This window comes from Dama dama, chromosome 31 (assembly GCF_033118175.1).
Source record: "Dama dama isolate Ldn47 chromosome 31, ASM3311817v1, whole genome shotgun sequence".
NCBI lineage: Eukaryota > Metazoa > Chordata > Mammalia > Artiodactyla > Cervidae > Dama > Dama dama.
The window spans coordinates 11,717,651-11,861,829 of NC_083711.1; the positions used below are offsets into that span (position 1 = coordinate 11,717,651).

The window sequence follows — 144,179 nt, forward strand, 5'->3', positions numbered from 1 at the left end:
GGTATCTCTTCACGGCTGCTCCAGCTAAGCGCAGCCGCTGCTTCTTACCTTGGACGAGGTCGCCCCTCCAGACCTTGAATGTTGAGTAGCTCCTCTCAGCCCTTCTGCACCTGCGCAGCCGCCGCTCCTTGGACGTGGGGTTGCTTCTCTCTGTCGCAGCCCCTGACCTCGGGCGTGGGGTAGCTCCTCTCGGCCTAAAATTAGAGATACCAAGGGAAGATTTCTTGCAAAGATGGGCTCGATAAAGGACAGAAATGGTAGGGACCTAACAGAAGCAGAAGATATTAAAAAGAGGGGGAAAGAATAGACAGAAGAACTGTACAAAAAAGATCTTCACGACCCAGAAAATCATGATGGTGTGATCACTCACCTAGAGCCAGACATCCTGGAATGTGAAGTCGAGTGGGCCTTAGAAAGCATCACTACAAACAAAGCTAGTGGAGGTGATGGAATTCCAGTTGAGCTATTTCAAATCCTGAGAGATGATGCTGTGAAAGTGCTGTACTCAATATGCCAGCAAATTTGGAAAACTCAGCAGTGGACACAGGACTGGAAAAGGTCAGTTTTCATTCCAATCCCAAAGAAAGGCAATGCCAAAGAATGTGCAAACTACGGCACAATTGTACTCATCTCACACGCTAGTAAAGTAATGCTCAAAATTCTCCAAGCCAGGCTTTAGCAATATGTGAACCGTGAACTTCCAGATGTTCAAGCTGGTTTTAGAAAAAGCAGAGGAACCAGAGATCAAATTGCCAACATCCGCTGGATCATCAAAAAAGCAAGAGAGTTCCAGTAAACATCTATTTCTGCTTTATTGACTATGCCAAAGCCTTTGACTGTGTGGATTACAATAAACTGTGGAAAATTCTGAAAGAGATGGGCATACCAGACCACCTGACCTGCCTCTTGAGAAACCAATATGCAGATCAGGAAGCAACAGTCAGAACTGGACATGGAACAACAGGCTGGTTCCAAATAGGAAAAGGAGTACATCAAGGCTGTATATTGTCACCCTGCTTATTTAACTTGTATGCAGAGCCCATCATGAGAAATGCTGGGCTGGAAGAAGCACAAGCTGGAATCAAGATTGCTGGGAGAAATATCAACAACCACAGATATGCAGATGACATTACCCTTCTGGCAGAAAGTGAAGAGGAACTAAAAAGCCCCTTGATGAAATTGAAAGAGGAGAGTGAAAAAGTTGTCTTAAAACTCAACATTGAGAAAACTAACATCATGGCATCTGGTCCCATCACTTCATGGCAAATAGATGGGAAAACAGTAGAAACAGTGTCAGACTTTATTTTTCTGGGCTCCAAAATCACTGCAGATGGTGATTGCAGCCATGAAATTAAAAGATGCTTACTCCTTGGAAGGAAAGTTACAACCAACCTAGATAGCATATTAAAAAGGAGAGATACTACTTTGCCAACAAAGGTCCGTCTGGTAAAGGCTATGGTTTTTCCAGTGGTCATGTATGGATGTGAGAGTTCGACTCTGGAGAAAGCCGAGCCCGAAGAATTGATGCTTTTGAACTGTGGTGTTGGAGAAGACTCTTGAGGGTCCCTTGGACTTCAAGGAGATCCAACCAGTCCATCCTAAAGGAGATCAGTCCTGGGTGTTCATTGGAAGGACTGATGCTGAGGCTGAAACTTCAATACTTTGGCCACCTCATGAGAAGAGTTGACTCATTGGAAAAGACCCCGATGCTGGGAGGGATTGTGGGCAGGAGGAGAAGGGGACGACAGAGGATGAGATGGTTGGATGGCATCACCGACTCGATGGGCATGAGTTTGAGTAAACTCTGGGAGTTGGTGATGGACAGGGAGGCCTGGCGTGCTGCGATTTATGGGGTCGCAAAAAGTTGGACACAACTGAGCAACTGAACTGAACTGAAGGTTATCAATTTGCAATGTGTACAAATATTGAATCATTACACTGTATACCTGAAACCAATACAATACTTGTCAATTATATCTCAATGAAAATGTCATTTATAAACCTCAAGACAAATCAAAACAAAGCTCCAGTAACAAAACAAAACAAAATACTCTGTAACATGATTAAGTAATGGAAAGTGACATGTTGTTAGAGACTCAAGTCCAAGATACTTTCACATTCAGAGGAACTTGAACATAGGTTGGATTTACCATCTTCACGGAGTGAACCAAGAAAAAGCAGAAGACTGGCCAACTGCATCAAATACCTGTTCCTGTCTTAGTCATTTCATCACTACATTCATTTTTGGCAATATTCAAGGCATCAGGATTTTAAGAAGCTCCGTTAGAAATGTTGTATAATTTTTAAAAGCATATAAATCTTTTTTATTATATCTAAAGCCTTAATAAGTAAGCAGTTTATTATTAAAAAATGCTGATTGCCTGAGAGAAAATAAAGGGCTCAGACAGTCAGAAATGTTAGAGAAATTTTAAAGGCAAAAATAATATGATCAAGCTAGAGACATGAATAGAGGGATAAAATAGTGATTGGGAAAGAAGATAAAAGCAAAAATCTAGGTGGTGCAAGCATGTATTGGGAATGACTGTGGAATGAGATTTAAAGAAAGGCTGAATAAGAGAGTAACATATGGATAATGAAGAAGTTCACATAAGAGAAGAAAAACGATAACTGTAAAGCATGCAGACAAAATCACCTGCATTTTAAGCTATCTGGGTATTGTCCAATTTGGAAACATGGACAGCAACATAAAGAGAATATTTTTTCATGGTTTTCAAACATATTATGAAAGTGAATTTGTTCCTTTTCATAGTCTGTCATTTCCTGAAATAAGTTTTATTATGTTGATGAACCAAAAAAAAAAATGTTTTTTAAGTTGTTACATAAAATCAAGTAGTATTATTTTGTGTGTCTATATGTCATATATATGCATATTATATAATTTCTCTATGTACATAATGTATAAATGGAAATAAATTTGAGATTTCTTTAAAGAATTTTATAGATTTAAAAAATTTAATCTTGATCAATGTATCTAAATCTAGGTGGAATTAATACACAACAATCCAAAGAATGCTATGAAAATGAGAAATGAGATAATATTCAATAGGAAAATACTGCCCAATATGAATGATGCAACATGCTTAGTAACGAGTTCTACTCAGGGAATTTTTATTTTGTGACTTTGAAGATATTTTCTTCTCTCATTAAAAAAGAATGTAATGAGTTCAAGAACATTTTGACCAGGCAGTTATGCAATCTCAAACAATTTAATGAGTGTGTGTCTCTCCTTGTGTCAGCAAACAGATTAGCAATTGGCCTGAAGTTAATGCATAATTTGGAATGATGCAAAGAAATGGCCTCATGTATCACCACGTGTTGTGTCCACGGTATATAAGCGTCCCTCCGCACGAGCTGACATCCACTCTCAGGACCTGGTCTTGAACAGCAAACCGGACTCCCCCCTGACACCATGTGCCATTGCAGCAGCTACTACGGAGGCCTGGGCTACGGCTGCGGAGGCTTCGGCGGCCTCGGCTTCGGCCGTGGCTGTGGATGCGGCGGCTTCCGCAGGCTGCGCTTCGGCTCTGGCTTCGGAGGCTACGGATGCGGCTCTGGTTTCGGAAGCTTTGGCTGTGGCTGCTGTCACCGCCCACTGTTCTTTAGAAGATGTGGTTTCTCCAGCTTCTACTAAACTCTGACTACAGTAACCCAACATCTGCTACCGTCAGTGGATTAGACATAACGTTATTCAGTCCATGAATCAAGATAACCTTAGCCCTATATAGCATGATAAACTCAAGAATTTCAGAGAATTTAATATTTATAAGCTTTTCTGTCACATGTCTCCTGGCATTTGTTTGCTTGGACACTATCAGATGATTTATGTTGGTGACCAATAAATGTTCTAATTGGAAATAAAAAATATGGCTCTTTGCAGTTCATTTAACTCAGTTATATGTACATACCTATATGTTATTTTGCTCTTTGACAGTTATAAACACAAGGATTAAATCTTTTAATTTTTTTGCAAAAACAAATCATGTTAGATGTACCCATTTATAGTTGCTAGTCATCCATACTTAATTAAAACTGTAGCCAGAGCAAACTTGCATTTCACAAATCTTAAAATCCATATTTCTAAATTTTCAGGGAAAGTAAGTTCTATTTCTCTGTGAATCTTTTAATTATATTTTATAATTCTTCTTTTGTTCATAATCTTCTGCTTTCATCTACTTCGTTATACGTGTAAAATAACACTGACTTAAATGACCTAAAAGTCTTTAACAATCTGTATAATAAAAATGTGAAATTTGATCATTCAGCTCACTCATCTCACTTACCTTCCTATGGGAACACAGTCTTTCATTTGCATAGTCATTGCTACACTGAAATATTACAATTCATTAAGAATAATAAATGCACAGAAATATTACCAAGGAGCAAAACATTGTTTATCTTCTACTGAACAAGATCATCACTGAATGATTTTTTTAAGAATGATTTTTTAAAAAATTATATAAAGATGAATTTCAGTAAAACATTCTCCCTTCAAAAATAATCATTTTATTTAAATAAAAGAATTGAGGAACAGAAGTAGAATACTAGAGTTTCTAAGCTGTTTTCATAAAACTGCATGAAATCTTCAGAAAATGATATAAACCAAATAATATTTAGCATAAATTGGGCAAATATAATTTTAAAAAGAGCTTCCTTCATAGTTCAGTGGTAAAGAAACCATCTGCCAATGCAGGAGACCCGGGTTCAATCCCTGGGACAGGAAGATCCCCTGAAGAAGGAAATGGCAACCCACTCCAGTATTCTTACCTGGGAAATCCCATGGATAGAGGAGTTAGCTGATTACAGTCCATGAGGTCACAAGAGTCAGACAGAACTTAGTGATTAAACAACAGTAATTTTATAAAACAACAAAAAGTGAAATCATAGAGACCTGAATACAAAGTTAAAACTCCACAATGCTGCCCCATAATCCTGTAGGCAAGGTTGTCATGCTTGTTCAGCTGGCAAGTCTTGCCCGACTCTGGGACACCATGGACTGCAGCACACCAGGCTTCCCTGTCCTTCACCCTTTCCCGGGGCTTGCTCAAAGTCATGTCCATTGAGTCAGTGATGCCATTCAACCCTCTTGTCCTTTGTTGAACAGTTCTCCTCCTGCCTTCAATCTTTCCCACTATCAGGATCTTTTCCAGTGCGTCAGCTCTTCACTTCAGATGGCCAAAGTACTGGAGCTTCAGCTTCAGCATCAGTCCTTCCAATGAATATCCAGGGTTGATTTCCTTCAGGATTAATGGTTTGATCCCCTTGAAGTCCAAGGGACTCTTAAGAGTCTTCTCCAACACCACAGTTCAAAAACATCAATTCCTCTGTGCTCAGCCTTTCCTTATAGTCCAATTTCCACATCTGTACATGACTACTGGAAAAACCATGGGTTTTATTATACAGACCTTTGTTGGCAAAGTGATATCTTTGTTTTTTTAATATGCTGTTTTTCATAGTTAGGTTTGTCATAGCTTTTCTTCCAAGGAGCAAGCGCCTTTTTATTTCATGGTTGCAGTCACCATCACAGTGATTTTAGAGATCAAGAAAATACAATCTGTCATTGTTTCCACTTTTTCCCCATTTGTTTCCTGTGAAGTGATGGGACTAGATGCCATGACCTTAGTGTTTTGAACATAAAGTTTTAAGTCAGCTTTTTCACTCTCTTCTTGTACCCTCATCAAGAGGCTCTTTAGTTCCTCTTCACTTGCCATTTGTGTGCTATTATCTGCATATTTTTGGTTATTGACATTTCTCTAGGCAATCTTGATTCCAGCTTGTGAGTCATCCAGTCTGGCATTTATACTCTGCATGTAAGTTAAATAAGCAGGGTGACAATATACAGCTTGATGTACTCCGTTTCCAGTTTTTAACCAGTCCATTTTTCCAGGTCCAGTTCTAACTATTGTTTCTTGACCTGCATACAAGTTTCTCAGGAGGCAGGTAAGGTGGTCTGGTATTCCCATCTCCTTTAAAATTTTCCACAGGTTGTTGTGATCCACACAGTCAAAGGCTTTAGCATAGTCAATCAGGCAGATGTTTTTCAGGGATTCCTTGCTTTTTCTATGATCCAGAGGATGTTGGCAATTTGATCTCTGGTTCCTCTGCCTTTCCTAAATCCAGCTTGTATATCCAGAAATTTTTGGTTCATATACTGTTGAAGCCTATGTTTAAGGGTTTACAGCATGATTTTGCAGACAAGGTATCTTGGAACAAATGATTTTCCCTTCAAAATCAGTGACAAAATTAGGGACAGAATTCTGCTGCCCTGATTTCCATGATGACTATACAATGTTTACTTTCCAAATATTTTCTCCCTGAAAGTTCTAAGATAGAGCATTTAAAAAGTTTTGGTGATAGTTATTAGAGCTGAATTATGACAACTCATTTTATGGATTGGTCTCATAAATCAATATCTGTGTTTCTTTAACATTTGCACTGTTCTCAAACAGAGAATTGCACTTAGCAATTTTTAGTTTATCTGCTTTTGAATGTAACTAAACAATAAGCAATGTTAAAATTCAAGTCTAAATAAAAACAAACCAAAACACAGCAAATCTAAAATTTACCATCTTTTCTTTCAGTCAGCATTATCTAGGGGTTGTATGTAGTACCATAGTGGGCTCAGCAGGAGAAATAAAGGCAAGTTACTCTGTTGAAGAATAAGACTATGTATTAATAATTTGATGCAGAAGAGAAGAATTTCTATTCCCTTTTCATTTGGATAATATCTCTGGGGACAGTATACATGAGGATGACAAGCAGTAATCAATACAATTATTATTATTGCTGACATTCTTAGTGTAATCAATATTATCATAATTCTGGGCTAAGATTTCATTGATCTATCTCTGAGATGAAAGTAAACATTTTGAATTTATAACAAAAGACTTCTTCTAGGAAAAATGTGAGAACGTTTTTCACTCTTTCACCCATAAACATGAATAGAAACTTAGGTCATGATTTAAAAATTAAAACAAATATAATCTGAATCTGCTTTTGATCTACTGATTAGACAGGAAAATAATAACTCACCAGAGAAATTTCCAACATGACTTTTTTTCTTGTGCTTGTGGGGGAAAAAATATTGTTCCATAATTTTCTAACTATTTTTGCTTTCTTTTTTTCTTTTAAACAGCTAATGAGCATTTATAAAATATGCATACCATTGTTATTTGTTTTCTTTTTTGAAAACACAATTAGCATTTATTGTTATTGAAAAATTTTAGTTATATCCCATATTTTTTCCATGTATAAAGTAGAGACAGCCTAACACTTAAAAAAACAAGAACTCTTAATCCTGGTCATATGCTCTGACTAAATCACAAAAGAAGAGTGTGAAATCTTTAATGTTATGTAATTTATTCATATTTCTAAATGATTCATTAAAAATAAAAATTTAATATTTTTCAATCAATTAATAATTCAATCAATTTTCAATCTGATTATCTGAATACAGAATAAAAATGGGATAAAGTTAGGTTAGAGTAGCAGACTAAATATTAAGTAAAGATTAAGTAAGAGATTAAAGTCTGACATTGGAGTAATACCATTTTGTAGCCAGAAAGCCTGTTGGAACTCACATCAACCTTCAAATATTTCCTAAGATAGCCAAGAAATTATTCAGGCTATGATATACATGTTCCTCAATTTAACATTACAGTCATATAAATTCTTTAGACAATACCATTGCTATGTTTTATTTAGATAGTAGGATAATGTCAGAGAACAAACCTGACAAAAATACATTATCCAAATGTTGCTTATAAATCTCAGCAAAAGCTTAGCAATACGGTTATAGTCCCGTAAAACATGTTTCTTGAGCTTCAAGAAACTTTCTCAAGTTTCAAGGTATGGGAACATTTACTTAGGGCTTTTTCAGGTATGGGACCAGCTTTGGGTATTAGTAACAACCTCACTGGGCTAACCTGAGGAACTCTGTGAATACCTGGTAAAAAGTTTCCAAGAAGTATATCCTTATTCTTTGTCCATTTTTCCAACTGTGCCATGTATTTAGATAATTTAAGTATTCCCGGGTTGTACAAGTCCTTATAAAATTTCAGAGTATTTTGCAAGTTGAAAAATATTTTGAACAAGCAACATTATCAACATCTTTGAAAGGCCTTAGGAAAGTCTAGTTAGAAATTTCCTGAAAACAAAAAGTTGGCATGTATGTGTGTTTGCTCAGTCATGGCCGACTCTTTGTGACCCCATGGATTGTAGTCTGCCAGAATCCTCTGTCCATAGAACTTTCCAGAATGTAAGTAGAGAAGAAATCTCTTGATTAAATATAAGGTCTTAATTTTGAAGAAAGTATGATACTGTTAGTTTTATCCCTAGTATGCTAGTAAATAAATATTGAATAATTTAGGATCCAGGATAATTGTTAAGGAGAATAATTTCTTGAAACATGGTTACCAAAGTGTAAAATTTCTTATCTCCACTGAAAAGGGTTTTAGAAACATAAAATCATAATCACATCTCTTAACAACTCAATTTGGTCACAGGGAATCTATTGATTAAAGTCAATACAAAAACTCTTTAATCAATTAAAAAGTCTCCATTAATATGAAAGGGCTTTCTAGTAAATATTTTATCTTTTGTGTGTATAGAATAAAAATTCATTATACCTGGTCAATTTTCCAAGTCTGAATAATTTTTTAAATATATTTAACAAATATAATTGCTGGTCTCCAACTGAGAGGAACCAGACCCTTTGTTCTGGTATTTCCATCTACGTAACATTCCAAGACTGAGCCAGTCATGAAAACAATTTTCAGTTTGTCTCCTTTCCTCATCCATTGATTTATCTTTAATTCTGTCATCTAAATCTTCCTAAGAGAGATTTCATCTTCTTCATCACTAATTTCTTCTTTATTTGGCATGTTTTCATCAATTCATCACAATATTCTCTATTAAGAGTCTTCTCAAATCAACTTTTACTCCATTCCCATCTTAAGATGCCATTCTCCTACATTCCTCTTATTGGTTAGAAACCCAAAGTTTGACATCACTGCTTGGGTTATAATGTCAATGTTGATTAACTCTATGACCTTGAGAATATATTTTACTTTGAGTCTCATTTTTGTTATCTGAAAATTGAAGATTATTTCATTCTTTTCTTTGTAATATTGTGAGTATTAAATGAGCTAATGTTTATAAAGTACAAAGAATGGCCAGACAGAGTAAACAATATTTGTTAACTGTAACTATTACTTTAATAATTTTATTAGTGCATATCTTTTTCCTCTATTTAGTTCAATAAAGTACCCTCACCCTCTAATGCCTAGCATATAAAAACTAAAATCTGTGCTCAACTATATTCTTTACACATGCTTTATTTTTCTCATAATAGCCATTATTTTATAAGGTGATGTTTGCTTATCTTTTTCTGCTGCTCCTTCATTGAACTTCTTCATTGAAGTCTGTATTTACTCACCTTCAATACAGCTACATTGAAATTCATTACAGACTCATTAGAGAAATATTTTACTTTCTTTTTCATTCGTTGCTATACTACTAGATGCTTATTAATGCAGTCATACGAGATGATTCTTAAACTTGATATGGTCTTATTATAAGTTGAGTTTCCTTTACGCTATATTTTTATGCTAAAATGATAACTGAAATAATTTGCTAAAAAGGTTTAAACAGCCCTTTTAAACAATGCATTGCTTCCTAGGTAGACAGTGCATGCACAATGTGAGTACAATAATTTATTAGAACTTCCATTCCAGCAGTCATTTGTACTATGAAGAGGCACAAACTCATTTTCTCGCCACCAGTTACTCCTTCTGTCCACCAGACTACTCTAAGGATCTGTTCAGAGATCTTAGGACAGCATTGTTTACTAGGCAAGGAAGAGGTTCAAAGAAAGATTGTCAAGTCTTCACATAACTTCAAGTTGTCACTGTCTTCAACATGTACTTTTCTTTCAGAAGTAAAGATGTAAGAAGAAATAGGATATATCTGACATAGTTCTTGATCAAAAGAGATGGAAATCATTTGAAAACAAATGCATTTACTGAGAATATGGGTTACTCAAAGAAAAAGTTTGTAAGCTGGGAGATTAGTTTAACAACTTGTCCAGGATCCAGGGATGTAGACATGGTTGGAATAACAACCATGTCAATGCTGCAGCAATGGAGAAGGCAATGGCAGCCCACTCCGTTACTCTTGTCTAGAAAATCCCATGGACGGAGGAGCCTGGTAGGCTGCAGTCCATGGGGTCGCTGGGAGTTGGACACGACTGAGTGACTTCACTTTCACTTTTCACTTTCATGAATTGAAGAAGGAAATGGCAACCCACTCCAGTGTTCTTGCCTGGAGAATCCCAGGGACGGGGGAGCCTGGTTGGCTGCCGTCTAAGGGTCGCACAGAGTCGGACACGACTGGAGTGACTTAGCAGCAGCAGCAGCAATGCTGAAGCAATAGTATTACAATACCGCCTTATCCATTACTGTTGGGCTGACATGGTAGGGCCAACCCTGCGGTGCTTATAATTGTGAGACACTGTCAGCAAGAACTGCCAGGAAATTTAGGGGAAAAACAAAACAAAAGCTTTATTACTTACAGGACCTGGAAATTATACAACATATCTGGGGTCATAAAGCAAGGTCAAGGGAAAGGGAATGCATATATCTGGGGTTCTGCTTTTAGTGGGACTGAGGCTAAGAGTTACTTGGTTTTAGCCTTTTTTGGAGAAGTTAGTATGTAAGAGTGTAGATTCAAGTGCAAGAAGAGAAAAAACAAGTGGCTCCAATGGCCAGTCACTGAAATCAACCAAGAGCACCAAAACAAAATTGCCTTGACTCTTTATCTAATCATGTGGCTGGCACTGTGTTTGTTCCAGATAGCCTCTTTGAAGTGGATGTCTCTTTGAAGTGGCTGCCTGGGTGATCAAAGCTTAAGTCAGGCCATTGGTTTACAAAGAGAAAAAAGCAAAACAAAACAACTGTCAAGGGTTTACACTATGCTGTGAGAGTATTTTGAAGACATAGTTAACATTCACAATTAGTCCACTTTAAATAAAAGAGATTACCTGCATAATATGGGTGGAATTAAGCCAATCAATTGGAAGCCTTAAATGCAAAATTTAAGATTTCCCAAAGAAAGAATCCATTAAGACTGTAGCACCAAACCTTGCCTGAATTTACAGCCTGACAACCTTTACTTCCATTTTGGATTTATCAGCCCCCATAGTCATGTGAATCAATTCCTTAAAATAAACACATGTAAACATACACATATACACACTGTATTTATATCATCCATGTCTATATATACTATTGCTTCTCTTAATAATTCTTCCAGTTTTCTATGAGGGTTTCCCAGGTGGCGCTAGTGGTAAAGAACCTGCCTGCCAATGCAGGGGACATAAGAGATGCGGGTTCAAACCCTGGGCGGAGGGCATGGCAACTTGTTATGGAGTCCAAGCTTGGTCTGCTCACTGCAAGAAAAGCCAGTGAACCTGAGGTGAAGTGTTGGGACTAGGAAGGGACTTTATCCAGGAGCTGGCTGACTGAGAAGATGGCAGGCTAGCACCTCAAAATAATCATCTTTTAGGGACCTGGATGTTAGATCTTTTATGGATCAGAGATGGGGGGAGGTGAGGAAACAAAGAAAAAAGACTATTTAATTCCTGCAAATATCTCCTAGAATGGCAAGCCTCAGATAGGGGATGTGTTAGTCTCACTTCTTACAGTCATTTCATGGGTGGTGTTAAATGCAACATCTCCTGTTATATCAACAAACAAAGGTGTCACATTTATCTTTGATTCCGGCCTCCCCAAATGAGGAGGCCCCAGGTGCCGAGCCATTTGCCATACAAAGAATTCAAGAATGTCACAGTCCTTCACAGAGGCAAGGTCAGGTTAACTCCCCGAGGCAGGCCATTATGTATGCCTACAAACCGGCAAGGTAAGGGTTAAAGTCACTGAAGCAGATCCAAAATAAATTCAAAATTAACCCTTCCTGGTTACAACCCTACTCCAGTATTCTTGCCCGGAGAATCTCACGGACAGAAGAGCTTGGCAGGTTGCAGTCCATAGGGTCGCAAAGAGTTGGTATATACTATTGCTTTTCTTAACAATTCTTCCAGTTTTCTATAGGTGATAAAAATTTCCCTAAACCAAGTTAAATCACCACTTAGCCCTTGGGGTTAGAACTGTTCATTTACTTCCCAGGGCTTGAGAGGAGGGCAGACTGTACTTTATTCCCCACCTGTCCCTGAAGCACTAGACACAAAAATGTTGGGAGAATAAAGAAGAGAAGAAGAAAACAAATCTGGAACAAGAGATAAGGTGACAAGAGAGCAGACTTCTGGAGTGATGCAGCTAAAACCATGGAACCTAAGAATGAAAACATTCCCTGCCATGTCAGTAAACAAAGGATGTTGCAGCTGCCAAGAGGGAGCTCAGGATGGAGACAGTGGGCTGCCCATTGCCAAGCCCTCGGGTGCTGTAGCCATTCTCAATGGTGCAGCCCGATGGGACTCGGGCTGGGAAGGAATAGGAAACTGGCCCTGGATAACTAAGGAGCAGATGCACTCTTCCCCTACATAGAGAAGTGCTCAATTTATTAACTTGAGATGTCTAGATTTTCTTTAACTAGCAGTAATCTTTTGATGTTCTGACTGCCTGGTCTTTGTTGCAAAACCTCATGTATATCCTCACTCCCTTACTGCTTTGGAGCAATCCCTCAGGGCCATCTGAGAGGTTGCCTCACTGGATTGAAACCTTCAGAATGTCCTCCAAATAAAACATAGTTCTCAACTTTTAGTTTGTGCATTTTTTTTTTTTCAGTTTGCAAACCCAGGAGACAGCACATAGTGAGAGGGATTCTAAGAACAGATGTGGCAGGGATGAGAGACAGTGACCAAAAGGAAATGGAAGAGAAGTCACCAAGATCAATCACCTCTACAAAAATTATGCCCTAAGCTCTCCCTTGTTCTAAGTGTGTTGGAGAAACACCATCCCGGGAGTGTCTATCTTCTGCCCTTTCTGGACGGTTCTCTTAATCAGCAGTTCGGGCAAGTGAAAAACAAATAGGCTCTTGAGTTTCTTACCTAAGTTCAAATCCAGCCTGTGCAGTTGGTAGTTATGGAGCCTTTGGGCATGTTACCGCTTAAGTGCTCTCAGCCCTCAGTGCAATGGGAGTAAAAGCAGTATCCACCTCACAGGGTGATTTTATGAAATGAATGGATACATGTAAAGTTTATGGACATGTTAATATGAAAAGACACTGTTTTTACTCTTATTATTACCAAACTGTGAGATATGTCTGTTCCAGGGACTCAGTTGAAGTGGTTTTAACACTTTAATAGAGCCTGGTTTTGAATCATGGTGGACCTGACATTTACATAAAATACCTTCTTACAGAGGATGTCAGAAGCAGTCATATCTAATTAGTGAACCAAAACAATCTTTCGAAATACAGTTGGGGTATTACCTCATGTCATAGAGTCAGTTTATGGGAATCTAACCAGGGTCACATAAAAGCCAAAGCTTTGAGAATGGAAAAATTACCTCTAATGGGCCCAACGTTGATTAAAGGGATACTAACTTAAAGCATGTTAACATGTAGTGATCTCGGAGAGGCAGCAGTGAGCCGGGCCTTGAAGTGAGATCTTAGTTCCCTGCAAAGGAACTGGACCTGGGTAGCCTGGATAAAAACTAGGACTCCTAGCCATCAGGGGCTAGGGGCTAGAAACAAAATTCCCCTGGCCTTTGCCACTATTGACCAATGCATTTCTCAAGGAGGCAAAACTGTCAAATCAGGTACAAAGTTTATTATTAGAGACACAGCACAAATGGGAGATCACACAGAGAAGCAATTTGCTTATTTAAAACAGAGGCAAGGCAGAGACACCCACGTGGAGAGAAAGGGTGTGGGCGTTCCCCTTAAGGAGGAGGGGCTCAGTAAAGAAGCAGTTAAATCATTTATATAGGACGGTTCTTCTGGGCGTTTATTTGCTTTTGGCCAAATATATGTTTTCTTTCCCATGCCTGACCTGCCCTAGGATACTCACCAACATGCAGGTGCAGTTTTTTCCCAAACTGGATTCCAGCCCAGAGGCCCATGGGAGGGCCTTGTCATCATCAAATACGGAGTGGCGCCCCTCCTTTCTGCCTCCCGAGGAGCCTTCCTGCACTTGGAGGAAGTGTCTCCCTTGCCCCAAGGAGGGGAAATATGTGACCGCTTGATCTTCTGCTCAAACAGGGTTCAGTCCTCTTTGTCTCTGCCTTGCGCCATGTGTGTGTGTGTGTGTGTGTGTGTGTGTGTGTGTGTGTGTATGTGTGTGTGTGTGTGTGTGTGTGTGTGTTAGTTGCTCAGTCAGGTGCAATTCTTTGCAACCTCACAAACTGTAGCTCAGGCTCCTCTGTCCATGGGATTCTCCAGGCAAGAATATTGGAGTGAGTTACCATTCTTTTCTCCAGGGGATCCTCCCATCTCAGGGGTTAAATCTGGGTCTCCTGCACTGCAGGCAGATTCTTTACCATCCCAGCCACTAGGGAAGCATCTCAAAGTGTCCATAGGAAACCAAGAAACAGGAAAAGCCTGGCTGTTTATCTGGTTAATTTACCCTGATTCTGTTACCATTTCTAAGTGTAAACAGGAGGCTGATTGCAAATGCCTCACTTGCAGCCCACCTATCTCCTGTCTCAGAAAATGCAAACAGGAGGACAGTAAGTGTGGGACTGAAGCCCATCCATCTCCTGCCTCAGGGGAAGTCCCTCCCTAGCAGGAATCCAGGGAATATTAAAGGGACTGGGAGGCTCAGATGCCATTTGAGATGTAAAGACTGCAGGCTTTACCAGTCCCACTTCTGAGGATTTGCAGTCCCTGTGCTGAGAGGAAAATTGAAGCTCAAGTAATTGGGCTTTTACTCCTCATCTGGATTCATCCCTGTTATAGAGTGAGCTGTAGTGATTGGCAAAATCCAGGCCTCCCCAGAAGCTTTGCAATGGGTATTGTGACCTTGGTGGTTTCAGTCTCCACTCTCATTTTGACTGTGGAGATGAGAACTTTGGAAGACAAATTATTCTGGCCTCTGTCAGGTCATGGAAAGTTCAGGTTCCCAGTAATCAATTCAACACACATTAACAAGATGCTAACATTTTGGATTTATTGATGTAAGATTATCTTTGGGCTATCACATTTGTAGATCAGAATTTTTAAAGTATAACTTTTTCCCTCAAACAATTTCAGCAAGTAATGAGTATTTAACTGCTGTAGACTAAACTTCAACTTTAATACCTTGCAAATCACATTGCAATCTTTCGAGCTGCTTAATTTCTACCTCAGATATATCAAGTGTCTATAGGATTAAGGAAATTAACTCATAAGGTACTCACTATTAAGAAGAAGTGTGGTGATGGTATGCAAAGGACATTATTCTGGTAAATTATGTCTTGAGAGGGTTATTTTCAGTTATGTTCCTTCTAATGAGGGCTTTTTGTTGCTATGAGCAGTCTTTTATTTATTCATTTTTTATTCTGAGTTGTAGGAAGCATAGAAGCACATAACATTCAAAACCAAAAAAAAAAAAAAATAGCAAATGTATAGTTAGTATCAGGAGCAGCGTGGGATGCTGGTGAAAAACGAAATCAATAGCAATTAAAACCAGTCAAATCAAGCAAACCATCACAAGTCAATTTCACAACATGTAGAGTAATATTCAGTCACTTATTTTTCCTTTTCTTTTCAAAGATTTTTTTTCAAAGATTTTCAAAGATGGAGTGACAGATATTAAAGCCCTCAGCATGTCATAGCTCTTGGGTCTTGGACAGACTGTGTTATAGCTCTCAGATCTCGAATGGACCATGTTATAGCTCTTAGACAAATCAGTATTACAACTCCGTGTTACAGCTCTATTTGATTTAGATAATAGCAGGAAAATCCATCTTTGAGGCATGAGGGCATGTTGACCCAAAGACGCGAAGAGAAGAGCTCCCCAGTGCGCTGGAGAGAGAGGAAAAGAAGACAGCGAGAGGGCCAGAGCCCTTTGACTCCTCTTTTTATGTGTTTTTCCCTCCCCCTGGGCCTGCCCTATGCACACTGGGCTCGGCCAGGAGTGCGAAGTCCTTACTCCGGTCCTCAGACCTTCCTTTGACCTTCCTCTGTTCTATTTTTGTGGGCTTTTCCCTTCCTAGTCTTTTAGCCACCGCCATTTCGGACTCCTTTTCCCTATTCTAACTACCTAACATTTTGATGCATTAAATATTCAGGCTCTGCTGTTGTTGTTGTTCAGTTACCCAGTCGTGTCTGACTCTGCAATTCAGGCTCTGAGTAAAAATGAAATCTATATACATAACAGAAGACATAAGAATAAAGGGCCACCTAATCACAATAAAGATTTGATAGCAAAGAACATCAGGATTATGGCATCCTATACAGTCTATTTCACCCACTGATCGCATCAGTCCTTCAGCTGAGAAACTCAGTTTTACCGACAGCTCATTTAACCTCAGGGCTGTGTTTGTGCAGTAACCTTTTAACATTTGCTTGACATTGATCCCAATTTTCAATTTATATCTTTCACAGTGACTCTGTCAGTCATACTTTATCTGTTTGTATTTTCAGTTTGTATAGAGTTGTTATTACCTTAAAAAAAAGTAATGATTCCTGAATATCCTTCTTCTTTGGTGTTGACTGGGCCTTCTAAATGAGCGGTGATATCTTATTTTTAGTAATAATCTACGTTGTTCTTATAGACACCTTATTATGATGACTGGGTAGACACAAGGGTTTTTCAAAATCAGTTTAAATGATGTAGCTGGTTTTTTTTTGTTTGTTTGGTTGGTTGTTTCGTTTTGTTTAACTCTTAACAGAATTATATATTTTATTTACTTTTAGAGACACCAATAAATAGTCTATAGTGACTTTGCGTATGTTAGTCACTCAGTTGTGTCTAACTCATTGCAACCCCATAGACGGTAGCCCGCTAGGTTCCTCTGTCCATGGAATTCTCCAGGCAAGAATACTTAGTGAGAAGTCGTTCTCTTCTGCAGGGGATCTTCCCCATGCAGGGATTGAATCTGGGTTCCTGCATTGCAGGCAGATTCTTTACCATCTGTGCCACCAGGGAAACCATTGTGATTATATCTGCAGAGTTCATATTTTTCACCTTTAATCCAGAATAGCATAGTTTAAGCCTCATATGTCATGCTCACATGTTTTATATTCCTTTTGTAATTCACTGACCCCACTTTCAACATATGTAAAATAAGAATGTTGTACTCATCGTATAAGCAAGATATTTTTTAATGTTCTATGATCCTGTTTTCACCATTACTAGTTACTAACTGTTCTTTTTGCATGCTAAATTTTTATTTTGAAAATAAAACCAAATACCCTTAATATATATGTATATCTATATACTGTCTTTTGATTGAAGACAGATGGCTAAGAATTCTTATCACAACTAAAAATTATTACAGATATATGTGCTTTTATATGTTTTTTATTTTATCTTAACAGAATTTCATGGAATGTCGATTCATTGTCTCTGTTAGTTGCCTGATTATCTAATAAGTAGCCTATAAAATCTGTGAGGAAAGTGCTACAACTTTCAAGCCAAATATATGTTTTCAGCTTTACCTAAAGTAAAAGTCATAAAAGGTAATTGCTCTTTAATGTTTACTGAAGAATCTAATGAATATTTAAATTTATGACTTGAAATAACTTGGGTTAACTGATTTTTATTTTCAAGACATTTCCTTACTCTTTATGAATTGATTTTTATTGCTAAAAATAAAACAAGTGAACATGTGCTTTTTGATGAGTTTGAGTTATAGTGCATGGCAATTAGTCACTCTAGCTGGCCTCAGATTTAATCACCTGGGATCAATTCATTTGAATTTAATAAAAAAATCCACCATTTAAAGATTAATAACTTACAGCAACATGGATGAACCTGGAGAACATTTGGCTAAGTGAAATAAGCCAGACACAGAAAGACAAATACTGTGTGATAGCACTTATATGTGGAATCTAAAAAAAGTCAGATTCTTAGTAACAGAGACTAGAATGGTGGTTCCAGGGGCTGTGGGCTGGAGGAAATGGGCAGACTGTGGGCTGGGGGCTGGAGAAACTGTTCAGTTATAATTTTATAACATTTATAAATGTTCAGTTATAAAATGTGTAAGTTCTAAAGACCTAATATATAGCATGAAGACTATGGTTGATAATAATGTATTGTAAACCTGAAAACTGCCAAGAGAGTAAATTTCAAGTGTTCTCACTGAAATCAACAACAACAACAACAAAAAAAAACCCCACAAAACTGTGAGATGATGCTGTTATTTTGTCTCTAAGTTATGTTCGGCTCTTTGCCACCCCATGGACTGTAGACTACCAGGCTCCTGTGTTCATTGGATTTTCCAGGCAAGAATTCTGGAGTGGGTTGCCATTTCCTTCTCCAGGGGATCTTCCCAACCCAGGGATCAAATCACATCTCCTGCATTGGCAGGTGGATTCTTTACCACCGTGTCACCTGTTGTCCAATACCAAACATCTAGTAGGTGGTAAAGTCAAGATTCGAATCTGGATTCAAAATCCATGTTTCAACACCTTGCTGTTCCCAGAGTTCAGTTCTGATATTTAGGATAAATTGTGAATTGCAAGAGATGGTAGATTGACTTCTTTGTCTTTGCTGGCTAACGCAGATTGAGCATTAATTGGTAAGACTCAACAGAAATCTAGAAACAAGGAAAAAAAAATAGAAAAAATGAGTTTTGTTTAGATCATGAGTTTTTCATTGGTACACATCCAGGAAAAATTAAGGAAATGCTAGTATAAACCAACTGCGAATAGTTTTCTATAACATTTTGTTTTAGTATATCAAATTTTATACCAGTTGAAATAAATATTAATGATACTTTGTGTATAACTGTCAAACAGGACCTATAATTTTTTTTTTCATTTATTTTTATTAGTTGGAGGCTAATTACTTTACTATATTGTAGTGGGTTTTGTCATACATTGACATGAATCAGCCATGGAGTTACATGTATTCCCCATCCCGATCCCCCCTCCCAAGGACCTATAATTTTAAGTTGAGGATGGACCGAAAATTTACTTTATTAGAGGAAACTTCATAAGGCTCAGAATTGCAATAGTGGGCCTAGGTCTACCAGAAAATGAGCTAAGGAAGAACTGTCGTATAAGCAACATGCTAATCTTACCTCATCTCCTCTAATAATTTCTCTTTTCACCATGGGATATATAATGCCTCAAGTCCTATCAGATAACTTTTAAGGAAGGTAAATTTTGCCAAAATTCTCCCAAGGAGAACAAGAAATTTCATGAGAGATAGCCTAGGTATTTTGAAGAAGAAAAATTCAAAGGATAATCTAAAAGGAACGTCCCCCATCTCCCAAAAAAAAAAGGAAGAAGAAATCTTCGCTTTATAGAACATTTCTCTAAGGTGCAATGTTGCCTTATGGGCTTCCCAGGTGGCCACTGCTGCTGCTGCTAAATCACATTAGTCGTGTCCGACTCTGTGCGACCCTATAGACGCAGACCCTATAGACCCTATAGACCCTATAGAGCAGCCTACTAGGCTCCTCTGTCCCTGGGATTCTCCAAGCAAGAACACTGGAGTGGGTTGCCATTACCTTCTCCAATGCATGAAAGTGAATAATTGGTAAAGAATTCACCTGTTAATGCAGGAGTCTCAAGAGATACGAGTTTAATCCCAGGGTCAGGAAGATTCCTTTGGAGAAGGAAATGGCAACCTACTCCAGTACTAATGCCTGGAAAATCCCATGGACAGAAGAGTTACCTGGAGAATTCCATGGACAGGTTACAGTCCATGAGGTCACAAAGAGTCAGACATTACTGAGTGAGTGAGCATGTGAATACATTGGTGCCTAATGTAAAGTCTAGATTCTCTGTGCTGAGAGTGGTTGGATTATTACTAGAGGGAAGATGGTGTGAACAGCAGAAGTCACATAAATGAAGTTAAATAAATGGAGCTAATAATAAGATAATATTTGAAAAGAAAGTTGTGAGTGTGGTTCAGTTCAGTTGTGTCCAATTACTTGCAACCCCATGGACTGCAGCACGACAGGCTTCCCTGTCCTTCACCAAATCCCAGAGCTTGCTCAAACTCATAGTTGGTGATGCCATCCAACCATCATATCCTCTGTCGTCCCCTTCTGCTCCTGCCCTCACTCTTTCCCAGCATCAGGCTCTTTTCTAGTGAGTCAGCTTTTCTCATCAGGTGGCCAAAGTATTGGAGTTTCAGCTTCAACATCAGTGCTTCCGATGAATATTCAGGGCTGGTTTCCTTTAGGATGGACTGGTTGGATCTCCTTGTTATCCAAGGGACTCTCGAGAGTCTTTTCCAACACCACAGTTCAAAAGCATCAGTTCTTTTGCCCTCAACTTTCTTTATAGTCCAACTCTCACATCCATACGTGATGACTGGGAAAGCCATAGTTTTCACTAGATGGACTTTTGTTGGGAAAGTAATGTCCCTGCTTTTTAATATGCAGTCTAGGTTGGTCATAGCTTCTCTTTCAAGGGAAAGTGTCTTTTAATTTCATGGCTGCAATCACCATCTGCAGTGACTTTGGAGCCCCCCAAAATAAAATCTGTCACTGTCTCCACTGTTTCCCCATCTATTTGCCATGAAGTGATGGGACCGGATGCCATGATCTTAGTTTTCTGAATGTTGAGTTTTAAGACAACTTTTTCATTCTCCTCTTCCACTTTCATTAAGAGGTTCTTTAGTTCTTCACTTTCTGTCATAAGGGTGGTGTCATCTGCATATCTGAGGTTATTGATATTTCTCCCAGCAATCTTGATCCCAGCTTGTGCTTCATCCAGCCTGACATTCTGCATCATGTACTAAGCAGGGTGACAATATACAGCATTGATATACTCCTTTTCCTATTTGGAACCAGTCTGTTGTCCATGTCCAGTTATGGCTGTTGCTTCCTGACCTGCATACAGATTTCTTAGGATGCAGGTCTGGTGGTCTGGTATTCCCATCTATTTAAGAATTTTCCACAGTTTGTTGTGATACACACAGTCAAAGGGATTGAGTAGTCAATAAAACAGAAGTAGATGTTTTCCTGGCACTCTCTTGCTTTTTTGGTGATCCAACTGATGTTGGTAATTTGATCTCTGGTTCCTCTGCCTTTTCTGCATCCAACTTGAACATCTGAAAGTTCATCGTTCACATACTGTTGAAGCCTGGCTGGGGAATTTTGAGCATTACTTTGCTAGCGTGTGAGATGAGTGCAACTGTGTGGTGGTTTGAACATTCTTTGGCCTTTCTTTAGGATATGAATGAAAACTGACCTTTCCCTGTCCTGTGGCCACTGCTGAGTTTTCCAAATTTGCTGGCATATTGAGTACAGCACTTTCACAGCATCATCTTTGAGAATTTGAAATAGCTCAACTGGAATTCCATCACCTCCACTAGCTTTGTTTGTAGTGATGCTTCCTAAGGCCCACTTGACTTCACATTCCAGGATGTCTGGCTCTAGGTGAGTTATCACACCATCATGATTATCTTGGTCATGAAGTTCTTCCTCTTCTTTTTTTTTTTTTTTTTGTATAGTTCTTCTGTGTATTCTTGCCACCTCTTCTTAATATCTTCTGCTTCTGTGAGTGTGGAGAGAATCTATTTGATATTGTTAAGATTCAAGAGCCTAAAGTAATCCATGATACACATGCACACCTTTGTGACAAAACAGCTGCAGGGCAATATCTGTCCACCAGGGGGCGAGTCACCATTGTTTACCATTTAGGAAATTTCTAAAGTAATTTTGAGAACTCTCTCATTCACCCTGTCTTCCCTGTTGTCTCACGATCATTTGGTTATCTTTCAAGACTACTTTTTGTCTCTTCTAATTTTATCTTGGAGCTCTAAGAGCTGAAATTGGCTGGGAGTTAATATTGTGTCATTTAAAAGCCAACAGGAACCATTTTAAGATTGGAATAAAACTCAAGCTTTCCTTATTTGAAAGCCTAAATTCTTTTTTCTGTGCAGCTTGATGTTTCTATTGAGGTAGAAACTTCTGCAAATAGGATGAGCATGATCTAGTTTTCCATGATTTACATGCTTTGGATGGTTGCAGTCCATTGCTAATTTGCTGAGGATCTTTTAGACCTTACTGAGAACAATTCTCATTAAAATCAATGCCAAAGCAGTAATACTTAAGGACACTTAGAAAGAATCCTTTAATACTGTCTAATGTTTCTCAAAGAAAAAAAAACTCATCACCCAAAATCCTTTATTTTCAGTTAGTAAAGAGTATAGATTTTTGAAACTATATAACATAATCCTTGGTGTACAGAAGGTACTACTGGAGACATTTTGCCTTTGTCAACATAAAAAAGGAGATTTCTCTCTCTCTCTCTCTCCACACACACACACACACACACACACACACTCACACTCACACTCATGTACATCCTTATTATAATTTCAGGACATGTGGCAAATGTAAAACTGAATGTAAAAACTGAGCTTTCTCAGCCAGTTGATTTTTAATACTTGAACCTGAAGAAAACAGAGGCTGTGTATCAATAATAGAAAACATGATTTTCTACGTGCCTTGGAAGGCACAGCCTTTGTAAGACAAATGCCTTATAAGGATCAGAGTTAAGCAACATAATGGAGAACAGCAGTTGATGTGGTTTCTGAGGCGTGTCATAAATCATGTTCTATTTCACCCTGAAAATGTCTCTGCTGGCAATCACCTCTGCATTTAGGGGTCAAGTGGAATACTCATCTCCTATTAAATCCAATGCAAACTACAAAGCAAAGCTTAGTGGCTGTGCTGTGGTTTATTTCTCAAGGGACTCTGGTAATTACAAGTGAAAAAGCCCTGGACGTCTCTCATGATAGACGGTTTTGTAAAGAAATATACCAATGCACATGTGTTGCTTAGCAACATGGCTTTCATAAGGAAAAGCCAATGGTTGAGTCTTTCAGAAAGTCATCACTGTGAGTATACCATATCCCAATGCCTTCAGTGAGAAGTTGAGAAAATTGAAAAAAAAAAAAAAGTACAAACACTTTTGACCCCCCACCCACATTGATGGTAAACTAGTAATGCTTATGTGTAATTTGCAATATTTATTTACTCATGCAAGAAATCACATTTTTTTTGAACATCTGCTACAAGCTAAGCATGCACTCCAAGCATGAGGTCAATATTTACCCCGTCATAACAGCATCCACTATCTCTTGAAGAAGTAGCCGATTACAAGTAAAATGATTACCTTATCATAGTGTTCCCATATTTGTTAATGGCCATAAAGTTAGAAAGAAGAGCAATATTGTAGGGATTATTATTTAAAACATGTTTTGTCTAGGCAGCCTTCTCTAATTACATTAAGTTCAAAGCAGTAAATAAAAATGGAAGTTCTAGTATATAATAAAAAAACCTGAGTTGGATGATGTATTAGATTTTTAACAAAGTATGTACTCAAATAGTAGGAAACAGACATACAAGAACACCCCTTGTTCTTGAATACAAGAAAAGTGATTGTTATAAGTAGCAATCTCATAGAGCAGAGGAACACTTCTGAACACTCCTTACATATGTTTCTATGTGTAAGAATACCCAGAGAAGCAGTCGAGCATCCCAAAATGTGAAAACAATAGAGCAATGTCTCAAACAAAAGCAAATCTGTATAAAAGTATTGGATGAGAGGAAATTGATAAATAATTTGGAGTGTGGAAAAAACAAATTAGAATAAGAAGGTTGGAACCAAATCATAGATTATTATGTGAAAGAATTGTACTGAAAAGATGAGTTTGGATTCACACTGAGCTAAGGTTCCCAGCTTCAGAAATTATTAGCTGGGTGTTGTTTGGCATGCTATTTGTTTTCCCTGATTTCTAGTGCCAACCATACAGAGTTGTGAGAATTAAGTAAGTTATCTTGTGCAAAGGCGAGACCTCATATTTAAATAGCAACAAGACACAGGCAGTTTATATAAATGAGCACAAGAGAGTCTCACATAAGGATTCAGTACATCATATTTCAAATAGTATCTTAGGTTCTATTTTTATTTTTTCATGAACACAGTTGGCCAGTATGGTTAGCGTATTCAGTATGTAGAAGTAATCTTTCACAAAGAAACATGTTCTTTCTTTCATATTTTTAAAAACATAGAGACCTCAATAATTTTTTCACTTTTGCTAGAGACTAGAGTTCAAGAAAGATTTCACCACTTTTTAAATTTTACCTTATGACAAAAAACAGTGCAAATACATTAACAACTTCTAATCACATTAACTCTCAGTTTAAAAGAAAGTGGTGAACTGCAGGACCATATCCCAGGATAAAAGGAAATATTTTAACAGTTTTAGTAGATTGCCCTTTAGGAGTCAGGCTAAGACTTACAAGATTTAAAAAATAATCAGAGTACCAATATATCTTTCGATCTCTTCCTTTTAAAATGTTGAAAACCTGTTCAATTAAAAAAAAAAAAAGAACACTGGGGCAATTAGCATATGTCATTTGAATAAAACTTGAAAAAATCCTTGGCCTTCAGAGATTCTCTATAACTACCTATTGAACAAATAAATGATAACTGAATGATTCATTGATTGAATAGATGAATGCAGGGCCAATTTGACCCATTATTTTTGAATTCTGAAATGAAGTATGTATCATAAACACCAGCAAATAGTTCTCAGTAAATCTTTATTCTTGTTGTTGGCCAACCACTGAACAGCTTTAAGGAGAGGAGTGATGCTATCTGAACTGATTTAAGAAGGAAATTCTGTTTTATCAATTAAATTTAATTGTATCCAACACAGAGACTAGATTTATGCAGGAAGCAATCGGGGAGAGGAAATTCCTTGCAATATTGTCCTGACGAGAGCTTGCAAAAGTCTACATAAGAGAGAAGCAAAGAAATAGGAACAAATGGTAGCTACTGAGAACATTTTAAAACAACAGGCTAATCTAATTTGTTGTAAATGAAGATTAAGAGAAGGATAAAAACCAAACCAATATGAAGATTTTGAGTCTTGATTACAGAAGTAAAGGGCTTATCTTAGTAGAAATAAGGAGATATAACAAAGAGTCCAAATTTGACAAGCTGCCTTTGAGATATTGATGGTTAACAAACACGGCAAGGGATACATAGGAATTAGTTGACATGCAAGACTTTTCTTTGAAAACTAGTTAAGATTTTGAATGCAAATTTTTAAATTACCTGTAAAATTGATAGTGAAAAACATGAAAGAAGATGCAGCTATCCTGGGAGGAGTCATAGAGTATTAAAAAAACAAACGATCATGGTACTCCATTTTGCAAAATGCATACATTTTTGAGGACTGAAAAGAAGGATATGACAATGGAGAATTTATGGTGAGGTGGATACTGCGAGATCCAAGTGATGCAGAATCAAATAAATGATTCAAAGAAGAGAGTTTCAAGAAATGTAGAAAAGTGGTCCCATGAGATAGTTTAGAAATGTCAAGTAAGTATAAGAATGAGAAGAGACCACTGAATTTGATCACTAGCTGGGCATTGATGACCAGTAACCTAGCATTTCAGCAGAGAAACACCAGTGGTGGCCAATAAAGAGTGAGCAGGCAAAGAAAAAAAAAGAAGAAGAAGAGACATCAAATATAAAGTTTATTTGTAGATATAAGAGTCATGAAGTTGAAAAGTAGGGATGGGGTTGTGGCAATCAGATTTCACCAGCTCTTGTCCACTTATTCTCTGTTCTCTTGATATGTCTTTATATGTTTCATTTGTTATAGGTTGATGGGTTAGAGTGTAATGGTGTTGGGTCAGTCTAGATGTTAAAATAACCATTGGCATGAACACCTTGGATTATTATTAATCTATTGACTACACCTGAAAGATGACAATGTGAAAGTGCTGCACTCAATATGCCAGCAAATCTGGAAAACTCAGCAGTGGCCACAGGACTGGAAAAGGTCAGTTTTCATTCCAATCCAAAAGAAAGGGAATCCCAAAGAATGCTCAAACCACCACACAACTGCACTCATCTCAAATGCTAGTAAAGTAATGCTTAAAATTCTGCAAGCCAGGCTTCAGCAGTATGTGAACCGTGAACTTCCAGATGTTCAAGCTGGTTTTAGAAAAGACATAGGAACCAGAGATCAAATTGCCAACATCCGCTGGATCATCGAAAAAGCAAGAGAGTTCCAGAAAAACATCTATTTCTGCTTTATTGACTATGCCAAAGCCTTTGACTGTGTGGATCACAATAAACTGTGGAAAATTCTGAAAGAGATGGGAATACCAGACCACCTGACCTGCCTCTTGAGAAACCTGTATGCAGGTCAGGAAGCAACAGTCAGAACTGGACATGGAACAACAGACTGATTCCAAATAGGAAAAGGAGTACATCAAGGCTGTATGTTGTCACCCTGCTTATTTAACTTATATGCAGAGTACATCATGAGAAACACTGGGCTAGAGGAAGCACAAGCTGAAATCAAGATTGCTGGGAGAAATATCGATAACCTCAGATATGCAGATGACACCACCCATATGGCAGAAAGTGAAGAAGAACTAAAGAGCCTCTTGATGAAAGTGAAAGAGGAGAGTGAAAAAGTTGGCTTAAAGCTCAACATTCAGAAAACTAAGATCATGGCATCCAGTCCCATCACTTCATGGGAAATAGATGGGGAAACAGTGGAAACAGTGTCAGACTTTGTTTTTCTGGGCTCCAAAATCACTGCAGATGGTGATTGCAGCCATGAAATTAAAAGACGCTTACTCCTTGGAAGGAAAATTGTTGACCAACCTAGACAGCATATTAAAAAGCAGAGACATTACTTTGCCAATAAAGGTCCATCTAGTCAAGGCTATGGTTTCTCCAGTGGTCATGTATGGATGTGAGAGTTAGACTATAAAGAAAGCTGAGCACTGAAGAACTGAGCTCTTGAACTCTGGTGTTGAAAAAGACTCTTGAGAGTCCCTTGGACTGCAAGGAGATCCAATCAGTCTATCCTAAAGGAGATCAGTCCTGGGTGTTCATTGGAAGGACTGATGTTGAACCTGAAACTCCAATCCTTTGGCCACCTGATGTGAAGAGCTGACTCATCTGAAAAGATCCTGCTGCTGGGAAAGATTGAGGGCAGGAGGAGAAGGGGACAACAGAAGATGAGATGGTTGGATGGCATCACTGACTCGATGGACATGGGTTTGGGCGGACTCCAGGAGTTGGTGATGGACAGGGATGCCTGGTGTGCTGTGGTTCAATGGGGTCACAAAGAGTCAGATATGACTGAGCGACTGAACTGAACTGAAGACCTGGTAATGTCAGTGGAATGTAAGCTCTCTGAGATAAGGAATCATTCCAGTCTTGTTCAACACTCTACACACAGCAGGTATCAAAAGATGCTGTTTAGCTGATTGATAAGAAATCCTCTCTGACTCACTTGTTCCAGGGTTTTGGTTGCATATATGTCTCCTTGATTGAATTCTCATTATCTTAATGTCTAGAGGTGTCAGTTTTTAAATCTTCTGGTTTCCCACATTTCCTTTGTAGATATGTGATATTTTTGAAAGGTTTCCAATAAAGTGGTGGCAATTAGATTAAATTATAATTTTTCATCTGATAAAACTGTATCATTAGACTATTTTTAAAGGACTGTGTTTTAGTTGTCCCAGCTCAGGTTTCCTGAGATGCTTGGTCTTGGCAAACACTCTAATTCAGTGTTTTAAGAATTAATGCCTAAAATTATGTGAAATGATTACTTTAAAAAGAGAAAACGTTTTTGAAAATGAAGTATTTTACAAGATTTATTACATGTAAGTAAGTCTCCCTCACCACTAACTCCCAGGAATTTTAACTAAATATTAACGCATGTGACATAGTTCTACCTGCAGTTTCAGTAAGGTGATGGATTCATTTGAAATCATGTGTAGATATTATGTCCATTACTAAGGCACAAAGGTTAGAATCCTGGGTGAAACACTTTCTCAGACCACTCCCTAAAATCGAGCGCATCAGAACTGCTGCCATCTGTCATTCTGGAAACTTCGGTTAGGTCCTTGCGGCTCCCTGTAGCTTCTTTCTTTCAGTGTTCCTGTCCAAGCCGCTTAGTCCATTTCTTCCTTGTGCCTTTCAAGACAATACCCAAATCCATGACAGTTGCTAAGATTCTTCCTACAATGCCACTGGCTCAGCTCCTGTATATCCTGCCAAAGCTTTCTCTCTGTCTCATTCTGGATAAAGAATTTAATACTAGATAGTGGGCTTATAGAAGTGGGTTCTACTGTCTGAGCAGATTGTAGGGTTTAATCCCTAGGTGGGGAAGATCCCCTGGAGTAGGAAATGGCAATCTGATCCAGTATTCTTGCCTTGAACATTCCCGTGGACAGGGAAGTCTGATGGGCTCAGACCATGGCGTCAAAAAGAGTCAGACACGGCTGAGAGACTGCGCACACACATGCACATACATAATTCTCCATCAGGAGCACAGTGTAATGCAATATTTTTGTAAAAGAAGCAAGTACCTAAATCTTTTGTAATACATTGTGCAGTGTTCATAATGTAATGTATGGGTATTAAAGTGCCATATAAACTGTAAAACATGATATGAACATTAAAGAACATTAAACTTCATTAAGAGTTTAACTTGAAAGAATTCAAACTCGAACACGGACTTGTTAGTATTCTTTTTGATTATGATATAAGCAAAGACATATGTGAGATATTTTTAATTGATTTAAATTTGCCTCAACATGCTTTCCTAATTATTATTTATCCCTTTTAGAATAACAACTCTGATTTTATCCTAAATTATCTTTCCATCTAAAGTTTGTAATTTTATCTGATAAAAAGTATCTAGAAATCTAAGATTTCTTTTGTGAACATCTAGTGACCCAGGTAGAACAGTCATCTAATAGGAATTTTGTTTCACTTACTGGGAGAGAGATAGTGTGCTGGTACATAAAATAGAAGAAAATGTTTGCGATAAGGTCAAGTAGGAAGACACGGAATTAGCTGCTTCAATAAATCCCATGTGGAAAATCTCCTTAGCAAAAGTTTTCAGTATGTGAGTTCTGTAGCATTAGTGGGCCACACAATCTATTTATTGATGGTGATCAGTACTTCTTCTAGTGAGAAATAATAGAATAGAATGAGATGGGATGGGATGGGATGGGATGGAATGGGTTGGGATGGGACGGGATGAGATGGGAAAGAGACGTTCAGAGTTATCTCACACATCTTTTTTCTGAAATTTTGGTTTTTGAGAGAAATACATACACACACACACACACACACACACACACACACACATAAAAAAAGAAAGAAAGAGAAATAGATTCTGTAGTAAAATGTATTTCTCAGTCCAGATCAAGCTTACACAGATTTGAAAACCGCTGATCTACAAAAACCTTCCCTGGCTCCTATTGCCCTGACTGCATGGTGTTGTCCACTGCATTGGGAACAGGGTGGACAGTCTCCTAGTAGAACTATTTAGGATACCTTTTCTTTATTTTTAAAAGTAGATGGATGAAACTGGAGCCCATTATACAGAGTGAAGTAAGCCAGAAAGATAAAGAACATTACAGTATACTAACACATATATATGGAATTTAGAAAGATGGTAATGATAACCCTATATGCAAAACAGAAAAAGAGACACAGATGTACAGAACAGACTTTTGAACTCTGTGGGAGAAGGTGAGGGTGGGAAGTTTCGAAAGAACAGCATGTATATTATCTATGGTGAAATAGATCACCAGCCCAGGTGGGATGCATGAGACAAGTGCTCGGGCCTGGTGCACTGGGAAGACCCAGAGGAATCGGGTGGAGAGGGAGGTGGGAGGGGGTATCGGGATGGGGAATACGTGTAACTCCTTGGCTGATTCATGTCAATGTATGACGAAACCCACTGAAATGTTGTGAAGTAATTAGCCTCCAACTAAAAAAAAAAAATAATAATAATAATAAAATAAATTAAAAAAGAAAAAAAAAAGTAACTGGAAAAAAAAAAGTAGAACGCAGTGCATTATTTTTATTGGAGTATAATTGCTTTACAGTGTTGTGTTCGTTTCTTCTGCACAATGAAGTGAATAAGCTCTATGCATGCATACTATATATATGCCTTCCCTCTTGGACCTCCCGCCCCCCCAAACCCCCGTTCCACCCATGTAGGTCATCACAAAGCACTGAGATGAACTTCTTGTGCTCAGACATGAAATTAGTTGCTTCAGTAAATCTAATGTGGAAAATCTTAGCAAAATTTTTCAGTTTGTGAGTTCTATATTATTGGTGGGTCACAAAATACAGCAGCTCCCCACCAGCTACCTGTGTTACAGATGGTAGCATGTATGTTGCCAATCCCAATCCCCCAATTCATCCCACTCTTCCTTCCTCCCCACCCCCATAGAAAGAGAACAGTACAATGTCTATTCCTGTCCATTTTTCTCTCGCAGAACAACAATCTTCTTCTGCTAGACGGAGTCATTTATTTTTAATGGGGATTTTTTTTTCTTTCTGCTAATATTTAAGAGTGCTATATAAATTGTTTGAGGATAAGAAATGCCATTCAGTGTTAAGTATCAGCTGAAGAAATCTCCCTGTTTTAGGATTCGTAAATTAAAACTAATAAAAATAGCAAGAAAGACCTAATGTTGACACCACCTTCCATTAGGTAATAAGTGTTTTTAATGTCTCCATTAGGCCCTAGACTAATCTTGCCATATATGCAATTTTAATCCAAGAGTAAAAACGATGAAATTGAGGCTAGAAGGTAAGTCACCAAGGTTCACCAGCTTGTATCTCAGGAATAAAAAAAAAAAAGTCATCCCTGATAACTAAGTTTAAAAGGAAAAAAAATTAGGAAGATTTCTCAAGAAGATGTGGAAACTAAGAGATGTGTCATCCTGCCATAACAGCTCAGAGGATATTAAAGATCTCAATTTCTCAGTAAAATCAGTCTCTCTTTCTCTCCCTAACTTAGTGTTATCACTTTCAGGAAACACTTTAAAAATGAGAGCATTTTATTCTTAATAGAGCTCATTTTATATGTAAATAGAAAATGCTTTCATATACTCAATGGTTGAATATGCAATAGAATGAAAAATAGAGACAAATAATGAATAGTTATGTGTAGTCACTGCAATATAAGCCATCTTTGGGGGTTGAGGTGAACAATGGACAAACTAAATAAATCTTAATTCCTCATAATATAATTTGTTCAAAACTGGTCTATTTCGTGATTTAAGTGGCTAGAATGAATTTGATCGCTGCTTCAAAGAAGCCTGGTACTATGAGTCTAAGCAATTTAGAATTTATCATTACATACTTGCATTTCTCTGTTTCAACAGGTAGCAAAAATATTTTGTGCATGATATGTAAAAGAGAAAAACATTTTCATGTTTCCTAATTTTAATTTTCTTGTTGGTAATTTTTGTATTCCTTCTATATTATGTGAAATCCAATTCCCTAAGTCAATTTCATAATAGCTGGGAATCTCTAGTTTGGTTGTTATGAGAATATGGCAGCCAAATGTATTTAATGAGAATGCATTATATACCATGCAAGAAAGCCTGCTCCTTGCTTGGGTCTTCTGCATGAACATTCTTGTCTTTGTGTAGAAGGGTCACAATTTAAGTAGAACTTCTCTTTGCAAGCAATACCATCCAATTCTCCACACTATTTCTTTCATATCATCATTTCTCAATTTGTACTCCACTTGCTCAAAAAATATTCTTTGATATTCATCATAAGTATGGCTATAATTATTCAGAGCATTATTCAGCATTCATTTTAACTTTTTCTGGGCTTTGTAAAATAAATATGAAGACACAATTTGTTAAGAGCAAGATCCTCAATAACAAAATGTGACATTTTCCCCAGGCCTTTGAAAACTTAATGCTCAATATTTCCTTGATGTCAAATGCTTAGAAGATACTAATAAGGAAAATGGATACTTTAGTACCCAGAGGATGAGATGGTTGGATGGCATCATCAACTCAATGCCATGATTTTGAATAAATTCAGGGAGATGGTGAAAGTCAGGGAAACCTAGAGTGCTGCAGTCCACGGGGTCACAAACAGTTGGACACACCTGAGCGACTGATCCATAGCAAATTACCCAGAAGATTTTAATGGTTCACCATCATCAGGATGTGTTCTTTTCCAATTAATCCATTTTTACTTCTTGCATAGGGTGATGTGTTAAAAAGAGTTTTAAAAGTAAAACTGAGTTTACACTATACTGCTAACCAGCTGTATGATCTTGGACAAATAAACTTCTCTGTATGCTATTTTAAAACAAGACAAAGCAAACAAACAGAAAACTGAACTAACACCCAACCCAGCTTTGTGTTTTTTATGGATTATAAGAGTATATGGTTGTACCATGTATTATTAAAAAGAAAAGTCCAAGGAATTCCCTGGTGGTCCACTGGTTGAGAGTCAGCCTGTCAATCCAGGGGACATGGGCTCGATCCCTGATCCAGGAAGATTCTACACGCCACGGAGCAACAAAGCCCGTGCGCCCCAACTACCGAAGTCCTTGTGCCCTAGAGCCCATGATTTGCAACACTGCCTGGAGAAGCCCTTGCACCACAAGTAGAGAGCAACTCCCACTCACTGCAACTAGAGAAACCCTGTGCATAGCAAAGACCCAGCACAGCCAAAAATAGATAAATACTAAGTGATGAAATAAAAGAGGAAAACCTGCAAAACTGAGCCTACTGAGCTTTTAAAAATAACACAAAAGTGAATAGATTAATGATTATAATTGCAACCACTAGCTTTTATTTTTGTCTATGATGATTTTTTTTTTAATGTTGTGATCTTTTTTTTCAGCCAACAATAAAAACCTGACAAGATAATTTGGTATTAATGGAGGGACATTGTTCAAAACATCTTTCATCCCTTTACACAGAAGCGTGCTTAAAGTTGTCACTAATAAGAAATATGCACTGCTTCTGAGATGGAACGTTCAGCCCCTTTGAGAGGATTGCTCTGTCTCCAACATTTTCCTATGTCCATCAGGAAGCACACCTGTGTGCAACATAATGCAATATGTGTCAGAAACACCAAAAAATAATAGACGTTTTCAATCAAGACAACTTCTGAGTAACAAAAGATATCAAGATAGTTTTCCACATATAATAAACAATTTATATCTAAAGTGCTGTGCTCCCTTGAAAGAAGAGTGAACCAACTGTTCAACATTTGATATTCTGAAAGCAACAAATTACATAGAAGGTACAAGTCTTGTCTTGGGGCTTCCTTTCCAAAAAGTTGGCAAGAGTTGAAAAAAAGGAGATAGCCCACAAACTACAAAATATTTCTAATCTTTTTCTGGCCAGAATGATAAAATACGAGAAAAAAAAGTGAACTGCAAATGTATCACAAAACAAGTATTGACTAAAACAATAAAATGAAAGTTCTCATTTAAAAATCTGCCCCTCAAAATGACATTAAATTTAGGTGACAGGATGAAATTCTAAAATGATTACTCAGAAATTTCTATTGAGCTCCAGTTTCCTATATAATATAATCTAAATTTGTGACCATAATATCCATGGCCAATAACCTTTCTAGTTCAAGCTCAAGATTTTTCCCACACACAAAGGGTAAGGGGGTATCTCCCTACAAACTGTGCATATTTCACATGTCCCATTTCCTTTCTTGTGACCTTCCTCTGCCCATTCAAATGTACTGTCTTCTAGGTTCTAACTTGATGTTTACTTTTTCTGGGAAAGGTCTTCTGATCTTCATGTCTTGTCTTGTGAGATCATATCAGTCTCATTAAAATTATAGTTAGTTTATAATATTGTTTATAACTGTGTATCAGTTCCATTACACAATTACTTAAACTTGCATTCTCCAGGACCTAGCTTAAACTCTGGTATATAGCAGGAACAAATAAATATTTGTTTAAATGAACTTGTTTTCTTGGGTTTGAAATATGAATCTCTTTGTGTATATGCTTGTAGCATGAAATATTTGGTAGATACAGCTGAAGAAGTTCATAGTAAAGTACCCATATGATGAATTGAGTTGACATTTTGAGATACTTTTGAAACTGTGATGTCACCTTCATACACTCAAAATGAATAAATGTAATTTGAGATCCACTTCATCACTGCTGGCACATACAGAAAGAGTTGAAGTCTTTTTTGTGGAGTGTACTGAATGTGTCAGACAAATCAAAGAAAACTCTCAGAATGTCCAGAGATATTGCAGAAGTCTATAAACCAGCAATTGGTCTCAACTGGTCTTGACTATTTGAAATAGAGTGAGAAGATAACCTACATCTTACTGTTACTTCTTGGTCTAGGATGATCAGAATAGGCGTGATCCTAACAGACAACTTAGCCATTCTAGAGCTGAGGAGCTTGTCACAAAAATACCATTTTCTTTCTCTAATTGCAACTGAACAGGTTATTACACTGGTGATAGTTCTAAACATAATTACAACTACTATATTTATATGCAATTGTGGAATAATATTTGCTAAGTAAGTATTCAACATTATTTATGAACTATAAATATATTTACTGGATAATCATCATTCCTCATTAAAGCATGAAATGATATACTATTGCATTTTTACTGTCCAAGCCCTATCTGAAATGTGGGTAGGTTTAGTGTTCACTGTCAAGAACTATCCAAAACAACTCACTCTCAGGACACCATCTAAATCCATGGTTCTAAACACAGAATAAGCTCACTTCCACAGGACATTTGGTAATATCTGAAGACATACTTGATTGTCACAATGGGGGTGGAGAGGGATGGCACTGACATTTAGTGGGAAGAGACCAGGGATGCTGTTAAACATCATACAGTGGACAAGACAGCCCTATCCTAACAAAACCATATCCATCCTAGATGTTACTACTGCCAAAATTTTGGAAACTGAGGAGGGTGAATACTTTTGTCAAGTGCGAGAAACAAAGCAGAAAAGTAGAAAATAATCAATGAAGGACATGACAAAAATGGGGGCACAAAAATGGCAAATGGATTAAGAAAATGTGACAAATATGATGACAGATGTAGGTTGGGCAAATAGATTAAAAATGATCTGGGAAATAAATTCTTTGAATATTGCCGTTTGTCTGAGCAAGTCTCTTGTGCACAGCTGAGTCAGAGCTGTGTTCTTAGCAGAAATACACTGAAGAGGCTAAAGAGCTCATAAGCAGAGAAAAATTATTTTTGTGAATACATATAGACATTTTATTAAGAGGTTTAGTTCTTCTATTGAATGATCATGAAATTGTGCTAGTAATCTCTCTTAAAAAATGGACATAAGAATCTGAGAAAATGATCATTTAAAAATATGAGAATAATTTTATAAACTGAGAGGAAGATTACTTATAAGCAAAATTCTAATTCACTATTGCCTTAAGTCTTGTGCAGTAATTTCAACTATATTTTTATGAAATAGAAACTGTCAGCCCAGCTTTTCTAGAAAATGGAGACTTTGATGGTTCTAAGTTATGTGTCAGCATGGCTAGGCTATGGAGCCCACTTGTTTGGTCAAAGACTATAGTCTAGCTGTTCTTGTAAAGGCATTCTGTAGATGATTTGTTGTTTATCATCAGTTGACTTTGAGTAAAGGAGTTTGCTCTCAATAATGTGAGCAGAGCTCATTAACTCAATCAAGACCTTTAGAGGAAAATATTTTCTGCCCATCTGAAGCATTCTGCCCGGCTCCGTTTCCATGAATAGTGTGGTAAATGTGTGTGTGTTCACTCCAAGCTAAAAGCATCGTCTGCAGAGCAAATGGAGGCTAGCAGAGGGAAGCTGGGTGGGGTGCAGAGCTGGTGGAATTGAGGGGGATGAGCTAAGGAGAAGTTATGGAAGTGTGTGCTATCGGGGGAATGGATTAGTGCAGAGGGTCCCATGGAGGCCAGCAGAGAGGTAAGAAAGGGATTTCTGGAAAACATACCATTGTCTCCTCCAGAAAAGAGCTAGTATTCAGACATGGGTGATAAGTGAGGATCCTTAACAGCAAAAGCAAACCACAGGTAGCACTTAGTGCTAGCTGAGTGAAAAGACTTCTTACATCCCTCTTGGTCATCTCAGAATATTACCGGACAATTTTTTAACTAAGCAAAGTGAAGTGTCAGAACTTACTGCAGCAAAGGGGAACACCATTGCATCGAGACATTCAGCTGTGTATGTCTCCAAGTTCAGTTCAGTTCAGTTGCTCAGTCGTGTCCAACTCTTTGCAACCCCATGAACCACAGCACACCAGGCCTTCCTGTCCATCACCGTCTCCCGGAGTCTACCCAAACTCATGTCCATTGAGTCAGTGATGCCATCCAGCCATCTCATCCTCTGTCGTCCCCTTCTCCTCCTGCCCTCAATCTTTCCCAGCAGCAGGGTCTTTTCCAATGAGTCAGCTCTTTGCATCAAGTGGCCAAAGGATTGGAGTTTCAGGTTCAACATCAGTCCTTCCAGTAAAAACCCAGGCCTGATCTCCTTTAGGATGGACTGGTTGGATCTCCTTGCAGTCCAAGGGACTCTCAAGAGTCTTCTCCAACACCACAGTTAAAAAGCATCAATTCTTCTGCACTCAGCTTTCTTTGTAGTCCAACTCTCACAACTCGTACAAGACTCCAAAGACAGGTGTTAGAAGTGAGATCGTGGGCTCAGCATGTTTCAAGGTACAGAATTGATTGGGACTGGGCAAGTTTATTAGTAGATAACATAGAACTGATGGGTATGGCAAAGAGAAGCTATTGACACCAGTCTCTTGATAAAAGTTGACTGTTGCATAATTTGCAAACTCATGGACTCTAGCCCACCAGGCTCCTCTGTCCATGGAATTCTCCAGGCAAGAATACTGGGCTGGCTTGCCATTCCCTTCTGCAGGAGATATTCCTAACCCAGGGATCAAACCAGAGTCTCCTGTATTGCAGGCAGATTCTTTATGGTCTGAGCCACTGGAGAAGCCTCTTGCTCAATTAGGGGGCTGTTTTTCAGGTCTGCAGACTACTGTATCCAGTACTACAGTAGTTTCCTGAAACATACAGTGAAATGATTTGTTGGTTTAATCTAACATTTTCCCAGGAAAATTTTTCTGAATCAACTGGGTCATGTTGACCCAAGTGGTCTAAAGCAGATTAAGACGGATCACTTCAGCTGTCATTTCCTTTCCACCTAACCTTTCCCTTTGGCTTAGACAGAAGCCAAGAGCAGCACAGTGATGGAAGACAAGGAAGACCAAAGAGGTAAATAAAGTGGTCAGGCCATTTCAAGTCATTGGTGACCCATGGAATCACAAGAGAGGCTTGAATAGAGAGGAAAAAGAGGAGCTGACTTTTAAAAGTAGGACTGACTTTTAATTTATAGATTAAATCTAACTACTTGTATGAAATCAAAATATTTTTTAATGTGATCATAGATCTGTCCATGATATTGTTCAGAAATTCAGAGAAGTTATGGCCCTTGGGTCAAGTGTAAAGTTTTATAACAGGAGAAAAATGAGGGAATGTCCTAATTATGCCCTGATAGATCCTGTTTAGTACATTTAGTTGAATTTCAAATCAAACATTTGTTGTTCAGTCGCTCAGTCATCTCTGATTCTGTGACCCCATGGAATGCAGCACTCCAGGCTTCCCTGTCCTTCCCAATCTCCCAGAGTTTGCTCAGACTTATGTCCATTGTGTCAGTGATGCCATCCAACCATCTTGTCCCCTTCCTCTCCTGCCTTCAATCTTTCCCAGCATTTTTTCTGAGTCAGCTCTTCTTATCGGGGTTGCGGGTAGGGCAAAGTCTTGGAGCTTCACCCTCAGCATCAGTCCTTCCAATGAATAGTCATGACTGATTTCCTTAAGGATTGACTGGTTTGATCTCCTTGCAATCCAAGGGACTCTTAAGAGTCCTCTCCAACACCACAGTTCAAAAGCATCAATTCTTCAGTGCTCAGCCTCCTTTATGGTCCAACTCTCACATCCATATATGACTACTGGAAAAACCCATATAGCTTTGACTATATGAATCTTTGTCAGGAAAGGAATGTCTCTGTTTTTTAATATGCTGCCTAGGTTTGGCATAGCTTTTCTTCCAAGGAGCAAGCATCTTTTAATTTCATGGCTGCAGTCACCATCTGCAATGATTTTGGAGACCAAGAAAATAAAGTCTGTCACTGTTTCCATAGTTTCCCCATCTATTTGCCATGAAGGGATGGGACCAGATGCTATGATCTTAGTTTTCTGAATGTTGAGTTTTAAGCCAGTTTTTTCACTCTCCTCTTATCAAAAGGCTCTTTAGTTCCTCTTCACTTTCTGCCATTAGGGTGGTGTCATCTGCTTATCTGAGATTATTGATGTTTCTCCCAGCAATGTATATTCCATCTTGTACTTCATTCAGCCCAGTATTTCACATGATGTACTCTTCATAGAATTTAAATAACCAGGGTGACAGTATACACACTTGACATATTCCTTTCCCAATTTGGAACCAGTCTGTTGCTCCAGGTCTGGTTCTATCTGTTGTTCCTTTGCCTGCATACAGGTTTCTATGGAGGCAGGTCAGGTGGTCTGGTATTCCCATCTCTTTAAGAATTTTCCAAAGTTTGTTGTGATCCACACAGTCAAAGGCTTTCAGTTCAGCTGCTCAGTCGTGTCTGTCTCTTTGCAACCCCATGGACTCAGGCGTGTCGGTCTTCCCCGTCCATCTCCAACCCCCGGAGCTTGCTCAAACTCATGTCCACTGAGTCGGTGATGAAGCAGAAGTAGATGTTTTTCTGGAATTCTCTTGCTTTTTCTATGATCCAATGGATGTTAGCAATTTGATCCCTGGTTCCTCTGCTTTTTCTAAATCAAGCATGCTGCTAAGTCACTTCAGTCATGTCCAACTCTGTGCAACCCCATAGACGTCAGCCCACCAGGCTCCACCGTCCCTGGGATTCTCCAGGCAAGAATACTGGAGTGGGTTGCCATTTCCTTTTCCAATGCATGAAAGCGAAAAGTGAAAGTGAAGTCACTCACTCGTGTCTGACTCTTAGTGACCCCATGGACAGCAGCCTTACCAGACTCCTCCATCTATGGGATTTTCCAGGCAAGAGTACTGGAGTGGGGTGCCATTGCCTTCTCTGGAAATCAAGCATAGCCCTCCAATAATTATCAATTCTTTCCTCACACTCCATTGCAGGGTTTGACTTTCACTTAATGCATCCTATACAGGATCTAATACAGTAATTACTCCTTCTTTTTTTTTGGATCAATGGAAATGAAACAAAGTATATTGAATGCAATTCATGGAAAAGTTTGTTTTCATTTATTATTTTGCTATTGGTCGTTACTTTGGCTTACTTGAAATCAGGATGCATTTCTGAACATGGAAGCTATGGAAATGTAGCTCTCATATGTCCCACTGCAGGGAGCATAACTGACTTACAGCCCCAGCTGTTAGTCTCTGAGTGTGCCCCCACATTTATGCCAAGGTCATGCTGTGACCTGTTCTTGGCCAGTGACTGAACTTGGCAAGGATATGCAGGCAGGGCTGTCTCTGTGACTTGCAAGTGACTCATCAAAACTTAGAACCGGCCTGAAGAAAGTTATTCTAACCCAAGCTTCCTTCCTTCCATCTTCCCTTCACTGAGTTCAGACCGGCATTGCTGTCTGACAGCTCTCCCAGAATCCTCCAGCTATCTCCCCATTTTCACTGGCAGGTATTTTCCTAAACAAATATCTGTCATGTCAAATCCTAGACCATAGCTATCTCTCAAAGGACTGCAACTAACACATTACATGAGCATGGTTTATTTTTTGCATGAACTAGTAACATTATTGTCACTGATCAGTTTTGCGTGATATTCTCACCCTTTTCTGAACTTCCTGTTCTTTGTGTTCCCATTGAAACATGCTTTTATAGACATTATTGCACTTGCTAAATGACAGTAAGTTAAACTTGTGTGTGTGTGTGAACTCTGTGAAGGGAGGGAATTTAAGTCTTCACTCAGCATGAATGCCTGGACTATAACCAGAACTCAATAAGTATTTTTCAACAAATGTCTACCTAAAAACAAAATTTTCTAAAGTAATTAGATGAAAAAAAATGCACCTAGGAGAGGATATAAATCTCTTAAGACATAAAATGTGCCATATATTTAGATTCTCTAAACTTCCTTTTTCTACACCGTAAAATATTAATGAAACAAAGAAAACAGGAACAAAATGTTTAGCTAGTGAACACAGTTGAAGGTACTGGATGCATTCACTAAATGTACCATATGAATTAAAAAATGGAATGCTGTAATTCATTCTAAAGAAATAAGTTTATTTTAAATGTCATATCTATTTGAAATGCACAAGTGAAAGAGTCTTAGGAGTAAAGTAGTAAAAGAGGATTCTGAGTAAGACAGCAACAGGAATGATTCTGAGCATTGGCTCAGGAATGAAAATTCAAGACATATCTCATACGTCTGATTAGAAGGTCAAGATTGCTTTATCCACAGTGAATTGTATGCTTCCAGAAGGACTGTGATAGCAAGTCCTGATGATGAAGATGGTCATTTATCAAAGATGTTGGAAATGCCGAGGGTTAAAACTTCATAAAGCGTAGATATAACCATGAGGTGACTGGAGTCATTCAGAAAGTTGATTCACAAAAGCATGAGCTAAAGGCTGGTTAGTAACAAGATGACCGGCAACTCCTGGAGGAAATGTAAGTTGGGGCGCAGAAGTTGGATCCACAGCCCAGAGACTGGAAGCCAGTATTTCCACAACCAAAAGACCCAATGCCAATATTTCCAAACCCTAGAGATCCAGTGTAAGTTGTCTGGCAGGGACGGCGGAAGATGAAATTCTGTGGACGGGAGCAGGATGTCTGGAAAGATCTGGTCACAGCACAGGGTGTCTGGAAGCTGATGGGCCTAAAGAAGTTCTCCTGACAGCCACCGTAGAGAGTGGAGCCCAGCTGGAAAGTGCTGGGGGAGTAGATAACACTGCTGGGGTAGAAGGACTCACAGGTGGAAACTGGGACCCCCAAGTAACCTCCAAGGGAACGGGAGGAGAAGTTTCCTGTGCTGCAGTTGAAAGACATGTTGTCTGTCGGGAGTTCCGAATTCAGCTGAGTTGCACAGGGAAGTTTGTGACTGTGAATGTTACCTTCTACACCAGATACTTAAATACTCTAGCAATGGGTCTAATAACATGTGTTCATTTTAATAAGAACGCTTAATTAGGCTCCAGTCAAAATGAAATGCATTAACCTTCAAAGACCTTTTTCATGATTACAGACTTTTAAATGAAAGAATTTCATTAGATTTTCAAAGCAGTTGTTCATGAAGCAAAAATGTTATTTCTCATTCATCTAGCTTGGGTAGGTGACTCTGATTGCACCATAATTGTACCTGTAAGATTGGGGTTTTATTCATCCTATCCTTCAAGATAGTGTATTGAGTGGGTAACACAGTGAGAACTTCGTTGTGTTTAAAGCTCTAAAAAGTACTTCGTAATAAGGAGGGAACGTTCATTTTGTTCCAAGTTTAGGAATAGAGGGGGGGGGGGAAATCAATATCTGTTTTACATCCCAAATCTTGTTTACTTTATAGAAAAAATAACCCACTTATGATTCTTAATTGGTAAAAATGTTAAATGAGCATCTAACACATTTATATTCTAGTCTGCTTATAGCATAGGTACCTAAGCTGCTCTTATATGTGTGAATTTTTGATTTAAGAATAAGGGCTCCATATTTTCAGCAGCACTTTGAAGTTTCCATTGTAAAAATGCTTAAGAAATCCTTATTCTGAAGTTGATTTGCTTCTTGAGAGATCACATCAATAAATTTAATTTTCAAAAAAATCTCCACATAAAGTTAAAGTCATTTTTAGTGGTGTTGACATCATTCAGAACAAAATAATAAGCTCTATACATTAAAAAAATGAACCTTTAGTCCCGTAGTTTTCTCTCATATGGTGGGATTTTTACCAAAGAAGGTAAGTAAAATCAAGAAATAAGAAAAATGCCTACTACCTGTAAACTTCATAGAAAGATCAAATTAAAAAAATTCATAAATACAAATGACCTTTGTAGATTGAAATGAGGGTAGAGAGTACTAAAATGAATGCTAACATAAAAAAGAGAATGAATCCTTTTGAATTTACCTCTGATGTGGTAAATATATTCAATTTATGGATATATATAATTATAAATCATATATATTTTTATTTATATATTTTTCATAGAGAACTAATACAAGTATTTTTTCTAGACTCTCCCATAAAGTTCATCACTGCTAACTGTAAATAGAGCAGCACATGTGTACAGAGAACAGATTAAAATAAACTGTGGTGATGGGCAAATCTCTTAAGATATCCGTCTTCAAAAACTGATATATTATCCAGTGGAAATGAGCTGAGACTCATTCTATGAAGATTTGAGATTACCAAATGGAAGTTTTTAGGAAAGATTCAACTGAGAATCTAAAACAAGTTACTTTCGTGGGTAATTGAGATGTCCATCTTGGGGGCACTTATTAGATATCCATCTGATAAGATATTGTAAATGGGATTCCAATGTGGCAGAGTACTGGAGGTAACTGCTAAACTCCCTTCTAAATTATAGACTTTATGACTTTGAATGTTTCAGTACACAAATTGGTCTTCAGTCATATTCCATATATTTGGTAGGTAACATAGCTTGTGCTCTGTTTCTAAAATAAACAGTTCTTATTCATCAGGCTTCTTAATTATGAATAGAAAATTGCTTTCTAGTAGATTCCAAACCTTCCTGTTTTGTTCATAATGTCAAAACATCCATATAAATATTTCACTCAGCTAGATTGAATTTGCTTGCTTCAATATCAGCCACTCATATAGGCTATTTCTGTAGAAGAATATTCTATAAGATATTAAATAATACTGAACATTCTTTGCTCAACAAAATGGAATATTTTGCCACAAGTACTTTGTTCAAAGGTAGAAGGGAAATTTTTTTTTTTCTATGATATGAACAAATCAGATAGCACAGAAGCCACAGGAAGATAAAGCTTCTCAATCTCTCTTCTTCAAGGTGTCAATCTTCATTACCCTACTATACAGAGAAGGAATACAAGTCATAGAATAACAACAGAAAATGACCACTACTTTAGAAATTGTGTAAGACTTGTCAGAAACACCTAAGAACAGTTTAAGTCAAAGTCATGTATGTTGCTTTCAGAGGCAGAGGAAGAATCTCCTTAAGATGGCTACATTGGTCAAATACTTCAAGGCAAATACTTTATAAAATTTCTTTAAAACAAAGGCATTTTCCAGATTTTAGGGAGTCTTTTGGTGGAAAACATTGCTCCTGAGTAGAGAGAGAAATACATTGGGCATTCTTGTCACATATTTTGTTCTTATTTTTTGATGTCTCTAAAAGTATCTTTGCCAACAAAGGTCTGTCTGGTCAAGGCTATGGTTTTTCCAGTGGTCATGTATGGATGTAAGAGTTGGACTGTGAAGAAAGCTGAGCGCTGAAAAATTGATGCTTTTGAACTGTGGTGTTGGAGAAGACTCTTGAGAGTCCCTTGGACTGCAAGGAGATCCAACCAGTCCATCCTAAAGGAGATCAGTCCTGAGTGTTCATTGGAAGGACTGATGCTGAAACTCCAGTACTTTGGCCACCTCATGTGAAGAGCTGACTCATTGGAAAAGACCCCGATGCTGGGAGGGATTGGGGGCAGGAGGAGAAGGGGACGACAGAGGATGAGATGGCTGGATGGCATCACCAACTCGATGGGCATGAGTTTGAGTAAACTCGGGGAGTTGGTGATGGACAGGGAGGCCTGGCGTGCTGTGATTCATGGGGTCGCAAAGAGTCGGACGCGACTGAGTGACTGAACTGAACTGAACTGAAAAGTATCTTAGATAAATAACCTCTAACTTTCCAAAACAATAGAAAGAAATTTATATTATTTAACTCATTCCACAGTAAATGCACAGGCTTCCCAGGCAGTGCTAGTGGAAAAGAACCTGCCTGCCAGAATATGAGGTGCCTGACCCAGGGTTTGATCCCTGTTTCAGGAAGATCCCCTGGAGGAGGGCATGACAATCCAATCCAATATTTTTGCCTGGAGAATCCCATGGACAGAGGAGCCTGGTGGATTACAGTCACAGAGTTGCAAAGATTCAGACATGACTGAAGCGTCTTAGCACACACACACGCACACATAAAAGAGTGAATAGCTAAGATGACTCTTGCTAGTTTGCATACAGTTTTAAGCAGAAGCATCAGAAATAAGGGGATCTCTCATTTAATATTACATGAAAGCCATTAACATTGAGGTTCAATTAAAAAAATAATCGTCCTACATCTTGAGTGTTACCATTGCCACTTCTTTATGGCATCACCCATTAGGTAAACCTGCCACTTCCTGGTAACCATCAGTGTATGCTCATGTTTAAAAAACGACTTTGAGTAGATCAGTTAGCAATTTTGCTCTCCAGATGGCAACAATTTCGAGACAGATTGTGAAAGGGGATTCAATTATTTTTAATTAAGCCAGCTTCCCTCAGCCCCGTCACTGCCCCTAAAGTTTTCTGAGTGATCTGCTTGGCGACTTTGGTAGAAAAGGATGACTAAGAGCTTTGAAGATTTCATACTATTACCTGAATTTCAAGGCACAAACATGATTATACTCTTCAGCTGTGAAACCACAAACACTCCATGTGTATAACTACGCTGATCTTTTGGATTCAATTAAAAAGATGATGGTAACTTGTTTTTATGAGCCACGTGGATGACACAGCCAAGGATAAAGATATATAAACGCCCCTGTCCAAGAAGTGACATTCAGACTCAGACCTTCCCATCGTAACTCACATAACCTGCGAAGATGTCCTACAACTGCTGCTCTGGAAACTTCTCCTCCCGCTCCCTCCGGAACCACCTGCGCTACTCAGGCGCCTCCTGCGGCTCCTCCTTCCCCAGCAACCTGGTCTACAGCGCTGACGTCTACTCTCCCAGCTCCTGCCAGCTGGGCTCCTCTCTCTACAGCCAGGAGACCTGCTGTGAGCCCATCAGGACCCAGACGGTGGTGTCCAGTCCCTGCCAGACGTCCTGCTCCCGCCCGAGGACCTCCACGTTCTTCAGTCCCTGCCAGACGACTCTCCCTGGCTCTCTGGGCTTCGGTTCCAGTAACTTTCAATCTGTTGGTCATGTCTTCCCATCTCTGGGGTTTGGAACCGGTGGTTTCCAATCAGTTAGCCCCAACATTTTCTCATCCCTAAGTTGTAGATCCAGCTTTTACCGTCCGACCTTCTCTTCTAGGAGTGGCCGGTGTCTTTCTTTCCAACCGACCTGTGGATCTGGCTTCTACTAGTATCATACTTGAATACAATACCTACTACATCTAGAATTGTAATGCGATGCTTACAATATTGAGATCTACACTATCTGTTGACCTCTTGTTTTACCTTTAGCTTATAAATTTGACTTCTACTGTTACCTATTATGGATTAGGACTAATTTCAATACCAGTAACTGAAAATGTATTCATTGAAGAAAGGTGCCATAACTACTACCTTGTAGCTATATAGACATGTGATACTGAAAAACATTTATTTCCTGTTTATTTCTCCTGTTATTTCCCCAAATGCATCTATTTCAAATTTTACTAGTAGGGAAAACGTTTAAGTTTAAATAAAGTATTGTATATGACATCCATATATTGGTTTTATCATTTTGCTTGCTTCGTTTCATCAATGGGGGAGGGCATGACAGCCCACCCCAGTGTTCTTGCCTGGAGAATCCCATGGACAGAGGAACCTGGCAGGCTACAGTTCACTGAACTGTAGCAACTTAGGACGTGTCTTCAAATCTAATTCTAAATATCTGGCTGTATATTTCTGCATCTTGTATTCATAATTTAAATTTTTTCAATTTAAAAAGTAAAATTGTTCAGTGTCCTTTAGGTTTGGAAGAAATTATTACATCTTTCATGTTTACTCCTTCTGTATTAACATTCTGTTAATATGGTAAAATCTGAAATTACATTTTTAAGACTACATTTTAAGACTACAAGTAACTGTGACCTTTGGCTTTGTAGGGGGTTAGAAACTTGTATATTTCTATATAAATAATTATAAATTATAAGGTATATTCAATTGACTACATCACATAATTTTGGAAGAAAGATTACTCATAGATAGATTCTAAAATAATATATTCAGTAAGAAGTTAGTGAGTTATATTTGGTGAGAATTTCAGTTGCCCCAGATTTCCTGCTTTCAAGCAAATGAAATGTCTAATTAATTTATGATTGAAAACATGTAATACATCCTGAATACTTATTAGAAGTAAACCCAGCATTTTTTTGTACAATCATTAACACAGTTGGTTTGCAACCACTTTTTAAGCTGTTCTGTTGATGAGATTAACTTAGAGAAAAAACAAACAAACAGAATATGAAACTCAAAAACAATGCAAACATTCTCATGTTACAACAGTTAACTAAATGTTTAGGCAGCTGATCACACCTGAGTCAGCAGTTATGTTCCAAACTTTTATCCATTAAGTCAAGGACAATATTACTAAAAGGTACAGATGACCTAGATTCTCACCCACAGAGTAACCATATGTCTTGGTTTATTCTGTTTGTCTCAGCATCCAATTCCACTTGGTAATTGTCTTAGATTTCTCACTTTTTATATGTAATGAATAATTGAGTTAACATAAGTGATGATTGGTTTAGAAAACTTCCACTTTGCTTTTGCTATGGCTTCATCTAGTGGAGTGCTTATAAGATGCATACAGGGTGAACAGTTTTTACTTTAACCGGTGTTAAATCTGAAGACAAGCCATATCCTATTCTATGCTCTGCCTGAAAAAAAATAGAACTACTCCTTTTATTGCTGAGGGATCACAGAAAATACATTACACTTAAATACAGTGGTAGGACAGCTCACATGTTCAAGTCTTGGCAGAGGTTCATTTGTTGTTTTCTTTTTTTAATATAAATTTATTTATTTTAATTGGAGGCTAATTACTTTACAATATTGTATTGGTTTTGCCATACACTGACATGAGTAACCTAGCCAGTACTGCTAGGGCTATTTCCACATCCTCCAAGATGCAATAATATACACCAAGCTACCAGTAGGTGGAGATAGTTAGAAATTTAGGATTACTGATTAGGCGTACATAAAATACGGGCATAAAACTGAGGGTGGTACTCAGCATATATTTGCTTCCCGGGTGGTGCAATGGTAAAGCATCCCTCTGCCAGTGGAGGAGGCCAAGAGACTCGGGTTAGACACTTGAGACGGGAAGATTCCCTGGAGCAGGAAATGACAGCCCATTCCAGTATTCTTGCCTGAAAACTATCCTATGGACAGAGGAGCCTGGCGGGTTACCATCCATGGGGTCGCAAAGAGTCAGAAATTACTGCGTGCACAAGCACATAGCATATAAAGATTAATCTAAATGCTCTTGCTGCAGTGGCTTGGCCGCATATTGTACTGCTTAAATCTACAACTATTTATTTTATTGTTTGGGAGAATTTTTATTTTTTAGACTTTGCAAAAAAAATATCTTATTAGGAGCAATGAACTAAAGCTAAAAGTTCATATTTTAATTTAAAGGTGTGAATGCTTAGTTTCTATTCTTAAAGCAAGTTGATGGTGAAATATGACTTGTAGAGCAATTTCTTGACATTTACTCTCCACCACAGGAGTCAGAAGTATCACTTACCAGATGAAAAGTCAGAGAGACAATTTTGCTGGAGAAGCATCAGTATCTATTTAAAAAGACAGAAGTTTTAAAAAGATTACTTCCAAAAATGATTATTTATCACTAACAGTTGTAAAAACTCTGTTCATATATCACTCTGATGCATAGGTTTCATTTAGGTCAAATAACTACTCTAAATAATATTCACCATGTTAAATTCTAAGTTTTCTTGTACAGGTAAAACATACACATGCATGCATGCGTGCGTGCGTTCACACACACACACACCCAAACAAAAGCACAGATGAAGCAGTAGTTGATGGTGTGCTCTTCGATTAACGAAACAAAAGCTTCACTAAGGATTAACGAAGCCACTATTATGTCACTATTGTTAAACGCTTCAAGTCAAAAATGAATCAGTTCCAATAGTGATTTGATTTCTTCATCCAGTCCAAAGAGTCCATGTAAAGCTAAAGAAAGTTCATAATACTCTGGCAGCTCTAATGAAAAATTATTTAAAAAATTCATATCAAAGATAAAATGACTGGTTGTCTCAGTAACAATTAAAAGAAAAATTTTGCTGAAGGACCACATCATAGTAAAAATAATCAAGTAGGATCCCCATGAAGGAAAAATACAGTTGTAGTTGCTGTAAATATATAACCATAATTGGATCCAAACATGCTGTAATATTCTGCTATTCAATGTAGAAGCTGTAGTCTTAAAGCATTTTTTTGTGTATACCCAGAGTAGGTGCTTTTGGCATGTTTTCCCTTACCTCATCTATCACCTCTTCCACCTCTGTTGTATTTTTATTTTCCTGGTGCCTTTTCTGTTGTTGATTTTTATGTCATTAGTATGTTATTTTATATAACAAAGCACACACAGTGGGGGATACAGTCTTCCACGCTTGATTTGAAGTCTTTATTCCACATTCTGTGTTACTTTGACGTCCAGTTACACTACTTCTCCCTCTCAAGGACTTCCCCATGATTCTATCCTGGCTGACTCCTTGGTCCTTCAGTCTGAGTCACCAAAATGGGAATGCACTTTACAGATTAGTGAGACGTCATGGTTTGGCAATTTTACTTTTTTCTTTTTTAATTTTCAGAGAAAAGCTTCTAGGAGTGACAGTGTTTATGTTGGGAGAATTCAGAAGGAAGAGAAGAAATCTGTCAAGTTATATAGAAATCACCTTTATCTCTTATTTTAAAAAAAATATTAGCAGTAAGCTCATCTTCAATTTTGGGGTTGCTGGTATTAAAATTATGCATGTGTGACTGTGAAAGAGAGGTTTTGTGTGTGTGTTTGTTTTGTTTTTTTACGATTCTTATTCATAGTGGTAGTTATTGAGGAAGGGAACATTTTAATGTGACATCAATAATGATAAGTAAAGTGAATAATATGGGGTTTGTCATTGCACTCAGAATTTCTAGCAATATCTTCCTGAAGGATAATCATGTATTTCTCTTGGTCTATTATTAAGTATTATGGTTAATGCAAATCTTTTTAAGAGAAATTAGCTCATTTTTCCTTAACGTTCTTCTCCTAAACTCTACACGTATTTTTGTTTTTCTCTTTGTTATGAATACTACTCACGAGGCTAATGAAACTAGATCCAAAGGAGCTGAAGTCTGTTCAGATAAAGCAATCTCTGTAGTAGGAGGTATACTCAAGGCTCTTGGTTTAAAAAAGTGGGTAAAAAAAAAAGCCCAGGAAAGAACAAGAATAGGTTAATTCAAGAGATGGGTTTCTACTAGATCTTTGATGAACAAATAGGCAAATTTCTAAATCTTTTTGACTTTTCTTTCTCTTGCATCTGGAAAGGTCTATAGTACATAATGTTTGTCTTTCTCATGAGGATGTTTGAGCATTAAATGCGCATTGTGTATTGGGTACCCCTTGTACCCTCTGTTATTTTTGTGTTCTTCCAACTGTGATCCCAGACACAGCTATGGTGCCTGAAACAATTTCATGCAAGTTTCAACCCTCTTTGCACTGACAGTATCACCCCTCCTGCATAAACAACATTTCTTTCACTCTCTACCTGGGTTCCCAGAGGTCACAGCCAGGGATACAAAAGGAACACACTGTGAATCCTCTCACATGTTTAATGAGGTTCCAGAAAATTAATACACAGCCAGGCAAAATTCCAGCAATGGGAAGCACAAGTTGATGGATAAATGATTCTCCCTGTTTGTTGATCAGATCCAGGGGTGGACAATTCCAAAATCATACCATATGTTCTTAAAAAGACCTTGAAAGACTGAGTCCTCATTGACCATCATAAAGTCAGCAACAACAACAACAAAAAAATATGTTCCTTTGTAGGATTTTTTCTCTTTGATTCTTTCACCTTCCATAGTCTCCCATACTATTTGCCTGATGCATGCTGTGCAGGCGTGCGTGCTAAGTTGCTTCAGCCGTCTGACTGTGCAATCTACTGGACAGTAGCCCACCAGTCTCCTCTGTCTGTGGGATTCTCCAGGCAAGAACTCTGGAGTGGGTTGCCATGCCCTCCTCTAGGGGATCTTCCTGACCTAAGTATCGAACCCATATCTCTTATGTCTCTTGCACTGGCAGGCAGGTTCTTGACCACTAGCCTCACCTGGGAAGCCCCAGTTGCCTGGTATCTTGTGACAAATACACAGTCTGTACTCAAGATTTTGACTTCAGCTCTGCTTTAGGGGGAAAAGGATACAGCCTAAGACTCGAGGATACAGATGTTTATTCAACACTGCTCCATGTGTATTGCTGTTAGTAATTCAGGTTGAGCCTTGAGGAAGCATCAGGAGGTTATCCCACATCTCCTTAACCCAATGGGCTTCCCAGGGGGCACTGTACGTGCAGAGGACGTAAGAGACACTGGTTCGATCCCTGGGTCAGGAAGATCCCCTGGAGAAAGAAATGGAAACCCACTTCAGTATTCTTGCCTGGAAAATCCCACGGACAGAGGAGCCTGGTGGGATACAATCCATGGATTGCAAAGAGTGAGATACGACTGGAGAGAATTAGCACCCACTCCTTGGCCCAGTTACTCCCCAGTTAAAATCACTGTGAATCTCTTTATGAATGTTCATAGGTACGGCTCAGTGAACGGATCATGCGCTGGGACCAGGCTCAGGGAAGGATTACGGCACTTACGTCAACCAACAGAGAACAAAGCATCTATCCTCGGAGTTGTTTAAAGGCTTATTTTTTCTCTTAGCTGAAAATCTACATTCAGATACTAGACTTTCAGTATGTTTTTGGTCTACATATTATCTCATCTTGTAAAATATACTGGATTCTTATTGCCTGCATTTCTAGTTAAACACCAGTTTCTCTGTTTTGCACTATTAGCAGAAATCCATGCCTCCATCTTCAGGCAATATCACTGATATTGAGGCAAATAAAATATGGACCTCCAGGAAATAATTACTCCCACTAGGAAACATATGCAATGACAACAGAAATTTGCTAAAATCTTTCAAATGTGTGTTTTCACATCCAGTTTCAGAGGCACATTGATCTTTATTTAAAATTCCCGAATCCTGATTAAACTATAGGCAAGATAATAAGATTGACAATACCAGATTTCAATGCCAGATGACGTAAATTTATTAGATTAAAATTTTCATTTTCAAATGCTTTTCCATGAAAATTCAATAGTATATTTTCCATCCAATAGTACAGGTATTAGGACTTCATATTGGTTTACTCACTAAGTTTAGAGTCCCTCAAAAGTTGGTAATGCAAGGAAATGATGAGTTAAGAATAAAAGATTGGTGGTAAGTGTGAGAAGGAAAACAATGGCTATATTGAGAGAGACTTTGATCTCAATATGCAAAAGGATTTAGACCTTCAACAAATTGAACGATAGAAGCCAGATCCACAGGTTGGTCTGTAACATGATGAATGGCAGCTACTGGACGAAAAGTAGGTTGGACGGCAGAATCCGGATCCACGGCTCAGGGAAGGGAAGCCACAGATGCCATAGCCCAGGCGTCGGAAGCCACGGGATCCACAGCCCACTGCGTAGCAGCTTCTGGATCCAGAGCTCAAGGAGCTGCAGCTGCTGGACTTACAGCCCAGAGACACAGGGAGAGTCATCTGGCAGGGACTGGAGAACTTGGGGGTCCTCGGGCGGGAGCAGGACGTCTGGCAGGGACGGGACACCACACGGAACGTCTGGGTCCTGATGGGCTCACAGCAGGTCTCCTGGCTGTAGAGAGAGGAGCCCAGCTGGCAGGAGCTGGGAGGGCAGAGGTCAGCGCTGTAGACCAGGTTGCTGGGGAAGGAGGAACATGGGTAGCGCCGGTAGCTCCCAAGGGAGCAAGAAGAGAAGTTTCCAGAGCAGCAGCTGTAGGACATATTGACAGGAGATGTGAGTTCAGTTGAGTTACAGTGAGAAGATTCTGAGTTTGAATGTCTCTCCTGCACTATGGCATTTTTATACTTCCAACGATGGGTGTGGCACACCAAGGGATCATGATTCCTACATGGGATTTCCTCTTTTGCATATGTGTAATTCAGTAGACTTCTCGGTAATTGCAGTTGCATACGAATAGTTTCTCGCATTTGTTTTTATGGATGCTGTAATTCTGTTGTTATAGCCAAAGCCAATGAACTACTGCTATGTCAGAAATGCTATGACTGTTTCCTACTAATGCACATCCCATCATGGCCAGGGAAGCGTCATGACCAGGAAAGCTTTTTTCTGATTTACGCTGACCCGCTTCCTATGTATCTACATCTGGTTTTGCTGGTGACTGTTTTCCTCCTAAGAGTGTGGAATAAGATGGATTTTCCTCTGGTACAATGGATCAGAGGCACAGTTTCGAAGCTTTCCTGAAATGATCCACTTTGTCACCATTTACTCCCATTCTCCAAAATCACTCAGCGGTAATCTGTTATGGCAGCAATAGAAAATACACCAAAGATTACAGTTATACACTATGTCTCTAATCCAATGGAGACCAAAAATAGATAAAATAATAGACTGAGAGAGAAATGGCTAGGAACATAAAGACAGCTTTCTGTGTATGTAAAGATAAGATGGCCAAAAAAAGGGGCTCAGCTGAAATAGTATCCAGGGGAGATCAATCTGGCCCATGTCTATTTAGTTAAGATGGAGACACTGGTATGGTGAGAGAAGGAAACAATTGAAAGTGAAACACTGAGAAGGCTTAGGAAAAATTTTTTTTCTATTGCACTGATATTATTACCTATTCCCTAATGCCTTTATAATTAAAAATATAAAAATTAGTATATTTTATGAATTTTGATATATTGTTCCTTTTATCATCTGCTGAAGCTGCAGCTCCAATACTTTGGCCACCTGATGTGAAGGCCAACTTATTGGAAAAGACCCTGATGCTGGGAAAGATCGAAGGCAGCAGGAGAAAGGGATGGCAGAGGGTGAGATGGTTGGATGGCATCATTGACTCAATGGACATGAGTTTGAGCAAGCTCCGGGAGATAGTGAAGGACAGAGGAGCCTGGTGTGCTGCAATCCATGGGGTCGCAAGGAGTTGAACATGACTGAGCAACTGAACAGCAATGCAGGGTTTCTATTGTCTTAGAATAAATAGCTCTATTTTTTCTCTGCATAGGCTTTGACTTCCTGGCATCTGCAGAGCTGCAGTTTTCTGCCTATATGTGAAGATTTTTTTTCCAGTTCTCTTTTCTTCTGAAGGGTGTATAAATCTCTCTCTTTCTCTCCTCTTCCTGCGCTCACCCTACTGTTTTTCCTTCCTCCTTTTAATGTATTTAACTTATATTTTCTCTCTCTTCTGTTTTTCATATATATATATATATATATATATATATGTATGTGTATATATATATATATATATATAGTTTCTCTGTAACTGTAGAATCAAAGGTTAAAAACAAAGTTTACTAAATTTTATCATATTCTGAATGTATAAATAGCTACTTTAAAGTTCATTCACAAAATATTTAGTGTTAAAATAAAACTGCATTCCAGACTATATATTAAATAAACTATATTCCAGACTCAAGCAAATGTAATGTTATGGTTGATAGCAATATTTTATTATTTTATTTTCTAATAAAGCTATTATAAGCTTTCCAAAAATAGTAACATTAAAAATACTGAATATAACAAAATAAAACTGGAACAAAATATAGCACCAGAAAATACAATCTGAAGTCCATAATCCATATAATAGTCTTGGGAAAACTTGACATTAAACTACTTGTTATGAATTTAGTAATAAGAAACAGGGAAATATTGCTATCAAGGAAGAGTTGTGTTTCAGAATTGAAGATAATTTGAGGATTTGGGGCAGAAAATGAAAACTAGACAACAGAATCTAACTGAAAGTTTAGAAATTTATAAAATTATAACTGATTTGGAAAAACTATTGAAATGTTTTATCAGTAGATTAAACATTGCCTAATAGATGATGCTTTTGAACTGTGGTGTTGGAGAAGACTCTTGAGAGTCCCTTGGACTGCAAGGAGATCCAACCAGTCCATCCTAAAGGAAATCAGTCCTGAATATTCATTGGAAGGACTGATGCTGAAGCTGAAGCTCCAATACTTTGGCCACCTGATGCAAAGAACTAATTCACTGGAAAAGACCCTGATGGGTTCATTGGGAAAGACTGAAGGCAGGAGGAAAAGGGTACGACAGAAGATAAAATGGCTGGATGGTATCACCTACTCAGTGGACATGAATTTGAGCAACGTCCAGGAGTTGGTGATGGACAGGGAGGCCTGGTGTGCTGCAGTCCACGGTGTTGCAGAGTCGGACATGACTGAGTGACTAAACTGAATAGACAGTTAGTGAATTAGAAGATGGAATAGAGGGAAATCCAAAACTACAGGGTAAAAAAGACAAAAAGACTGAAAATAGAGAAAAGACTATGAGAGGCACACACACATATATATATATATATATATATATATATATATATATAATTCATAGTGTATTTTGCTTATAATTGGAATCTCAGGAAAAAAAGGAGATAAAAGTGGGATGGAAACAGTATTTGAAGAGATAATTGTTTCACTGTTGTTGTTGTTCAGTCACTAAGTTGTGTCTGACTCTTCGTGACCCCAAGCACTGCAGCGTGCCAAGCTCCTCTGCCCTCCACTATTTTCTGGAGTTTGCTAAGATTCGTATCCATTAAGTCGGTGATACTATCTAACATATCTAAACAATAGTTTAGGATTTATCAAAGTTGATGCACCATCTGATGTGTGAAATGGTACTCAAGAAATGAGTAGAACTGGCCTAAGGTTGAGGTGACTGAAAGATGGGCTTTAGCAGAAATGACCCCAAGACAGACCTAAAGGTACAAAGATTTATGAGGAAATGGCTGTGAGAGAAGAATGTTGGGAAGAGGGGAAGAAGGCTAGGAGACTTGTCAGACTTCCATGAGAGTCTCATTAGGGTGACAAAGATTAAACAGGCATGCTCCAGGAAGCCAAAGATTGTGGACAGTTTCTCAAGACCATTGGAGATCCTCAATTGTTGGCCAGCAAAGGATCGCATGTGTCCTAAGAAGGATGCCTTCTAATATCTCTCCTATCATTGCCTAGGAGCAGCCCTATAGAGAGAGAGGCTTTCCTACCAATGCAGTATTAGATTTTGCACCATAGCATGGAGTTGCAGGGGCAGGGAGCGGGAGGATGTCCTTGGTCAATCAAGCCTCCTGTAGATGGAGATCTGAAAAGGAAATTCTTAGGGCTTCTACATGTACAGATGCTAATCTGTTAAGACTACAGGTCTCATATCAGGTCCACTGAATCTGAAACTCAATTGTTTCCTCCCCTCATCTCAATATTTCTTAGCTCTTTGATGTTTTTCATAAGGGTCCAAACTGTCCTTCCCTTGTGACTCTGTCTTGGTTCTGTCCCTCACTATCACCAAGTCTCCAAATAGATACACGGTTTCTCTCTGGTTCTAGCCATCAATGGTACTCAAAAAAATGTCCTGGCTGATAATTTTTCCTCTCCATTGTATCCGAGACACATGCATAATAGAATGCAATAGGTGGACAATAATTGAGGATGAGAAGACATCAGTTCAGTTCAGTCACTCAGTCGTGTCCGACTCTTTGCGACCCCATGCACCGCCAACTCCTGCAGTTTACCCAAACTCATGTCCATTGAGTCGGTGATGCCATCCAACCATCTCATCCTCTGAGAAGACATGGGAACAAGTAAAGTCAGTATTTAGTAGGTTCTTCATTCAAGCCAAAGTTACATCTCTGATCCATTGACAAAGAAGAAAAATAATTTTATCTTATGAAACTTCCATTTGAGAAAAGCATTTTCTCATCATTGACAGAAGCAAAACACCCAAAGATTATGCCAAGAGGAAAAGGAGCCTTTCTTGACTATGATGGAATAAGCATTAGTGTGAAACAGTCATAGCATTTCTAACATAGGTATAATTCACTGGCCTTGGCTACAACACCAAAATTATAGCATCCATAAATACAATTTGGGGAGAACCATTCCAACTGCAATTATAGAGAAGATTGCTAAGTTACACGCATGTAAACAAGGGAACACAAATATGGAAAAAATGACCCTGTAGGTTACCACACCTCTTGCTGAGAGTATATATAAGCACATCTGTCCAGAAGGCTACATTCAAACTCAGAATCTTCTCGCTGTAGCTCACCTGAACTCACATCACCTGTCAACATGTCCTACACCTGCTCTTCCAGAAACTTCTCCTCCTGCTCCCTCGGGGACCACCTGCGCTACTCAGGCGCCTCCTGTGGCTCCTCCTTCCCCAGCAACCTGGTCTACAGCGCTGACGTCTACTCTCCCAGCTCCTGCCAGCTGGGCTCCTCTCTCTACAGCCAGGAGACCTGCTGTGAGCCCATCAGGATCCAGACGTTCCGTGTGGTGTCCCGTCCCTGCCAGACATCCTGCCGCCGCCCGAGGACCCCCACGTTCTCCAGTCCCTGCCAGACGACTCTCCCTGGGTCTCTGGGCTTCAGGTCCAGCAGCTGCAGCTCCCTGAGCTCTGGATCCAGAAGCTGCTACGCAGTGGGCTGTGGACCCCGTGGCTTCAGACGCCTGGGCTATGGCATCTGTGGCTTCCCTTCCCTGGGCTGTGGATCCAGATTCTGGCACCCAGTTAATTTTCCCTGCCGAAGTTTCCATTCCTCTTGCTACTGACCAACCTGTAGAGCTGGCTTCTTCTGATTGACTTGTAAAAGAGCCAAATTCATTTGAGAAATTTAAATTCTGTACCCTGATTATCTGTTATCTTAATCTGCTCCATTGAAAAGTATTCTAATATTTCCTGATCACTGGCAATTCTTGACCTCTCTAACCCTCAGATTGGAGGTGATAAATTAACTCTATCAACCTACAAAGTTAATGAGAAATTCAAATTGAATGGTAGATAGAATTTACTGTTTTGCACTCCTCCCAAAGATAGATGGAAGGTCAAATAATTTGATTTTAATAAACTCTTTATTCTGCCATCCAAATATGCTGTGAATGTTGTTCTTTATTAGCAATGTGTCAACTAAGATTTGTATTGTCGTTGCTTCTGTTAGTGGGCTTTGGAAAGCTCAGATTTAGGGGGCTATGCGTAATTTTGGTGGTGCTCAGTCATTCAGTCATGTCCAACTCTTTTCAACCCCATCGACTGTAGTCTCCTTTGTTCCATGTACCAGTCTCCTTTGTCCACGGAATTTTCCAGACAAGAATACTGGTTTTTGTTACTGTTCAGTCACTCAATCGTGTCCAACAGAGTAGGTTGCCATCTCCTACTCCAGACAGTTTTCTTTCTTTAACCAAGAATTTTCCCTGGATGCCCGAAGCTTGTATATACAGCCTTACTCTAAAAGAAAATCTCAAGAGATTTGAATACCTTTATTCACACAGTAAACACAGACCATACAGCTTGAAAGGCGTCATGTACAAGAGTGGTTTAAAGAATACAGGAATAAAATTTAGGCTTCTGTGATGAGACCTGGGCATGAAGGGTATTAAAATGGAAGACTAATGTGTGGCTGTACATTTTTAGAGAAAAGAACACCTCTGAGCTTTAGATAATCACCTTGCAGGAAATTTTCTCTCTTTTTTTTAATTGACTAAATCCCTGTACCCCAATTACTGTTTTCAATCTGCTCAAATTATCACCATTTGTATAAGAAGACAGGCAACAAACTTAGATGAGAAGGAACTAGGCTCAGCAGGTGTGAGGTTGCACCTGGGTTCTTAAGCAACAGAGAAACAGAATCTAACTGCACACAAGAAAGCTTTAATATCATCAAAAATGAATGTTTCAATTATATTGAAATAAAATTGGATATTCTTTTTTAAGTGTCATTCTTCTATCTTACATACAAGTGTTATAGAAAGTAAAGTAGTAACAGCAATGAGAACTGAAAATTTAATCTTTATTCAGAACAAGTAGCGTTCTATCTAGGAAAAATAAATATTTTCCTATTCTTTGTAAGATTTTCAAACATTCCTGAAATTAAGAAATTAGATGCAGAATATGAGAGGTTCATCAAAAATCTAGTCTTATAAACATTTCTCAGTCTTCTCATCATATTCTGTTTACTTTTTTTACTACTAACATGATAAAATATAAAATAAGAAATGAGTTGTAGTGTTTGTTATATCCAAGCTACTCATACTGCAAAGGTGGAAATTGAAACACAGAATAGTTAAATATCTTTTTACAAGATTACAGGGCAAGTTATTATAGAGTCATGGAAGTAGAATGACTTTATTCCAACTGTACCATTCTCTCTTATTTCTTCCTTCATATGCTCCTTCTCTTTCTCATCTTCTTATCCTTCTTCCTTCTCCCACCCCATGTTTACAAAATAGCTACAGTGTTTGTATAACTAAAAACATGAAGGAATAATGAAAAAAAAGGGGAAAAAGTCATCAGCCATTGAAATATAAATATTTAAATGGCAAACAATAAACTTCTATAAACAGTCTTGCTCATGAATTTTAATGATCCAAGTTGGTCTCATGTGCCTAATCTCCAATCAAAAGAAATAGTCAAATTTCATATCTCAGAACATAAGCAATAGCAGAGCACTCATGGGAAGCAGCTGCAGATTTTTGGCTAAGCCGATGATTCTTTGTTAATGTCTCCAAATTTGAGACGCAGGAGTGGAAAGTTTTCTGACTTTAGGAATATACTAATATCTTAGTTGTTTTATAATTGCTATAACAAATTATTTCAAATAAGCCATATGCTGTATATAATATATGGCTTAATAACATTTTATTATAATTCTGTAGGACAAATGTCAGACAGTCTCACTAGACTAAAATCATGGTGCTAGCAGGGCTTCATTTCTTTCCAGAGGATCTAGGGGAAAGCCTATTTACTTGTCTTCTTTTTGTTTGTTTGTTTTCTAGAGGCCACCCAAATTCTTTAGCCTGTGCCCCACTTCCTCTGAAGTACTTCCTCCAAAGTCAGCAATGGTGGGTAAAATCCTCCTTGTATTGACATGGCTCTGGTCTACTCTTCTGCCTTTCTCCTCCATTTTCAAGAATGCTTATAAATACATTGGGTTCACCTGGTGATATCTCTATTTAGTATCAACTGTTAGCAACTTTAATTCCATTACTACTCTCATTATTCTTGCTATATAACATACCATATTCACAAGATACATGAATATATTTAAGGGGCCATTATTCTTCCTACCAAAACTAGTAAGCAAATTTATAAAAATAACTCAAAGATTGATTGAGTGTAAATAGTGATACGATGAGATCATAAGCAATCACTAAAATTCAATGGTGGAGACAATGAATTTATAATATTACAATTATGCCTGAAGTTAAATATAGTATCCCATTTCAGGTTGATAGTCAAAATAAGAAAACAGTATTATTTTACAACAGGAAATGCATAACTCCTGAGCTGGTATTTAACCATTTCCACTCGGGAAGCTGCATCGTCCTCTGTTCCAAATCTCTGGCATTATAAACTTCCTGGAGTACAGATTTTATTCTTTCTAAATTTCATCAATTAATTGTAGGATAGTGAATAGCATAGTGTCCATTCAGACTTCACTAACTTAATCCTACTCTACACAGCTAGGCGCAGACCGGCTGGCACTTGTCTGGCTTCCAGCTTCCTGATGCCTCCTGCCGCGTGCTTTTGCAGATGCCTAATACCGTGGAGATGCGAACACAGGGTTTTGTGTCCCAAGCTGCTGCCCACACAACTAGTTCCAGAAACTGCTGATTATCTGTCTACCAACTTGTTTCCAGTTCTGATTTCTGAGAATAAATATATCCATTCTCCCAGGAAATTTTCTCATGAGTCATTTTTAGGCATCAGTTTCCATTTCAACCATTTCCATTTATTAATAGTTACCTCATTAGTGATTACAATGAACAGCTGTATCCTCCCCAAACCCCTTGTGCCCTTTTTTTAAATTAGTCACACCTCCAAACACATAGCCAAATGTTTGGCCAGTATTACTATTTTTCACAATATTTTCATTAAGCCTTCACTGTGAGCCAAAATCTGTGTATGGAAATATACTGTTGAATATATTTCTCTAATAAAATTATTTTGTGTATTACTCCATAATGAAAAGTGAAAAACAAAGTGAGAAATGTATGCTATTTGTTCTAACTAGAGTGAAAGTCTAACAGAGAAAGCAAATGCTATATAAATAATGAGCTGTGAATAAGTCCTTGATGATACAGTAATATATGTTAAGCAACATATACCTTATAAGTAAAGAAAGAATTCCCAGAGAAAGAGCATTTGAAATGGGTCTAAAGAATAAGTATGGAGAAAAAAGGTTAAAAATAAAAAAAAGTAGAGGATAGACACGTGGGACGTGGAGAACAAGTGTTTTAGCACCAAAGCTTTGATATGTGCACTATGAGATGGAAAGCCATTTTGTCTGGTCATTGAGGGAAAAGGGAAGAATGACTTGAAATTAGGCCAGAAAGATTTAGGAGCTCTTTTCTCTAGGTCTTAGGTGTCTAATTCTGGAGCACTTACTTCTAAAAGCAACAAGAACTGTTTAATGGTTTTCAGCAGAGGTATAATAGTGTTGCACAACACATCTTTGCCCCCTTTTTAAAAATCACTTTTATATATTCAGTGATTTTAATGCCATTTACTGAAAATACATTTTCCACATTTGAATTATTTGACATTTTGTAAAAAGAAATCGATTGTATACCTGTTAGTCTATTTCAGATCTCTATTTTCTGTTCCACTGAATAATCACCTATAATTTTCTCAGTACCAAAATACATTGACATATCTTTATATTAAGCCCTGAAATGATATAATAAAAGTCTTTCAAATTTAATTCTCTTTTTGAAAGTTGTTTTGGCTATTCTTACTCTCCCATATAAATTTCAGAATCAATTTTTCTGATTCTATAAAATGCCTCCTGGCATTTTTGGTCAGAATGTATTGAATCTTCAATACATTAAGATGTAATGACAGCTTTCAACCCATGACACGTATCTCTATTTGAGTCTTATTTAATTTCTTTCTGAAACATTTTATAAGTATTAATATGGGAATCTGGAATCATGAAATGTGTTTCTAGATTATATATGTTGTTTTTAAAACATATTTTAGACTTAGTTGTTCAAGTAATGTTGATTTTATATATAGAAATAAAATAGCTTTCTATAGCAATTTCATACATTCCTTAGGATGTTTTATGTAGACAATCATTCTTCTATGAATAAAGACAACTTTCTTATTCTCTTGGTGATAGTTATGCCCTTATTTGTTTTTCTTGCCTTACTGTCCTGGCTAAGACATATAGTACAATGATGACTAAAAATGTGGAAATAAGTTACTGTATCTGAATTTGTGTGTGTTTATATGTCTGAGTAGTGTCCTACATTCTCTATTAACAGCAGTTAATAACTATGTATCTTTTTGTCTTTAAAAGTCTGTGGTTTATAGTACCAAATTGTATCTGAGCAGGGGAGTGAATGAAAACTGACTGATACCACTTACCTAGTTCACTTAGGAGGCATCTGCAACCAAGTGCCTGCTCGCTTATCCTCATAAGCCTGGGATCTCCGTTTTCAAACTCTTTAGATTAGGAAATGGGACCTTTGCATATAGCATTTTGCTAACTAAATGTCTTCTAATTTTAAACTGCCATACTCACTGCACCATATTATCTTTATCACCCCACTCTTTAAATTTCACTGTAATTAATTTTAGCTCCAATTTCAAAAGATGAAAAGAAAATTTTTGCTTGGTGGTGGAATAATTATAAAGGAAAGGGCATTTAAAATGCATCTAAAAGTTGGAATTGTCTTAAATATCAAAAACAAAGAGCCATGAGAATAGATTAAGGAAAATAGATGAAGCTGAAATGAAATGACCAAGCAGAGGGTAAAAATACACAATTGTGTTCAGGGGAGAACAGAAGTTTAGTTGGTTTACAGTAAAAGGAGAAGTTTATGCAGAAATGAGAGACAGAGATAGCAATACATGATGGGTATGTGTAGGTATGCCGACTTCATTACTTAAGGTTTTGTTATTTCTGTTCAAATTGATGCAGTTATCTAATTGGGTACTGTGGCTCCAGTTTCCATATGAATAAAACTGTTTATCTCATTCTCCAGACTGAGTTTATAAAATACTATCTCTGGGAAGCTTTGTTGGCATTTCTGACATCTCAGATTGTTATTAAGATCTTGTTGTTAAATGTACTTATATAAGATGCTCATGTGCAGCTTTAATTACCATTGCAATTAAATCCTTATTTAATTAACCTTGATAGTTGGTAAGTTCAGAAAAATGGAAACCCATTTTAAAAATAATTTTAAACTTTTCTTAACATAGAGAATAATATGAATGAATGTGTTCTCCCTGAAAAAGAATGTAATAAAACATTTGTTTATCACACAAGTTGTTCATCAAGTATTCTATAAGAACAGAGTTGAAAGAATATTATTTTGTGGACTCACTGGTGCTGATAAGATGTTTGACAGGGTATACTGATGCATGACTAATAAAAAAAATATAGGAATTAAGGTTAGGAGAGAACAAAGCTGTTATCTATAATCACTAAAGTGACAAGAGTAAATAAATAGAAATTGTTGAAATCAATTGCATGGAAATGACTCATGATGAGTTTCCTGGGAAACTGAATAAATTAATCCCTAGAAGTAGGAACCACATGCTGACTGGTAAAAAGATGACTGACAATTCCTGGAAATAAAGTAGCTTAGGCAGCAGGAGTTTGGGAACAGAACTGAATTCAAATTTCTCAGAGCCACTGAGCATAACATTTGGACAAGGAATACAGCAGGAGGACATCAGCTTAGTAGGGGCAGGATCTACAAGAGAGATAATGGGAATCTGGTAGAGAGAAGGCTGCTTTTGCAGGGAAATGAATACCCAGAATCACTGTTGCTGGGACAGAGACCCTTACCTTGATCCTGATAAATTCAGAATGTTACCAAAGACTTGAATCTGGCCTTTGTAGCCCAACACTGCTTTCAATCTCCTAGACAGAGTTTTGGGTGAAGTAGAAAAAGAATAGCTTTATTGCTTTGTCAGGCAAAGAGGGCCACAGCCAGCTAATGCCTTCAAAACTGTATCCAACTACAGGCGGAGGAGGGTCAGAAGGCGTTTTGTAGTAAGGAGCAGGGTGGCTGAAAAGACTCAGGGTGCCTGCATATCCCTCATTCCTTCAATCCAGAGATCATCTGGCATAAGGTGATGATGAGACAAACCTTCTCTGGAATGAAGAGTGCTTCATCAAGTAGGTGACATCTTCCATTTGATGAGGTTTTTAACTCTGCTGCTGCTAAGTCACTTCAGTCGTGTCCGACTCTGTGCGACCCCATAGACGGCAGCCCACCAGGCTCCCCCATCCCTGGGATTCTCTAGGCAAGAACACTGGAGTGGGTTGCCATTTCCTTCTCCAATGCGTGAAAGTGAAAAGTGAAAGTGAAGTCACTCAGTCGTGTCCCACTCTTCGAGACTCCATGGACCGCAGCATACCAGGCTCCTCCATCCATGGGATTTTCCAGGCAAGAGTACTCTGCGAAGATATTCAAAGATACTGTTCTATGTATCCCTCAAGGAGGGGATACACATAGCAGGACTTTGCCCCAAGCCTGCACTATTGTTTCCTGGCTTCTCCTCACCTGTCTCTGCATTCCCCCTCCCTTTCCTGACTAGCAAAAGTTTGAACTTGCTCCCTGGAACTCAAAGAAGGGGACACAGAAAGACTTCTGTGCCCAGAACCCCCCAGGGTCCTGCTTGCTTTCAGGGATATGAACTGGCTGTTTGTAGAGCACCCTTTGTATGGGATTGCACCAGTTTCTGGAGAAATAATGATATAATTTTTGCACTTTGCTTCTTACATCTTTAAGGATACAAAGAGTAGTATATTTAACTTCAGCACCAGTTGTGATATTACAGACGTACTCTTCCCAACATTGTAATTTCTATCTGTGTGTTAGTACATCACTGTTAGTAGCTCAGTCGTGTCTGACTCTTTGCAATCCCCATGGACTGCAGCCCGTCAGGCTCCTCTGTCCTTGGAATTCTCCAGGCAAGAATCCTGGAGTGGGTTGCCATTTCCTAATCTTCCTGACCCAGCGATTGAACCTGGGTCTCTCGCATTGCAGGCAGATTCTTTCCCATCTGAGCCACCAGGGAAGCCCTAAAAACCACAAACCTTTATTGCTGTATAATTATTGTTGAATATATCCCTGATTGTTTTTTAAAAGGAAGCTTGCTTTTTAACTGGAGTATTTCCAGAGGTGAGAGAAACACTTTCACATCTGAAATATGCAGCTAATTTCTAATCATCAGAGACTGCCCGAAGCCAAAGAGGGGAATTGCATGTGGGGATAACTTGAATTATTACATTTTCAAAAATTATGGATGCTATAGACAAAATAAGACTGTGTTCACAGGCAGGGGAGCAACGTGACATCACTATTTCAGTTTCTGTCAGCAGATGCCAAATTAAATTTTCTGTTTTCTTTCATTATTTTTTTCCCTTTAGATTTCCCAGTAGCAGTTTAAGAACCCTAAAAATCTCCCAAGCATTCTGATAGCAGTAATGATGGTGATGATAATGGGGAAGAGAAGGAGAGAGAGAGACGACTGAATAGGAGAAAGAATGAGATCATGTGGCAGAAATGAAAATGCATTAAAATGAAGCTTGGGAGCTAGATGTTCTGTTGTTAGTCTTACCATTAACTTCTCTTTGAGATCTAGAAACAAATAATTCTAGTTCTCAAGTTTTACATCCACACAATAAGTAAGATCTACTTGGGAATCTATACAGTGATTTGTGTCTCTTATATTTAATGCACCTTAGGAAGAGAGTAGAGCATTTTCATGTCCTTGAAGAAATGTCATCTTTGGCAAGTCTGATTCTCTTTGAGCCTCTCTTTTCTCTTATGCTAAAAGGACCTTAAATGTAATGAGTGAATTCCTCACAGATCTGTTTGAAGGCATAATGAAATAAGGCATAGGAAATTTCTTTAGATTCCTTGGCTCTGGACAAAGATAAGCGCTTATTTTTATGTTTGGCTCATTTACAACAAGTTGTATTTTTATATATTTATAAAAGCATAGAAAGGAACTATAAAAAATCAAATTTCATGGTGAGGTGCAACCAAAACAGACATATGGGCAGCTCTAGAAGCTCATTTTCAGTTGCTTTGAGTTTGAGACTTGGGAGGGCATCAAGATGAAACCCATGCCTTCTGAACCTAAACCCTTTCAGAGCTGCCTATATATCTGTTTGGTGGGGCTAGTGATAAAGAACATACCTGCCAATGTGGTAGACATAAAAGACACGAGTTCAGTCTCTGACTTTGGAAGAGCCCCTGGAGGAGGGCATGGCGACCCACTCCAGGATCCCTTCCTGGAGGGTCACGTGGACAGAGGAGCCTGGCCGGCTGCAGGGAGTCAGAAACGACTGAAGCGACTTAGCACACAGGCATGTACCTAGGTTGAGTGATAACCTCCTTACGTATATGTTAGAGAAATTACACAAGAAACTGGTTGTCGAAATGCTAAATGCAGAAACTTTTGCCAACCAAAATGGGGTAAATCAACTTTACTTATTGAAAGCTCATAGGCATTCTTCTTTCAAGCTTACAAATGTGTACTAGTCCTTTATTTACTTTTTTAAAATGTGAACCAAATCATGTGAACTAAATTATTTCCTTACTTTCTTAATTCTGTACTTCTGCAGAAACAGACACACAGTAAATTGCTCATGAGTGAATTCTGCTCTCCTCTGCTTCTGAGATTTATAGCCAGAGAAAGTTATGACTTCAAACTATGAACTTCTAGGAAATTACTACATTAACACACTTAAAATTCTGAAGACATTAGTTAAGGACTTGGACACATTTAGAATTTCAAAGCCCATTCACAAGGGAATATTGATCTTTCATTTTAATCACTCAAATAGACAAGAGAACAAAATTAGAAAATCAACAGATAACAAACCACCACATTATTTTTGGATTAAGGGGTTTATTACATTTAATTCATGTGAATTTCATTTGGAGGAGAAAATTCTATTGCACATGCTGGCATTAGACTTTAACTTTGGTTTATTGGTCAACTTACTGCCGGCAATAAATTTTTAAAAGGTAAAAAATCAGTAGATATATGATAAAAGTAAACTGCAAACTTTTAAATAAAAAAAAAAACCTCATATGACTAGAAACTAGTCAATACTATTCATAAAAATTTAAACATCAAAGAAAAAACACAATGGAAATTGAAAATATTTTAAAATGCACGATAATGATGGTACAACCCAGTAAAATTTAAAGATATAGCTGTGTAAAAGGAAAATTTTAGATTGTAATGCATACATGATAATTCATATTCTTGTACCTGGGGTATGGCTTAGATGGTAAAGAATTTACCTGCAATGCAAGAGTCCAGGGTTTGATCCCTGAGTGGAGAAGAGCCCCTGGAGAAGGGAATAGCTACCCACTCCAGTATTCTTGCCTAGAGAAATCCATGGACACAGGAGCCTGGCAAGCTACAGTCCATAAGGTCGCAAAAAGCCAGACATGACTGAGCCACTAACACTTTCACAATTCAAGAAAACTTGAAAACTTAGTACTTTATACCGAGGCAGTAAGACAAAATAGCAATTTAAGCAAGAAGTAAGTTCACGATAAAAATTACAAAGATAAGAACAGAAATCAATGAAATAGAAGTCAAACATAAAACAGAGAAAACCAAGGTCAAAATTTAGATTTTGATAATATCAACAAAATCAATTATTTCATTTTTTAAAAGAAGCATCATATAAAAAAAAAAGAAGTGACCAATAGAATTTGGTCACTTGGTAAATTCACAGAATTTACATAAATATATAAGAAACTACTTATTTTCCTATATTTCAAAGCAGAATTAATTCTTTTTTCATTTTCTGCAGTAATTGAGGTAAATATCTTAACCTTCCTCATTGTATGTTAACACTTCTTCAAAATAGCCCTCTTGTCAAACTTGAGTAATCACACAGTGAGTAAGGCACAGAACTATTCTTGGACAAGATGAAAAATAAATAAATTTGTTTTAAAAGGTGCAGAATCATGGTACACATATCCTATGTACCAATCAAAGAGGCTTTCCCTCCCAGTTTATTTTCATATCTAATTATACATTTGTATTACAGTGAGTAATAAAGGAGACTTCCCAGACATTTGGATCCTGGTCAAGCCAGCTCCAATCTTGTACTGATTATTACTGTACACAGTGGGCTTCCAGGAGAAGATTATTTTCTCAAGGAAAAAAACTGAATTATTTGTCAGTATCATAAAACTGAATGAATGACCTCAAAATATATGTGCTCTTTACTATAGAAATACTGATTTGCAATGTTTAGTCTGTGACTCTGCCTTCCTTAGATATGGATACAATTATTTGATATAAGAAGTGTTATCCATAGGTTATACTATCTTTCAACTACACCCACTTCTAGAAACTGTTAATCAAATTAATTATTTTATAAATAATTTTTTAGAATAAAATTTTTCTAAAAATATTTTCATTTCTCCTTTATTTTTGAGGGATATTTTGTACTGAAGTAAAATCCTAGGTTGACTTTTTACAATTTTAAATCCTTAACTAGCTGTTTGAAATATCTATTAAGTTTTTTATGTCCATATCTCTTAAAATTTCTCATATATTTATTAATTATGTCCATATTTTTCTTAAATAACTCACCTGTCCATCACCAACATTTCAGTCTACGCCAACTAATTATAATATTTGTGTTTAAAGTGAATTTGTTCCTATCGACTGCTATTCTTTTTTGGGGGGGGAGGAATAACATTTACATGCTTTTTTATATTTTTGGTAATATTTTATTGCATTACAAGCATCGTATATAAAAGAACAGTGTATTTTGTAATATAAATATTTATCTTTTTATATACATATGATTACTTTCATGCACTATGGTTATATAATTACATGATTTGATACACTGCTGTTCAGCTGCTCAGTTCTGTCTGACTGCTTGTGACCCAAAGGACTGTAGCATTCCAGGCTTCAGTGTCCTTCAATATCTCCCAGAGTTTGTTTAAACTCATATCCATTGAGTCAATGATGCCATCAAACCGTCTCATCCTCTGTCACCCCTCTTCTCCTTCTGCCCTAAATATTTCCCATCATCGTGGTCATTATCATGAGTCGGCTCTTCACATCAGGTGGCCAGAATACTGGCACTTCAGCTTCAGCATCAGTCCTTGCAATGAATATTCAGGGTTGATGTCCTTTAAGATTCACTGGTTGGATCTCCTTGCTCTCCAAGGGACTCTCAAGAGTCTTCTCCAACACCAGTTCTTTGGCCTTTGGCTTTCTTTATACTCCAACTCTCACATCCATTCATGACTATTGGAAAAACCATAGCTTTGACTGTATGAACCTTTATCAGCAAAGTGATGCTTCTGCTCTTTAATATGCTGTCTAGGTTTGTCATAGCATTTCTTCCAAGGAGCAAATGTCTTCTAATTTCATGGCTTCAGTCACCATCCACAGTAATTTTGGAGCTAAAGAAAATAAAGTCTGTCACTGTTTCCATTTTTCCCCATTTATTTGCCATGAAATGGTGGGATTGGATGCCATGATCTTAGTTTTCTCAATGTTGAGTTTTAAACCAGCTTTTTTACTCTCACCTTCATCAAGAAGCTCTTTAGTTCCTCCTTGCTTTCTCACATTATGAGGGTGTCATCTGCGTATCTGAGGTTACTGATATTTCTCCAGGCAATCTTGATTTCAGCTTGTGCTTCACCCAGCCTGGCATTTCTCATGATGTACTCTGCATGTTAGTTAAATAAGCGGGGTGACAGAACACAGCCTTGATGTACTCCTTTCCGAATTTTGAACCAGTTCATTGTTCCATGTCCGGTTCTAACTGTTGCTTCTTGACCTGCATACAGGTTTCTCAGGAGGCAGATCAGGTGGTCTGGTATTCCCATCTCTTCAAGAATTTTCCACAGTTTGTTGTGATCCGTGCAGTCAAAGGCTTTAGTGTAGTCAATGAAGCATAAGTAGATGCTTTTTCTGGAATTCTCTTGCTTTTTCCATGATCCAATGGATATTGGCAATTTGATCTCTGGCTCCTCTGTCTTTTCTAAATCCAGCTTGAAAATCTGGAAGTTCTCAATTCACATGTTGAAGGATTTTGAGCATTACCTTGCTAGCATGTAAAATACGCACACAAATATACATAGGAAAATATTTTGATGTAATGTTTTCCAGAGATTGTAAGCCCTTTTTTCTTTATGTTAGAAAAGTAAATGCTAAGTCACTTCAGTCATGTCCGACTCTGTGTGACCCCTTCCCTGGGATTCTCCAGGCAAGAACACTGGAGTGGGTTGCCATTTCCTTCTCCAATGCATAAAGGTGAAAAGTGAAAGTGAAGTCGCTCAGTCGTGTCCGACTCTTCGCGACCCCATGGACTGCAGCCTACCAGGCTCCTCCGTCCATGGGATTTTCCCAGCAAGAGTACTGGAGTGGGGTGCCATTGCTTTCTCCATAGAAAAGTAAAGGGCCTATCAATAAGTTTCCACAAATAATTAAATTAGGTAGGCACTGTCTCCAATTTAAATCTGGTTGATTGAACTTCTAGTTTGCCTACACTTACACCAGATATGCTGCCACTCCCTGATCTGAGCCATTATTATATTTTATTTCAGATGGGAGATATATTGGCTGATAGCTTCAGAATGAGTTAGTTTACCTTTGAATTCATTTGCATTTTCTCATTTTTTACTGTGTTTTACAGTTTTTAAATTTTCATTTTTATATATTCTTGCACTGTGTCAAAATTCTTAAACTCATCATTAATTTCTCCAGAATAATAGCCACTATTATTATTGTGTGTATTTCTAATATGTCCATTATCTGGACCTCTTGTAGACTTGTTTGTACTCTGTGTTGCCTCTTGGTTTGTTATTTTCTGGCCCTTTTGTAGGGCTGATCATTTTAAATCAATTACTATAATTTGAGGCTCCTAATGGATCTATCTGTAGAGGAATTTACTTTGGATGTACCAAGCTATTGTAAGATTGCTAACATCATATCATCAACATTAAAGTAATTCTGTCTATGGCCAAACCACCCTGAACGTGTCTGACCTTGTCTAATTTGAAGTACCCAATCTGATGATGACAAAAGTTGTATTTGGTAAAGGGGTTCCCTTGTGTGTAAAGAATCCCGTGGACAGAGGAACCTTTTGGGCTACAGTGGGATTCCCTAGGCAAGATTACTGGAGTGGGTTGCCATTCACTTCTCCCATGGAGCTTTCTGACCCAGGGATCAAACCAGGTCTCCTGCATTGTAGGCAGATTCTTTACCTGCTGAGCCACCAGGGAAGCCCTTCAACATGTTACACTTCTACATATTAAATACAAAGGTGGTTGGTAAAAAATATTTTTTTTTACAATGCATGCAAAATCATTTAGAATAGACAAGCAATCTAGTGAAGATTATCACCAGAAATCTGTTCCAGTAAATTGACTAGGTGGAAAGAAAACCTAGGATTAATGTCTTTCAAAACACAAACTTCAAAATGATGGACTAACATGTAGCCATTAGAATTGTTGTCTAAACCTATTTACCAAATTAATTAATAGCCCCATTGTAAATTAATTGCCCAAATGTTCCTGGAATATACCAGACAATTTCTATCTCTGTGTTTCATCCATTTAATTTTATTTTTCCAAATTTTCTATATTCAATTCTATACTACTCCTGTTTTAGTTTTTCATAACAGTCTCCCACTTTTAGGAAAATCGTGAACAACAGTTTCGCTATGAGACTGGGATGTTTGACCAGATCTTGACTCCCTTTGAACTTCCATTGCCTCATGTTTAGAAAAAAAAAGTATCACACAAAATTTACCTTCCTCTGAGTACTATTTTAAATTCTGAAGAAATAATGACTTGAAAATCTCTTTGAACATATATTTACCTCAACACAAAGATAATGCTCTTTTATTATTAGATTTACCTCCTTTTCAAACTGCCTGACAGCAGTGTATCATTTTCTGAAATCTGTGTCTTGTTAAAAAGATTAGCACGTGACTATAAAAAAAGTAAAGAATATCCACTTCTGCTGACATAAAGGTTGTGATGATTCTCAGCCATTTATAGTTTGAGCCACTGGAAAGCATAGAGATAAAAACCCACACATCCTGAATCAAAATTCTTCACAAGAAGAATAATTGGCTTCCTTCTCACATGCTGTAAAGAAATGAATTTCATGGAAAAATACTCACCAAGATTCACGATTTTGATCACTTGTACCAACCAATCTTGGATGAACTTAATGGAAGTTACTTAAAATTTATATTTAGTATTTTCTGAAAATATACTGCCACAAGTTAGATTATATTTTTGTTTTATGTACAAATCTAGCAGTATATCTAAATTTTATTCTTTCTCTCTGCATTCCATATATATCCACTAACTTTTGTTCCTTTCTTTTCCTGTGAAGAGAGATCTAAGGCCTCATGTGATTTAAATAATGAGGCTTTTATAGCTTTTGAGGGACTTCCCTGATGGCGCTAGTGGTAAAGAACCCACTTGCCAGTGCAGGAGACATAAGAGACACGGGTTTGATTCCTGAGTCAGGAAGATCCCCCGGAGGAAAGAGTGGCAACCCGCTCCAGTATTCTTGCCTAGAGAATCCCAAGGACAGAGGAGGAGCCTGGCAAGCTGTAGTCCATAGGGTCACAAAGAATCAGACATGACTGAAATGATTTAGCACATGGCACACAACTTTTGAGATGCTTATTCATACTGATTCATATAAAAAGGTTAAAAGAAATCTAAATAACAAAAATTTTATCTCAGATTCTTCAATCTTTATTGTCCCAAAGTTTTCATTATAAAACAAATTAATCTTTTACATTTATAAATCCAATAAGCAGTAAAAGAAACTCCTGGTCAATAATTAACTAATAATGATAACAATACTGTATATGGATACCAGAATAAGTGTGTTTATTTATATGTATGTTAGTTGCTCAGTCATGTCTGACTCTTTGTGACCCTGTGGACTGTAGCGCACAAGGCTCCTTTATTTATTTACTTAAGATAATTAAATAATGTTGAATTATGAAGTATATTTAATAATTGGGTGATTTCCATCACCAATGCAGCTATATGATTTAAAGTTTAGGTCTATTACTTATTTTTACATTATGCAAGAACCAATTTCTAAGTGAGGCCGGGTGGTCTACAGATGGGTGAACAAGTTTTTGGGATCACAAAAAGGGTTGTTTCTTATGAGATTTAAGAGTTGACATTTTTCAAAAATATCTGTATATTCTATAAGTTAATGTCTAGAAGCCAGATCCACAGATTGGCCGAAAGTAAAGATAGCTTGGGTGACAGGATCTTGGTCCATAGCCCAAGGTAGGGGAACCCCAGACTCCATAACTCAGGGGTCTGAAGCCACTGGATCCACAACCCAGGGAGGAGCAGCCTTTGGATCCAGGGTTCAGGGAGCAGTCCTTGCTGGACCTAAAGCCCAGAGACCTTGGGCGAGCAAGGACTGAAGAACGTGGAGGTCCTCGGACGGGAGCAGGACGTCTGGCAGGGACTGGACACCACCGTCTGGGTCCTGATGGGCTCACAGCGGGCCTCCTGGCTGTAGAGAGAGGAGCCCAGCTGGCAGGAGCTGGGAGGGCAGAGGTCAGCGCTGTAGACCAGGTTGCTGGGGAAGGAGGAGCCACAGGAGGAGCCTGAGGAGCGCAGGTGGTTCCGGAGGGAGCGGGAGAAGTTTCCAGAGCAGCAGTTGAAAGACACATTGACAGGAGATGCAAGGACAATTTCTACCTCCTGGACTGTGGCATTTATACACTCTTAGCAATAGGTATTAATAACTGCTAGGTCATCATTTCCACATTTCTACCCCCTCATTTGCATGATGTTCTCTCAATCATCATTTCTGTTAGAGCGGCAGCCTGGTTTCCTACACATTGTATTTATGCGGGCTGTAATAATTTTCATTATAACACAAAGCCAGTAAACTACTCATGTCACAAAGCTATGTCTCTTTTGTATTCATGACCACCCCATTGTGGTCTGCGTAGCCTGGTGGGCTACAGTTCACGGACTCGCAAGGAGTCGGAAATGTTTGAAGCTATTAACACACACACACACAAAGAATAAAGGACTTTCTTCAGGTACAAAGAAAATATCACCAGGGAGCAACATGGGAATGTAAGAAGAAATGTGAATGTGTAGATAAACACAAATTACATTTCAGTAAAAACTTTATAAATCAGTAATTGAAAAGATTTTTGGTTTAAAAAAAAATATATATATAGCATTAAAATGCATGAGGACAACAATATCAAAAAAGAGAACAATTGGACTTAAGGTTTTCCAAAGTTTTAGCATGATTGTGGAAATATTAAAATAATAATTTATGGTAACAAGAAGTAAATCAGGAAGGTACACTGAAATTTCTAAAAGAAATCTAAAATCAGTAAAACACCACCAATATTACATTAAAAATGGGAAATGATAATATTAAAAGTTTTGTTAATCAAGAAAAGGAAAAAAAGTAATATAAAAGATTAAATAATAAAAAAATTCTAAAATTTTAGATATAAATTTTTATATGTACATATACATATGTGCATGTTCAGTCACTCAGTCCTGTCAGATTCTTTGTGACCACATGGACTGCAGCCCTCCAGGCTCCTGGCTCCATGGAATTTTTCTAGGCATGAATACTGGAATAGGTTGCCATTTCCTGTGCTTAAGCACTCAGTCGTGTCCAACTCTGCAACTCCATGGATTGTAGCCCACCAGGCCCTTCTGTCCATGAGGATTCTCCAGGCAAGAATACTGGAATGGGTTGCCATGCCCTCCTCCAGGGGATCTTCCCAGCCCAGGAATCGAACCCAGGCTTCCCCAATTGCAGGAGGATTCTTTATCGACTGAACCACCAGTGAAGCCCAGCCATTTCCTACTCCAGGGGATCTTCCCAACCCAGGGATAGAGCCCGAGCCTCCTACATCTCCTGCCCTGGCAGGTGCATTCTTTACACTTTGCCCCCGGGAAGCCCCATATGTGCATATATTTAGACATATCTTTATCCATATATCTATATGACACATAAAAGGAAAAAGAGTCTAATACAAAGATTCAGATTCAATTTTAAAAGAGTACCACAATATTCTGCTTTCAAGAGTAATCAATAAAAATAAAAGCACACAGAAATTTTGAAAGAAATGATATGAATTATCTAAAAAACAAAAGGGAGCTATTAATTTATTAATCTCAGTCATAGAAACTTAATTAATGATAAAGAGGAATGATCATAATTTTTAAAAAGGTGTGAGTTCTCCATGGATATAACACTCATAATGCTTAAGGATATGAAAAAGGAAGACAAAAACTAGTTAGAATGTAGAACACTTGACCAACACATTTAAGAGAACTGATCAAATCAAAGGTTGGATGCGTTGCACTCAAGTTCAACAAGCACAATCGTTTGAAGCACACAGGGAGTTTAGCTGAAAATACTCTAATCATAAAGCAAACCTCCACCAATTCACATGATTATAGTAACTCTTAGTATTGCTCTTGTCATCGGGGAAATAATTATAAGGCTGTGAAACATGATAGCTAGAAAAGAAAATCGCTAAATGCCTATTTGACAATACACTTGTAAATAATCTGTCTTGGTTCTTTTCAGCTGCTATTACAGGTTATCATGGAATGGATGCTTTATCAAAACATTGATTTCTTATGTTCTGGAGGCTAGGAAGTTGAAGTTCAAGGCACCATGAGATATCTGAATGTCTGATGAGACCCTATCCTTGATGACCATCTTTGCACTGTAACCTCAATATCAGAAGGACCAGGAGTTGCCTGCGGTTTCTTCTTTCAAGGGCACTAATCCTATTCAAAAGATTCCCATCTCTGATAACCACTGTGTTCAGAATTAGAAGTTAGCATTTGGGTTTTGGGGGCAAATGACAGTTCAAGACATTGTATAATCCATGATTCAAAGAAAATATATCAATATGGACAATAGAAAATTCCTTGATCAGAATGACATTGAAGATAAAACACTAAAACTTAACAGGTTTTGGCCAATTCAGTTCCTTGAGGGTATTTTATACACTAAATGGGTATGTTTGAAAAAAAGAAAGGCTGAAGATCAAGAAGTTAGAATAAGGAATAACAAATCAAAACAAAAGAAAACAAAAAGAAGAAACAAATTAAAGGTAGAAATCAATATAAGAGTAAAAAATTATTTGTGTGGAATATAACCAGGTCCAAAGTTGGTTCTTCAAAATTGATAACAAGAGTAGCATTCAAATTGAAAAAGAAGCATTATACAAGACTCCTACAAGAGAGAGCAAAGTGAGGAAATAACTGTTCCAAATGTAAATAACTCTTTTGCACATCTTTTATTTTCAGATATCCCAAATTAGAATTTCAATCTCATTCTTTCGTGCCAACCAAGCAGGGAAAATTTTCCGCTTAGTAATATCTTGTGCGTCTATATTTTCCATTTTCTTTTATTGCCAAACTTTCTCTTTTTTTCCCAAAGTAGCTTTGATGGAACAAATTCAGAGTTGATGAATGAAGAGCAAGGTCATTCTCAAGCTAAACCTTGAAGTAAGTGCATTTTCCTTAGGAACTATTTCTTCTGTAAGAATATCTTTTACCACACTAATGCATAAGTCCAATAGTTCCCTGCATTTTCTCCTCTCTAGTCATTCCTTAATAATAAGATATAAGTAGCAAATATTTCAATGAAACTGCTAACTCTCAGATAGTTACTAAATGGAGATCACATGTTATATTGGTACAAATTATGTTTCTGAAGATAGGTTTTTTTTTTTCCCTAAAGGAAATTTGTTTATCAATATTTTAAAATATTGGAGAGTTTTAAATTAAAATGTTGGTTCCAAACTATGGAAATAATGGCCTCTAAAAATTGTTTTCATATTTGATTTCTATATATTTTTTTCAAATCTGTGGTTTATGGAACCATTATATTGTATAGATCCAATTTTTTCCACTCAGTTATTTAAAAGACAAAAACTCCCTGGTGTCTCAGCTGATAAATAATCTGCCTGCAATGCTGGAGACCCAGGTTCGATCCCTTAGTTGGGAAGATCCCCTGGAGAAAGGAATGACTACCCACTCCAGTATTCTGGCCTGGAGAATTCCAAGGGCTGTACAGTCCATGGGGTTGCAAAGAGTTGAACACAACTGAGTGACTTTCACCTAACTTACTAGCCATCCAGAGTATTCAACTTTGATTAATCATCTTAATAAGCAGGCAGGTATCATAAGTCATGACTTGGAGTATTAAGATTGATGCCAACAGATGGTGTCTTGTACACTTATTATCTAGAAAATTGTTATTGTTGTTCAGTAACTAAGTCAGGTCCAACTCTTTGCAATTCCATGGACAGTAGCACTCCAGGCTTCTCTGTCCTTCACTATTTCCTGGAGTTTTCTCAGACTCATGTCCATTGAGTCGGTGATGCCATCCAACCATCTCATCCTCTGTCATCCTCTTCTCCACCTGCCCTCAATCTTTTCCAGCATCAAGGTTTTTCCCAATGAGTCAGCTTTTCACATCAGGTGGCCAAATTATTGGAGTTTCAGCTTCAGCATCAGTCCTTCCAATGAATATTCAGGGTTGATTTCCTTTGAATTGGTTGGTTTGATCTCCTTGCAGTCCTAGGGCCTCTCAAGGGTCTTCTCTAGCATCACAATTCAAAAGCATCAATTCTTCAAAGCTCAGCCTTCTACATGGTTCAACTCTCACATCCATACATGACTACTGGAAAAGCCATAGCTTTGACTATATGGACCTTTGTCGGCACAGTGATGTCTCTGCTTTTTAACATGTTGCCTAGGTTTGTCACAGATTTTCTTCCAAGGAGAAAGTGTCTTTTAATTTCATAGGTGCAGTCATTGTCCACAGTGATTTTGGAGCCCAAGAATATGAAATATGATTCTGTTTCCAATTTTTCCCCATCTATTTGCCATAAAGTGATAGGACCTGATGCCATCATCTTCATTTTTTGAATGCCAGCTTTTTCACTCTCCTCTTTCACCCTCATCAAAAGACTCTAGTTCCTCTTTGCTTTCTGCCATTAGAGTAGTATCATATGCATATCTGACACTGTTGATATTTCTTCTGGAAATCTTGATTCCAGCTTGTGCTTCATCCAGCCTGGCATTTTGCATAATGTACTCTGAATATAGGGCTTCCCTTGTGGCTCAGCTGGTAAAAAATCTGCCTGCACTGCAGGAGACCTGGGTTCAATCCCTGGGTTGGAAAGATCCTCTGGGGAAGGGAAAGGCTACCCACTCCAGTGTTCTTGCCTGGAGAATTCCATGGACTGTCTAGGCCATGGGGGTCACAAAGAGTCTGACACAAGTGATGGACTTTCACTCACTTCATTCTGCATATAAGTTAAATAAGCAGGGTGACAATATACAGCCTTGATAGACTCCTTTCCCAATTTTAAACCAGTCTGTTGTTCCATGTCCAGTTCTAGAGAATATTTCTATTATATATATTTACCCAGTGGCGACTAGGAGTCATTTTGCATCCCACAAAATGATAAGTAGTCACTGGTCAGGCTACCATAACTAAGAAAGAATCTTAAGAATGGGAAAACAATTCAACCCATATCTTAATGTCATTTTCTTCCATTGGCAAGCAAATGTATTTTCCTTCTTCACCAATAGTCAACTCAGTCTATGCATTCAGCCAGTCTGCTGGTGAGACATTTTCTCCGTCTTTTGTTGTCTGCAGTTCTCTTCAGTTTTGAAGCACATATTTTCTGTTCCTGGTTTTCAAATATGAAATCTTCATTTTGTCATACTTTTTAATATTTCAGTCAATTTTCTCTTAAAATAATTTATATTTCAGTCCTATTGTTACTTTTTTGAAGGTAATCAGCTTTCTTCCCCATGCAACTTAGAAATATTTCTCTTGTCACTGATTTAGGTGTGTGTAGGTGTATTCTCTGTATTTTTCCAAATTTCAGTTGGCAACACTTATTTGAATTTGTTTTAGAAAATCCATAGCATTTTATCCCTGAATATATTTCCTTCTCCATTCTCTTTTCTGTTTTAGAACTTCAAACACAAATATGCTAAATCTTTTCACTATGATCCATATCTTCTTAAACTCTGTTCTCTATTTTTTATCTCCTCTTTTCTCTGTGCATTAGTTTAGATAAATGATTCTCAATCAGAAGATAATTTCCTTTTAGTCCACTAGGGATTATCTGACAATATCTGGAGAGACAATTTTGTTTGTAATGACTCAGGAATTCTCTGATCTGCTTTAGGTATCCATTGCTTCTTTTTTAAAACAGCTTGAATACATGTAACTCCATGGCTGATTCATGTCAATGTATGACAAAACCCACTGCAATGTTGTGAAGTAATTAGCCTCCAACTAATAAAAATAAATGAAAAAAAATAGTTTGAATTTTAAATATATATCTTTGCCACAAATCTATTCAAGGAGCTAAACATACATTTAATAGGTCATTCTTTGAACATTGATTAAAGCACTATTTAGGGATAATGTCTTTTTGTGTTGGTGTGCTCCGGCTCAGTCATGTCTGATTTTTGTGACCCCATGGACTGTAGCCCTCTGTAGCCATCATTTCCTCCTCCACAGGATCTCCCCGACCCAGGGATTCAAGCCACATCTCCTGAAAGTAATCCACTTTCATTACTCAAAAATCTATTTATCTTGGTCTCTTAAGTTTTCATTAAATACTTGGCCTGTAAACATTGAGCATGTTACCAAAATAAATAAATAAATAAGCAAGGAGTGTCTCCAACTTTATATTGAGATCAGAATGAAATAGTCAAATTGGTTGATATAAAGGCTTTTGTTTTCATCTAAATTTCGTTTGGGCTTTAGGAAAGCACTGATGTGGAATCGCAGGCTGTATCTGTGATTCTGAAGCTGTATCCTTCCCACTAAAATCATTGTCTATATCTTCTCATACATATGAAAAAGTGAATTACATTAGAAATTCAACATTAGAAATATGAATCTGCTCAATTTTAACAAATATTTGGTAAACTCAGAATTTATTCAGTGTTCATGTGGACCTTTAAATTGGTCTTTTCTCTAGTTTTTCTTTCATTTATTACACTAGCCGTATAAATCTAACAATGTAAATCTATTCATGAAATTCCCCTTGAATCTGTCAGCTTCACAATTATATTCCCTCTGTCCATGTAGATAAGACTCATATTCTTTGATAGAATCAAAATTTATCCTGATTCTGAGAGTTTTATTCAATAAAGCTCCAAAACTTCAAAACATGAATATTTAGTAACTGTGGTCTGAATGAGAAAAAATATCCATTGTTCAAAGATTAGATCAAATCTACAATATTTTTTGTTGTTGTTTAGTCACTAAGTCACTTTCAACACTTTGGCAACCCCATGAACTGTAGCCTGCTGCGCTCCTTTGTCCATGGGATTTCCCAGGCAAGAATATTGAAGTGGGTTGCCATTTCCTTCTGCAGGGAATCTTTCTGATCCAGGGATCAAACTCGAGTCTCCTCTGACTCCTGCATTGCCAGGCAAAATCTTTACCACTAAGCCACCAGGAAATACCCTACAACAATTTAGGCTTCCAAAATGTCCTCCACAAGCATGTTGAGCTTTTGCTTAGCTGATAAATCAAATCAGCACAAATTCTGGTCAAAATATATAAACAATAACATAAAAATATTTCAATACCAGGATGAATTAATTTATTGGGTTATAATCCTTTAACTTTGTATCCATTTGGGGCAAAAAGTAAATTAACATAAATTCCATTAGGAATGTTGATATTATACTTATTTGGGGGCTTATGTCTTCAGATTCACAGGATTCAGGAATCAGTCTGCTAGCCTGCATTTGACAGAAAGAGATAGAGTGAGGCATGGTGACCAAGGAGGAAGAAGATAGGTGTCAATGGGAATAATGAGCACGATGGAACTAGAGCAGGCAGTTTGATGGATTGACTCAGAAATACAGAACTCAACAAACTGACCAGTAAAAGGCAGATAGGTAGATAGGTTGGTTACAAACTAGCTAGAGGCTCCTGGAAGACAAGTATGTTGGATGGCAGAAACTGGGTACAAAGCCCAAGGTAGGGAAGTCCCAGACTCCATACATCAGGGCTCTGAAGCCAAGGGATCCACAGCCCAGGAAGTAGCAGCTCTGGATCCAGAACCCAAGGACCTAAAGCCCAGAGACCCAGGGTCCTGATGGGCTCACAGCAGGTCTCCTGGCTGTAGAGAGGGGAGCCCAGCTGGCAGGAGCTGGGAGAGCAGAGGTCGGTGCTGTAGACCAGGTTGCTGGGGAAGGAGGAGCCACAGGAGTGAGAGAATCAATTCCTAGGCAGGTTGATAAAATGTCCGGGGTTCCCGAGGAGGAGAGAGGGATCTGGGCTTTCGATGGGGGTCTGGAATTCTCAAGGAGGAGGAAAGCACAAACCACAAACTTTCTCTTTTTTTCCTCTACATTCCTCAGTCTGAGTTGCATAAAATGGCTTTTTTCTTTAAGCCCAGAACTGATGATTACACAACAAACAACTCAGCTTAAACTCTGCTAAGGATTCAATTCAGTTCAATTCAGTTCAGTCGCTCAGTCGTGTCTGACTCTTTCTGACCCCATGAACCGCAGCACACCACCCCTCCCTGCCCATCACCAACTCCTGGAGTTCACCCAAACCCATGTCCATTGAGTCAGTGATGCCATCCAGCCATCTCATCCTCTGCCATCCCCTTCTTCTGCCTTCAATCTTTCCCAGCATCAGGGTCTTTTCAAATGAGTCAGTTCTTCACATCAGGTGGCCAAAGTACTGGAGTTTCAGCTTCAGCATCAGTCCTTCCAATGAACACCCAGGACTGATTTCCTTTAGGATGGATTGGTTGGATCTCCTTGCAGTCCAAGGGACTCTCAAGAGTCTTCTCTAACACCACAGTTCAAAAGCATCAATTCTTTGGGGCTCAGCTTTCTTTATAGTTCAATTCTCACATCCGTACATGATTACTAGAAAAACCATAGCCTTTGTTGGCAAAGTAATGTCTCTGCTTTTTAATATGCTGTCTAGGTTGGTCATAACATTCCAAGGAGTAAGCATCTTTTAATTTCATGGCTGCAGTCACCATCTGCAGTGATTTTGCAGCCCCCCACATAAAAAGTCTGTCACTGTTTCCATTGTTTCCCCATCTATTTACCATGAAGTGATGGGACCAGATGCCATGATCTTAGTTTTCCGAATGTTGAATTTTAAGCCAACTTTTTCACTCTCCTCTTTCAATTACTAGGGATTATATAACAACAATGTATCCTGCTTGAGGACAGTTTCTCCTTCCTGAAAACCTTCTGACTAACCCAGATACCTTAGAGTGTAAATTATGGGAGTGGGTCTGGTAGGATCTTTCTATTGTTAAATTCTAATCCTGTTACCTTGAACTGTAAATTGTGGGAGTAGGTCTGGTAAAATTTTTACAACCTTGAGACATTCTTTTGATTTATTGCAATAACTAATTTAAAAAGTACATAACTCCCTTCCTAACACTAGTGAGGGGGCACCCTCCCTCCTCCTTCTGATGTCTGTGTCAGAAGCTTTCGCTGTCCCTTTTACTTTAATAAAACTCTGCTACACAAAAGCTCTTTAGTGATCAAGCCTGGTCCCTGGTCCTAAAGCTAAATCTTCTTTGGAGATTAAAAATGCAACACTGTTCACTGTAAGCTATCAGGAGGAGCCTAGGTAACATCAGTAGCCCCCAAGGGAGTTTGAGGAGAAGTTTGCAGTGCAGCAGTTATAAGACATCGTGCTGGGAGATGTGAGTTCAGCAGAATTACACTAAAAATATTCTGAGGTCTAAGGTCATCTTGTGGACTAGGTAATTATACCCTTCTTGTCAGTTGGAATGGCACAGGACTAGTGCGATCCTCTCCCATTTGCACCCCTCTTCTGCATGTGTGTAATTCATTAAAAAGTGTGTTGTTCTGTAATTACATGTAAATTACTAGCTTCCTACCTACTGTATTTATTGATGGCATGATTTCAGTTCAGTTCAGCTCAGTCACTCAGTCGTGTCCGACTCTTTGCGACCCCATGAACTGCAGCACACCAGGCCTCCCTGTCCATCACCAACTCCCAGAGTTTACTCAAACCCATGTCCATCGAGTCGGTGATGCCATCCAACCATCTTATCCTCTGTCGTCCCCTTCTCCTCCTGCCTTCAATCTTTCCCAGCCTCAGGGTCTTTTCAAACAAGTCAGTTCTTCACATCAGGTGGCCAACAATTGGAGTTTCAGCTTCAACATTAGTCGTTCCAATGAACACCCAGGACTGATCTCCTTTAGGATGGACTGGTTGGATCTCCTTGCAGTCCAAGGGACTCTCAAGAGTCTTCTTCGATACCATAGTTCAAAAGTGTCAATTCTTCAGTGCTCAGCTTTCTTTCTTTATAGTCCAACTCTCACATCCATACATGACCACTGGAGAATGATGACTACTGCCATGATTTATTATATCTCAAAGCTAATGACTATTCATATACGGAAATTCTAGCACAATTTGTCAGTTATCTTCATTCTATTAAGGCCAGGAAAGCACCCCCCACCCCCGCTTTTTTGCTGTTCCCACCTGTGACGCCGCGTACATCTCTTCCTACTTTGCTCTGTAATGTCGTCACTTCTCTAGGCTGTCAAGAGATCAGTGGCATAGCGTTGCTTCTTATAAGGATGCTTTTCATGATTGATTCTCCTTGTCACTACTGATTTACACGCTTCAAATTTATTTTCCATCTATCACACATTATTATATACTGCTGCTCACATCCAACGGAGGGAAGAAAAATGGCACATAAGAGAAGTGGCTGGAAACAGAAAGGAAGCAGGCAAACATTCAAAGACAAAGTGACTTCAGAAGACTGAACTGGGATGGAGTCACAGGAAAAATTGATACGGGGCGTGTGGAGAGGGAGTGGGGATAATGACGTTAGTGTGAGAAGCTGGGGAAAGGGATGAAGAGAGGGAAGTCAGGTGTCTCTTCTACTTACCTTGAGACTATGGCTCTAAATGCCATTAAGAAAAATAAATAGAGTAGAAAAATATAGAAAGCAAATATGTACAGTAGGCCCCTTAAACATGAACTTTCAAGTTGCAAACTTTCAAAGATGCAAACACGCATTCCATCAGTGTCAGGCATGAGTGAAATTACAGCTTTCCCTCCACCTCCTGTTGCTGACGACCCTTCAGGTCTCCCATCTCCCACCTCCTCTCTCTCCTCTAGCAACTAACTGTTGCCTATTCACTCGATGCCAGCCCCTGTATGCCAGTACTTATACTGTACCACTGTACTTTTCAAGGTGCTGTACCGTAAGGTTAAAACATTTTATTTATTTTTGTGTTTGTTTTTTATGTATTATTTGTGTGCCATGTATTGTAAACTTATTATAGTACAGTACTGTATAGCCAACTGTGTTCCCTGGGTACCTAAGCTAGCTTTCTTGGGCTTATGAACACATTCTTGAAACTGAACTTGTTCATCTGTAGGAGACTTACTGTATTTTCATATACTCTTATTAACATCATAAAAATTTAAAAAGAATCTGAGATCTGCATCCTAGAACAACTCAAGCTTTTCTCCCCTCAGACTTGTTTTTTGTGCACTTTCAAAGTCAATTCCTTTTCTATAATTTCTTTCAAAAATACCTTTTTCTTTGGTCACTCCTGTTCTCCATTTTACTTTTTTCCCTTGAATAGCACAATAGCTGAGTCCTAATTTCCAGCGGGTTAATTATCTCAGATAAATTTGCATTGAAATAAACATAGAAGTTCTTTAGACTGAAGGAAATAATTTTAAAAGGAAACATTAAACTTCAAGAAAGAATAGAGAGAATATGTGCCAGTTGGATTCTCTAGGAAGCAGGCATTGAGACAGGCATGGGGGAGCAAAAGTTTGCGAAAGAGCAGGACATGTGAAAGAAAAGAAGCCAGCTGACCACCTTGTTCAGTCATTGACAATGGGCTGCCGTGAGAGAAACCTGACCATGGCTTGAAATCTGAGTCAGATCTGAAAGAAGCCAGCAGAGAGAGGCTGTCCAGTGACCTCACTGTCACAGGTGGATAGCTATTCTGTTTTTGAAGAGATGTGATGTGAGTTTCAGTGCATATATGTCCCTGTCATGGTTCGCCACTTGCACCTTGAGAGTCAACCTATCAGGAAAGAGATTCTTCGTGGTTCTGGTCTGCCTTCCTTCCGAGGGAAATGTACAAGAGTGACTCAGCCTGATGAAATAGACTCTGTCTCCATATTTGATCCTAGAGCTGCCATGGGTATTCATTATCTCCGTCCTTCACAACTCACTGTAACTTTGCCTTGCCCTCATTTACCACCTCTATCGGCCTCAGTGGATTTCTGGGTGGTATCGTCCCTGCCTTTATTCCCGAGAGGTATGAGAAGGCAATGCTAACCCACTCCAGTATTCTTGCCTGGAGAATTCCACGGACAGAGGAGCCTGGAGGGCTACTCACTCCCCATGGGGTTGCAAAGAGTTGCATACACTTGTCATGAACTCATAGCCATACCCTTTTCTTGCCAGAGTTACTGTATAGGACAAATTACATCCTCAATTGGACAGGAAATTTCAAGGGCCATCCAAGTAGGTCCACGGAGCCCCACACATGTTCCCTCCTACCCTCACTGTGCACAGGAACCCTGCGTGCTCTGTCGCGTCAGCAGTTGTGACTAATTCTTTGTGACCCCATGGACTGCAGCCCTCCAGGCTTCTCTGTCCATGGAAATTCTCCAGGCAAGAATCCTGGAGTGGGTTGCCATTTCCTCCTCCAGGGCATCATCCCCACAGTAACCCTACCACTTTCTATTAATCAGGATTATCTACTGTTAGATTAGATATTAACTCTCTCTCTCTCTTTTTTTTCTTTTTACCTGAAACAAGCAACCCAAAGTGCTCAGCCAGCAACCATATTTGTAATTTAATGAAACCCTTGATTAATGTGTCCTTTAGTAAGTTTCTCTTTGGGAACAGTGCTTCTATCTTTGGAAATTCCAGTTGCAGAAATAGGAAGTACCAAGCACTTTAATGGGTCATTGAGAACGATAATAACTGGATATCTGGAACCCGGTGTTTGAGCACATTGCTTGCCTGCTCCAAGCAAACTTCAGTTTTTGCTGGCAGTGGGACTATTTAATGCACCATAAGGCAGAGAGCGTCAGGGTCTGGTGTTTTTGATATATATTAATGGACCTCAGTTCTTGCTGCTTCACTATGAAGTGGCTTTCCTGACTGGACACTGCTTCATGAGGAATTCCATGAGGGTGGATCAAATTTTTCATCAGCTCATGAATAATGATGCTGCTGAGATAAGCATGAAAAAATAGATGCTTACTCTGAACAGGTAGGCACATGTTTGAGGATGCACCACTGGTCCTTTCACGACAGAAGGGGGCATGTTTAATTGCAACCTAGTGACCAGTTGGTTTCCTTGAGGAATCGTGCCACATTGGGAGTTTAGCCTTGGCCTCTATTGCTGACAGATTGGACCTTTGCTGTGGCATTGATTGTATCAGATGTGTAAGTGGGAGTTTATGCTGTTGGACCCATCTACAGTCTCTTGTGGTCACTTATTCACATGCTCACCTTGCCAGCGTTGTTAGGACTTCTGGCAAAGGCAAGCTGGCATTAATTGACAGTCATTTTTTCAACTTGATTTTTCAGTTCCTCTTCCATGACGGATGCATTCTGGTAGGCATTGAAAAGAAATAATAAAGATCTTCACACTTTGGACCCACTTGTGTATATCCATCAACAAGTCTGTATACCAGATTTTATTGTCTTATTGTTCTAATATTCTCACTTCCAGCTCTCTAACTAGCTGGCCAGGTCAATTACCACTGTCTAGGAATCTAGATGTATTATCAGCTGGGACTACTTTTCTCTTTTACACAAGTGGATAACCAGATCTAGACCTACAATTCTACCCATAGAGGAAATGTTTTTATCTCATCGAGGCCTTTACATGCAATGGGTCAACTTATCCGCAAGCGTCACTGGGATGTTTCCTTCCTCCTTCAGCTGGTCGTTTGAGGCACCCAGTGTGACCACACATGTGACCTGTAAAAGGAGTGGTGGTACAACGCTGCTTATAACAGATGGTCTGGGCCGACTTTCTTGTTTTGCTAGTGCTCATTTCTGAATAAGCTACTTTCTGTTTAAAAGATTTTTTTGATGTGGACCAGTTTTAAAGACTTTATTGAATTTGTTACAGTATTGCTTCTCTTCTGTGTTTTAGTTTTTTGACCACAAGGCACATGAGATCTTAGTTCCACAACCAGGGATTCAATCCGCAGCCCCTGCATTGGAAGGTGAAGTTTTAACCACTGGACCACCAGGGAAGTTTCAAGCTATTTCCATCTTACCACGGATTCCTACTGAGTCCACCGACTTGATGATTTGGAATTTTCATCAGAATGCAGCTCATGATGGACAGCTACAGCTCATGATCACTTGGTCCATGGTCAAGTTTTATACCTCTACCATGCTCAATTATTAAAGGATTTGATTTTCCAAAGATATGTTAATTTTTCACTACAGATTATAACATCTTCTACAATTTTATTTGCCTACGTTGTGATTTATCCATTGAGGTTGCCATGAATGTCACGTTTCAGGTTTACTTTATATCTTTCAGTACCACAGATGCCACCAACACCATATGGTTTGCCAAACTATTTGACCCAACCAGTGGGTTTACTTGCATCTGAAACTCAACTTAGAGAATCCTGCTCCTGGCCTAAAGGAAGTTGTGCATATAGTCCAGAGAGGTATTTACTTGGTGAGCCTGATTTCTCCAGAACCCAAAAAATTCTACCAGAAACTCTGCTACTCTATTTGCAGTATGGAATTTAAGAGTTTAACTGTTTATTATGTATTTTATATTATTATATTATGTTATATATTAATAGGAACATATTTATATAAAATGAGGAAATATAGTAATATACCACTTTACATAATATTTGGCAAAAGCTTTATTTTTTAAAGTATTTAAGATTGTTTAAACAAATATAGAAAATAGAATGAAAATGACCAAGCAGAAAGCTATCTCAACAGTATATAAACATATACTGTTTATATGTATAACATATATGTATATATATACATTACATGTATAACAGTATATATACTGTTTAGAGATGAATCCTAAGACTAATGTGATCCAAAATTCAGGATGTCCAAAACAATGACGTGAAACAGACCTATTAAATATTTGTAGCCTGATTTTCCATTACTAATCCATACAAACTGTAACTTGATTTTCAATAATTCCCTAAACACAAGTACATTTGTACCTCTCTGCTTTGTTCATTTTATTTCATCTTCTCAAAGTTCTCCTTATTCCATCCCAAATTGCTTATGTCTTTACTTCTTAAGTTAGTCATTTATCATAAAGTCTTGAACCTTGGTTTCATTGTAAGACTGGGACCTACAGTGAATCCTTGATCTGCTTTGAGTCCTCATTTCCTTATGTATAAAATTACTAGTTCATAAAATGTGTTTCTCGTGATCCTTATAGAGACCTGAAAAACAATGAAAGGGAAAATTTATTGAACATTTCTCTTTATCTCTGTATAAAGATACTGTCTTTTTGTTATTAGCTTTAGACCGCATCAGCATGTTATCTATTTTTACATCATGTTGTTTTCCGAAGCATTTAATCTATAAAATACCAGAATGGCAACATAAAGTCAAGAAGTGTGTAAATATATGATAAGATATGAATGAAGCAATAATTTCCAAAATGAAAGGCTTGTGTTTTTCCAGCCATGTTTAGTTGGATTTTGGATACAGAAAGGTGAGACTCTACATCTCATGAACATAATTAATTCTCAACAAAGGTAATTGACTTCCTCCTCCCACCTGTGAAGAAATCAATTACATATAACAGTTTCGGTGAGATGAAGGAATAAGGGATTTTTTGCCATCCAACATGGATTGAATCAAAGAAAGCTCTTTAAAGTAATGTACAAAATTTCCTATATAATCTAAAAATTTCCCCAGTGGTTGTATTTTCCAAGTTCCTTGCTTCCTCCTTCAGTCAACAAACATCAATGCCCCGCATCTTTTGAAGAAAATGTGTTTTATGCCATTCCTGAGATTTTATGCACATGAAGTCTATGTATGCCATATAAGGATTCCAGAAAGCAGAAGTTTTGAAGGAAAATATTTAAAGCCCACGATGTGTATACTCAGTAGCTTCAGTCGTCTCCGACTCTTAGGGACCCCATGGGATCTAGCCCTCCAGGCTTCTCTGTTCATGGGCTTCTCCAGACAAGAATACTGGAATGGGTTTCCATGCCCTCCTCCAGCGGATCCTCCTAACCCAGGGATCGAACCTTCATTTCCTGATTGTAGGCAGATTCTTTTACCACTGAGCCACAGGGTAAGCCCCAAAGCTCACAATAAATTAGTTCAAATCTGTCAGTATTGGGTTTCCAAAGTTGGCTTTCAAAGGTATAGTAAACTTGAACCTAAATATTCCTCCATAAAAAAGCAAAAGGAAGAAAAAAAAAAAAAAACAGTTAAAACTAACAATAAAATTAGCAGCATATTTAGAAGCCAGATTGAATGAGTTTATTATATTTATTTAGGCTTTTATGTATTCTGTGAATACATGAACAAGGATTCCATTAACTCATTAATTTGTTTCTTAACATAAATTTCATTAATTGATCTAGCAATATATTGCATTCATTTTACTAACTCCATTAATGCATTCAGTAAATCAATCAATAAAATTAATCACTAAATATGTGTGGCAGACCATTTTTGGTCAGTAATTTATGACTGGAAAAAATGTGATAAGCCCTTAATCTTCCTGAAGATCATGAAGATGATAGAAGCTCTGTTCAGAGACTGGACACATTGCTCAAAACATCTGAACTCTTCACAAGCTGATCAATAGAAGACAGACCCACAGGTTGGCCTGTAACAAGAAGAGTGGCAACTCCTGGTGGCAAAGGTTGGACGGCAGAATCCGGATCCACAGCCCAGGGAAGGGAAGCCACAGATGCCGTAGCCCAGGCGTCTGAAGCCACGGGATCCACAGCCCACTGCGTAGCAGCTTCTGGATCCAGAGCTCAAGGAGCTGCAGCTGCTGGACCTGAAGCCCAGAGACCCAGGGAGAGTCGTCTGGCAGGGACTGGAGAACGTGGGGGTCCTCGGGCGGGAGCAGGACGTCTGGCAGGGACGGGACACCACACGGAACGTCTGGGTCCTGATGGGCTCACAGCAGGTCTCCTGGCTGTAGAGAGAGGAGCCCAGCTGGCAGGAGCTGCGAGGGCAGAGGTCAGCGCTGTAGACCAGGTTGCTGGGGAAGGAGGAGCCACAGGAGGCGCCTGAGTAGCGCAGGTGGTCCCCGAGGGAGCGGGAGGAGAAGTTTCTGGAACAGCAGGTGTAGGACATCTTCGCAGGTGATGTGAGTTCAGGTGAGGGACTCGGAGAAGATTCTGCGGTTTAACGTCACCTCCTGGGCTGGGGTGCTTTTATACTTAGCCATGGGTGTGGCATTCTTCACAGTCACCTTTCTCATGCTTGTAATCTTTCATCTCCAAATGTGTAATTCAATAATATTTTCTGTAATTGCAGATGAAAAATTCCTTTCATCTCATATTCCTGGGTAAATTCACCACATTGTTAAAGGACTAAGCTGATGACGTGTTCCTAAGTCAGAAATTCTATGACTACCTGCCTTTAATGCCATCACTGCCAGAAAATACCCTACTCTTCTCAATGGTTTGAGATCCTCCATGCATTTGATTGTATATCAGCTGGGGATGCTTAACTCTAAGGACAGGGATTAAGATGAAGTAAATATTAATAGTCTTTCTTTGTCAGTGGTATAAAGACACTCTATTTGCCATCAATAAGTTTCTTTCTCTAAACTTATTTCATTGCCTAAAATTATTTTTATCTACATTTTGTTCTCAAATTCTTTGGAAAGGGAAAATTGAAAAGTTCAATACCATTATAGTTTATGGGTTTTCACGTATACAGATTGTCCCTCTTGTCTCCCATGTTTAAAATTTTCTAGAGATCTTTCTCTTCTAGAACAACACCAATCAAACAATACTTTCTGAACATTTTTACTTTAAGATTTCATACAATTTTCTTTTTCACTGTAAAACATACTTTTTATTTACTCTATTCTTTAAAATTATTTTTCTACTGCACTGGGAAGACCCAGAGGGATGGGGTAGGGAGGGAGGAGGGAGGGGGGATTGGGATGGGGAATACGTGTAAATCCATGGCTGATTCATGTCAATGTATGGCAAAAACCACTACAATATTGTAAAGTAATTAGCCTCCAACTAATAAAAATAAATGGAAATTTAAAAAAAATTATTTTTCTACTGTAAAATAACCAAATAGGTTCTTTTTACAGTTTTTCCATATCAGGTAAACCCAAAATGAACAAATTAAAAAGACAATAATTACAAAAGAAAATTTGGAATTGCATGCAGGAGCATAAGAGAGGACTAAATATGACTGAATTATGTGTAAATACATATTGTGCACAATTCTAACAAAATTCTTAATCTATAAGTGGGAGTAAACAGTAATAAATTTAAGAATGATCATTAAAATCTAAGATACTGCTTAAAATTAAAAGTTTGGAAAAAACAACAAAAGAATAAAATTATGGCATTAAACCATTTTATTATGCCCCCAAAGCATGAAAGGAGACATAAAGAAATTTAAAGATGGACCAGATAGCAACAAAATGGTAAATACATAGGTAGAAATCTGACTGTATATATACTTAAATATCACGTAACAAAATAGTCCATATATAAAACTGAACTGAAAATGAAATTTATTTTCTACCTAAATTTTCTTAACTATAAGAAAACAGAAAAGGAAAAAGGAAAAGATATATTCAGGAAAAGAAACAAACAAACAAAAACAATACTAGGGCCACTTTATTAGTCTCAAAGTTTGCTATATGATAAGCCTTTTTTTTTAATTGAATATATTAAGCAAGATATTTCTTGACAGTCATCCTGTCAGACTTCCAGGATGATACACATTATTAGTCATTCAAATGTTACCGTAAAGGCACACTATCCATTAGAGTAGCCTCTAGTCATATGTTTCAAGCTCAATTTCTATAGATTATATTAAATTTCAGTTCCTCAGTTGTATTTACCACATTTCAAGTGCACAGCAGATAATATGTGACTAATGGATACCTAACATTGGAAATTGCTAGTAAAAAATATTTCAGCATCAAGAAAAGTTCTATGGAATAGTACTACCTTAGGGACCACAGGCAATTGTTGATTTGCTAATTAATACTTTTACTGTTTTTGTACAATACAAAATGTGGGAAACCCATTTATCCTTATCCCAATTCATGTGTTATGATTTCACTATTTTCATTTTGTGTATGCTTACTCATATTCTATTCATATTGTATGTGTTTCCCTATGTTGCCACAGGCAATATTTGATTATATATTTGTTGTTGTTTTTGTTTAGTTGCCCAGTCAAGTCTCACTCTTGAGATTCCATGGATTGGGATTTCCCAGGCAGGAATACTGGAGTGGGTTGCTGTTTCCTCCTCCAGGGGATCTTCCCTACACAGGGACTGAACTTGGGTCTCCTGCACCGCAGATAGATTCTTTACCAGTGAGCCACCGGGGAATATTTTTTTGTTTACTCTTCATTCCTTCTCACATCTTTTTGTTGTATTATAGGGCTTCCCTGGTGGCTTGGCAGTAAAGAATTTGCCTGCCGATGCAGGAGATGCTGTTTTGATCCCTGGGTGGGCAAGGTTCCTCTGGAGAAGGACATGGCAATCCACTCCAGTATTCTTGTCTGGAAAATCGCATGGACAGAGGAACCTGGAGGGCTACATTTCATCAGGTCACAGAGTTGGACACAACTGAGCCACTGAACACACAGGATCACTTTGGTTTTGACCATGGATAGCTATTAATTATATATATTTATAGCTGAAAGGCTGGTGACAAGTTGTCTAAACTTTTAGTTGTCTGAAAATGCCTATTCCATTTTGAAACAGATACTAGTCAAGTATTCTAGTTTCAAAGTTTTCATAAACAAACCCACATAAATGTGTTTACTGCACAAGTGCGGGGTTGCCACACAAACTACTTGTCAATATTTAAAAATCAAAAGATCACACGGAATGTGGACTTATGACTCTCAAAATTTCTGAAGATCTGGTTATACCTGGGTCCCTTTCTTGCCATTGCCTGGAGCTGAACACAAGCTGCTCCATTCATATGGAGGATGTGTCCACTAGATCCCCAAGTCTCCGAACACCCAGTAATTTCAGTTACCATTAATCATAGAGCCAGCACTGCTTTTATCCTGTTAATGCTATTATAAATAGGAGAATGAGGGACGACTTAGAGATTAAAAAAATTATACAAATGAGCTCAAAACAGAAACAGACTCAAGACTTCAGAGGACAATTGTGGGGGGGGGGGTGGGGATGGAGGATGGAGTAGGAAATGGCAACCCACTCCAATATTCTTGCCTGGAAAATTCCACGGACAGAGGCGCCTGCCAGGCTACAGTCCACTAAATATGAGGACTGGTGGGGGGGAGGGTATGGGGGGGAAAGGTGGGAAAGAGGGGTAGATCAGGAATTTGGGATTGACATGTACACACAGCTGTATGTAAAATAGATAACCAACAAAGACCTGTTCTATAGCACAGGACACTCTAGTCAACACTCTATAATAACCTAAATGGGAAAAGAATTTGAAAAAGAATAGATACATGTGTGTGTATAACTGAATCACTCTCTTGTACACCTGTAACTAACACATTGTTAATCAACTGTACTCTATTATAAAATAAGAATCAAAAAAAATTGTTTGTGAAAACAAATTGTGAAGGATATTCTCCTGTGTTTAATAGGAAAATATCGTGTATCTGTGCTCTTGGGCTGAATATTCAGTTATGGAACAGATCACAAGTCAATTAAACCACCTCACTTATGTCTGTGATCCTCTGACTTTATATGTCAGCAGGATTTTACATACTGGGTAAAGACTTAAATCTTAATGCTGAATACACAACAACCTGAAACTAATAATTTTTTAAAATCTCAAGTGATTGAACTCCTTTCCCAGCCACTCCACTTGTGACCGTGATGCACCAACACTGTTAAATTAAAGGTTTAACTTTTAGCCAGCTGCCCATAGGAGATGCTTATCGCTGGGTGAAATCGTGCGGTATGCCTGACAAGTGTAACCACTTTTGTACAAGAATTGCATTTCCAAGAAAGTAAAGCACAATATTAAAAAGAGAAAAAAAGGAAATCTATTTTCTGTTTATAACATCATAAGTCTATTGTAATGGACAGTTTCTGCTAATAATATGCTGTTTCCCTTCTTGCTACTGCAGAAATATAATAGCTGTTATATATGCTGTTGTTTAGGAATGCTGAAGATGGATTTAGTAGCATGACTATCCTTCCTGCAGAATGCAGCATCTTAGGGATTAAACAAAAGCTGCATGTTGCTACTCAGTGGCTTTGAGCAGATGGCCTCATGGTGACTAGTAATGACTCACTATAAATATGGGAGAAAGCAGCAATTTTGACAGACATAGCTACATTTGGGAGGCAGAATAAAAATGAGGTTTTAGTTAAAAATCAGATGATTGGCATATTGAGTATATGAGTGAAACTGAAACGGTCCATGGCATATAGTAAGTACTCCATAAATATATGTCGATTGACTGAAAAGAGAATTCAGATGGCAGATATCTTAAATGAAATAAAGCATAAAAAGATTGTACAATTACTAGCTACTTTTTGGATTTTCTTTGATTGGGTAGCTGAGGGAAGGTTGACAGTACCTATTAACAGATTTGGAAGTTTTTTAACTCAGAATTTATGGTCATATAAGACCTAGGGGCTTGGATTTATCCAGTTAGTGCCAAGTCTTTGGCTTGGAAAGTAGTGAGACAGCAAAAAGAGAAAATGCTGGAAGATGTGTGTTTGAGTAAGTTTCCTCTCCTGCCACTTTGAGGATATTGGCCTCTTCCTGATCATAGGCATCATCATCTCCAGCCTCATTTCTTTCTTCCCAAAGTCTTTACTGATTGAAGGCATGACAAGTGGCATACAGAAGGCAGCTCCATATTTCCTCTGTCTTTATTCATCTAACCTCAGGAAGGAAACATAAGATTGAATTAGCTTTCTGTCCATGAACTCTCTTCATCTGCAGAGATGGGGTAGGCAGATTGGGGAGAATATGGCTATAGAATAGTGAGGAAAGCAGAAAAAAATGATGCTAAAGAGTAAGAGTTTATTCCAAGGTGTTTCTGGATTTTCAAGGTTTAAAAGTACAGGATTACTTGAGATTTTTTGTTTCCTAGGCAATCCACCCTTCTAACTACACAGATGCCTAGACAAGAATGGAGCCCTATTTTCTCTGGAGTGGACTGGTCTTGTAGTGATAGGCCAGTTAAGTACAGCAGTGGACATAGTAGAGACCAAGATGGAGGTTTGATCCTTGGGTTGGGAAGATTCCCTGGAGTAGGAAATGGCAGCCTGCTCCAGTAATCTTGCTTGGAAAATTCCATGGACAGAGGAGCCCAGAGGGCTACAATCCATGGGATTATAAAGAGTTGGACATGACTGAGCACCCTCATGGTACCCCAATGTCTGTTGGAGGCAACTGGAGAGAGCTCTAACTACAGAGAAATATCTAATTTAGGGTCTTTCTTTTTGTTTTCTTGCTCAATTTGCAGTGTAAACTGCTTAATTCATTTTACTCATTTTCCCATTTCAGTGCTCAAATTCTATGATGCAAAAATTGTTGCATCTGGCAACATTGCTGGTGCCCGGAGAGTTCTGTCCTCGACAAAGTAGACCAAGGTTTTGATAAAAGTAGTTAAAGGGCTGTAAGGCATAGTTTGGGCTTCCCTGGTGGCTCAGATAGTAAAGAATTTTCCTCCAATGTGGAAGACCTGGGTTCAATTCCTAGGGTGGGAAGATGCCCTGAAGGAGAGCATGGCAACCCACTGCAGTATTCTTGCCTGGAGAATCCCATGGACAGAGAAGCCTGGCGGGGTACATTCCATGGGGTCACAAAGAATCAGACACGACTGAGCTAAGTACAGCGCAAAGCATAATTTAGCCTATTTAGTCCTGACTTTTAAACTTATCCTAACACCAAGATTTGAGTATTTCAAAAAACATGAAATTTAAAAACAAACAAACATATAAGGTATTATGGAATACAGTATGCTTGGTCACTCAGAATTTTTTTTTTAATTATTGGAATATAGTTAATTTACAATGTTGTGTTAGTTTCCAGTATACAGCAAAGTTGCATGTATATATTTTTTCAGATTCTTTTCCATTATAGGTTATTACAAGAAACTGAATATACTTACCTGTTCTATAGAGTAGGCCCTTGTTGTTTATTTGTTTTATACACAGCAATGTGTATCAGTTAATGCCAAATTCCCAATTTATTCCTCCAAAAGGGGCTTTGATAGCCATACATTTTCTTTCTATGTCTGTGAGTCTAAGTATGTTTTGTAAATAAGTTTATTTGTATTATTTCTTAGATTCCACATATAAATGATATCATGTAACATTTGTCTTTCTCTAGCCTACTTCACTTAGTGTAATAATCTCTAGGTCCACTTATCTTGCTGCAAAAGGCATCATTTCATTATTTTTATGGCTGAGTTATATTCCATCTACTTCTGCTTCATTGATTATGCTAAAACCTTTGACTATGTGGATCACAACAAACTGTGGCAAATTCTTAAGGAGATGGAAATAGCAGACTACCATATCTGTCTCCAGAGAAATCTGTATGCAAGTCAAGAAGCAACAGAACCAAACATGGCACAACAGACTGGTTCAAATTTAGAAAAGAAGTACATAAACACTATATATTGTCTCCCTACTTATTTAACTTCTATGCAGAGTACATCATGCAAAATGATGGACTGGATGACTCACAAGCTGGAATCAAGATTGCCAGGAGAAATATCAACAGCCTCAGATAAGCAGATGATAACACTCTAATGGCAGAAAGTGAAAAAGAACTAAAGAGCCTCTTGATGAGGGTAAAAGAGGAGAGAGTGAAAAATCTGGCTTAAAATTCAACATTAAAAAAATGAAGATCATGGCTTCTGGTTCCATCACTTCATGGCAAATAAAGGGGAAAAAATGGAAACAGTGACAGACTTTATTTTCTTGGGCTCCAAAATCACTTCAGACCATGACTGCAGCCATGAAGTTAAAAGAAACTTGCTCCTTGGAAGGAAAGCTATGACAAACCTAGACAGCATGTTAATAAACAGAGAAAATCACTGCCAACAAGTGTCCATATAGTCAAATCTCTGTTTTTTCCAGTAGTCATGTATGGATGGGAGAGGTGGACCATAAAGAAGGCTGAGCACTGAAGAATTGATGTTTTCAAACTGTGGTCCTGGAGGAGACTCTTGAGAGTCCCTTGGACAGCAAGGAGATTAAATCACTCAATTCTAAAGGAAATCAATCCGGAATATTCACTGCAATTGCAATCCCATGCAGAAAGCACTATTTTAAACCTTTATGGTATGAATCAGAAGTTCAAAATCCAATATAAATGACTTCCTAACTTATTAAGTTAGGATTTCACTCACAGGCTGTTTTGCTTCTTTTATTATTTTTCTCTCATTTCCCTTTTTTTTTTTTTTTCATCACCATCTGCTGGGAGCCAGCACATGAGATCCCACCCATGACAAGGTCGTGAGGAGGAAACCTGACAAGAAAGGCAGATCAGGACTTCAGGGATTTCGAAAAGCTGCCCCGGCGCTCACCTTAAAGATGATCTCTGTCTTTCTGATGCTTGCTATATTAGACTACTCCCTAATTTCTGTGACATGGGTAGAAGGCCTTCCCCGATCTCTTTCCAAACAGAATCAACTTAGAACTTTAATTAATATGTCTGCTGGACGGTGATATCCTATAAGATTATCCAGGATGAAAGGAGTGTTTCAATTTAGACCCCTTTGCTGGCATTCTAGCCTGCTTGGCAAATGCATACTAATGGCACATAACTGCTCACAACACCTTAATCATAAACAGCATAAAGAACCTGATCACATAAAGGCCCTAATAGGCACAGAGCCCTTCGGGGGTGAGGAAGCCCTATTAGTGAACATAAAAATATTATTCTAAAAGTGGTTATAGTTAAAGATTTAGAAAAATAAGAGTCTAGAATTGCTAATTTTAACCAGGAATGCTAAACAGGGGCTGCCTCACTGGAGCTGCAGAGTCTTTGTGTGGTAAACCTTTTAGATAAATTTAACTGATAATTTCTGCAAAAGGACTGACCTTTGTGTTCATTAAAGAATAGATTACGGAAAACAGCTTTGCATTCACCTAGGTCATAAAATGTCAATAGACCCCCAAGGCCAGAAGATAATGTACAAGACTCTCACAAAGAAGTATGCAGAAAACACCCTGGTTTCGTGAAGGGTGAGCGATGTAATATTAAACTATCTTCCCCTTAAAAATGTACTAACTTAGAATATAAAAGCTACGGTAAAAAAAATAAAGATTGGCCAGACTCTACCACACACCCCCAGTTTGGTCTCTCTCTCTCTCTCTCTTTTTCTCACTGACACCGTTCATCCTGAGGGTACCCCTGGATCCTGCTGAGGCTGGACCCCAGCAACCATCCATCTCTTACTTTCGCCTTCTTTTCATTCTTTTTTCCCCTTACATGTTTTTCATTTGCTATTCATCTTGGTTTAGCTTTCCAAATTGGTAACACTCTCAGCAAGGATATCAAATCATTCCCTAAAGGAAATTAATCAACCTGAATATTCAACCTAAAGGAGATCAACCCTGAATATTCAACTCTGATGCTGAAACTCCAAATACTGTAGCCAACTGATGTGAAGGGCTGAGTCACTGGAAAAGACCCTGGTGCTGGGAAAGATTGAGGGCAGGAGGAGAAGGGGACGGCAGAGGATGAGATGGTTGTTTGACATCACTGACTCAGTGGAGTTTGAGCAAACTCCAGGAGACAGTGGAAAACAGGGAAATCCATGGAGTCACAAAGAATCGGACACAACTTGGTGACTGAATAACAGCAAACCAAATACTCTCATGGAAATCTATTCATTTCACTGGTTGATTAGAACCATGCTTTATGCTTATTTTCAGGAAGAGTTAAGCATTTCTACTCATTTCTCTTAAAAAGCTTGATGTTTAATTAGCTTTATTACTATTTTATTTAATTTTAGAATAGAAATAATTAAATGAAAAATTTCCAGCACTCATTTTAAATGCTGAAATCTCAGTGTAATAATGCCTTTTTAATAGAGTATTTCCAAAGGCAAACAATGTCAAGATGACTTACAACTGTGGCCCTGAAAACCTGAGCTCATAACTGTGCATAATCTGGTTTTCAAAGCATTGGTCCACTTCTGACAGAATGCTTTAGGAAGCTTCAGGTCTGAACATCATGATTTTTTTCATTTCAATAACTTTTAAAAATTGAAGTATAGTTAATTTAAAAAGTGTGTTACTTTCAGGTGTACGGTAAAGTCATTAAGTTACACACACACACACACACACACACACACACACACACACACACACACACACACACACAGGTTTTCTTTGTGTTCAACTGGTAAAGAAACTGCCTGCAATGCCTGCAATGTGGGAGACCTGGGTTTGATCCCTGGGTTGGGAAGATCCCCTGAAGAAGGGAAAGGCTACCACTCCAGTATTCTGGCCTGGAGAATTCCATGGACTGTACAGTTCATGGCATTGCAAAGAGTGAGACATGATCGAGTGACTTTCACTTTCATACATAATCTGTTTCAGATTTAGTATCTTGATACTAAATATAGTTTCCCATGCTACTCAGCAGGTATTTTTATTCATCTATTTTGTATTCAGCAGCATGTATATTTTGGGCTTCCCAGGTGGTGTTAGTGGTAAAGAATCCAGCTGCCAGTTCAGGAGACATAAGAGGAGCAGGTTTGATCCCTGTGTCTGGAAGTTCCCCTGGAGGAGGACATAGCAATCCATTCTAATATTTTTGCTTGGAGAATCCCGTGGACAGAGGGTTCAGTAACCGATGGGTTACTGTCCATGGAGTTGCAAAGAGCTGTATGCATGTATGTTAATTCCAAACTTCCAATTTGTCCCTCTCCCTCTTTCCCCTTTGGAAGCCATGAGTTTGTTTTTCCATGTGTGTGAGTCTATTTGTGTTTTGAAAATAAACTCACTCGTATCATCTTCTTTTGGATTTAACATATAAATTATATGATATCTGTCTTTCTCTTTCTGATATACTTCATTTAGTATGATAATGTATAGGCCTATCCATGACCCTGCAAATGGCATTGTTTCAATTCTTTTTTATGGCTGAGTAATATTCCATTGTATATATAAGCTACATCATCTTCTTTATCCAGTGGACATTTAGACTATTTCTATGTCTTGGCCACTGTAAATAGTGGTGCTATGCTCCTATGAACATGGGGGTGTTCTAATTTTTTTCAAACTAGAGTTTTCTCCAGATATATGCCCAGGAATGGGATCACTGGATCATAAGGTAACTCTATTTTTAGTATTTCAGGATCCTCCATGCTGTTCTCCATGTTGGCTAGACAAAGTTACATTCCAACCAACAATGTAGAGAGGTTCCTTTTTCTCCACACTCCCTCCAGTATTTATTATTTGTAGACTCTCTGACATTGGGCATTCTGATGTGATACATCATTATAGCTTTGATCTGCGTTTCTCTAATAATTAATGATACTGAGCATTCTTTCATGTGCCTGTTGGCCATCTGTGTGTCTTTTATGGAGAAATGCCTATTTAGGTCTTCTGCCCATATTTTGATTGAGTTTTTTTTTTATTAATCTGTTTATATATTTTGGAAATTAATCCCTTGTCATCATGTCTTAATCCATCAGATTAGAAGGATCTAGATGTGAAAGATAATGTTCTTTTTGCAGTCTCTGCTTCATAATAGATTATCAGTAATGTTTATTAAAAAGAGAGATACCAGACCTCTTAGTATTGACCTTATTGTTTTACTTGCTGAGAATTGAAGATATGTGATTATTGCTTCATAAACTGAGATTGTGCTGCCTTGTTCCTTAGGAAACGGAAATAAAAGACCATAGTATTTTGTCAATACAAGATGGTGGAGAGTGGGCAGTGGTAGGGAGCTTTGCTGTGCTCCATGGTGATTAATGGATTATTGGCCATGAAAGTAGCAACTTTCATTCTGTAAATGGGAAATGATCTATCTTTCTTAATAAATGAATAAAACATATCCAGCCATGTCTATACAGCTTAATTTCATTTTAATTAGATAACTGATTAGTGAGAATCCTAAAGGAAATCAGTCATTGGAAGGACTGATGCTGAAGCTGAAGCTCCAATATTTTGGCCATCTGATGCAAAGAGCTGTCTCATTGGAAAAGACCCTGATTCTGGGAAAGAATGAATGCAGGAATCAAAGGTCGCAACAGTGAATGAGATGGTTGGATGGCATCACTGACTTGATGGACATGAGTTTGAGCAAGCTCTGGGAGTTTGTGATGGACAGGGAAGCCTAGAGTGCTGCAGTCCATGGGGTCACAAAGAGTTGGACACAACTGAGTGACTGAACTGAACAGAGAGGACTTGCCCAGAATGTTTTCTTCATATACTGTACCCAGTAGTAAAGGTCTATAAAGTTCTTTGGGAGAAATTCACTCTAATTTCTCATTAAGCCCCAAGAAAGTTGAAACTATATCTGATCAACTTTGTAAAGTGCCTCTTTTTCTATTTTTAATGTCTGTTTGTCTCTTCTTATGGGTTGAATTGTGCCCTGTCCCCCCAAAATTCATAGTGTGAAGTCATAAATTCTGATACCACATAATAGGACCTTGTTGGAAGACAGAGTCTTTACAGAAATGATCAAGTTATAGGGAGAGAATTACTATCAAAGGAGGGGGTCCCCTCTTCTCAAGAACTAGGCAACTACAGTAGACTATCTATACCCAGTGTCTGCCAAGCTTCTTCTGTCCACAGGGAACCTTCCAGCTATCCTGCACCCACTTATGAGCACCTTTCCTCATTGGTCTGTCTAGAAGATGAGACCGTGAGCTTGCGACTATAGACTTTGTGGTTTATAGTCTCTGGGCTGTGGATATGGGACCATTGTCATTTCTAGGGATCGACAGGGCTTCCTTGACAGTCCTACTGTTTCTCTAGGAGAGGTCAGTTCACCTATTCCCAACCAGTGTGTGTTCAGTTCAGTTCAGTCACACAGTCGTGTCCAACTCTTTGTGACCCCGTGGACTGCAGCACGCCAGGCCTCCCTGTCCATCTACAACTCCCAGAGTTTACCCAAACTCATGTCCATTGAGCTGGTGATGCCATCTAACCATCTCATCCTCTGTCTTCCCTTTCTCCTCCTGCCTTCAATCTTTCCCAGCATCAGGGTCTTTTCAAATGAGTCAGCTCTTTGCATCAGGTGGCCAAAGGATTGGAGTTTCAGCTTCAGCATCAGTCCTTCCAATGACTATATAGGACTGATCTCCTTTAGGAAGGACTGGTTGGATCTCCTTGATATCCAAGGGACTCTCAAGAGTGTTCTCCAACACCATAGTTCAAAAGCATCAATTCTTCGGTGCTCAGCTTTCTTTATAGTCCAACTCACATCCATACATGACCACTGGAAAAACCATAGCCTTGACTAGACGGACCTTTGTAGACAAAGTAATGCCTCTGCTTTTTAATATGCTGTCTAGGTTGGACATAAATTTTCTTCCAAGGAGCAAGCATCTTTTAATTTCATGGCTGTACTCACCATCTGCAGTGATTTTAGAGCCCCCCAAAATAAAGTCTGTCACTGTTTCCATTGTTTCCCCATCTATTACCCATGAAGTGATGGGACCAGATGCCATGATCTTAGTTTTCCGAATGTCGAGTTTTAAGCCAGCTTTTTCACTCTTCTCTTTCACTTTCATCAAGAGACTTTTTAGTTCCTCTTCACTTTCTGGCATAAGAGTGGTGTCATCTGCATATCTGAGGTTATTGATATTTCTCCTGGCAATCTTGGTTCCAACTTGTGCTTCATCCAACCCAGCATTTCTCATGATGTCCTCTGCATATAAGTTAAATAAGCAGGGTGACAATATACAGCTTTGACATACTTCTTTTCCTATTTGGAACCAGCCTGTTGTTCCATGTCCAGTTTTAACTGTTGCTTCCTGACCTGCATACAGATTTCTCAAGAGGCAGGTCAGGTGGTCTAGTATTCCCATCTCTTTCAGAATTTTCCACAGTTTGTGGTGATCCATACAGTCAAAGTCTTTGGCATAGTCAATAAAGCAGAAGTCGAATTTTTTCTGGAATTCTCTTGCTTTTTGATGATCCAGCAGATGTTGGCAATTTGATTTCTGGTTCCTCTGCCTTTTCTAAATCCAACTTGAGCATCTGGAGGTTCATGGTTCACATATTGCTGAAGCCTGGCTTGGAGAATTTTGAGAATTACTTTACTAATGTGTGAGATGAGTGCAATTATGTGGTAGTTTGAGCATTCTTTGACATTGTCCTTAGGGATTGGAATGAAAAATGACCTTTTCCAGTCCCGTGGCCTCTGCTGAGTGTGTGTTCAGAGGTCTACAAGTCAGCATGACACATTTCCAAGATCTCATAGAACTAATTTCCTAAAACTTTATTACTAAGAAAATTTCAGTTCTGCTAGCTCAGGAGCTGCTTATCAATTTCCAAGATATTAGACCTTCAAAATCCACCTTATATCACTAACCAGAGCTTTTTAAATCACCAGTAATTCAAACTAAGCAACTAGAAATCTTCAAATTAATTCTTATGAAATACTCTTTCTCCCTCTCGCCCCCCACATAATTTTCCCTCCTACCTCTATCTCCCATTTCTTCCTCTCCCTTTCTCAGAACACAATTTATTTTACCCACTTTCTGAACCATCTCTTTCTAAGATGTAATAAAAGAATAGAAAAATTCAAACCTGCTTTATGATAATTTGCTTAAATTAGCATAAAAGTGAGGATTAGGCTTCTGCTTAGGTATTTCAGTGGGCTCTGTGTGTCCTTAGTTTTATTTGGTATTAACATACAGTGATGCTGCTTCCTCTAAGGAGTACCCTGTAGCTTCAAGGCCTAGAGTTTCTGCAGAATTCACAAGCCAGGTGCCCCAGATATTGAAGTCATTGTTATAGTTGGATTTTAACTATCTGTCTTTTCTCTCTGATTTCCTCTCTTGGTCTCTATCCAAACTTGGAGCCCCAAGCAAGATATTTTTTAGAAGTCTCAAAAATAATTAGCTTTTCCTCATCCCTTGTGAGGTAAAGCAATGACTACAACTTAAGGAATATGCTGAGGAAAGACCTTTCTTTTGCACTAGCTGTCCCATTTGAGACCTAAGTGTTATCTCAAAGAAGCAGAATCCAAATTTAACCTAAGTCATCCAGAAATATATTGCAGGCTCCTAACAGAGTCAGAGTTTGGGAGACTGTGGGAATGGATTTGGTACTAATAACTCAGATTTTGGGCTTTCCTGGTGGCTCATAAGGTAAAGAACCTGCCTGCAATGCAGGAGATCTGGTTTCCATCCCTGGATTGGGAAGATCCCTTGGAGAAGGGAATGGCTACCAGTAATCTTGCCTGGAGAATGAGTAAATAGAGCAAATGAGTAAATTCAGACTTTACTCTTTGACTCTATTGTTTATGTATCTATATATCAAAGCTTTCTCAAAGCTTATGAAATACTTATTCAGGGTAAGAAACTCATGAAAGCAAATGAAATGAATAGAGTGAATGAGTAAATTAATGACAAGTGAAAAGAATAGAACTTGGAATAAAATAAACCTGAATTTAAAACTTAATTCTTTTACTTATAAGATGCAGCCTTATGTAATTTGCTAAATTTTATTTGTATATGCTTCTATACCTGGAAAATGTGAGTGATAATGGCATATATTTCTTAGGAGAATTAAATTACTTTAAAATGTAGAATTGTTGGCAAGTGGTTGATTTTTTTGTTGATTTGTTCGTTTACTACACTTTGAATCTTCTACTTTCTTTCCTTTCCATCTAATCTCTATGCTAATCCATATCCCTTCTTCTTCTTCTTCTTTTTTTTTTTTATCTCTTTTTACCCAGAAATACTTTCTGGATTAATTTTTTTTCAACATCTTAGTATTTGTTTCTATGCTTTCTCCTCTGTGAGCTTGCTTCTGATTATTAGTAGCCCTGAACTTGTCTCTTTTATAACTTTTGCATGCTCATAATCTATGTCATGTAAATTAGAAATTAAAATAATTTTCAGGTTCAACACAAAAAAAACGTGTGAAGCTGATAGAATATATTTGAACCAAGCAGATCTTGTCAGAAAAAAGCCAGAAAGATTTCATGAGTACCATTATTTGAGGTGGTTCTGAAGTTCAACTCTATGGAGTTCATTTGAATCACAAGAAAAGGAATATATTCAGGAAAGATTTGAGAATCTGTAAAAGATTAGAGAATCAGATAGAAGATTTTGTTTTTTCTTTTAAGGAATATACATTTTTGGTGTCATTGAAGCCTAGGGTGGCATGAAGTTGTAGCAGATCTTAGGTGGTGGTTTTTTTGGTTTGGTTCCATCATACACAGACTACAGTGTAATTAAAATATATTTTCAACAGAATGGATAAGAGGAACCAAAAAATAGACCCTGAGCATTCCCCAAACCTGAAAGTGAAAGTGAAAGTGTTAATCACTCAGTAGTGTCCGGCTCTTTGCGACACCTTGGGCTGTAGGGCTCCAGGCTCCTCTGTCCAAGGAATTCTTCAGGCAAGAACATTGGAGTGGGTTGCCGTTTTCCTTTCCCGAGGTATCTTTCTGACCCAGGAACCGAACTTGGGTCTCCTGCATTGCAGGCAGATTCTTTACCATTGGAGCCACCAGCAAATTATTCTTATATTTCTGACTATGTCCTTCTAATATTTCTTCACTTTTTAACTTGCCTCAAAACTGTTACTCCTGACCCTCCCCACCTCCCTTATCCATCTTCCTTGTTACTGAGACAGTACACAGTTAAGAGTGTAGACTCAGATAAAGCTGTGATGGTGTATAGCCTCTGCTCATCTGTGTGTTAAATAAGATTCCTTATTCACTAGATGAATAGCTTAGAACAGTGTCTGACCTGTATAAAATGCTTATTAAGTATTATTCACTTTCGACCCTATGGACTACCTCCTAGAAAGCCATCATTCGCTAGTGTTATTTCATTAAGAGAGAAAATTGAGATTCTGCATTGTGTTAAAAAGTTAATTAGACTATCAAATCTATTTTAGCTGCCTTTTAATTTAAGAACCAAAAATGCTTTCCTGTATATTTCTAGTTTCAAAGAACTCTCCAGGGCTTTCCCACTGCTTACGGGACTTAAGCATAATTATTTCAGTGATGTCATAGTTAAAAGGTTAATAATCGCAAGTATGGTGACTGAAAATTCACATCCTACAGGAATTGGCAAATATAGTTTACAACTTTAAGTGAAAGAAAGTGAAAGTGAAGTCACTCAGTTGTGTCCAACTCTTTGGGACACCATGGACTGCCTACCAGGTTCTTCCATTCACGGGATTTTCCAGGCAAGAATATTGGAGTGGGTTGCCATTTCCTTCTCCAGGGTGTCTTCCCGACCCAGGGACTGAACTCAGGTCTCCTGCATCGTAGGCAGATGCTTTACCGTCTGAGCCACCAGGGAAGTACTAATACATCCTAAAAAATGTGTCTTCCTATATAAGAAAGCTTTACAGTCTCATGTTTCAAAGTCATGAGTTTTTAAAACTATTCAAATAAACATTTCAAAATTATGGGAAATTAATTTGTGATTTTTGGTAAATAAATACACAAGCTTCATTATTATGATGAAGTTTAGAGTATATGTAGATTTAGTTTACATTTCAGTTCAGTTGGGTCACTCAGTCGTGTCCAACTCTTTGAGACCCTATCGACTGCAACACACCAGGCTTCCCTGTCCATTGCCAACTCCCAGAGCTTGCTCAAACTCATGTCCATCGAGTCAGAGATGCCGTTAGCAGCACTTATTTGTGAATATTTTGAAGCATTCTTTCTTATATGTGTAAACAATATGGTTGTCTTTCCCAGATGGTGCTTTACCTTTGTAAAACATTTGTATCAAAAACCTCATATTTTTTTTCAAGTGTGGTTGAGGTTTTAAATCTTGAAATTTTAAATATAACTTGATCCAGACGACCAAAAGATACGGAGACTTCCACAGGGTCCATATTACCAGTATTGCTAAAACAAACAAATACTAAATTACCAAAAGGGGATGTAGTACAGAGACAAATAATTGCATTTTTCTAATGAAAGCATTGTTTGCAAATACTTTGATGCCTGGTAACACTTGATTTTCAAGCACTGTTGAATGCCTCAGTAGCCATCTGTGATGGTTAACCTTAAGGTTTCCACTTGGCTAGGATATGGTGTCCAGTCATTTGCCAAACACCAACCCAGATGTTTCTGTGATTAACGTGTAAATCAGTAGGTTTTGAGTAAAGCAGATTACCTTTCATAACATGAGTGAGCCTCCGCCAGTGAGTTGAAGGCCTCAAGAGAAAAGACCAAGGTTTATTTAAGAAAGAATTATCAAGGTTGCAACAGAGAAACACTGCCTGAGTTTCCACCCTGCTGTGCTGTAGGTGGACGCTTCCAGCTGCTGTTCTCTGCTTTTGCTTTGCTCACAGTGCTGAATTCAAACAAAAACAAACAACAACAGAACAACTTAGAGTTGAATATGAAACTGGATTCTTTTTCTGGCCCCTTAAGAATTTTTTTCCAGATTACATCCATCTTTAAAATTTTTCAAGATGGAGATTTGAGAACTAAGTTTTGGAAACAGGAGTTAGATATTTTTCAATCCTCTTAAAAGAGTCAGAAGTGTTTATTAACTGACAAGCAAACTGAAGATGGAAGACCTCCATTCTCCTCTACCAGTTAAATGATCCAACCAGCACCCAGGGATTGATCTTCCCTTCAAATACAAGGTGAAACCTATCACCATCTTCTGCCCCGTTAGTCACACACTGCTCAGTGTGGCACCAAGGGGAAGTGAGGTAGAACCGTGGCCATGCATGTCCATAAAAAGTGATGGTGGTAAGTCAAGCGGGGTGTCTGTTCAACTGGAGCATGTATTCTATTTTGAAGCCATCAAGCTTAATAAGATTCAAAAGATGCTTGTTCTATTTAAAAAATTTTTTAAAATAAAGATAGGCAATAAAACTTGATTTGAATGAACCTCTGAAAGAAGGCAGTTATATTGGCATTATTATATTTTTTTTAAAGATGTTTTGTTATTTTTCAATGGGTAAATGCAAGTGTAAAAATTCAGAGAGGTCTGTAAGCAGAACCCTTTAGAAGCCAGCTACCCTGGCCTTTTCATTTCGTTTAAAAATTATGGATGATGTAAACTGGGTCAATCCGACGAAGCAGGAAAAAACTGTAGTCATACAAGAGAAGTACTAGTACTAAGAAGAATTCCAACAATGAAGCAGAATGCCCTCTGGAAAAGCAAGTGGTTTATCTCAAGTTCTTTACCCAGAAATGGTCTTTCAGCCCATACCTAGCAATAGTGCTTAACAGGCAATCACCCTCTGGTAAGAACATTTGGAAAGTAAAATGTTAGTGAAGGGATTTCCCTGGTTGTCCAGTGGTTAAGACTCTACCTTTCCACTGCAGGGGGCCAGGGTTCCACCCCTGGTCAGGGAAATAAGATCCCTTATGCCTCTTAATATAGCCCAAAAATTATTTAAAAAATAAATAAATAAAATAAATAAGATGAATAAAAATTGGAAACAAAGAAATAAAAAACTTTATAAAATTTTTTTAAAAACATCATCTTATTTGTTAGGAAGAAGAGCCTTTGGCAAAGGGGCAGTGCAAAGATCCTTTAGGTCTAGAAAAAGCAGTTTTGAAGATGCAGAGAAAAAGTGAACAGGAAGGAGAAAAGTATAGGATGGAGCACATGGATTTCCATTCTTTCTACTACTGCCTAGTAGAGGAAAGGTATTCAAACATGTCTGAAAACACATTGCTAAAGAGACTGTCATTTTTAATACTTAGAAAAACCATCACTATTTAAGTCATTCAGATCATAAGCTACTTACGACTAGTGGGTACTCTAAAATGTGTTCTAGTCTACGTAATGTTGGTATTCCTCTATTTCTCAAAAAAAAGTTTTCCAACATTGCATTTTCCCTCTGATTTATCCAGAGGGTGATTTTTTTTCTTCTCTTAAACATTTGCCTGTGTATACAAAGCACCCAGAATATTTTATTAGTTCCAGGATGTACTTCCGAACCATTAAAGCTACTCTAGTTTGTTTTGCCTTTTCTGACTTTCAGAGGGACACATTTATTAGCATTTATGAGTTAATAATTAGTACTTGTACAATGTACACAAATAACTCTAATGAAAAGTGTTAACCTATTAGGAATGGGTTGAGGGAATGTTAATTGGAATTGACTTATTCCTGAGTCATTTTCATTCTAATTCCCAAACACAGAGAGCTGGCCTGGAAAAGCAAGAACATATGTATACTAAAACATCTCTTTTTTTAAGCAGAAGCCAGCTATTCATAGAAAGAGATAAATATTATCCATCCCAAAGAAGTTAAAGGCTGGCACAATAAGGAATCCCATGTCTTGAGGGTGACCCATACATCTTTAACAAATTTAATAGGTATCCATTCATAAAGCATAGCTTATTTTACTTCTGTGAATCAGAGTGATGGTTTAAGTATTGCACAAGGGCACTTCATGTGATGCATGCCACACTTTGGATTCTGCATGGGAGAGATAATCATAAAACAAAGTAACTAAGTGCTCTGAAGCAGCGTGCTTTGGAATAAAGCAACTTAATTTTCAGGTAGTTAGGGAGCTTTCTTTTCAATGACAGCTGTGAATGCCATTTCCCTTAGTTCAACCAAATAAAATGTTAGATTCAAAAGAAGACAAATGGGAACACACCAGATTTAAAAAAGCTCTTTTTCTTTCTCTTTTACCCATTAATCTAAGTATAGATTGCACAGGATTTTTTTCTCTTTCTTGTTCTAGAAAAGTCAAATATACTTTAAATGTATAAAGACGAGGAATACATGGAATTCTACTCTTGGACACTATTCAATGCAAGTATTCTTAGGAGAAGTAAATAAGGCTCTATCAGGCACTTATATCGTAGTGTAAGAAAGCTTAGTAGATTCATTTATGAGACAGGTTAAAGTTGAATTTGCTTTTATCTTTGCAGTGTTTGAATCTTAACTCAGTATACAGAGATCAAGGTCCAAACTTCAACTTTTTTTCAGACACTGAGTTATTAAAGGAAAGTTATTAAACCTAAGACAATATTTTTTTATGTGTAGGTTGATCAGAGGATGGTAAAGACTCATGTAGCTCTTATACTTCAAGTTAGTTGTTGCAGAAAATGTTAACCTTCCCTGGAACTTTACTACAAGACAGAAGTATCAGATAATACACGAAGATGTTCAAGTCTAGCAAATACTTCTATTCAAAGTCTCTCTCAAAGAGTTATATTTATTGTTTCTTAAAAGAATATCATCTAAGGAAATGTTTTAAACTTCCATCCTTTTTAAAGCAGTCTATTGGCCTGAACACCAAGGATGGCTGTCTATATCCCTTAATTCTGATCATGAACTCAGATGTGAGACAGTCAAGGGTATCACAGAAAAGGTAGGATGAAAATTTTGCCAATGAATTGGTTTAATTAAGCCAAATTAATGGATATCAAGAATTACATGGATTTTTTTTAAAATTTTTCTTTCTTTTTTTTTTAACATGGATTTTTACTGAAGCATAACTTAAAATGTTCTGCTAATTTCAAGTGTACAGAGAAAGTGATTCAGTTATACACATATGTGGATTATACATATTATTTTTCATATTCTTTAGAAATTATATGAATTAGAAATAGAAAAAAAGTTCCAACTGATAGATTGGTAAGACCATTGAATATAGTTAGTATCTGGAGAAATCCTTATCATATGTTTTTGAAGAAGACATGAAACTATTTTGAACAATAACCTACTGGAAGTGAAGGAAAATGTGTGTAAGGTTGCCTGGTAGGACCAGGACATAACTGCACATGTGGGTAACAAGGGGGAGGGGCTATTTGGAGATGTGATGACCTATAATTCTGGAAGTCAAGTCACATCAATTTCCAGGGGAAAGAAACTGAGTAATTTCTTTCTAAGTATATCAGTGTGATTAAAGCATAAGTATGTGAAGACATGATACATTTAAGCAATAAGTTAGGGAGGTATGCTTGTCTGAAACGGTGAGCAAGGAGGAGGGACCATCTTCACAGTGACGCACCCAGGTCCAAGAGTATATAAAAATACACACTCGAAGTCCAGGTCATGACAGTGAAGCCCAGAGAGTGTCCTCTGTGCAACTCAGCTGATCTCACATCTCCTGCCCACATGTCCTACAAGTGCCGCTCCGGAAACTTCTCCTCCCGCTCCCTCGGGGTCCAACGGCGCTACCCAGCCTCCTCCCGTGGCTCCTCCTTCCCCAGCAACCTGGTCTACAGCACCGATTTCTGCTCTCCCAGGACCTGCCGGCCCACCTGTGTGGCGTTCAACCCCTGTCAGACGTCCTGCTACCGCGCTCTGCAGCCCCTTCCAGATAACTTATTCTGGTGCTCCCAGATGTGGGTCCATTAGAGGCTGCTCCCTGGGTTACGGGTCTAGAAGCTGCTACTCTCTGGGCTGTGGATCCAGAAGTTCCTCCTCAGCGGGCTGTGGATCCATAGTCTTCAGACCGCTGGGTTGTGGAATTCATGGCTTCCCTTCCCTGAGCTGTGGATCCAGGTTCTACCACCCAGCCTACTTGGCTTCTAGGAGCTGCCAGTCTTCTTACTATAGGCCAATCTGTAGATCAACCTTCTGTAGATCAACTTGTTGAATTTCCAGAACTTCTGAGCAAAATGTTTCAGTCTCTACTTAAAACTCTCATAGCCTCTTTCAAAAATACTAGCTAAACCCTCTCAGCATCAGCATCTCATCTTTTCTCTAGTGTCAAGCACTGTCTGACTGACTAATTCTTTCAGTGAAATTAATGACCAAAATATTGAGTTCAAGTCTGTAATTTTGTTGAAACAATTGATTCAGAATTACATAAACTTTTCTTACAAAATGCATGGAAATCCAGGTTTGCTTCCCCTAATAAACTCATTCACTCTTGCATCTGATATTTTCATTGTTCTTTATTGGTTTTAAGTTTGATTTATAATCTCTTTGGGGCTCCAGACCCTCAAAGTCCTTTCCCTAAGAATGGATTTGTATTTCCCCAGGAAATGGTATCAGGACTGCTGTATGGGAAATTCTTTGTGCATTCCACTGCCTAAGGGCTAATAAGTGTGCATGTCTTCCATTATCAAATCTGGTAGAGTTTTTTTTTTTCTTTTTTAAATTGACAGTGTGCTGATAATGGAGCGAATATTCTCATTGTGCTTTCAAGGAGGACACCTTGGGCTGACAACCATATTTGATTTTGATTTTACATTTTCAAATCAGAACTGATTTAGAGTTTAACTTTTTTGATTTAGACTTTTTTCCAGAAGATGTCACTTATGGTGATGAAATATTTATAAAATATATTATATCTAATATTTGTATAAATCTGATACATCGGTTTGAAAAAGAGAAAAGATAAAGTACCATGGGTTGAAGGACATTATGTGCATGTCTGCTAAGTCGTTTCAGTCGTGTCCGACTCTTTGTGACCCCATGGACTGTAGCCCCCCAGTCTCCTCTGTCCATGGGACTTTCCAGGCAAGATTACTGGAGTGGGTTGCCATTATGGTTGTCTTTAAATATACAGGAAATGGATTATTAGGTGTGTTTGTGTGAAAGAGAGAGGGAGGGAGGTCTACTCAGATTTGAGACAGGGAACACTTTGAGTTTAATTTGAGCAAGTTGTTTGTCTCAGAGGCTAAATGAAGGGTCAGAATTCAGTTACAACTTTTTTCATAACACATTTAGTAATAACTCTTCATGAGTGGGAAAATAAGTATCATTACCGTTTGCTCCAATCATGTGCTATGAGTGTTTATTAATTTGTTTTCCTTCTTCCTCAAACTTTTTCTAAGTGAATCTGGGAAAAGAGGGCCTCTTTTCTCTTATACTGAAAATGATCATGGTTAAGCAAAGGAATGTGGGAACCAGGTCCTCTGTGCAGGGGAATCTTCTCAAGAGACAGAAACTTAAAAAAAAAAAGAAAAGAAAAACCAGAAAAGGGGGACACAAAAGTTTCTGATGAGCCAGGAGCCTCTGTTTCCAGCATCCTTTAAGCCAGATTTACTTGTCTTTTATGCACTTTGATTATATTGGCCAATAAAGTCTTCTTTTGGTTTAAACTAATTAAAATAATTAAAATAAAATAAGATTTCTGTTATTCACATCCAAAGAGTTATAATTAATGCAATGTGTCATCTAAGTGCAGAATTACTCATTGACTTTTGTATAAACAGGAATTTAGATTTTTTATTAGTAAGACAAAAAGATCCCGTGAGTCTGAATTCTTGGCATTGGCCTTGAGAAAGAATTCCTCTTCTAGTAAAGTGGAATGAGTAACATGTGGACTAAAGACACCACTGGGAAAACAAATTCAAAGGGATCACAGTCATGTGGCCCATGAGAAGGCCTTAGGAACACATTCAACAAACCTAATTGAACTAGAAGCTTCTAACCTCAAGCTTGAGAACCCCATGAACAGTATGAAAAGGCAAAAAGATATGACACTGAAAGATGAACTCCCATATCGGTAGGTGCCCAGTATGCTACTGGAGAAGAGTGGAGGAAAAACTCCAGAAAGAATGAAGAGACAGAACCAAAATGAAAAACGCTTAGCTGTGGATGTGACTGGTGATGGAAGTAAAGTCTGATGCTGTAAAGAGCAATGATGCATAGGAACCTAGAATGTTAGGTCCATGATGTAAACTGGAAGTGGTCAAACAGGAGATGGCAAGAGTGAACATTGACATTTTAGGAATCGGTGAACTAAAATGGACTGGAATGGGAGAATTTAACTCAGATGAACATTTTGTCTACTGCTGTGGACAAGAATTCCTTAGAAGAAATGGAGTAGCCCCCAAAACTGTACAAAATGCAGTACTTGGTTAGAATCTCAAATATGGCATAATGACCTCTGTCTGTTTCCAAAGCAAGCCATTCAATATCACAGTAATCCGAATCTATGCCCCAACCAGTAATGTTGTAGAAGCTGAAGTTGAACTGTTGTGTGAAGACATACAAGACATTCTAGAACTAACACCCCCCAAAATATGTCCTTTTCATCATAGAGGACTGGAATACAAAAGTAGGAAGCCAAGAGATACCTTGAGCTTTGGACTACAAAACGAAGCAGGTCAAAGGCTAACAGAGTTTTGCCAAGAGAATGCACTGGTTGTAGCAAAAACCTTCTTCCAACAACACAAGAGGAGACTCTACACGTGGACATCACCAAATGGCCGATACTGAAATCAGATTGAATGGACATCACCAGGTGGTCAATAACAAAATCAGACTGATTATATTCTTTGCAGCCAAAGACGGACAAGCGCTACAGAGTCTGTAAAAAGAAGACTGGGAGCTGACTGTGGCTCAGATCATGCAATAACTCCTTATTGAAAAATTCAGACTTAAACTGAAGAAAGTAGGGAAAACCACTAGACTATTCCGGTAAGACCCAAGTCAAATCCCTTATGTTTATAGAGTGGAAGTGACAAATAGATTCAAGGGGTTAGATCTGATAGAGTGCTTGAAGAACTATAGGTGGAGGTTCAGGACCTTGTTCAGGAGGCAGTGATCAAGACCATCCCCAAGAAAAAGAAATGCAAAATGGCAAAATGGTTGTCTGAGGAGGTCTTACAAATAGCTGAGAAAAGAAGAGAAGCTAAAGGCAAAGGAGAAAAGGAAAGATATACCCATTAAGTGCAGAGTTCCAAAGAATAGCAAGGAGAGATAAGAAAGCCTTCCTCGGTGATCAGTGCAAAGAAATAGAGGAAAAAAATAGAATGGGAAAGACTAGAGATCTCTTCAAGAAAATCAGAGGTACCAAAGGAACATTTCATGCAAAGATGGGCACAATAAAGGACAGAAATGGTATGGACCTAACAGAAGCAGAAGATATTAAGAAGAGGTGGCAAAAATGCACAGAAGAATTATAAAAAGAGAACTCCATGACCCAGGTAATCACGATGGTGTGATCACTCACCTAGAGCCAGACATCCTGGAATGCAAAGTCAAGTGAGCCTTGGGAAGAATCACTACAAACAAAGCTGGTGGAGGTGATGGAATTCCTCTTGAGCTATTTCAAATCCTAAAAGATGATGTTATGAAAGGGCTGCACTCAATATGTCAGCAAATTTGGAAAACTCAGCAGTGGCCACAGGACTGGAAAAGGTCAGTTTTCATTCTAATCCCAAAGAAAGGCAATGTTCAAACTACCACACAATTGCACTCATCTCACAGGCTAGTAAAGTAATGTTCAAAATTCTCTAAGCCAGGCTTCAACAGTATGTGAACCATGAACATCCAAATGTTCAAGCTGGATTTAGAGAAGGTGGAGGAACCAGACATCAAATTGCCAACATCCATTGGATCGTAGAAAAAGCAAGATAATTCCAGAAAACCATCTATTTCTGCTTTATTGACTATGCCAAAGCCTTTCACTGTGTGTATCACAACAAACTGTGGAAAATTCTTCAAGAAATGGGCATACCAGACCACCTGACCTGCCTCCTGAGAAATCTGTATGCAGATCAGGAAGCAACAGTTAGAACTGGACATGGAACAACAGACTGGATCCAAATAGGGAAAGGAGTATATCAAGGCTGTATATTGTCACCCTGCTTATTTAACTTGTATGCAGAGTACATCATGTGAAATGCTGGGCTGTATGAAGCATACATACGCTGGGGTCAAGATTGCTGGGAGAAATACCAATAACCTCTAATAACCTCAGATATGCAGATGACACCACCCTTATGGCAGAGAGTGAAGAAGAACTAAAGAGCCTCTTGATGAAAGTGAGAAAGAAGAGTGTTAATGTTCAGTTAAAACTCAACATTCAAAAAACTAAGATCATGGCATCTGGTCCCATCACTTCATGGCAAATAGATGGGGAAAAAATGGAAACAGTGACAGACTTTATTTATTTATTTTGGTCTCCAAAATTACTGCAGATGGTGACTGCAGCCATGAAACTAAAAGATGCTTGCTCCTTGGAAGAAAAGCTATGATCAACCTATATAGCATATTAAAAAGCAAAGACATTCCTTTGCCGACAAAGGTCCATCTAGTTGAAGTTATGGTTTTACCAGTAGTTATGTATGGATGTGAGAGTTGGACCATACAGAAACCTGAGCACCAAAGAATTGATGCCTTTGAACTGTGGTATCAGAGAAAACTCTTGAAAGTCCCTTGGACTGCAAGGAGATCCAGTTGGTAAATCCTAAAGGAAATCATCCTGAATATTCATTGGAAGGACTGATACCAATACTGAAGCTCCAATACTTTGGCCATCTGATGTGAAAAACTGTCTCATTGGAAAAGACCCTGATGCTGGGCAAGATTGAAGGCGGGAGGTGAAGGAGACGACAGAAGACGAGATGGTTTGATGGCATCAGTGACTTGATGGACATGAGTTTGAGCAAGCTCCTGGAGCTTGTGATGGACAGGGAAGCCTGGAATGCTGCAGTCCATGGAGTCACAAACTGTCAGACACGACTGAGGAACTGAACTGAACTTAACCTCAAGCAAAGAAGTCATCAGGCCCTCCGAGCAGTGTTGGGTGGAGAGAATTGTCTAAAACTCAGAACAGCCCAAGACAGAAGAAAGAGATAACCAGTGATATCTCCCCTCTAGTTACCAGGTAATATTGGGTGGGTGACTTGCTTGGATGATGGTGACAGAGTGTGTAAGAGAAGATTGTACTCTATCAGTGGTGACATAAAAGCTCAGAGTGACATGGGGCACTTGCCTTTCCAGCTCACTCTTCTCATTCACAACTGTCCCACCTCTAATGCTCTTTGATGCACTGACATCAGGTCTTTGTTCTGAACTCAGCTCACTAAATATGTTTTGAACTTTAACTTTGTGCTAGAGTTCTCCAATGAAAAATGCACTAGAGAACTTAGAGAAGACTATGACCTTTGCCTTCCAAGAGTTAGTTCACATCTCGTGAAAGAGACAGATTGTCTCTCATTATCTTGGTGGGAAGGGTGGATGTGAAGAGATCTTCAGGAAGAGCCACTGCATAAACAATGACACAATTGCTTGAAAGAATATAATGTGAGGTTTGGGGAGGAAGCCTGCAATATATATATATATATATATATATATATATATATATATATATATATATATATATATATATATATTAATTGAAGTGTGAAATGGGGGCAGTGAGAAGTAAGAGATTGCATAATAATTAAAAGTGTGATTGCTCAACCCTACCGGTCAGGAATAGAGACAGAAGCAACTCTGACGCTTAAAAAGACCTGAACTTTGGGTCTGGGGTAATGAGATGTCAATGATAAACCTTTACATTTAATATGCAGAAATGATTGGGGGGCTCATGTTTTTCTTGGGTTGCAAAATCAATGTGCTTATTTATGTGACTGGGGACTCATTCAGTGGCAATTAGCAGTCTAATAAAATGCTAACACACACAGGGCAGAGCTTAGTGATGCAGGCTATAATTTGAGAGGAACTGCACTCCAAGAGAATGTGAGTTACTGTTCAAGTTTAAAATACTTTGCATGGCTACTCAACAGGAAATCTTAGTTCTCACCATGTCTTATGTGTTGCTGCTCTGGGGATCCCCCTCCTGTCCCCTTAGGGATCTTCTGATGTCCTAGTGTCTTGCTATGTTTGTTCTCATCCCATCAACTTGGTTTACAGAAGCGTCTCATTCTTATGGGTACACTCGCTTCAAGGTTGTGCAAACAATGGCTTCCTTCCATGTTGTACCCCAAGCTCTCCACTTGCCCCACCCTAGCCCTGGCCCTGATCTGCAAATAACTCTAATCTATGATGATGCCTTATGTTGAATGTCACATGCATGCCACTTAAGAACTGCTGCCTTTTATAGTCCCTGCCAAACGGATGACATGAAGACTTCAGTCTAGGGACACAATAGTTACCCCTGTGGGTGGTGGGCTCTCATTCTACCACCCAACCTACTTTCCCTTTATTTGCTTTTTAAGTTAATTTTTACTGGAGTATAGTCAATTTACAGTGTTGTGTTAGCTTCTGCCGTACAGCAAACAGAATCAGTTATACACACGCATGTCGATCCATTAACAGAGGAACAGAGGAAGAGATAAAGAAGGTAGCAAACTGCTGCATGACCTCATTTTTTTTCTGCAAAGACCACACAAGCTTCTATCATCCAATATGAACAGTCTCTTACTGGACTGTGACCTTTTCCCTGGATCAACTGCACTTATTCTAAGACACCCCCTATAATAGGATAAGTAGCATCTACCTAGAGAAAAGTAGTCTTGTCCATTACTCTTCCATCTGATTAATTCATTTGGAAGTTATTAAATCTTAGTGATGTTTTACTTTAAGGCTTATTTTTGGCAATGAAGTAGATCCTTACAGCAAGTAGAAAATGACAAAGAAAAGCAAGATTGTGGAGATTTAACTCACTGGCACCGAAATTGTCATTAATGTGTGTATTCTGGTATGTCTTTTGAATATGCTGGGTTTTAAAAAATACTCATTTTCTTGTGAAACATACACTAAATTTTCAACTTATAAGACTGTGGCTAGATGTTGGATTACTTTAGGTAGATCTGGGGCTTCCCTCATGGCTCAGTTGGTAAAGAATCTGCCTGCAATGGAGGAGACCTGGGTTTGATTCCTGGGTTGAGAAGATCTCCGGAAGAAGGAAATGGCAACCCATCCCAGTATTCTTGCTTGGAGAGTCCCCACAGACAGAGGAGCCTGTTGGGCTACAATCCATGGGGTCACAAAGAGTCGGACATGACTGAGTGACTAAGCACACAGACATAAAATGTAATTGCATAGAACGATACACATATGGGCTTCCTTGGTGGCTCAGTGGTAAAGAATCTGCATGCAGTGCAGGAGATCTGGGTTTGATCCCTGGGTCAGGAAGATCCACTGGAGGAGGGCATGGCAACCCAGTTCAGTATTCTTGCCTAGAGAATCCCATGGCCAGAGGAGTCTGCTCAAAATCACGTGTGCAAGTATATCTGAATTTCCAAATGAAGAGGGAAGGATTATTGTTTCTATCCCTCTCTTCTCCATGTCAGAGATGAAAGAGACACCACATGAGTTTTTCTAAGTTCTTAGGTTCAGATAATATTGTAATTTTTAGTCAAAATTAATTTTAATCAAAATCTGTGCATGCTGTTGCTCAGTTGTGTCCAACTCTTTGAGACTCTGTGGACTGCAGCCCTGCAGGCTCCTCTGAACATGGGATTCTGAACATGGAGCGGGTAGCCATTTCTTTCTCCAGATATTCCTGGCCCAGGGATCAAATCAGGGCCTCTTACATTGCAGGTGGATTCTTTGCCATCTGAGCCACTAGGGAAGGAATGAGTTATTACTCTTATTTCAGGGAATTTCTGCAAAGGGATAATAACTAAATTTGCTTTTGATATACACCCTTTTTGGTACTTGACCAGCAAAATAACTCCAGTCATGTAATTGAAGAGGAAGCTGATATTACACTTATAATCATAAAAAGTGAATAGCAGCTGATTCTGTGTTTTTAACAGTTTACTCTTCCTGCTGGGCAAATGACCACAGAGGTTAATGTCTTGACTATAGAACTGATTCCAAGGGACTACACTTTTTGTGTCCCATGATATTGCAAGGTGAAATGGTGTCATTGATTGTTCCTCTTCTCCAGCTTATAAACCAAATTTGAAAAATGCTTTTGCTTCAACAATTTTAGGGTGATTTTTCACGGTCTATTATTGCACAAGGTAACACAGGAAAAACAAACAGTCAAACCACATTTAGCACATCCTCAGGAGCTGCAGGCCTCATTCTGGGAGAGTGATGTGGAAATGTTCTCTTAATCGATTGTCAACACACGGGGAGGAATGCTTTGTACAAGCCTGTCTTTACTGAAGTCACAAGATGGAATTCTACTCAGCAAGTTTTTCACTTTCAAATTCTAGACAAGTATGTGATGTGACTTCTAAAATGACTTGCGTTTCCTTTTCTACCCAGTACCTTTTGGTGTGTGCTTTAGCACTTTGCCTGGGATAGTATTGTCCTCTTTTGCATTTTAATCCTATTTTAGAGGGGTTCTTAAGTGCTAAAGAGCTGAGTAATAAAAGTTGGACACATCTATGTCACACATTTGGTTCTCAGCATTTGTTAGCTTATTGTTAGTTATTGTGGCTTAACAACAGACAGTGCTGGTGGTGGTGATTTGAGTCACTAAGTCGTGTACATGGACTTGTACAAATGTACAAGTCACTAAGTTGTGTACTAGTCACTAAGTTGTGTACATGTACACTAATCACTAAGTGACTTTAGTCACTGAGTCATGTACATGTACACTAAGTCATGTACACGGGCTGTAACCCAGCAGGCTCCTCTGTCCATGGGATCTGCCAGGCAAGAATATTGGAGTGGGTTGCCATTTCCTTCTCCAGGGGATCTTCCCAACCCACAGACTGAACTCGTGTCTCCTGCATTGACAGGTGGATTCTTTACCACTGAGCTGCCTGGGAACCCCAACAAATAAGATATGGGTAATGAAATATTGGAAGGCAGAGAGATTTTGTCTAACCTGGTTTTATAAAGTGTTTTATTAAAATACTTTGTATACATTGTTTAACATATCAATATTCATTTTTATGCAAAGTGAAAACAATACTAGTTAATTGAGTTATTATGAGTACCAACTATGAGAATTGCATAATTAGGAGGCTTTAGGTTTTGATTTTAAGAGAGGTATTGAGTCTCAGTCATCTTTGTCTTCTAAGCCCATTTTCCTTGATATATGGTGTGGTTATCATATATTTGGCAATTAGTGTCGACATATTAATCTCTTTTAGCAAGAAGCAGCATACAGTAGACTTTGGTCTACATTACTGAGATTCAAAATATATCAAAGAGCATCACTATTTCAAGCATAAGCAAAACAACTACTGCTTTCTCAAATACGAAGAAAAATAAATGTGCATTCCAAAGTTTACTTGTAACTAATTTAATATATTGTTTTGCCTAAATATTCACTGATTTCTATATTGTATGAGAGCAAAACAGCCTAAAAATGTGCAAGCCTTCCTTAAAAGCATTCTTACCTATTGAGACACTACTTTGTATAATTCTATATAAATCACTATAGTACCTGATGAAAGAAAGGGAAACAAGTTCCACCTGGCACCCTCTAATTTACCAGATTCTATTCTTGGGGGTAACAGTCCTCAGTTATGCCACTATCATGATTCTGTTGGGGATGCCAAACAGAAAACTGCTTACTAATGGTCTTAAAATTTGAAACAAATGCATACTGTAAGTTATTATCTTTGTTTCTTGAACTTTGAAATCTTGCCGATATGAGTAGAGAATGAAGGTCCATTGCCTCCAAGCTGCTAAAACCATGAAGAACTGATGCTGTCCTAAGAATTCCTGACTGTTATTAGGCACGTGGATCCTGAACGGTGAGTGTTTTTAGTTAGTCATAACTAGAGTATCAGCAGTGACTCCTTCCCAAAATGCAAATAGAACTAGTACAGAGTTGTCAGGATCAAGCCCATTAATAAGACAAAAGAGTCAGAAATGTTCTGTGAGACAGCTGGGTCTGAGCTCCCATACTACCGTCCAGATAACAAGATCACTTGATCTTCAGGATACTTCATTCTGGGTCCCCACTTTGGTTTCCCTACCTAGAGAATTTCTGAAATTTCATGTTTTAGAACATGTCCTTAGAATATGTAAGCATTTAAATTTGTTTTTTCACTTGGACATTAGTTTGTCTGCTGTGAGATTGAACTCATTTAAACTCAATTTAAGAAGAAACCCTGTATATTTAAAACCTCGAATTCTAACACTTAATGGCTATTTACAGAACCTCTCAAAAATTCAATTTCCTTAAATGTAAAAGAGAGATGGTAGTATTTATATCACGATGAGAAGAAAGTGATACGTGAAATAACTAGATGTGTTCCTTGAATACAGAAATCGTTCTACAAATGTTAACTATTATTAGGTTATAAAAGCATGTGACTTATAGCCAAAAAAATTTGATGCCTATGGATTCCTTGACCTAACTATTCAGTTCAGTTCAGTTGCTCCATTTCTGACTCCTTGTGACCCCATGAACTGCAGCATGCCAGGCTTCTCTGTCCATCACCAACTCCTAGAGTTTACTCAAACTCATGTCCATCGAGTCAGTGATGCCATCCAACCGTCTCATCCTCTGTCATCCCCTTCTCCTCCCACCTTCAATCTGTCCCAGCATTATGTTTCCTAAGGAGCCATTTCTTTGCATCAGGTGGGCAAAGTATTGGAGCTTCAGCATCAGTCTTCCCAATGAATATTCAGGACTGATTTTCTTTAGGATAGACTGGTTGGATCTCCTTGCAATCCAAGGGACTCTTAAGAGTCTTCTCAACACCAGAGTTCAAAAACATCATTTCTTCCGCGCTCAGCCTTCTTTATGGTCCAACTCTCACATCCATACATTACTACTGGAAAAACTGTAAGTTTGACTAGATGGAACTTTGTTGGCAAAGTAATGTCTCTGCTTTTTAATATGCTGTTTAGGTTTGTCATAGCTTTTCCTCCAAAGAGCAAGTGTCTTTTAATTTCATGGCTGGCATCACCATCTGCAGTGATTTTTGGAGCCCAAGAAAATAAATCTGTCACTGTTTCCACAGTTTCTCCATCTATTTGCCATGAAGTGATGGGACCAGATGCCACTGTCTTAGTTTTTTGAATGCTGAGTTTTAAACCAGCTTCTTCAGTCTCCTCTTTCACCTTCAAGAGGCTGTTTAGTTCCTCTTCACTTTCTGCCATAAGGGTGGTATCATCTGCATGTCTGAGGTTATTGATATTTCTCCCAGCAGTCTTGATTCCAGCTTGTGCTTCATCCAGTTCGGCATTTAGCATAATGTACTCTGCATATAAGTTAAATAAGCAGTATGACAATAAACACCCTTTTCATACTCATTTCCCAATTTAGAACCAGTCTGTTGTCCCATGTCCAGTTTTAACTGTTGCTTCTTCATCTGCACACAGATTTATCAGGAGACAGGTAAGGTGGTCTGGTATTCCCATCTCTTTAAGAGTTTTCCAGTTTGTTGTGATCCACACAGTCAAAGGCTTTGGCATAGTCAATAAAGCAGACTATGACCTAAGTAATGTAAGCCATAAACACCAAACTCTTTCATTTGACCTAAAGCCAAATATTTACACTCTCAATCTCTAAACATTTTAAATACACAATAATGTACACAATAGTATACTCTGTTCTCTCTCAACCTCACAAACATGCAAATAAAGATGTTTTAATCTGTTTTCTTTATAATTTTTTACCCTGGGGGTAACCTAATTTGGCATTTTCTTATATACACAAGTATATAGATATATTTATGCATTTTTGTATTTATTTAATGTTTCTTTTATGCTGTGGTTTTTCTGGGCAGTCTTATCTCTGTGCCTTGAACTTTTTGTCTTCATGAGTGTCTGTCTACCCTTCAAGCCACCACATTCCTATAGTTAGGTTAATCAAAGGTCTTTAGATGTAATGCCCACCCTCCCATAATATAGAAATGTGATTATCTGTAACATTGCTTTGGAACTTTTCATCTGTTCAGCAATTTTCAATGTGCTGGAAGAAAATAATTTGGTATTTGCTTTACTGCTTATAAACATAGCCTCTAAGGGGCCATTAAAAATTTACACACTATAAATTTGATAGTAGATTACTTTTTAAAAGTATTTAGGCTAACATCTCCATCTTCTTAGCTAATATAATTTAAGTCCACTTATATGAAGCATTCCATATTCATCCAGCTGGTAAAAAGAGTGCCGAGCAGAATTATTTTTCCATAAAAGTCATTTGATTCTTACAGAGTATCATGATCAGGCAATGATATCATTGCCTTTTATGCACCATTTATATCACACATATCAGTTGTTACTGAGTGTAAGTACACTCTTTATAATATGGCAAACCACATCAGAGATGGCTGAGAAAAGAATTGCAGTAAAATATAATGCTGAATGCAGGGAGAAAAGAAAAGAGCCATATCTCAACATCCTTCAAATGACCCTCTGAGTCACAAATTAAATCAGCGATGATGACCAACTGTTCTAAGCATACAGTGATGCCTTAAATCGAAGGTTATATAAACTATAAACTGTCTTCGACAGTAAAATGCAAGTAAGCATATTTACCATGGTGCTAACCTATTTGATTGTAATTAGACAACACACTATAGAGATTGTCTTCTTTTAATTTTTGAAATTTATTTATAGATAATTTTTGACTGGTCTGGGTCCTTGTCGCTTATGCCAGGGCTTTCTCTAGTTGTGGCCAACAGGAGATTACTCTCTGGTTGCCTAGTTGCGGGGGCAGGCTTCTCATTGCCGTAGCTTCTCTAGTGCTCAGATCCGCTCTAGGGCACATGGGCTTCAGTAGTCATGGCACCCGGGCTTAGTTGCTCCATGGCATGTGGAATCTTCCCAGACCAGGGATCAAACCCATGTCCCTTGCATTGACTGGTGGATTCCTTACCACTGGACCACCAAGGTATTCCTAAGGAGATGTTCTTATACAACTTGTAGTGTAGAAAGACATTGAGACTGGCCGTCAAGAACATCTCACCCACAGGTGCAGTGAGCATTAAGCCCTCTAGACCAGCAGGGATATTTAGATCTTCTCTGACACTGTGGGCTTCCCTGCAGTTCAGCTGGTAAGCAATTTGCCTGCAATGTGGGACACCTAGGTTTGATCCCTGGGTTGGGACGATCCCCTGGAGAAGGGAAAAGATACCCACTCCAGTTTTCTGGCCTGGAGAATTCCACGGATTGTATAGAATTCCATGCAACCCTAGTCCATGGGGTCGCAAAGAGTCGGACACAACAGCAACTTTCCCTTTCACTGACACTGTTAACAAATGAAGTAGATATAGTGATAACATGTTACAGCAGCTAGACTGGAAACTACTCTTCCGGCTTTCTTAAGGAATTCCTGGTCTACCCACTCTTTTCCAGAGGTGCCTCTTATCTCAGCCACTTTTCCCCCACTGACCTCTGTTCTCCCAGTCTCTTCTAAGATGCGTTTCTGTCTAATGACTTTCTGGGGGCCCAGTCAGTAAAGAATCCGCCTGCCATGTGGGAGACCTGGGTTCAATCCCTGGGTTGAGAAGATCTCCTGGAGAAGGAAGATACTCCAGTATTCTGGCCTGGAGAATTCCATGGACAGAGGAGCCTGGCAAACTACATACAGTTCATGGGGTCACAAAGACTCGGACACAACTGAGCAACTTTCACTTCACTTCATTTCTAAAGACTCTCAAAAAAGATGCTAGAAGCCTATCAGCTACCAGAAATCATCTTTTTTTCCCAAAAAATATGAATTAAGTGGCTTCCAATTTTTAAATCCATCCTCTAACTCCCAAAACCTGAATTATCTTCCCAGGTTATACCATGAAAACTACTTTCTTATTAAAGTATCCTGCCAACTTAATACAGACCAGCCTAGAGGCCTGGATTCTGTAAAGCAGTTTAATGCCTCTTCATGTCTACATGAAATACTATTTTCTATTTTGTTCATTTACTCTAAACCCTCGCTTTAGGAATTGACTGACCACTAACTTTTTTTTTTCTTGCAGATATAGATGTTCTGTCACCATTACACAATCAGAGTAGGCAAAATTAGGAAACCACCTTTGAGTTTTACATGTTGTATATTAAAAGAAATGAAGCTCCAATAGTTTGGCCACATGATGCAAAGAGCCAGCTCATTGGAAAAGATCCTAATGCTGGGAAATATTGAGGGTTGGAGGAGAAGGGGGTGACAGAGGATGAGGTGGTTGGATGGCATCACTGATTCAATGGACATGAGTTTGAGCAAATTCCAGGAGATAGTGAAGGACAGGGAAGCCTGCTGTGCTGCCATCCATGGGTTCACAAAGTGTCGGACATACCTGAGAGGTTGAACAACAATTCATAAGAGAAATCAGAAGGTTATTTCATATCTTCTTGCTATCCTGCAATGTTACAGAAATGTTGCTATTGAATAAACTAATCTTTTAAGGAATTCCAAATACAATCATATTTCCTTCAATTTTTAAAGAGTTCTTGGCTTCCTCAGGTTGTATATTTTAATAGGATGAATACCATATTGATAACTTTGGTTACTGATTTTGTAAAAAGCAATCTGTAAAATCAGAGCTAGCATAATCCTTTTGTAGAGGTAGAAAAATATGATAGTCTAAGAAAACTTCTAATTAGAGAATTATTATTTCCTGTGTAAAACATAAAATTCATAATAGTTCACATTATGTAAATAAAAGGGCATATGATTTTATTCAACTTTGTGTAGTTACTGAAGGGTCTTAAGGAAAAACAAAAGTTATTGGATTTAATTGCCTGTAACACATTCTAAAATCACTTATCTTCTTAACATACTTCTCATTTTTCAGAGTTTTAACTTTTTTTTTTAAACTTTTTATTTTATATTGGAGTATAGCTGATAACAATGTTGTGATAGTTTCTGTTGGACAGAAAAGGGACTCAGCCATACATACACACGCATCCATTCTTCCCCAAACTCCCCCCCCCCATCCAGGCTGCCACATAACATTGAGCAGAGTTCCCTGTGCTACACGGTAGGATCTTATTGGTTATGCACTTTAAATATAGCAGTGTGAACATGATCCCAAACTCCTTAACTGTCCCTTCCCCTCATCCTTTCCTGCAACCGCAAATTCATTCTCTAAGACTGTGAGTCTGATTCAGTTTTGTAAATAAGTTCACTTACCATTTCTTTTTAGATTCCACATATAAGTGATGGTATACAACATTTCTCCTTCTCTGTCTGACTTACTTGACTCAGTATGATAATCTCTAGCTCCTATCATGTTGCAAATGGCACTATTTTATTCTTTTTTATGGCTGGGTAATATTCCAGTATATATATGTACCACTTCTTTATCCATTCCTCTGTCATCAGTGGACATCTAGGGTGCTTCCATAGGCACAGCTCTTTTGGATAGATCCCTTTCTTAGTCCTCTCCTCGTCCTCACCATCCATGACACTGCCTTGTCTTCTCATGTGTGCTTGCTGAATTGACTTGAAATGAATCTCTTTAGATTCAAATGCCATGTTAGTATATTGAGAAAGTTGTACAAGATGGTTTAGTTTAACAAATGGATTTTTTAGCATCTATTGCTTAAAAAAATAGCTAATCTATATTTAGCAAGTTTTTTAGCATCTGAAATAGCACTGGGCACTATTTAAATGGTGGTCATTTCCAAATTAAATTATAACCCCACAAAATAAATGATTTAGATACAGATATAGATATATAATATGTGATAGTGAGATGCTTAAGATCTAGGAGGACTGTCTAACTTGACCTCCCTCCAATGCTGGATACTTTTGATTGCTTTTGTTTATTTATAATGCCTTTTTAACTTGACTTTGTTACACTCCCAATTTTCTTTAAACTTTACTGGCTATTCCTTCTCAGTCTTTTGTACGATCCCCTTAAACTTTGCCAATTCCTTAAATGTAAATTTTTCTCAGAGTGCCATCTGAGGTTCCCTTCTCATTTTACACATATTGCTGAGTTTTAATAATCATTTTTATGGAAGACAGCCACTCACTGTAGCTAAGAATACAGGCTATTGAATCATACTGCTAAGAATCTGAACCTGGGGACCCACTCTAACTCCTTTGTGACCCTCCAATCCATTGCACTGTAGCCAGAGTCATTTCCCTGGGAGGAACATTTGATCTAGTTACGTCCATATTTAAAACCTATCTGTGGCTCCTCATTGTTACAGGTCTCCATTCTCTTGTCCAAGCCAAGGCAGATGGATGGTTTTTGAAATCCAGTTTTTCAGATTTTAGAATGATAACAGAATGCATAAACTGTATGTAATATTGTGAAAGCACCCTATAATCAAACATATTGATCTATTGCTGAGGCACAATATATCTACACTAAGAATAGAGAGAAAAAGAATACGCACAGATACCATTCATTTGATCACGTCATTCCATCCAGAGAACAAATAATGCCTTCTTTCACCACCAAATTAGTTCTAAGGAAAGGTTTTGATTTTCAGAGTATTTTGGACCTCTGAAGAATGTCCAGGAGCCACTTGTCATCTAGTTCCTGTCTGTCTCCAGCCTCACCTTTCATCTCTTCTCTTTTGATACTCATTGCAGATGCTGAGCTTGAAGTAAGACCCTCTCACCTAACTTCTTTGCTTTCAGCCTTAAGCTGCATGGAAGAAATCTGGTATCTTTTGAAGATAAAATTAGGGCATGGAGATACCAAGTATGAGATAATTGGGGGGTCAGATCATAGGATGATTCAGATTAAAGACTTCGGAAATTGAATTTGAGTTTGAGTTTGAAAAGGCCAACATAGACTTTAGAAAAAGCATTCTGATAAATGTATAGGACATGGGCTTCACTGGTGGCTCAGATGGTAAAGCATCTGCCTACAATCCCTGAGTCTGGAAGACCCCCTGGAGAAGGAAATGCCAACCCACTCCAGTACTCTTGCCTGGAGAATCCCATGGATGGAGGAGCCTGGTGGGCTACAGTCCATGGGGTTGCAAAGAGTCGGACACAACTGAACAAGAAGGCTTAGGAGAAAAGTTGAGCTTCTGCTGGGTTTCCTGTTTTGTGAATCACCCAAGAGGATATGAGGATCAAGCAAAAGTTTGGATTTAGAGAGACAGACAAAAGATGGGTGATGATAAAACCATCAAGTTTATCCACTGTGTTCAAGTTCAGTTGCGTCTGACTCTTTTTGACCCCATGGATTGCAGTTCATCAGGCTCCTCTGTCCATGGGATTTTCCAGGCAAGAATGCTGAAGTGGGTAACCATTCCCTTCTCCAAGGGATCTCCCCAACCCAAGGATTGAAGCTGCATCTGTTGCATCTCCTGCATTGGCAGGCAGATTTCTAACCACTGAACCACCTGGGAAGCCCTAATTTATCCATTAAGTAAGTATTTATTGAGAAACAACTATGTAACTTTGATTGTTCTTGAGCTGAGTATTCACAGTTGAACAAGAAAGAATGTAGTTACTGTCTCTCCCAAGAAATTACAGTCAGAGATGTGCCGCTAAGAGTGGTCATACTCACAGATGTAGAAAAAGAATTTATGGATCCCAGTGGGGAAGGATGGGGGAAAGGATAGTTAGGGAGTTTGGGATGGATGTGTACACTTTATTATATTTAAAATGGATAACCAACAAGGAACTACTGTATAGCACATGGAACTCTGTTCAAAGTTATGCGGCAGCTTGGATGGGAGGGGAGTTTGGGGGAGAATGGATACTTTTATAAGTTGGTAAAGGATCCACCCACAATGCAGGAAACCCCAGTTCAATTCCTGGGTCAGGAAGATCCAATGGAGATGGGAAAGCCTAGCCACTCGGGTATTCTTGGGCTTCCCTTGTGGCTCAGCTGGTAAAGAAACAGCCTGCAGTGCGGGAGACCTGGGTTTGATCCCTGGGTTGGGAAGATCCCCTGGAGAAAGGAAAGGCTACCCACTCCAGTATTCTGGCCTGGAGAATTTCATGGACTGTATAGTCCATAGGGTCACAAAAAGTCAGACTTGACTGAGTGACTTTCACTTTCAATTTTCCTATGCGTGGCCGAGTCCCTCTGCGGTTCACCTGAAACTCTCACAGCATCATTAATTGGCTATACTCCAATAGAAAACAAAAAGTAAAGATTACAAGAGTGGGTGGGTTATAGACCAGGTGAATCAATGGTGTTACCAAGCCTATAATTTAGTTAAGCTGATACCTTTTAATCATGCCAGAGTTCTTCATGAAGGAACTAATGCGCTCACTTACTTGATATACATTATTTGTCTCATGGCAGACGGTAACAGACTCTCACGGGATGGTTCATTAAGGCTGCACTGCTCTAGCCTAGAGGACAATCTACAAAATAAATATATTATAAAAATAATAAAATTAATTATAGGGATGATAGTGATCATAACAGGGGAACCTAATTTATCCTGGGATAAAGTGGTTAAGTAGTGAGGAAAGGCTTAATTATCTTAATTATCCAGATGAAAAAAGGACATTCAAAGTAGAGGAAAGAGCAAGTCCTCCTGGTAGGAAAAAGCTCGAGCTGTGTTAATCGCGGAGCAGAGAGTGTGTTTGGAAGAGAGGAGGAGTAAGGTGTGAAGATGAGGTTAAAGGCAGGGGCAGAGACAAGTTAAGGCAATCTTGCAAGTCAAGTAGAGGATGTGTGTTTTATTGGACATGTGTTAGAAAGCAATGGACAACTTTCATTGGGACAGTGATAAGGCCAGTTTTTTAAGAAGATTGATCAGACAGGGATAGAAATAAAAGGTTGGAGAAGACATTTTCTTTTTGAAAATAAAATAAGCCACGTTGAGCTGATCTCAGGTGACCTTGGCTTGTAGAACCTTGAAGCAGGCTTTGCTTTCTGGCCAGAGACAGAAGTCAAGACCGAGGCAGGGGGAAATGCTGAATCCTGGCCACTAAACCACCAAGGACCAGGGACCAGGGACGAGGCCCTTGCCTGCCAGCTGTGTTGAAATAAATTTCCACATAGAGATGGGAAATAGTGAAACAACTAAAATATTTATTAGGAAGCAGAGTACGTGTAGATAGACACCAGGCTGACTCGGAAAATCGCACCCTCATGGTAGTTTGAATCACCAACGTGGGGCATTTCTTCTGGGCTCCCTTTGACCAGTCATCTTGCTTTGCCTGGTTCTGAATCCATATTTGCTTTATCTTAAGGTCTCCTGTGTGTGCACATGCATCTCTGAGCCGTGGTGGATTCTAGCAAAGAGGCCAGTGGGTAGTTACCATCACTTGCTATGAGGTTAGCACCACCACTCTTCAGATGTCCAAGGAGTCCTTCTGTGCATTCGTAGTTGAAAAGGTCTCCTTCTCTCCGAGAATGAGGACTATGTGGCCTTTTATCTCTTACTTGGGCAGGGCCCAGCCTCTTCCACCACCTGATACTACGGAATTTCTTTCCACAGATGAGAAACTGGTCAGCCTGGGGTCCATTTATCTCCTGCCTCAGAATCGTTCAGTAGTTCCACCAAGAGAGGAGATTCCCTTGCTCTAGAACAATGATTCTGCACCTGAACTGCTTAGCCCTCAAACAATTGTTGAAGACATTGTTAACTGTTATAATGTGTGTGTATGAGTGTGCGCGCGTGTGTGTGTGTGTGCATGCAACTGGCATCTAGTGGATAGAACCAGGGACACTGCCGAATATCTCCTAAATAACAGGATACTTCCCACAACAAAATGATATCCAGCTCAAGATGTCAGTGATGACAAGGTTGAGAAGCTCTAGATTAGAAAGAAGGCAGTAAGATGATTGGGGAGATTTATGATAAACTTGGAAAAGAGAATGGGTCATATTTAGAGAAGATGCATATATTAAGAGGATTCCAAGGTTTCTGAGTTTAACTGCTATGTGGTTCAAAATGCTGCTTTACTCAGATGAGAAAAAGTATTTTTTTTCCTCCCTAGGGAAGAGCAAAAGTTCAATTTTATACACATACAATTTTGACAGTCTTATTAAATCTCCAAATGGAAATGGCTAGTGACTGGATATCTGGAATTTGAATAAAAAAGAGATTTGTACTGGAAATATTCATTTGATGTAGACTATGGATAGTATTTCAAGTCATAATGGTGAAGTGTCTTCCTCAGAGAAAGAATCAGTGGTGAGATCAGTGCCAAGCCTCAAGAAAACATTATATATAGGAAACCAAACTAAGGGTAAATTGAACTAGGGGAAAGTTAGATAGAAAATCAGACGTGTGTGTTACAGAAGAACGCAGATGAACATATTTCAAGATCAGGGACACAGTTACCTATGTTGAATGTAATTAAACATTTGCATATAATCATCCTAAAAACATCCACATTTAGTAGCATAAAGGCCACCACTGACCACTTTAGTGAAATTTCAGGAGAGTGTTAAGCCAGAGAAAAAGAGTATGGTTATTGAAAAGGCAATAAGAATTTAGATAGTTGACAAACTGATTACACAAATCTTTATAGAGAATTTGGTCCTCAAAAACAGAAAAGCTATATAATCATGAAAGAAGTGACACAAAGATTTTTGGATTGGAGAGGCTGACTATGTGTGAAGTCGGAGAAAACAGAACCATTAGAATGGGTTGGACAGAGAAAGAAATAGTTACTGATCAAGGCCACAAAGTCAACTTTGCTCGGGCTGGAGGTAAGAGGCAGAGAGCTAGGGTCACCTCAAGCACTAAACTGGTTATTGTTAACTTGGGGATTATATTTAATTATGAAAGAAATGTTTATATTCACTAAATGTTGTATTAAAGGTAACTTCTGAAAGACAAGCAATTAGTGTGTATATAAGCATCTGTGCATGGTGGTTTAGTTGCTAAGTTGTGTCTGACTCTTTGTGGCCCTAAGGATTGTAGCCCACCAGGCTTCTCTGTCCTTGGGGTTTCCCAGGCAAGATTACTGGAGTGGGTTGCCATTTCCTCTCCAGGGAATCTTCCCAATCCAGGGTTCAAATGTGCATCTCCTGCATTGCAGGGGGATTCTCTACCACTGAGCCATCCTGTGAAAATAAAGTTAAGACCTTGATATATTCCTTCCTTTTGTAAATTATTTAGAGCACCCACAGTGTGCCAGATGCTGGTTCAAAGAAAATTAAACCCTTTGCAGATCCTGAGGAACTTCTGGGTATTCCACTCTTATAAAACATGTGACTGTCCAGCAAGTTCAAGTGACAGAAATCTTAGTCTGCATGATCCATATCAAAAGACATCTCTTTTAACTCCTCTGTGATGTATACATGTGCATGTGTGTGTGTGTGTGTGTGTGTATATGAATGTTTGGTCACCCAAATTGATAGTTGGTAAGATACTAAGATCCTTATTGTAGAAGAATTTTAAAGAGTTGAGACGAACACCTCTCAAATATGAGGAATTTGATTTTAGATTTGAGGAATGAGAAGGATTTCGGGAAGTGAGCAAGACATTTGGCAGAAATTTGTAAGCAAAACAGTGGGCAGATAATTCCACTGGTGCCATATAAGCAAATACTCCAGGAGACTAGAGAAAACGATCATTGGGAAACAAATATAAAAGATCAAATTACACAAATGGCTTTTTTTGTTTTCCAATTTCTAGAAGAAGCTTTAAGACAGAAGGTGGATATTACAATAAGTGAAAAAAAGAAAAGAAGACTTCTCTAATTCCAAGACTTTCTTTCTACCATTGATTTTTATTGTGATAGGATAATTTTAACTACTTAAAATGGAGGTACTTTTTTGCTTCTTTGTCTTTCTAGAAGGCTGAGACAAAGAGAAGCTCAGCAGGGAGTGAAATGAATCACTGTCTAAGGTGTCTCATTTCTCACTCCCAACTGAGTTGGCAAAGGTTAGCACACTATTAAAATTCAAGCTTTTGCAAATGTATTTCATTGGTAGTCAACTCACTCACAGTATACCAGTTTTTAGCAATTATTCTCAATAATAGTCTATGTGATTGCAAAAGAATCTCTGCCTCACATGGAAAAAAGAACTCAATAATTCCATACAGGATCAAACATGAGTTGTTTAATGATGATAAGGTAAATGACAAGACAAATAAAAGAATAGTTTGAAATAACCATCTCCACGGTAACTTTGAAGGCTGAAAAAAATAGCTAAAAGAATTAAGAAACTTTTTTTTTTTTTTGGTGACTGTATTTTGTTTCCTCATAAAAGAGGTAAGAATATACAGGCAGGCACATTAGATAAAATGCAAGTATGATCAGAGTGAAATGACTTCCTCATCTGGGTATTCGCAGGAGACACACACATTCAATCACTGGGTCAGGAAGATTCCCTGGAGGAGGAAATGGCAACCTACCCAGTATCCTTGACTGGAAAATCCCATGGACGGAGGAGCCTGGTGGGCTACAGTCCATGGGGTTGCAAAGAATTGGACAGGACTGAGCAACCAAGCACGCACATTCATTGCTTATGGATGGCAGGAGCTGAGAGGTTCAGCTTCTGGAGTTGTCAGAAAAACACTGCTGTTCCTGGTGGCTTCGGAGGCAGTCACATCTGGGTTATTAAACTGGTGACCATCTCCTAAGGTTGTTGCCAGGATTAAACAGTTCCACAATCTGCTGTGTTTTACACATCGTAAAGGCTCCATAAAGCATGTATAAATAGCTGAGACAGAAGTACTGACGACTGTTAGGAGTAATCATTTACACTTTCAGGAACAAAATCCCCGCAGTCAAGCTCAGGGGCAGCTAGGGCGCTGTCTGTATGCATCACAAACAACATCTTTGAAGGCAAACCACAACGTATTTCTGGGGAAAGAAAGAAAACAGAGAGAAGCAGAGTAGCTTCTATAAATGAGAATAACTGAACTGCGATTAAGAAAACACATGCATGTGTTCAGTGATAATTATAGCCTAGGTTAATTAGCCATTTTCATGACAAGACTTGTACAAGGAGGAGGAGGAGAGTCTGCATCACACCCAATGGGGTGAAGATATATCGGTTCAGTTTGGTTCAGTCGCTCAGTCGTGTCCAACTCTGTGATCCCATGGACTGCAGCATGCCAAGCTTCCCTGTCCATCACCAACTCCCGGAGCTTACTCAAACTCATGTCCATTGAGTCAGTGATGCCATCCAACCATCTCATCCTCTGTTGTCCCCTTCTCCTCCCAAGAAGATATATATTTATATATAAATATGCCTGGGAAAAGCCAAAGATATCAGAGCATCTTTTTCACAGTAATTCAGCTGAACTCACATCACCTGTGAAGTTGTCCTACAACTGCTCCTCCCGCTCCCTTGGGGACCACCTGAGCTACCAGGCTCCTCCTGTGGCTCCTCCTTCCCTAGCAATCTGGTCTACAGCACTGACCTCTGCTCTCCCAGCTCCTGACAGCTGGGCTCCTCTCTCGACAGTCAGGAGATGTGCTATGAACCCATCAAGTGTCAGATGTCCTTCTGCCACCCAAGGACCTCCACTCTCTGCAGTCCTTGCCAGTCAATTCACACTGGATCCCTGAGCCATGGGTCCAGCAGAGGTTACTGCTTGGGCTATGGATCTAGTACCTGCTACTCATTGGGCTTTGGATCCCGTGGCTTCAGACCCCTGGTTTATGGAGTCTGTGGCTTCCCTTCCCTGAGCCACAGATCCCAATTCTACAACCCAATGTATGTGACTTCTGGGAGCTGCCAAACTTCTTGTGATTAACCAACCTTCTATATCTGGCTTCTATTACTGTTCAGCTTTTTAAGGGTTCTAGACTGTGACTTCACAGTTATCTCACTAATCTTGGCTAATATTAATATCTGGCCAGAGTCTATATTCTACTACCTAGATGAGGGATTATTTTTTAAAATCCTACTAATATTATAATAATTCATCTCAGAGAGTACACATTCCGTTTTCTATTTCCTCTCTCACTTCTCTAGTTGAAAATAGAGCAGTAGGTCTCTTTTCCTTTCAAGTAAACTTATTTCAGCTGATATCAGTTCATAAAGCTTACCATTCAAGTTTTTTAAGAGGCTGTCTGTTGGGAATTACAAACCTCCTGTTGTTTGACTAAAAAGAAGTATTTAATTTATGGAGCAGACACACTGGTTGGCAGAATTACCTGCCAATACAGAGTTGGTTCCTTGGAATTTTGGGCAAGTGGACTCAGAGCGTGGGCAGAAGATTATCCTAAACTCTCTTGTGACCACCTTATCAGGACACCTTAACTTTGGTTAAACTAGTCATAGGTCTAAGCCAAGCAGAAAAGTTCAGGAGACAACAGTGATGCTTCAGCAAGTACTAGCCAGGCTGTTTCAGATGAAAGAATTGTCAAAATACTTTTATAGGACCCTTTTACAGATTTGCATTCTAGGTCATGTCGAACTCTTTCTGACCCCCTGAACGGTAGCCTGCCAGGTTCCTTTGTCCGTGGAATTCTCCAGGCAAGAACGCTGGAGTGCGTAGCTGTGCTCTCTTTTAGGAGATCTTCCAGAACCAGGGATTGAACCTGAGTCTCTCATGTGTCCTGTATTGGCAGGAGGGTTCTTTACCACTTTTACTAACTTGTTCAGTTCAGTTCAGTTCAGTCGCTCAGCTGTGTCCGACTCTTTGCGACCCCATGAACTGAAGCACGCTAGGCCTCCCTGTCCATCACCAACTCCCGGAGTTTACTCAAACCCATGTCCATCGAGTCAGTGATGCCATCCAACCATCTCATCCTCTGTCGTCCCCTTCGCCTCCTGCCCTCAATCTTTGCCAGCATCGGGGTCTTTTCCAATGAGTCAGCTCTTTGCATCAGGAGGCCTTATGCGAGCTCTAATGAAATTCTGAGGTCATGATATTACCTGACAGCAGTAACCCAGGTAATGAAACAAATATCTTAAGTACGGATGAAATTAACCACAGATTCATCTGATTGCAATAAAAAGATTAGAATCTCTGAGTCATGTTGATGCTCAGCCTTCGTTCTCTCTTCTGTGTGGTCAGTATAAGGCCAGCTGTTTCACAGAATTCTCCCGACAGCTTTTGGAAACATGGCTGCAACATGCATAGGAAATACTAGCCGAGAGGGAGGACTTGATATCTTGGGCTTATATATTTGGGTAGGATAACAGATATTTTACTAAGTTTTCTTGTTTTGGGAAACGCATACATCTACATTTGAAATACCTAAGTGGGAACAAAATATTGATATCTAAGTGGATGTGAGCAGCATATTGTTCATTGTAGCTGTTTTTCTCTCCTCTCTTCCTCCCACAAGAACTGAATTTTGCTTGTGTATCCTGTCTTATCCACCTATACTTTTATATTAACATAGCTATGTCCCAGGTTTCAGGATTGAATCTGGCAATCCCAGTTCCTACTGAAACAGAATGGTTCAGAATGGAGCATGTGGTCTGACTTAAGCCAATGAGAAACAGGGAGGAATCATAAGAGATGTTTTTGGTAAAAATCTTCTTATGGAGTTTTTTGAAACAAGCATGTCTCCATTTTATCACATCTTATGTGGAATGCTGCATCCATCTTGCATATGGCCTGAGAACTAAACCATTGTGTGAAAGAGGGTAAAACCAACAGGAATGCTGAGGAACAGAGCCCAGACCATCTTATTTCTGGACTTTGGTCGTGAGCTAATACATGTTATTATATAAGCCATGCTGAATTACAATTTCAGCTACTTGTAACTAAAGTTTTCCTAAATGAGACAGTCCTTTAAAACCTAAAACAATCTCCTTCTCAATGAAAAAAAAAAAAGTGAGGGTGAAAGTCATGTCACCCCATGGACTGTAGCCCACCAGGTTACATGCTGTCTGTGGTATTTTCCAGGCAAGAATACTGGAGTGGGTAGCCATTCCCTTCTCTGGGGGATCTTCCCAACCCAGAGATCAAACCTGGGTCTCCTGCATTGCAGGTGGATTTTTTACTGGCTATAAAGACTCATTAATATAATATTAAAGAGCATTTGCAACCCACTCTGCACTCTCCCATTTTCTCTTCTCATCACACTCCACAAACATACACTTCACCATCATACACTCCATCAGTGCCAACTGCTCACATTTCTGGAAACACACGATGCAGATCTGAGCGCTTACACAGTCTGATACTTCTAAAATCAATGCTACGTCTCTCTTAACCTTCAAAACCCATGACAATGCTATCCCTTCTCTCATGTCTTTTAAATAGACTATGGAATCAATAGGGTTGATTATTCTCTATACAATGCTAGCATTATATATGCTTATTTTGCTAATTACAAAGTCACCAGTTGTAATGTTTCATTTAAACTATTATTTTGTTTAGTATTTACACTTACATTTTCAATATACACAATATAACAAAATTTTATAAGTAGTAAAGACTCAGTAAAAGTTAATTTAATGAATGAATGAATGAGATGGAGCTAGGGTGTCAGTATGAAGAATATATTATGTCAGTGACATCAAGCATGCATTCATTTTTGCTAGTTGAACTCTATTTAGGTCAGTTACTTGTCATCAAAGTCTTCAATCCTTTGTTCATGATTATCATCATAAATGATTTAGCACCATCTCAATGACATATTACCACGACTTCATTACCCATAGGGTAACTGGAAGAACTCAAAAGCAAATTCACATTTTTGGATTGCACGAAGGCAGAAAAATAACCTCACTGTATGCTAACCTCAGAGGAAGGCCAGAGTAAGAGCATCTGAGGATAGGAACAAAAGAAATTGCATAATTACTATAATAAACCGTAGCACTTTCACATCCAAGACATAATGAACAAAGGGGTAGAAAATATGAAAGTTAATGTTTAGATACTTAAGATACTCTGGTTTATATTCTTTTTTTTTTAATTACTTCTCATTAAAGTTTTCACAGACACTGTGTAATCATCTAACTTTTCTCTTTTTTTAACTTTTTCTCTTTTCAGCTCTTTGAATCAAAATCTGATATAATTGAATTTTAAATGATCAAGAATTATTCCAGGAAACAAAATTATTTAGAAATAGTTTCAGAGAAGAAATGCTGTTATGTGTGAATCCTTTTATGATCAAATTCTAAGAGAATCTATTTATCTTTAGAAAGAGAGAGTTGTTGGTGAAAGATTTACTTCCATATTCCACATAGAATCAATATTATGGTTATAGAGTCATAATTTTGAGTATTCCAGAGCCTAAAAGTTTTACCATGTCCATTTCATTGCCTGAGGAGGTGTACATGGTACTTGACTTAGTTTACAGAAAGTTATATCTAAAGGAGTTGGACTCAACTTAGCAACTCAACAACAACATCTAAAGGAAGCTGATCATTCCCCTTAACACAGTTTTTTGAGATGGACTCATGCGTACAAGGGAAGTCCTAGCTCAGTCAGTAAAGAATCTGCCTGCAGTGCAGGAGACCCGGGTTTGATCGTAGGGTGGGAAAGATTCCCTGGAGAAGGAAATGGCAACCCACTCCAGTACCCGTGACTGGAAAATCCCATGGAGAGAGGAGCCCGTTGAGCTGCAATCCAAGGGGTCGCAAAGAGTTGGGCATGACTGAGTAACTAACACTTTCTTTCTTTCTTCATGTGTTTCTGTACAGAGAAGCATCCTTTTTATTTACTTGCAGTTCAGTTCAGTTCAGTTGCTCAGTCATGTCTGACTCTTTGTGACCCCATGAACCGCAGCACGCAGGCCACCCTGTCCACCACCAGCTCCAGAGTTTACCCAAACTCATGTCCATTAAGTCAGTGATGCCATCCAACCATCTCATCCTCTGTCGTCCCCTTCTCCTCCTGCCCCCAATCCCTCCCAGCATCAGGGTCTTTTCCAATGAGTCAGGTCTTCGCATGAGGTGGCCAAAGTACTGGAGTTTCAGCATCAGTCCTTCCAATGAACACCCAGGACCGATCCCCTTTATGATGGACTGGTTGGATCTCCTTGCTGTCCAAGGGACTGTCAAGAGTCTTCTCCAACACCGCAGTTCAAAAGCATCAATTCTTTGGCACTCAGGTTTCTTTATAGTCCAACTCTCACATCCATACATGACCACTGGAAAAACCATAGCCTTGACCAGATGGACATTTGTTGACAAAGTAATTTCTCTGCTTTTTAATATGCTGTCTACGTTGGTCATAAATTTCCTTCCAAGGAGTAAGCGTCTTTTAATTTCATGGCTGCAATCACCATCTGCAGTGATTTTGGAGCCCAGAAAAATAAAGTCAGCTACTGTTTCCACCGTTTTTCCATTTGTTTGCCATGAAGTGATGGGATCAGATGCCATAATCTTAGTTTTCTGAATGTTGAGCTTTAAGCCAACTTTCTCACTCTCCTCTTTCACTTTCATCAAGAGGCTCTTTAGCTCCTCTTCACTTTCTGCCATAAGGGTAGTGTCATCTGCATATCTGAGGTTTTTGTTATCTCAAATAGTTTTTTTTTTTTTGGATTTCTACCTGCATGCATGGCATCTTGTGTTTGGTAGTTAAGTTGTGCCTGAATCTTTGTAACCCCTTGAGCTGCAGCACACCAGGTTTCCCTGTTCTTTAGTATCTCCTGGAGTCTGCTCAAACTATGCCCATTGAGTCAATAATGCCATACAACTATCTCATCTTCTGTCATTCCCATCTCCTCCTGCCTTCAATCTTTCCTGACATCAGGGTCTTTTTCAGTGAGTCAGCTCTTAGAACCAGGTCGCCAAAGTATTGGAGCTTCAGCTTCAGCATCAGTCTCTCCAATGAATATTCAGGGTTGATTTCCTTTAGGACTGACTGGTTTGATCTCCTTGCAGTCTAGGGGACGCTCAAGAGCCTTCAGCACCACAGTTTGAAAGCATCAGTTCTTTGGCATTCAGCCTTCTTTATGGCCCAACTCTCACATCCATACATGACTACTGGAAAAATCACAGCTTTGAGTATACAGATCTTTGTTGGCAAAATAATGCCTCTGCTTTTTAACAGGCTGTCTATGTTTGTCATAGCTTTTCTTCCAAGGAGCAAGCATCTTAATTTCATGGCTGCAGTCACTGTCCACAGTGATTTTGGAGGCCAAGAAAATAAAGTCTTTCATTGTTTCCACTTTTTTCCCCATCTATTTACCATGAAGTGATGGGACTGAATGCCATGATCTTAGTTCTTTGAATGTTGAGTTTTAAGCCAACTTTTTCATTCTCCTCTTTTGCCTTCAACGAGAAGTTCTTTGGTTCCTTTTGCTTTCTGCTATTAGCATGGCATCTAATTATCTACAAACTTCAACCTTCTGTCTGTCCTTTAAAACTCATCATAGCTACTCTTAATAAAGATTTCATTTACTAAATTAAAGTGTGGTTTTCAATCAGTAGGTAGATTTGACAGCATGCCATTTCATACCTTTTCAACTCTAGATATTAAGATTCTGACAGAAAATCAGAGAAAATGTGATAACTGGAAAAGACCCTGGCAGCTAAGTCGCTTCAGTTGTGTCCGACTCTGTGCGACCCCATAGATGGCAGCCCACCAGGCTTCTCCATCCCTGGGATTCTCCAGGCATGAGTACTAGAGTGGGTTGCCATTACCTTGCAGATATCATTATCTTGTAAGATATCAAGAGAGGTAGAGTGATGTCCAAATTCATGCAGTGAATAGAATCAACAGGGTTAAAAGTCAAGTATTTTCATTCTCAGCCTAGTAATTCTTTGCAATACACTGCATCTACATGAATGAATTCTTGATTGGAGAAATGGAATTGATTTAAATTAACTTAGTGCTTTGCCATAATTTTGGTCGGTGCAATAAAACTAAGGCAAGGAAGCAGGAAATAAATTCTGGAAGAACTGAACTGAATTAAGTTCCTGAAGGTGACTTTGTTGTTGTTGTTCAGTCACTCAGTTGTGTCCAACTTTTTGTGAGCCCATGGACTGCAGCACGCCAGGCTTTCCTGTCCCTCACCATCACCTGAAACTGGCTCAAATTTCATGTCCATTGAGCCGGTGATGCCATCCAACCATCTCATCCTCTGTGGTCCCCTCTCCTCCTGCCTTCAATCTTTCCCATCATCAGGGTCTTTTCTAATGAGTAGGCTCTTTGAATCAGGTGGCCAAAGTATTGGAGCTTCAGCTTCAACATCAACCCTTCCAATGAATATTCAGGATTGATTTCCTTTGGGACTGACTCATTTGATCTCCTTACAGTCCAAGAGACTCTCAAGAGTCTTCTCCAACACCACAGTTCAAAAGCATGAATTATTTGGTGCTTAGCCTTCTTTATGGTCCAACTCTCACATCCATACATGACTACTGGAAAAACCAAAGCTTTGACTATATGGACCTTTGTTGGAAAAGTAGTGCTTCTGCTTTATATGCTGTCTGGGTTGGTCATAGCTTTTCTTCCAAGGAGCAAGTATCTTTTAATTTCATGTCTGCAGTCATCTGCAGTGATTTTGGAACCCCCCCAAAAATAAAGTTTCTCACTGTTTCCATTGTTTCCCCATTTATTTGCCATGAAGTTATGGGACCAGGTGCCAAGTTCTTCACTTTTTGAACATTAAGTTTTAAGCCAAATTTTCACTCTTCCTTCACTGTAATCAAGAGGTTCTTTAATTCCTCTTCACTTTCTGCCATAAGGATGGTGTCATCTGCATATCTGAGGTTATTGATATTTCTCCTGGCAATCTTGGTTCCAGCTTGTGCTTCATCCAGCCCAGCATTTCTCATAATGTACTCTGCATATAAGTTAAATAAGCAGGGTGACAATATGCAGCCTTGATGTACTCCTTTCCCAGTTTCGAACCAGTCTGTTGTTCCATGTCTGGGTCTAACTGTTGCTTCCTGACCTGCATATAGATTTCTCAAGAGGCAGGTCAGGTGGTCTGGTATTCCCATCTCTTTCCGAATTTTCCAGTTTGTTGTGATCCACACAGTCAAAGGCTTTAATGTAGTCAATGAAGCAGAAGCAGATGTTTTCCTGGAATTCTCTTGCTTTTTCTATGATCCAGCAGATGTTGGCAATTTGATCTCTGGTTCCTCTGCCTTTTCTAAATGCAGAAGGGTGACTTTAATTCGTGAATTTTTGTTTACCTTCATACAGCTGTACCATGATTAGAAGTCCAAAGTAGCAACATAATCAATATAAAAACAATATAAACTACTCAACCTTTCAGCAACCATGTGCTAAGTTCTTGAGAGATGGAGACAGGCTGGCTAGACATTTAATGGAAATGATAAACACAATCCAACCCTTAGAAGGATCTCAGAATCTGTGACATTTACAGCCGTAAACAACATAATCTTAAAAATACAAATAAAGACTTTTATTTTACTTTATAGTATGGTAGCACCCCCAGACTGATGTTGCCACAAGAGCAACATCTTGGTCTGTATGATGATATTTAATTTGATTAGAAGTACTTTCACTCATTTATCCCTCAAAATGTGGCAGGCAGTCTGGTATCATACATATCATCTCAGTAGGAAATGGCCACCCACTCCAGTATTCTTGCCTGGAAAATTCCGTGGACAGAGGAATCTGACCGGCTACAGTTCACAGGGTTGCCGAGTTGGACACGACTGAAGTGACTTAGCAGGCCGCAGCAATTGTTGATATTCCGCCCTCTGGTGGTTAGGGGGTGCCACTGCATCTGCAATCATGTCGACTTTAAGACCAGTAAATTGCTTTTCAACTATTTAGTAGCAAAGAATCCAGTCGCCGTAAGCCATCAGGTAATGATTCTATTTATTTCTCAAGAATTCTAGGAAATAGACTACATAATTATCATTTTCAAGTGCCTACAGAACTAATGCTTAGTTTGTAGTGAGTTGAATGAAAATGATTCCAAGGTGACTAGTTGTCCTAACCTACGTCATTCTGTTGAGATATGCCAGGCCACTCCCTCTATAAACTCAGCACCAGTTAAAATTAAAACTGTATACTGGAACACCTGCTAATTCAGCACTTAACTAGACAGAATGCTCAAGTTAATGCCTCATCCCAAAGAGAAAAGAACTCGTGGAGCTGCCTTATTCGTAAATGACAGACCCACTCACAACTGACACTGTCTTCATGTGGAGATTTGGAACCGGCCGGGTATGCACTAATTTACTACACATTGTGAGGTTAATAAAGAGGTTAACTGCTGGAGACAATTGTGTGAAGGTTGGCCTGGGTGGTGTCCTGCCTTTGCCCCTCAGAATTTGGCAACAGGACTCGGCTGACAGTGAACAGTACTGCCGTTTTGCTTGGTAAATGCTTTCAAAAACATTTGCCTGTGTTGTTTCTATTGGCAAGCAAATGTTATTCTAAAATAATTGATTCAGCTAATAAGAGCCTTCCTTAATGATTTTCTTCCTATTTCACTGAGCGGTGGTTGAGAGGCAGGCATGGTTATTATTATTTCTTTTTTATAACATGTGCACCCTTGCCAATTCCTGGGTATGTTCCGGTGTCAGAACTGTATACCTTAAGGCTTTTAGCTGTAATCTGAGTGAATTTTTACTTAGCAACTTCTATTAATTAATGTTTCAAAACACACTGATGGAGCTCTTATTATGTACCAGCCAGGCATGGCGTTTAGAGTTAAGGATATAGTAGTGAGAAAGATATCTATTTTTTGCCTTTATGGATCTTACAGTGTAATGACAAAGACATAATGAAGAAACAAAATCATTATAAGCTGAGATAAGTATTGTGAAGGAAAAAAATATGATAATCCGAGAATGTGATTTTTTTTTTCAACTGGAAAGATAAAAGAAAGAACTTAAGAGGAGCATTTAAGCTGAGACACAAAAACTGAGGAAGGGAGCTGTATATGGGAAGGGAGAGGGCAGGGAAGGAATGAAATAGACAACTGCATGTGCAAAATACGGAAGCAAGGGAATGCTTGGCATGTTCAAGGAACTAGGTGAAGACTTGGGAGAAGAGAGCATTCTGGGCAGAGGAGAGTGATGAGATTTGGAGAAAGAAAAATAGGCAGCAACCAGGTCTTAGATGGTGCTGTAGGGGAATGGGTCTCATTTTTTAAGAGCAATGAGAATCCATTTACTGCTTTGAAGAGGAGAACCTTTTGTGTAATGATGAATACAAATGTGCATAAACATTAAATGGCTTGTTATAGGGTTCATGTGGAGGGCATCTTTCATCTCACAAAAGTGGTCATGCAAAATTATAAATAATTTGCCTGTATTACAAAAACATTATACACAAATTGAGTGTATAACCTG

The 144,179-nt window shown here is 38.6% G+C and overlaps 7 protein-coding genes and 3 pseudogenes across 7 annotated transcripts; 5 read left to right on the forward strand and 5 right to left on the reverse strand.

Annotated features, from left to right (window-relative positions):
* Positions 1-3,430: 3,430 nt before the first annotated feature.
* LOC133050135 (keratin-associated protein 19-3-like) lies at positions 3,431-3,652 on the forward strand. Its single transcript, XM_061134266.1, has one exon. It carries the CDS (start codon positions 3,431-3,433, stop codon positions 3,650-3,652), a length of 222 nt encoding a protein of 73 aa, XP_060990249.1.
* Positions 3,653-40,596: 36,944 nt separating this feature from the next.
* On the reverse strand, positions 40,597-41,010 carry LOC133050089 (keratin-associated protein 15-1). The gene has a single exon (XM_061134211.1). The coding sequence runs from the start codon at positions 41,008-41,010 to the stop codon at positions 40,597-40,599; it is 414 nt and encodes a 137-aa protein (XP_060990194.1).
* Positions 41,011-44,787: 3,777 nt separating this feature from the next.
* LOC133050148 (keratin-associated protein 13-1-like) lies at positions 44,788-45,273 on the forward strand. Its single transcript, XM_061134281.1, has one exon. The coding sequence runs from the start codon at positions 44,788-44,790 to the stop codon at positions 45,271-45,273; it is 486 nt and encodes a 161-aa protein (XP_060990264.1).
* Positions 45,274-51,464: 6,191 nt separating this feature from the next.
* On the reverse strand, positions 51,465-52,025 carry LOC133050139 (keratin-associated protein 13-1-like). Its single transcript, XM_061134271.1, has one exon. It carries the CDS (start codon positions 51,972-51,974, stop codon positions 51,465-51,467), a length of 510 nt encoding a protein of 169 aa, XP_060990254.1. The 5' UTR covers positions 51,975-52,025.
* Positions 52,026-56,237: 4,212 nt separating this feature from the next.
* LOC133050143 (keratin-associated protein 13-1-like) lies at positions 56,238-56,771 on the forward strand. Its single transcript, XM_061134276.1, has one exon. It carries the CDS (start codon positions 56,289-56,291, stop codon positions 56,769-56,771), a length of 483 nt encoding a protein of 160 aa, XP_060990259.1. The 5' UTR covers positions 56,238-56,288.
* Positions 56,772-72,439: 15,668 nt separating this feature from the next.
* Positions 72,440-76,371, reverse strand: LOC133049957 (keratin-associated protein 13-1-like; annotated as a pseudogene).
* A 4,015-nt stretch (positions 76,372-80,386) lies between these two features.
* Positions 80,387-81,954, reverse strand: LOC133049958 (keratin-associated protein 23-1). The gene is given in 3 exon segments (XM_061134040.1): positions 80,387-80,451; positions 80,454-80,494; positions 81,881-81,954. Coding segments are annotated over 3 exon segments (180 nt in total).
* Positions 81,955-89,113: 7,159 nt separating this feature from the next.
* LOC133050137 (keratin-associated protein 13-1-like) lies at positions 89,114-89,635 on the reverse strand. Its single transcript, XM_061134269.1, has one exon. The coding sequence runs from the start codon at positions 89,618-89,620 to the stop codon at positions 89,114-89,116; it is 507 nt and encodes a 168-aa protein (XP_060990252.1). The 5' UTR covers positions 89,621-89,635.
* A 21,041-nt stretch (positions 89,636-110,676) lies between these two features.
* LOC133050166 (keratin-associated protein 13-2-like) lies at positions 110,677-111,187 on the forward strand (annotated as a pseudogene).
* A 19,243-nt stretch (positions 111,188-130,430) lies between these two features.
* LOC133049959 (keratin-associated protein 13-1-like) lies at positions 130,431-134,739 on the forward strand (annotated as a pseudogene).
* Positions 134,740-144,179: the final 9,440 nt, after the last annotated feature.

Bases quoted from the DNA above. Each gene is read 5' to 3' on its own strand.
- LOC133050135 (XM_061134266.1), top strand. From the start codon at position 3,431: ATGTGCCATTGCAGCAGCTACTACGGAGGCCTGGGCTACGGCTGCGGA.
- LOC133050089 (XM_061134211.1), bottom strand. From the start codon at position 41,010: ATGTCTTTCAACTGCAGCACAGGAAACTTCTCCTCCCGTTCCCTTGGA.
- LOC133050148 (XM_061134281.1), top strand. From the start codon at position 44,788: ATGTCCTACAACTGCTGCTCTGGAAACTTCTCCTCCCGCTCCCTCCGG.
- LOC133050139 (XM_061134271.1), bottom strand. From the start codon at position 51,974: ATGTCCTACAGCTGCTGCTCTGGAAACTTCTCTTCTTGCTCCCTTGGG.
- LOC133050143 (XM_061134276.1), top strand. From the start codon at position 56,289: ATGTCCTACACCTGCTCTTCCAGAAACTTCTCCTCCTGCTCCCTCGGG.
- LOC133050137 (XM_061134269.1), bottom strand. From the start codon at position 89,620: ATGTCCTACACCTGCTGTTCCAGAAACTTCTCCTCCCGCTCCCTCGGG.